The 144179-nt window shown below is 37.8% G+C and overlaps 5 protein-coding genes across 12 annotated transcripts; 2 read left to right on the forward strand and 3 right to left on the reverse strand.

Moving 5' to 3' along the window:
• Positions 1-10601: 10601 nt before the first annotated feature.
• Positions 10602-13760, reverse strand: LOC128858808 (uncharacterized). The gene is made up of 3 exons (XM_054095321.1): positions 13534-13760; positions 11011-11199; positions 10602-10761 (listed from the first exon to the last, which is right to left on the reverse strand). The coding sequence occupies exons 1-3, from the start codon at positions 13591-13593 to the stop codon at positions 10654-10656; spliced, it is 357 nt and encodes a 118-aa protein (XP_053951296.1). The 5' UTR covers positions 13594-13760; the 3' UTR covers positions 10602-10653.
• An 8252-nt stretch (positions 13761-22012) lies between these two features.
• Positions 22013-23086, reverse strand: LOC128858814 (uncharacterized). Its single transcript, XM_054095335.1, has 3 exons — positions 22938-23086; positions 22277-22777; positions 22013-22194 (listed from the first exon to the last, which is right to left on the reverse strand). Exons 1-3 carry the CDS (start codon positions 23046-23048, stop codon positions 22129-22131), a joined length of 678 nt encoding a protein of 225 aa, XP_053951310.1. The 5' UTR covers positions 23049-23086; the 3' UTR covers positions 22013-22128.
• A 16121-nt stretch (positions 23087-39207) lies between these two features.
• Positions 39208-105705, forward strand: LOC128871655 (uncharacterized). Its single transcript, XM_054113582.1, has 19 exons — positions 39208-39891; positions 49253-49438; positions 51834-52314; positions 52384-52537; positions 56132-56213; positions 56307-57567; positions 57646-57916; positions 73175-73802; positions 73863-74018; positions 74089-74563; positions 74623-74861; positions 74975-76211; positions 76421-76635; positions 97208-97795; positions 101358-101513; positions 101584-102058; positions 102128-102366; positions 103802-105038; positions 105120-105705. Exons 1-19 carry the CDS (start codon positions 39311-39313, stop codon positions 105342-105344), a joined length of 8886 nt encoding a protein of 2961 aa, XP_053969557.1. The 5' UTR covers positions 39208-39310; the 3' UTR covers positions 105345-105705.
• Positions 105706-108152: 2447 nt separating this feature from the next.
• On the forward strand, positions 108153-116826 carry LOC128854930 (aminopeptidase N-like). 8 transcript variants are annotated; one of them, XM_054089425.1, is made up of 6 exons: positions 108153-108192; positions 112243-112891; positions 112959-113114; positions 113167-113638; positions 113695-113933; positions 115140-116826. In XM_054089425.1, exons 2-6 carry the CDS (start codon positions 112329-112331, stop codon positions 116455-116457), a joined length of 2748 nt encoding a protein of 915 aa, XP_053945400.1. In that variant the 5' UTR covers positions 108153-108192; positions 112243-112328; the 3' UTR covers positions 116458-116826. The 8 variants fall into 8 exon arrangements, with proteins under 8 accessions (XP_053945400.1, XP_053945401.1, XP_053945399.1 ...); XM_054089426.1 differs by having other exon boundaries at positions 108160-108192; positions 112237-112891; XM_054089424.1 differs by having other exon boundaries at positions 108162-108192; positions 112229-112891.
• Positions 116827-129134: 12308 nt separating this feature from the next.
• On the reverse strand, positions 129135-136829 carry LOC128854932 (aminopeptidase N-like). The gene is made up of 6 exons (XM_054089427.1): positions 136169-136829; positions 135946-136101; positions 135419-135893; positions 135124-135362; positions 129575-130811; positions 129135-129493 (listed from the first exon to the last, which is right to left on the reverse strand). The coding sequence occupies exons 1-6, from the start codon at positions 136729-136731 to the stop codon at positions 129326-129328; spliced, it is 2838 nt and encodes a 945-aa protein (XP_053945402.1). The 5' UTR covers positions 136732-136829; the 3' UTR covers positions 129135-129325.
• Positions 136830-144179: the final 7350 nt, after the last annotated feature.

Consider the following 144179-nt stretch of genomic DNA (forward strand, 5'->3'; position numbering starts at 1 on the left):
AGTCGATCCCCAATAACATACAGACGACCCACCCGCCAGGACTGAAGAAGTGGTCCGCAAAATAGTAGACAATCGCCGGTAATTTTTGGGATCAAAGCTCAAAACAGAGGAGGATGGCCTGTCACCCTTGCTTTTCAACTTCTACACATCGAAGCTTCTGAGCCACCATTGGGAGTTTCACTATTCTCATATAGTATTTTGACGATTGTTCGATGATGGCGTCCAACAATTATAGCGATGTCTTATATATCTGCAGTATTTCTGGCCTTTTCACTGCGAGGTATCTCTAGGAGTGTTTTTACAAAGGCAAAAAATGTTAATTTACAATTAAAGCTGAAAGTCGACAATACACAACTACCTACTGTAAGCAACACTGAGCTACTGAGGATCACCTGCAATTGCTCTCATACTCCGCGCATACAACTGCGATTGTCACTGAGGTCCAAAACCGCAACAAGGTTCTCAATCGCTAATCGGTAGATCGGTGCTGGATTATGCGTCCCCCATTTGGTCGCCTGGTGCTAGTGATTGCAGTTGGGGAAGTTCTAAAATCCTCTGAATATTGTCATCAGGGCAGCCAAGGGATGCCTACTGATGTCTCTCCTACATCTCCATGTTCAGTGAGCAATCTTTGCTGGTCAGTATATAGGCAAGCGTTAAACGGCGTTCATCGGGAGTCTTTAACCGCCTTCCTAAACTCCCCACCTCCGAATGCCGTCGTCAGGGTACAACAACCACCCATTGCAGACGAAGAGCTTCGACTGTCTGGTGAGAACCGCGTCGTCTGGATACAATTCCCTTGAGTATATTGCAGTATATTAAACCCTAATCTATTAAGTTACCCCTCACGGCACTAACCAACTATTCAGAGCCCCTTAACCCACTCACCTAGCACCCCTACCCATTTGGACCGAACCCGTTAGATATGATAGACGATGATGACTAGTGGCTTCGCTATAATGGCAGGGCTTAAAGAACTGCTACAACCACAACAAGAGACTGACTAATTTATCTTTGTATTAATCACAATGGTCCAGGTATTCCATTCGTGCATTGTCTATCCATCTTTTCTTTACTGACTACTTTGCAATGGTAGCCAACCCAGGCAAGAGAGTTTGCCGAGTGTAATAATGAGTGATGTATGAGGTGTGTTCAAAAAATTAGGTGAATTTTGATTTTTCTCAAAAAATATTTATTTATTCATCAATTTCTATTTTATCTGCTTCAAAGTAGTACCCCTCAGATATAATACACTTGTGCCAGCGTTTTTTCCAATCCTCGAAGCAGTTCTGATATGCACTTTTTGGTATGCCAATCTTGAGAACCGCAAAAAGTCGCAGGGAGCCAAGTCTGATGAATACTGTGGCTGAGGCATGCTAACGGTGTTGTTTTTAACCAAATAATCTCTCACAAGCAAAGATAAGCGAGCAGATGCATTATCATGATGCAAAAGCCATGCATTGTTTTCCACAACTCCTGGCCTTTTTTTCGTATTGCTTCACGCAAACGGCGCATAACTTCAAGGTAATATAACTTATTTACCATACGGCCTTGTGGTAAGAACTTCTGATGCACTACGCCATGGTAATCGAAGAAAACAGTGTGCAACACCTTGAAATTTCATCGAACTTGGCGTGTTTTGTTTGGTCTTGGCTCCCCTGGACTCAGCCTTTGGGACGATTGGACTTTGGTTTCGATGTCATAACCATACACCCATGATTTGTCACCAGTTATGACCCAATCTGAATCATCATTTACGTCATTCAACAATTCCTGAGCTATGCTCATACGACGTTATTTTAGGTCAAAATTCAACAATTTTGGAACGAACTTCGCTGCCATGTCCAAAATTTCCGAAAAAAATTGCATGGCATGAGCCAATCCGTATGCCGACATCCACAAAAACTTCTCTAACTGTAATTTGACGATTCTCCATAAACATTTTCTTCACTTTCTCAATATTTTTATCGGTTGTTGATGTGCGAGCGTCATCATTCACATCTTCTCGACCTTCTGTGAAAAGCTTGTACCACTTGTAAACAATTTTTTGACTCACAGTACTCTCGCCGTATGCCACTGTCAACATTTCAAGTGTTTTTGAGCACTTAATTCTATTTTGTACAGAAAATTTGACGCAACTTCTTTGATCCATTTCTTTCGATAGCCAGAAAATCGCCAAACATGCAAAACTCTTGTCTTATTTATACCTTTCACAAACAAACTAAACATGTTATATTAATATACTAAAACCGTTATCGCGTCCTCTTGCCTTGACATACATAACAAGGGCTCACAGCCAACGTTTGTAACAGCTAGAAGGCAGGAGGTGATTGATCTCACCCTTGGTGGATCTCAAAACTTAGGTGGTCAATCAAGAACTGGAGAGTCCTTGCCGAAGATTCGTGCTCGGCCCACAGGTATGTATATTGAGTTTCAGTGTGGCGAGGAGGCACAAATGCCATTGCCCTCTAGAAACCCCAGAAAAACAGACTGGCAGAAGTTTAGGGAGGCGTTGCGAAACCTTGATGTTGCGCCACCAAGACTTCGAAGAGAACAGGCCATTGAGGCGGCTGTTGAGAAACTCAACGCTGCCCTAACTGATTGTTTTGAGTCAGCATGTCCAATTCGACCGCTCCCTAACCGGACTCCCGTTCCTTGGTGGAATCAAGAGCTCCAGATGTTGAGGCGTGAGTCGAGAAAACTTCTAAACCGGGCCCTCAAGACTAACCTTGCTGAGGACTGGGAGCGATACCGTGATGTTCAGAAGAACTACAAGAGGCTTTTTCGGGAATCGAAAAGAGCCTCATATAGGGAATTCTGCAGCGGTATTGAATCTCTGAGTGACACGGCGAAATTGGTTAGGATCCTGAAAAGGGAACGGCAAAGCTGGGGTCACTTAGGAAATCTGATGGCTCCTTCACGGAGTGGCAAAGTGAAACACTCAGCTTGCTGATGGAATCTCACTTTCCTGATAATCAAATAAGCGTCAGCCGGCAACAGCCCTTAATGATAGAGGCAGTTGTCAGAGCTGTTACACCTTCTCGGCATGACTGGTTCGTTGCCAGATCTGTGGTGAATGAGACCGCCATTCGATTTGCCATCAAAACTTTTGGCGGCTACAAGTCGCCTGGACCAGATGGCATATATCCTGCCACGCTGAAGGAAGGCGCAGAGCCCGTGACAGCAGCCCTGAAGAAAATCTTCTCGGCATGCCTGGCACTGGCCTACATACCACGCTCTTGGAGGATGGTGAGGGTCGCTTTCATCCCAAAGATTGGAAAAGACGACTACACCAGCCCCAAAAGCTTTAGACCCATCAGCATGACCTCTTTCATGCTGAAATGTCTCGAACGACTGGTGGAATTGCGCATACGTCAGAAGTCGCTGAAGGCTCACCCTCTGTCTCCATTTCAGCATGCCTATCAGAGTGGAAAATCCTGCGAGTCGGTACTGCAAAACCTTGTTGCTAGGGTAGAGCTGGCCATCGACAGGGGGGACTACGCTATGGGCATTTTTTAGACATAGAGGTGGCGTTTGATAATGCCACTTTTGACAGTAAGTGTAGCTCTGCTAGTAGGCATGGCGTAGACCGGGTGCTAGTAAATTGGACTCGTTCGATGCTGGCCCAAAGAATCGTTTCGGTGCGAGCAGAGGAAGATCTGCTGGTGTCATCCGGGGTTAATAGAGGATGCCCCCAAGGCAGTGTGCTGTCTCCATTACTCTGGTGCATGGTAATCGATCCTCTACTCACCACCTTAAACGATTCGGGAGTCTACGCACAAGCATATGCGGACGATGTTGCTTGTTTGGTAACAGGCCCTTCGCTTATGAATATCTGCAGGAAAGTGCAGAAAACTCTGGATCGGATTGACACTTGGTGCTATGCGAATGTCCTCTTTACCAGAAGGAGGAAGCTTGATGGACTCGTTCTGCCTAAGCTAAAAGGAGTCACAATCCAGCTATCCAAGGAAATTAAATATCTTGGAGTAATCCTCGACAGTAAGCTACTATGGAAATCACACGTTGAAATAAAGGCATCCAAAACACTGACAGCTTTCTGGCAGTGCAAAGGTGTCTTTGGGAAAACGTGGGTTCTTTCTCCTAGCAAGGTCCTATGGATCTACACGGCTATGATAAGACCTATTATCTCCTATGTATCAGTGGTCTGGATGAGTAGACTCTCTCTAGTGGGAGTCAGGAGGACCTTATCGAGACTACAACCACTGTGGCCATCTGTTGCACCGGAGCTTTTCCGACTACTTCAGGCCCGGCATTAGATACTCTGATTGGTTTACCACCACTTGATGCTTTCATCCAAAGAGAGGCCTTGAAGGCCGTCTGCAGGCTGAAACACAATGGGAACTGGTACGGTCCCTGTCCGGCATTGCAACACAGAGAAGGCATGGATGTCGATCCAACGATTCTATCCATGCCCCTTGACTCCATGCCATCAAGAGTCGTACTTGAAAAGAGATACAGTGTAGTGCAACCAGAGGCTCAGTTGTGGGAAGACTCAGAAAATGAGCCCGGCAAACACTGTTTTCGCATTTTTACGGATGGCTCCAGGACCTAGCATGGCTCCGGCTCTGGGGTATACGTGGAATCCAGCGGGACAAAATTGCACTTTGCTCGTGGAATGCATGCATCTGTGTTTCAAGCGGAGGTGTATGCAGTTCAAGAAGCGATGAACTTTGTTGTGCAAAACCGATGGAGAGGCAGATCTATATGTGTCTGAAGCGACAGCCAAGCTGCGCTTATGGCCTTAGACAGCCCTCCCCACACCAGGGGTAGTCAAGTCCTGTAAATCCAGGCTGAACTATGTCGGTATACATAATAGCCTGATGCTAACATGGGTCCCGGGACACGTGGGTATCGCGGGTAACGAGATCTCTGACTCCTTAGCTAAGATGGGCTCTAAGGCCAACTTCTTTGGCCCAGAGCCAGTTTTGCCACTCCCTTCTGCGGCCATCACAGCCACGGTTAGCAAATGGGTAACTACCACCCACAAGCGAGCTTGGCAGGCTGAGAGAGGCTGCAGATGGACTAAGCTGATGTTACCTGTCATGTCCGATCGACTGTCGCAAACCCTTCTGTCATTAAGCAGAGGGGAGTGCAGACGGCTGGTTGGGCTGATGACGGGCCGTTTTCCGTGGGCAAAGCACATGGAAAGGTTGGGCATCTCAGACAATGTACTCTACCCAGCTTCTGATGAGGTGGATGAGACGGCGGACCACTTCTTGTGTGTCTGTCCCGCCTTCGCTCGAATCAGGTTTGAGGTCTTTGGCACTGATGTGTTAAGAAGCGACCATCTTGGCTCCTTGGCACCACAAGATCTACTCAGATTTCTTCGGAGATCGAGTAGATTTAAAGAAAATTAAAAAGGGAATCCGAGTACAGTTCAATAGACTTAATTGTGTATGAGTGCTGTACTTGCTAGTATGTCCCGACAAAAAAAAAAAAACACGCTGCTCCAACGATCACTGCATTTTCCCCACTGCTTTTAAAACAGCTTTCACGCGCGGAGCGATGTTGACTGCACCGCTGTTGCCAGCGAATTGGGGCCGATTCTAGTGGAAGGGGAAGGTCCAACGATCATTTTCCCCCACCAGCCGATTCGGTTGATTGCTTAGCAGACGCTCCGCGCGGGAAGATTCATTACTTTTCAATCAAACCCTGTATGTACAACCACTCGAAAATAACCCGACTCAAAAGGTTGCTGGTTAATGTGGTCGCAAAAATAAAAATTCTCAAATCGTTGATGAATTATTCAACGCAACTTCCATAACTTTTCAATTTCTTGTGACTAGAAATAGTGCGGCTAATGCTGAACAGAGAACATCTAAAACTGAGATCTTCGCATCTTCTAAAAATTGCGAATTGAATTCACCGTGTAAAAATCTTATTAGATCCAATTTAAATCGTATTTGAACAAATTGCTTTTTAACAAGGCGAGTGTTGCTCGCGAATTTTAGTATGTCAGTTGAACTTTCTCTGATGCTGAGTTGCTGCTGAGCAAGGTGTTGTAACAAGTATGGTATATACCTACTATTGCCAAAAAGAGCAATAAGGAAGGAAAAACTGGAATCTAACTAGTGGGACTGCCAAAGAAATAAGTGAATTCTTGAAATTTAAAAGGCATTATTATATTTATTTATTATTTAATAGGCCTTCTAATCGCAAAACTGCACGCTCAGTATTTGGAAAAAAACATACGTACCAAGCTATATTAATAAACGGATTCAAGTTGGCCAGTGATTTATAATCAAGCAAATTTGAAAAATATAATTTAAAAAAAATTGTATCCAAGGTGAGTAACACTTCTTATATTTTTCTTTTTATTAGTTAAATTTCGAAATGAAACTAAAGAAATACGAAAATATGCCGCATCACACAACACACGACTCCAATCGCACTCCCTCTTGCCACAGAAATAATCAGTCGATCAGTTGTTCTTTAATTCTGAGGCAAATCAACAAACTGACGTATTGACACTTTCCGTGGTATACTTTTAGGCACTTCTGAATCCAATGAACAGAAAATAATTCAAGTGTAATGAATACGTGTATGCATTGGCCGTCGTAGCCGAATGCCTCGGTGCCTGACAGGTTTCCGACCAAATCTATCTTAAAAATCGATAAAACCGGCCTCCAATTGGCCAAACATTTTTTTATACTGTTCAATAAGTGAGAGAATTTAAAAAGTTCATGCATTTATATTTATTTCATTGGTGAAGATACGCACATACAAATATATATGTGTACTAGGGCGGGTCGATTTAAAAATCGCGCATTGCTCTGTGAAAACCGTATTCTAGGGATCAAAATAAGAAACTTTGACGAAGGAACCATACCTCTAAAACGAATTCTGATGTTCCCCAATTTGGGTCGAACGAAAAATCCCACTTTGGCCCATTTAGAGTGCTTTAATCGAGTCCAAATGTATGGCCGACCCCCACTAACTTTGGACGGCTGATCCACCCATGCCAGTGGCACACCCCCTGGAACTCCCCTGGGGGGCTCCCCATACAATCATTTCAAAATATCACCATTTTTGGCCTTTACATGAGAAAAGAAACTAAAAAGTTCGACCCAAATTGGGGGACATCAGAATTCGTTTTAGAGGTATGGTTCCTTCGCAAAGTTTCTTATTTTGATCCCTAGAATATGATTTTCACACAGTAATGGGCGATTTTTTTGCCTCCCCACAAATCGACCCGGCCTAATATGTACATATATAATTGCTGACAATTATTTATGAAATGTTTGCCGTTTGCGAATCGTTATCACAATTTAGTCTATTTTGCAGGTAATGAGATCAAAAATAGTTTTTCTAAAGTTGATTAAACAAAATATTTTACTTCACTCTCAAATCTTTTCACTTGACCACACATAGTGGGGTCGTTGTTTCTGTTTTATTAGTTCTTTACACAGCAAAATGTGGTTTATATTATCAATCTCTAATCTGTTTCTTAGCTTAGTTTTTAGTAACGCTACCGATGAAAACTTTTTACATACATATGTATGTACAAATTGAGAAAAATAACGTTGAATCAGCGCAACTATTGTTATCGCATTTAACTAAGCAATTTATGTGGTTTGCCAACCAGCTAAGCTGCTTTGACTTGACCATAACTTTTCAGTACAATTTCTATATCTTGCTCAATTTTGCCTGATTAGCCTGAAATTCCGGGAGGTTCTTGAAAAAGCGATAGGCTTTACAATTATTTAAAAATCATGAAAATTGGTTGTCACAAAACTGTTAAATGTCGAGAGAGCCGGAGCACCTCCTAATTCAAAGCTGCTTTGACTTCAGCACAACTTTTCAGTAAAATTTCTATAACTCGCTCAAATTTGCCCCTCATCTTTGCTATGATTGGCGTGAAATTTCGGCACGTAATTGCAGAAGTGCCAGCTAATAATGATATAACTCGCTCAGCTTTGCTCTGATTGGCTTGAAATTTCGACACGTACACCCTTTTTGGGTGTTTGGCCGAGCTCCTCCTCCTATTTGTGGTGAGCGTCTTGGTGTTATTCCACAAATGGAGGGACCTACAGTTTCAAGCCGACTCCGAACGGCAGATATTTTTTATAAGGAGCTCTTTTATGACAGAAATACATTCGGAGGTTTGCCATTGCCTGCCGAGGAGCGACCGCTATTAGAAACAATTTTTTTCTTAATTTTGGTGTGTCACCGAGATTCGAACCAACGTTCTCTCTGTGAATTCCGAATGGTATTCATGCACCAACCCATTCGGCTACGGCGGCCGCAGTGAATTCCGAATGGTAGTCTCGCACCAACCCATTCGACTAGAAGCTTTACCCTTTTCAAATATGCAAAAATCATGAAAATCGGTTGTCAAATAACAAAACTGTCAGATCGTGTCCGAAAAATTGTCGTAACTCCCTCAATTTTGCTCTGATTAGCCTGAAACTTTGTCCTTAAAGTCAAAGTGCTAAACCTGTTAAACCTCTTCCGGTACTCAAAGCAAGTCACAGATAGTCCTAATAGTCCTCAGCGGTGAAATTTCGCCCATTCAACACTGAATGACAAAGTAGGCTGAAAGGCTGAAGAGCAACCCAAAGCCATTCAAAAACAGCCATCACATCCATATAAAACAACCGTTTGGTGCTTTCTATGGACTGGAGGAATTCGAATATATCAAACAAGGAGAAATTTTAGGCGTCAAGTCATAAAACTAATTTATTAAGATATTACCATAATAGTAACTCCTTCAAATATCTAGGACGCCTTTCCGGTATCCTTGAAGAGTATATTTTTGTTCACCGAGAGGCGGCTTTACTTTGACTGTGAAAACCTGCATTTATGTTTAAAAAATATTTCAAATTGCAAAGAGCTTAGACTCTTGGGTTGTTTCTCAAGCCACGGTTATACACACAACACTTATAAATATTGTACAAAGTTTGATGGTATTTGTTGACAAAAGGCTATATATTTAAAAATAAAAGTTAATTAAAATCAAACAAAAGTAAATCAAGCTAGTCTTAAACTACACACACGAAACTTTGAGTTCATCCCCATGGTGCTCGCTGGGTCCGAGCGGTACTTCTCCAATCATATAGCCTGAAGGGAAGAGTAGACTTCTTCTTTGAAGAAGTACAGTCCAATGATACCTCCAGCCCATAAACCGCACCAAACTGTGACATTTTCTGTATACATTGGTAGCTCTTGCAATTCTCCTGGCTGATCTTCACTCCAAAATCGACAATTCTGCTTATTTACGTACCCATTGATCCAAAAATGAGCTTCGTCACTGAACATAATTTTTCGATAAAAAAGTGGATCTTCGGCAAACTTTCCAAGAGTCCATTCACCAAAAATTCTGCGTTGCGGTAGGTCATTCGGCTTCACTTTTTGCACCAGTCGTATTTTGAAAGGCTTCACACCTAAATCCTTTCGCAACATTTTTCACGTTGTTGAGTAGGTAACAGTGGCCCAATTGCTGCGAACGGCGACGAATCGATAACTGATGGTCATCATAAACACTGGCCGATACAGCTGCGTATTTTCTTCAGTTCGCACTCTACGTAAGCGTGTTGGTGGTTTGGTGTCCCATAATGTAAATTTGGTTATAAATTTAGTCACAATAATTCGAATAGCCGCTTCAGTGGGTCGATTAAACTGACCATAAAATGGAAGAAGCGCGTGATAAACTTTTTTAACAGAAAACACATTTTTATAATAAAATTCTATTAATTTCAAACGTTATTCGTTTGTAAGACATTTCATGGTTAAATTACAGACCAAACTGAAGATGTTTGACAGTGAAACAAAACACGAAACGTGCTTCAGCTGTTTAAACCAACTGTTTAAAAAGATAATAGCTAAAAAATCACCCTTTATTTACGAATGGCTTGAAAGTTTGATAGAAGGGTTGGCGAAGAAGTGATATTCGAGGAGCTCCCGATCAAGCTCAACTTTAGGCTACCGAACCAGTGTAGTGTTTTCCAAGCGGAGGTAGCTGCAATCAAAGAAGCAGTAAATTGGTTACTTACTGCTGCAATTAGTTTACCTCCTGGGTTCGTTGTTGGCGCGTTCGAAATAAGTGGGCGAAAGCCGGACTTCTCTTGACTGCATGCGAGTACTTCGATATTTAGCTCATTTGGGTTCCCGGTCCCAGTGGCATAACGGTAAACTGCTAGGCTAATAAGCTAGCAAGACACGAAATGAGACGATTGGTATTCCTTTGGGAACCTGTGCGCCTTGCGTCAGCCCAACAATCGTAGAGTCAGTGCGCATACTTTCAAATTTACGAATTCCCTCTGACCAAGAGTAGATTGGGAGCTCTCGAGGGAATTTCTAAGGCTAAAAAATTGGCAGCTTTCAAATTTTGTGTCAATCTTGCTGGGTATTGTCCCTTAGGCACCCATGCGGTGAGGTTTGGGATTGCTTCAAATCCTTCTGCAGTGGAATCATCTCAACACATTCTCCTCCTTCTCCCTCTGGTTTTCCTCTGTATGATATCACAATGGACGAATTTGATTCTTTGCCCAAATGACCTCTTACATAAACAGCCATTCACCCTAACATAGCCGTAAATAAAAACACGGGATAAATAGTCAAAACTGGTCCAATACATGATATATTTATAATTTTTAACACGAGTGTACATATTTATTTGATATCCTTCAAAATTTAAGTGACACATCTTTTCGCGTAGGTGAGACAACGCCTCGTGCAACATTCTTCGGCCAAGTGGCAAAATTTACCAACCTCGACGCATTTTCCATCGCGCGGCGGAAGCTGAAAAGAAAAAAGATTATTAAATAAAAGTGGCGTTCAATGCGATAAAAAAATAAGTGTTCTTTATAGAGAACAAATCGATGAACTGACAAGAAAAAAAAACAATAATTTTACATCGGAAACACAAACAAATATACAAATGACAGAAAGAGGTCAACAAAACAACACAGATAAACTCCAAACAGCTCAACTAAAGTAATTTTAAGCAGTAATTAAATAAAATTAACACGAATTGCCAATCAATTTTACCTCATCCACCGTCCGTAACGGCATTAGCAGCGGCACATCAACCGCACGCTCATCTCCTTCTCCACCTACTGCTGGCGTCGACGGCTGCAAAGCCTCATTCACCACAGCGACCGCAGTTGCTTGTCGGCTGAAAGGCACTTCCGCCTGTTGGATTGTCACCAATTCCATGGGCAAACTTGTTGCAGCCTGCTACTACCCATGAATGTCATATTGTTGACGCATTTTTCATACGCGTTTTGTTGTTGTACAAGTGCGATGTACACGCGCATTGTTGCAATTTATATTAACACCATTCAATAAATGCGTGTAGAAGGCAATAAAATGCAGCGAAGATGGAATGTCAAGAGAGAAAAAATTAATTGCATTCAAGCATTGTAATTTGGGTGGCCGCAAGTTTTCGCTGCGGCAACAACATATATACAAGTCACTACGTTAAATGAATATGAAGCGGAGGGAAGAATGGTTTAAGGCGCAGTTTCCTTGGAACTACGCTCTCAAGGTGAGTGAGTATACCATAAGAATGATATTACTTTCTAGCGAGGTTAGGCTCAGTGCACTATATCAAGATTTTCACTGCCGCTAAGCCTTGTGTTAAAGCGCATTTTAACATTTGACTACCACTAAACGCCTGATCGTAGTGATACGCAACTTGCATTGTCATAAAATATTTAGTAAATTTCTCAAGAAGGTAAAATGTAGGTTGGTTTCAATTTTGAAAAGCTTGTTTTAAGGAAAGTAGGCAGCAAATAAAATCGAGCTAATAATAAAATAATGAGTTCACATTTCTTGTTTTATCAGCACTGCAAAGTTACCGCTGGAATCTCGCATAAACAAGGAAGCGAGTTGATATAAACATGGTAACAATAATATTAAAAAATAGCGCAAAATGTACCACTCTATCAGAAGATTTTCAACTTTTCTAAATGACGTCGTATGCCAATCATATCTGACACTTGTGAACTAGACATCTGCAGGATACAAACAGATAAGCACTCAAATAATTTTTTTTTTTAATTAATATATTTGATAAAAAATTTTTTCAAAAATAAAATTAGAACAGAAAACGAATTGGTCCTCCTCGCGTGGTTCGAACCAGTACAGCCATAAAAGTCGTTCGAGAAAGAATTCGCAGAAATCGCCTTAGAAAGCAAAAAATCACGTCCAGGGAAATGAATGTGTCGCCTAGATCCATGACCGGACTAATTAGAGATAATCCCCTTCTGTCGCTCAACTGGTTATGAAGAACGTGAAGAAAATTAGACTCGACAGAAGCAACCAGCTTCTTCGGTGGCACGCGGTCAACGGCCATGAAAATAGTCTTTTCACAAATGAGAAAATTTTGTTGAAGAATTTTATAATAAGTATTATAAAATGACAGAATCTATGCTAAAACTTCTCAAAAAATGTGGTTCCAAGGGTTCAACGTGGGCACCATCAAGCCTCCGTAATGGTTTGGTGGGGAGAGTCTTGTAAAGGCGTTATATCTCTTCATTTTTGCGTTAAAACCGGAGAAAAATTGTCCCAGGAGGATGTCTTAAAAGGCGTGGTAAATCAGTTATTAGTGCCCTCTTCAATGAAGAGCGTTGGATCTTGCAGCAAGATTCCGCTCCAACACATACGGCAAAAGCCATCCAACAGAGGTGAAAAAAAATATTCCTGGGTTCACAGCCACAGAAGATTGGCCGTCTGGAAGTTCAGATCTGGATCCATTGGACTACAGTTTGTGGACAGAATTGAAGATCATTGCCTGTCGAAAACCTCACAGAAATTTGGAGAGTCTCAAACAATCTTTGGCTCGAGCAGCGACTTCAATATCCATGGAAACCGTGTATGCTGCAATAGCTGAATGGCCTAATCGTTTGAAGGCTTGCGTAAACGCAAGTGCTGATCATTTCGAATGAAAATTTAAAATTTAATTTTTTTATCATGTGAAGGTTGATTAAATAAAATTCATTAAAAAAAGTACGTATATAAAAAATGGAAAAGGGTTGAAAAACACTGTGATTGACGTCTTATCTTGTATATTTTTACTATTAAAAGAAAAAAATGGGAATATGTTTTCACAGCTTCTAGTTAACATCATGACTAAAAAATATATTTTGAATTATTGAATATGGCTAACATCTTTGTTTCCTTTTTTACAAATCATTTGACTGTTATGATAGCGTTGAAAGCGCCCATTTTGCTTTACAAAGCCGAGCAAAACAAATGCAGCGTGCAAAGCCTGCCTGCATTGGGTCAGCACCTTTAGGGGTAGTACAAAATACACAGTTACTTATTGAGTAGTGGGCACACAGAATGGAAATCACATGCAAGTTAGTGCTCTCTCGCCGACTTTGCTTTCTAGTCACACTGAAAGCTGCTGCCCAAAATGACAATTGCCTGCACGCACTCAATGAGTATTAGTAACTTCCATTTTCAAATTGAGTCTCCTCAAAATTCCTTTAAATAGACTTATACCATTCTTTATCTATTCTTTACATATGTATGTATGTGTGCATGTGTGTTGCTGTGGAAACCTACCACTGCGCACAATAACAGCAACAAAATTTTAAACAGATAAATTTTCGTTGTCTTCATCATGTTGTCGAACTCCTTTGTGACAGCTTATTCTCCCGTAAAGTGTTGCTGAATTGAATTGAAACTTACATACGTACTTACATATGTTCTTTGACACTTTACTCACTCATTGAATTTCAGTCACTGCCATCCAACTTGGCAATTGATTCAATTAAGAGAATTGTTTCCTTATAAAGCATTAAAAGGCGGTCAAGTTTCGATAGTTGGTGCCAGCAAGGCTCTTATCGCATTGTTTTGGTAAGCAGATACAAAATTTTATCGCTGTGACACATTTTTCAGTTTTTTGCTTGCAAATAATATTTATTAAAATAAACATTGCAAAAGTTTATACGTTTTGAACATTTGTAAAAATTTTTTTTACTTTTCGTAACTTTTAAGTTTTTGTTTATCTCTGGTGTAATTTTTATGAAATGCAACGCCACTTGAATAATTTTATAGGTCAAAATTGATAAGAGCGTTGTGCAAATACAAATAAACCTAGAGGCAACTCTATATATATAGTATATAATTGGCGCGTACACCCTTTTGGGGTGTTTGGCCGAGCTCCTCCTCCTATTTGTGGTGTGCGTCTTGATGTTGTTCCACAAATGGAGGGACCTACAGTTTCAAGCCGACTCCGAACGGCAGATATTTTTTATGAGGAGCTTTTTCATGGCAGAAATACACTCGGAGGTTTGCCATTGCCCGCCGAGGGGCGACCGTTATTAGAAAAATGTTTTTCTTAATTTTGGTGCTTTTCACCGAGATTCGAACCGGCGTTCTCTCTGTGAATTCCGAATGGTAGTCACGCACCAACCCATTCGGCTACGGCGCCTGCCTAAAGGCAACTAGCACGTAATAAAAAGAAGTGATTCAAAAAGAGAACACTTTATACATATAGATGAGCACACGTATATATTTACAAGGCGAAATGTTTAATTTAAACGAACCGCGCACGTAGGAACCGGTCCATATTTTTTTTATGTTGGTAGGTCAGACAGTCAATAAAGAATATTATTTATCCGTTTTGAAGCGTTCGAGAGATGTTGTTCTTGGATTTTGGATGATGATAACGGGTCATCGCACTGAGCCCAAATTGTGCTGGATTATTTGACCGAACACCAAGTAAATACCATCGTGCAAGCACCGTATTCACCTGATATGGCCCAGTGCGACTTCTTTTTGTTTCCCAAGTTGAAGTTACCACTTCGTGGAAGGAGATTTCAGTTGATAGAGGAGATCAAAGAGAATGCGATGAAGGAGCTGAAGCCCATCCCTTTGTCGGCTTACCAGGAGTGCATGGAGGACTGGGTTAAACGTTGGCATATGTGTGGTGCTTCAGACGGGTCATATTTTGCAGGAGATAAAATAAATTTACCTGAAATTTAACTCTGTTTGGTTTTATTTAAATATTCCCGGTACTTTCTGATCATAGGGTATAATTTTTGCAAATGACGCCGTACGTCAATCACATTTGACACTTGTGAACTAGACAGCTACTGCAGCATACAAACAGTAGCGTTAGGAGCGCGAAAAGATCAAAATAAAGGATTCCATCACTCAAAACTATTTTTTTTTTGTTTAGTAAAAAAGTTATTTAAATACAAAATTTATATATATGAACGTAAGTATTTACAAATGAAACCACTTTTTATGATGAGCTTTCTCCAGAAGTACTCGATTTTTTGTTTTTTTTTTCTTGTTCACTCATCTCGGTAGCATAGGGATTCGTCTTGCGTTCGTTTCGTTAATCTATTTGATTTCTGGCAGGGTAGATGACTAGCCTGCCGCCACCAGTCCTAATGCTCACCTGTCGTTGCTTAAGAGCAACGCCTTTTTACTTCTTGGAGCGCCATCTGTGTGTCACATTTTTCTACCAGAAAGATCACACAGATGATTCAGGACTTCGCGGCTGTCCGCTTCCTCTTGCTGGCGCCATTGATGCAATGTGTAACTGTGTGTTTCTCTTTGTTTTTGCTTGTTTTAGCAGCCACAATGCAAATAATGCGCTGGCTATTGTGCGGGAGTAAGAATGGAAAAGATAAGCTTTTGGGTTTGAGGAATGAGTGTTTTTTTTTTAAACAGGGAAAGTAGGTAACACACAACCCCTGGGATGTCAGTGCACTTATGCTGGAGCACCGAGGCCGCCGAGGTATTCGATTACCGTTCCGCAAGTCTCGGATGTGACGTGAAATGTTTCTCAAAGGTTGGCTTCAAAAGTTATTCTCGAATATCATTCGTACCCCGATATGCAATGAGAAACTTTTTAATGGATTTTATGTCATGAAAAATTACTTTTACGAAACTGTTTTGGCGGAAAATCGCACCAATTACTTATGCATTTTACTAGTCAGTGCGAATTTACGTGGTGTGGCTACTAAAAAACTAGACTGACGCTGCTTGATATGAACAACTCGAACTTCAACACTGCCCCTTTTTTTCTTCTCCTCTTTTCTTTTTACCCAATTGAGATATACACTTGTGCTCACATAATTAACTCACTTTATATTTTTACAATATTTGCTACATTTTTTTCATTAATTTCTTATTCATTTCATTCAATTCATTCATTTTATATAAAAATCTTATAAGTCAAAGTTTCAAACTTTGTACAAAATCCATAAACATTGAGCAAACTTCAAAGATGTCTTATCAAAGCCTTCACCTTTTTCATCAGAAGGAGGTTTGCCATTGACTGCCGTGGGGCGACCGCTTTTCCTATAATTTTTGTGTTTCATGCACAGAGATTTGGTCCTATGAACTTCCGAATGGTAGTCAATTTATGAAGTGCCTTAGCCTATGCAAGTTTGAAGTAGCTCAAAAATTGCGCTGATTTCTGACAATTTTTTTTTTTCTTCTGTACATTTTTTTGTATGTTGAAAGCGTATAAGCTGCAAAGAACCAAATTTCTACATTTACACTTATATTCTTATATGTATACTTATAAGTATTTAATGTAGTCGCGGCTCCACTGCAAAGGGTGCTAATAAATTTTTGATCGAATAAAAAATGCTAAATTGCTTGAATTCTCTGGCCTATATAAAACTACTACAGGTTGCTTGCTAAAATCAATGCTGCACCTCCGGAGATAAAATATTTTGAAAACTCCATTTATTTTGCTAAAATTTTCCGCTGGGATCCTCTAATTTCATTGATATTGCCCAGCATAGGCACCACAAGTTTTCCATTCAACCACCGCGTGATATATCCTGACGTAGTTAAAGGTATTTCAAATAAAACATGTTAAATTTAGATTCTCTCAGACTTCACTATTTTTATTCAAAATATGGTTCTTAGCAGCTATATGTGAAAAATTCATATAAGCGCGTCTACAGACTGGACTGAATTAGGACTGGAACTATCCGTTCGACTACCAGACTACTGCAGCGTTTATCCGGCAGCGGTTCTAGCTATAAAATAAGTGGCTACATACCTAATAAATATTAAAATAAAAGGTTACACAGGAATGCCGGGCAGCCCTAAATGATATTAGCGTCGTATTCAAGGTCAGCCTTATTTGGGTTCCGGGACACAGAGATATTGAGGGAAACTGTAGAGCTGATGAGCTAGACAGAAGAGGTACTACTCTTCAACTGTTCCGTGATAAAAGTGCTATTGGAATACCTTTGGTCACGAGTAAACTAATAATAAAAAAACAACTTAACCGAAGAGGCCAATAGGTCATGGGAAGATTAAGATACATGCGTAACAGGTAGACTACCATGGCCCCAAATAAACAAAAAAAGACAAAGGAATTGCTTAGCCTTTGAAGAGATGGCATCTCGAAGGTCGTGGCTTGTGTCACCGGTCATTGGCTATTTGGCAGGCATTCCTTGAGACTAGGAGTATTCTCCCATGAATATTGTAGAAGTTGTAGAGATGAGGAAAAGGAAGAAACAGTTGAGCAATTGCCCAGCCTTGCCTTTTTCAATTCTTTTACAGAAATATCTAGCGCGGGGATTAGACCAATCCTGCGCTTCATAAGAGCCTCAAAAAGCTTTTATAAAATTAATAAACAAGGTTCCCGTGTCGCACAGTGGTATCACAACGGACCTGTAAGGTCTAAGTGAGTTGGTCATACGGACCGACCACCACCATAACCTAACCTGACCTCACGTCTACAGACTGTCATACAAGAATTAAAACTTTCAAAGACTCGCTCACACTAGACCACTTCTATTCGTCACTTTCCCGCTCGTGGTCTCTCTGCTCGATTAACTTGACGAAAAATTTCCCGGCGAAAGCAAAAACAAAGTTACCGAGTAGGTTTCGCCGCTAGCGAGTATAGTTATACTTCTTTAAACTGGCATAACTCACTATCTTACAAACACACATAATTTAAGGCACCTCTATTCCAGCGTTGCCAATATACATATGTTCATTTATACCAGTTACTTCATCTATTCGCCACTTGCTAACACTCGGCGAAAAGAAGAGGCCTATTATATCCACACGAAAAAGTAAAAACACCCATTTATTTTAATTAATTTCCTCGAATAGTTCGCAGTATCTTCCTACTATAAAGTACCTTGCATCTTACTATTCCAATGGCTTGTTGGCTATTTCTGGCTCTATATCATGAATGGCTTAAATAATGTGTAATTGTGTTAGAGCTATGCAATATTGCAATCTTATTACTTGATTGATACTCTGTTGCTGTTGCTCAGCTGCAATATTGCAGCTACATATATTGAACATTAAAATGGAATTTATTACAAACTTAACTCACTTTTCACTCTCTCTCAATTGCGCAGTGCAATTTCTTGCATTATGCTTGTTGTTTTTTTTCAGTGATGAGTAACAGATTGTCAATATTTTGCTCATACAGGTTGGTTGAGAAGTAAGGAAAATAAATAGATAAGCAAATGCGAATTTATCTTAAGTAATTACCTTTTCCTTTAAATTAAATTTTCCAAAACTTCAAAACACTTATGTATGTCAACGATCATTCAATCATTCTATACCATTTTGTCCATTCAATCCATTTATATAGCAGGAGCACAAACAGGTCTATGAATTAACATAGCAAAGACTCAAGTAATGTGAATTAACACCACCGAAACGCAAGCTCTTCAAAAATGTATGTAGATGAATTTTGCCATCTTGGAAGCATAATTTCAAAAAGCGGCGGATCAACAACTGACATACGCAACCGAATATCTAAGGGACGCGTTGCATTTGGCATGCTAGACAAGGTATGGAGATCAACCTACATCTCCAGGCACACAAAACTAAAAATATTTGATGCCAACGTGAAGTCGGTTCTGTATGGATGTGAAACATGGAACTTAACAACAAGCATATCACAAGCATTGCAATCCTTCCTAACCCGTTGCCCACGAAAAATAATGCGGATATTCTGGCCTGATATTATAAGGAACGATGATCTTTGGGCGGCTGCCGGGCAAACACCAGTGCACATAGAAATTATGCGTTGCGACACACCTTGCACAAACCACAGGATGACATCGCAAGGACTGCGCTAGAATGGAATCCCCAAGAAAGCCATAAGTGCGGGAGGCCCGCTAACACATGGAGGCGACTAGTAGCAGCAGAGGCGGATAGAGCAGGCCGTTCCTGGAGTCAAATTAAACATCTAGCTCTAAACAAACGAAATTATAATATGTTTATTGAGGCCCTCTGTTTCATCTCATCGCGTGCTTTTTGGAACTTGTAAGCCTTGACCTTCAGCTCATTTTTCAACATGCGTCGAATGCTGTCTTGCGATATTTTCAGTTCTCTGGCCATTTTTCTTCCACTTCGACATGGATTTCGTTCAAGTCGAGCCTTCACTTTCCGAACCATTTCTGGCGTTTTTGCGGTTTTTTGGGTCCACCTCCATAGCGTTTTGCAATGCTACCAGTATCGTTTTAACGTTTTATAGTGCGATACACAAACATTTTATTCACTTTGAGGTGACTGAGCTCACGAACAATGGCTGGTTGTGATTATCCAGCCAAATATAATGCAATCACATTATTACGTTTGAATTCCATCACAGAAAAAAAAAATCAACAAAACTGAGACGCAAATGCTTATGGTGGCTTATAAACAATATATTGAACTGTCATTAGAACAATTTCGACGTTGATGTCATGAGCTGTTTTACAGATACAAGTAGTGTGAAGTTGGTAACACTTCATATCGTTCACCCTGTATATACAGCGCACGCTCGATAACGTGAACGCTCTAAAGTGTGAACACCCCAAAACGTGAACAGCCATTTTGTGCATTGACTACTCTAAAACGTGAACAAACCCAAAAAGCTCTATAACATGGACAATAAACGTTACCATTATTTGAATGTAGTTTACATTGATCTCAAGTAATTCTGAAATTGGGGAATGCCCTAATTATAAAATAGGCATTTTATTCGTAATTGCATGTAAGGAGTAAAATATTTCAGTCGCGGTTTTGATTTTGCTAAGAGTGTTTCGTCTTATGTTTTCTGGTGAAAATGAGTTCTAAAAAACCCGTGTGCTTGAAATTAAAACAAAAGGCTAAAATTCTCGGCTTTTAAAAAAAGGCTCATCTGTGACGATTTTAGCAAAGAAAAACCAACAATTTGTAACATTAAAGCGAAAAAGCAAAATGCGTAAATAACACGTATTTTGCACCTGGAAATAGAAAAACACTGAGTTCTTCAGAGTTGCCCAAAATGGAGAGAGCTCTTTATCAATGGTTTATCCGAATGCGAGATAAAAACTGGCCAGTAAGTGCTCTAATGCTGATTTGCTCGAGTCGTTGAAAAAAATTAACTCAAAAACAGCTATAAATCTATTGGATGCGGCTTGGTTTCGTGTTGGTGAAGCAACATTAGCTAAGTGCAGGGGTATTTTAAATTTTGCGGTAAACAATGATGGTCCCGAACATAATGTGCCGTTCGCGATTTTAAAAGAAAAATGGGAAGCTGAACTTCGCACCTTGGTGAGCAACACCGACGATCTCCTTAGTAGTTTAAAACCTGCTCAAAGATATGTACATATGTGGGTTATTGAAAAAACTTTTTTTTATTAAAAATTTCAGATTGAATTCACGTTACCAGCCATTCATTAATGAAGCAAAAGTATCGAGGAGGGCAATTCAGATGACTATCATCAACAAGAGGACGAATCCGATGATGACAGCGTATCAGAAAAATTGGAGAAAATTAAGTTGAAAGAGTAACAAAAATAGAAATAGAAACCATGGTATGGCTTAATTTTCAATTAATATGTAACGAAAACAAGAATAAAATGTGAAAAAATATATTTACTTAGTATTTTTGGGCATTCCAAAACGTGAACGCTTTTGTTAACGTGAACTGCCTTGGTTTCAGTTAGTTCATATTATCGAGTGTGCGCTGTATATATACTTGGCGCGTACACCCTATTAGAAAAAGCTTTTTCTTCATCGTGTATCACCGAGATTCGAAACCCGCGTTCTCTCTGAATTCCGAATGGTAGTCACGATTACAATATATTAGTTTGGGAGAAAAAGACATGTATTATTTTTATTTTTTATTTTCCACAAATGGTTTTAAATTGTTTTATGGTCGATCTTTAAGCCCTGGGCGATGCAACGTCTACTAGCATGCGGGTCAACTTCGATTGTTTCTGAGATTTTATGACATTTACGACATTATCGACATTTTTTTAACATCAAAAATATCTGAACGGAGTCGGCAAAACCAAAATTTCTCGTAATTAGCTGTTACCATAAACACAAAGAAACATTGTAAAATGTACCGAATTTTCTCTTTGTTGATGTCCATTACTAAAATCCTGCAACTCTGAGCTCAATGGAACAAACATAAAACAGCAAAATTTATTTAGTGTGCAATGTCACCTTGACAACGAGCATAAACTTTAAATTGTTTGATCGATAATTTACGGGATATCGATCACTACAGCCATCTACCCAGGAAATATTGGATTTATTTTCCCCATACTAATATTTTAGAACAAAAAAAATAGTAAGGAAAATGCATAAATATTCTAGGTTTAAGCATTCACAAGAAATATTTTTATTTATATTAAGTATCCACTGAGAACGCGACAACTCATCTACTGCTTAATAGGACTCGCTTTCAATACTTTTCAACTGTCTGTAGAATTTATTTGAAGTTCAGATCCACCAGAAGCTCGCCTTAACGCTTCTATAGTATATGGATTGGTCGCAAAAGCCATGTTTCAACTTATCAATAAATACATTTATGTAATAAAGCTGCGCATACCAAAAGTGTTGTTGTTTTAAAGATTCACCATTTCGTGTAAACAGCAGTACACGAAAATTACAAGCCAGGAAATTTTCCTTAATTAATTTTTTTTGCTGAATCAACCCTTTATTAAACATGAGTACGTGATTAGTATTCATATTCGCACTTATATGCATGCATGTGTATGTATGTGCTTATATATATATATATGCATACCACTTACTTATACACATTTACATATCTGCGTATATGTACATCAGTTTTAATTCGATTTTACATATTATGGTATTATTATTTGTTTATTTTTTTTTTGTAAAGTAAACAAATTACCCGCAGCATTTAACTGCACTCCGATTGACTTTCTATGTAACGCATTGATGCAAAAAGCCATGACAGCGTTGGGTACAACATTCTTCGTTTCGATAGCACTACAAAAATAATAAAGGAAATACAAAACAAATGAATATGCATATACATATGTCCGAGTATGTTTGTAAACGCTTGTCAGACCTTTGCGCCATTTGGTTTGCAGGGCTCCGTTGAAGTTTCTACAGCATCACTTTCAGTTACAGCTTCTTGGGCATCTACTACTTTTACAATGGTCGGATTGTCGCCGATTGGTGATTGTGTTTGTTGTTCCAATTGCTTTGCTTTCCGCGCCGCTTCTTGCGGTAGTAAAACAAAAAAGATATACTCTGGTCCATTCGCACCACTCCTCGCTTCGACAGCTGCAAAGCGGTCTTGAAGAACTGGCTCTTCTGCTTGCACTCCCTCCCACTCACGGTTGTTATTCAGTAAACTTTTCAAAGTTGTTCCAGATTTTCCCCGATTATTGGTTTGTGGTTGATTATACTCATATTTGGGAATTATATTAGACTGAGCAATGCTTTCTAAGAGCTCTTCAAAAGTCAAGGTGGGACGTTCGACTGCAGGAGTGGGACGCTTTTTCCCAATACAGCGATAGGAGTAGGTTAAGCACGTATTGGAACAGCACTCCCAATGTTCTTGACACTGAAATAAATTTGAGTTTTATTTCTTCATATTACTATTTACATATATATGTTTGTATGTACACATATGTAAATACCTACGTATATATAAAATATTTATTTGTGCTGTAAGCTTTTAAAGAAATAGGTACTTGCACAATAACATTTATTTTCCCACTTACATATTCATTATACTCTGCGCATTTTATCTGCGTTGCTGTAGTGAAATCACAAAGCGCAAAGCATAAAAAAACTAAATACAGAACTTTCATTGGAGCGTTTACTTTCGACATGTTTATAGTGACAAAGCCGGCATTCAACTGATTTTTATGAGCGCAGTTTAAATTCTCATAGCTTTGCTCGCACACAAAACAGGGTTGCTGTGTAGCGCAGTATTCGAAGACATCTTTAAAATAAAGTACAAGGTGGCGCAAAATTAATCACCCTCTCGGAAGATTTATGAATTTTGCAAATGGCGTTGTGCACCAATCATATTCGACCATTGTGAGCTACACAGCTGCGATATACAAGCAACGGAGCACAAACTCATTTTTTTCTATTTAGTAAAATAGTTATTCAAAATTAAAATTGATGATTAATTTTGCGCCGCCTTGCAGGAACTCATTTATATAGGTCAAATATATATATATATAGTTGGCGTGTACACCCTTTTTGGGTGTTTGGCCGAGCCCCTCCTCTTATTTGTGGTGTGCGTTTTGATGTTGTTCCACAAATGGAGGGACCTACAATTTTAAGCCGATTCCGAACGGCAGATATTTTTATGAGGAGCTTTTTCATGTCAGAAATACACTCGGAGGTTTGCCATTGCCTGCCGAGGGGCGACCGCTATTAAGGCAAAGAGTAATGAGCAACACAATAGCATATCTAGCAATCAGTTTTTTTGAAAATATCCTTCCTTTTATTTCAAGATTTTAATAATAATCGGAAATAACAAATAAATTTTATTAGTGCAGGGCGATAGCGAACATTTAAAAGTTTTATAGCAAAAAAAAAGATTACTCCAATCGGTTGAGTAATTTCGGATTTGTTGCAAGTTAAAATTTAATTTTATGATTTTTAAACACTTTTTGGATTATAGGCACGCTCCCATTTTGAGTTTACGCAATTTATGTGATAAAGAACCTACGGGAAAATTAGGTTCAAAATACCCAAAATTCTCTACAAATCGGAGCATTCCCATATTTCGGGACCTTCTTTTATAAGACCAAGTAGGGGCAGATAAGCCCATATTTCGAAGATTTTAATCAATCACATTTATTTGAAATGAGATTTTCCTTCACAAGTTAGTGTGGAACATCAAGACGTCGGCCAAAAAAATATCCCAAGCACCTAATAGGGCATATCCTCTTATCTTTTGATTATTATCCACAATTTTGTCTTCTAATTGTGTTTTTAAATAACTTTTCCACTAAAGAAAAAAAAATATTATGTTGAGCAAGGGAAATTTTATTTTGACCTTGAGGCACATAATTGCTTTTCTGTTTGTGTATTGTAGCTGAGATCACCGCTTATACCAAATTTAATAAATTTTGCTAGTTATTAATGAAAAAAAACATCCTTTGAAATTTCGAAAATTACAGTTAAATGGAATATATCATATAACAAGTAAAGGCCTCTTCTATTCACGACTTCTCTGTTCGACTAACTTGACGAAAAAAACTTCCTAAGGCTAGGCGAAAAGATGAAGACTTAAGGTATATTGCTCGACTCTATCCACCTTCAATACCTTCGACCCAGGGTAATATGATAATCAAGCTGCATTGAGCAGCCCCAAATTTTTTTCGAGTTAACGTGTATTTAAACGAACGATCATCAGTATGTTCGAATGGACAGACAAATATGGCCAAATCTATTGCTCTGTGCTTCAAGAGTATCACATTCCAAAAAAAAAAAAAATTATTTGTTTAGATAAGTATGCAGAAACAATCATCAGCTTCTCTCTTATGTTGCCTTGTAAAAACTCCTTAGCGCTATCTATGGCCAGTAGATGTAAAAGTGACCTTACTTCTATTTAAAGAGATCTAGTAAATTCAAAACTTTGAAGCCATTTTCTCTTTGATTTATTGTTTAAGTTATAACATTCTTCTGCTTTTACAAAATTATGTGAAAGAATTTATAGTACTCCTGTATAAAAATAATACTTGATTTAAATTTAAATTTCATATCCAATGCTCATATAGCAAAACTATAGCTATAAGATTATTCGAAGATGACGCGGATCTTTGACAACAACTATTTGTGGTAAATTAAAATATTATTTTGTTTTTGTTTCTTCAGAAAATTTGGACTACAGATTATTTGTACTACAGACTTTGGCAAACTTACGATACTGTTTTAATGGAAATCGTCGCTCTGCAAGAAATGGACTTCGCGCAATGCTTTATGAATGATGAGACACATTTTCACCTAAACAGATATTTTAACAAGCGCAACTGCTGCATTTGGGGTACTGAAGATCCACTTGTCAATCAAGAAAAAACTCTGCATCCACAATGAATCCCCATTTGGCGGAGTCATCGAACTGTGCTTCTTTGAAAATGTTGCCAATAACGCTGTTACGGTTAACGGAGAATGCTCGCGTTACATGTATCAAACTTATTATGGTCTGAAGTAGTTGACAAGGTCTTGAACAGTATTTGGCTTCACACAGGACGGTACCAGTTGGTATACAGCGCATGAAACAATGGCCCTATTGCGAATGAAGTTCCCAGGGCGTATTAACTATCTAACGAAAAAACGAGATCAAATGATTGCTGAGGTCTTGCGATTTGTTCACATTGAAAGGAATGGTCCACACCAATAAGTCCGAGACGATTCCAGAGCTGAAGAACGATAGATAGCCCGAACTATATATTTATATATTTATACTTCTCCTCCCTTATTCAAGAAGTAGAGAAAATACAAAGATCATACTGGGACCACCTCAATCAAAATCAATGCCAGGCAGCTTTAATAAGCTTTATAAACCGATTTAATGATTTTATGGAACAAAACAAAAATAATTTTAGACAGGGTTGGGCACAGTGCATTAAATAATTAATGCAACAAGCGGATAGTTAAAACACTGAATAACTGAACACTTTTTTTACTTTCAAGTACTAAAAAATTAGTGATAGTGCAATTTAGTGGTAGTTCAAAATGTCCAAACCTGATTTCAAAGTAATCACAGGAATTCTAAAAGAAGTTTATATATTAAATTAATATCTTACTGACCTGGGAATATACTCCAAAGGAACTTGCAGATCCTGTAGGAAACAAGATGAAATCGCCAATCAGCACAGCAGCATAAGCGAGAAGTGCAAAAAACTCAATAAAATAGGGTAAATACTAAAATTCATGGAGAAATTTGGGCCCAGGGAAATACTCTGAATCCATGACAGTGACACAATACATCTTTCAGATTACAGTAAGAAATCCCCTCGTAGTATTTAATAATAATAATAATTTATACTTTATTTATCCCTTTATTGCAAAGTTACAACTAATTTAAGCGTTTGCATGGCAACAACGGAGAGAAACTAGAAATTTTAGAACAAAACAAATAAATAGTCTTTGTTTTGCTTTGTTTTTGTGTATGCACTGAGTTTCGATTCATACAAATATATTTACTTACATATAAATATACTTAAACATATATTGATCTCAGCCTAGAGAAGAGATTAAAATAATAAAACAATTACTCATAAAAATAATACGCAATAAACAAATTTATCAATTAACCAATTAATTTTAGCCAATGCAATGTAAAAAGCAATGAGATCAGACTTGGAAATTCCACAAGATATTATTTCGTAAACAAAATTTTACGAACCATTTCTGACCAAAAAGGTCCTAAGGGGTTAGACCATGGAAAATTAATGCATATTTCGGGGATTTTCGTCGAGCATTCGTTATTTAGAGCTAATGCATAAACCGTCAGTAAAAAAAAAACACAAAAAAAAAATCAAAAATCAACTTAATTTTTAAGCCTTTATGAACTTGCACTTTATTATACCAAAATTCAATGAGATATAAAACTGCATACTCGAATATTTAAAAACAATTCTAATTAAAAATTGTTACATTTATTCAATTTATTGGATTTGTTTTAAGTTGCATAATAGTTGAAACTTGGATTGATATAGCTTTTGTGGAAGCCTTAAATATTTTTTTATGAAAAAAATTTGTTAAATAAGAAAGAAATAATTTTGAGCTTGTCAATAAGTTCCAGTACTATAGTTATTTAACACAGTGTATATGAAAATAGAAGCAAGTAGCATTTTTTGATAAATCGAAAAACGGCGGTATAAAAACGCTCAAAATTTAAAACAAGACACGTCCGGATATTGTTTATAGAAAATTATATATGTAGTATATTTGCGAATATACAGTTCAAATATTAAGTTTATAGATGCAACACTTTTTGTAGTGCAGCCGGCTTCAAAAATTTGGGTTAGAGAAAAATACGTTCAAAATTTTCGGTACATTCAATAATAATACAATATTTTTTTTTATTTCATCCCCGTCGTGCCGAAAAAAGTCGTTTCTATATAAATGAGTTCTAAGTTTGAGGTACAAGAGCGCGCGAACCCCTCTCTACCTACTTAGTGGTCTGTACAATTATAGCTTGGGCCCATTGGGAATTTCCGCATGAAAATTTCACAGTATATTCTTAAGATACTATATTTTTTAAATATCAAAAAACAAAAAATCGTTTTTTTGAAATTTCTAGACCCGGGTCTTAAGCAGTTCATTCGTGTTCTAGCTAATGCAGGGAAAGAACATGGAAGGCGTTCTAAAGTCTCCATCTCTTCCAATTCATTGCAAAAACCTTCAGTTATCATTGTTTGTAATTCTTATATTGTATACGTGTGCCTCTAACAAATGTGGACTGCAAATATACGTCTATACGTAATTGAGAAATACCAATATTATCAAATTAAAGAGAAATGATAATAATTACTTAAGATAATTCTTTTTTATTCAAAATCAACACCGGCCCTTGAAACTTAACCACCCTTTATAAGGTAGTAAGTAGTCTGGTCAAATACCTTTTTCTTATAGATATGTTTTGGGAATTTTTCTTCTAATAGTATACAAAAACCATTTTTTTTGTTTTTTTGACACATTTTCTTGTAGGAGTGTGGCACCAAAGTAAGCGTCTTAAAAAAAAGATAGGTGGCTGTCAACAGAATTTCGGCTCTTCAGGACATCTGAAACGAAAAAGTTAAATTATTATTCTGTAGGCTTGTCATTCTGGCAGGTGCTACTTTCGTTTCTTTTCAGCACTAACTTTCCATACTACTGAAACACCCGAAAAACATACCTGTTTTTCAAACGTCCGCCATTTTTCAAAAAAAAGTCCCAATGTTTTTGTATACTATTTGATGTCAACAAGAACATAGTATAAAATTAAAACGATCGCATTTTATTTTCTTCAAAAAAAATTCCTAAAAAATATCTATAAAAAATTAGTATTTGACCAGATTACTACCATAAAGACGCGGTCGAATTCTCCTTTTTTTTTGTTAGTTTTTCTGTTGTTCTCATACAATTTGTACTAAGTGTCGCAAAATGAATCAAACTTATTTCTGTATAACTCTTTCACAATATGAAAAAAATATTTTATTTGAGATATATTTAATTTTAACCCCTGCGCTCTCCACCGTTTGTCTGTGAGTACACTGAAGCTGTCTAGTTTCCAAGTATCAAATATGATTGACGTACGACACCCTTTACAAAAATTATAAATCTTTCAATGGCGTAAGTAATTTGAGCCACCTTATATATACGTTAGGTTAAGTTGGTTAGGTTAGGTTAAGTCTCTGCCTTATCCTTCATATTTATACTGCAGGGTAGTCGCAGCAGAGCATTTTCCTGATGACTTCTTGCTCTACTTCGTCATTGCAATTCCAATAAAAATCATATTTGGGTATGTCGTGTCTTCTTGTTAGCGAAGGATCTGTAAGAAGTGTTGACGTATTTCCTCCGCATGTCCGCTACAATACAGAAGGATTCGCTAACCAAAAAATTCCAGAGAGCGAACGACTCTCCAGGTCGGGGAGAGTGGTAGGTACCTACGTGCTTTTTCTTGCAAGCTCCCCACACCCTCCTTAACCTTATTGGATGAAAAGCAAACTGCTCTGCAACCATGTTTGGTTAGGTATAAAGTGTAGCAATAATGTTTTCGAGATATAGCATGTTTGGTTTATGTTTAATGATGATTTTTTGAAAATATCTTTTTTAGTGTCAGTGTAAAAAGTAATGATTTCTCAGACACATTCGAAAAGCTACCTACGAAGCGGCAAAATTTTGAGCCACGGCCCTTTTTTTGGTCATTGGACGAGAATTTTTGGTAAAAAAAGACATTTCAACCTTGCCTCGCCCCTTCTATAGACTCGATTTCGCTCCCTGATACTTCATCTGCTTTCTCAAAATGAAGTCGCAACTCAAAACAACTGAACAGTTTAATAAATATTTATTTTGGGCAGCTTGTACTTGATTTTGCTTACAAATGTATAAGTAGATAAATTTAGGCGTTCTCGAGTTACAACTATTTGCACTCCAGACATTTAGTGAGCAGCGTAAGTAGACTCATTGAAATATTTTGGTTTGAGCGCTGTCCAACATAAATAGCTGACTCCGGTCGTGAAAGAGCTTGAATGCAGGTAAGTAGGCACAGTGTAGACAACATGACAATGTTTAATTTTCTGACTCAAGTCAGGCGCGAGTTCAGCTACAGGCGAATGGACACATGTATAAACTCCTAAAGGGTGATCAGATTGGAGGTGCTTTTTCCAATGGGATTTTTTTCGACAGATCACGCATGACTACTGTCAAACTAAATACATATTTTTTTCACTATTCACTGAAATTTGTATCATGGAAAGACTTACGCCTTAATAATGTTTACAAATCGTACAATTGTATTACGAAAATCGACGCTCTGTGCAAAGTGTTCATCGCGCGCTCAGACCAAGTTATGGTGTTCAACGATGAGACCAGTTTTTGGTTTAATTGCCGAATTGACATCTTTGAGCTGAAGAGCAACCCGAACTTATTCAAAAACAGCCGTTACATCTATTGGAAACGACCGTTTGGTGTGACCTATGAGCTAGAGGAATCATCGGCCCATATTTCTTCAAAGACGAGGCTAACGCCAATGTAACGGTGCATGGCGAACGCTATCGCGCCATGATAAACGTCTTTTTGAAGCAGGAAATTGAAGCTCCTGGTCTCTACAATATTTGGTTTCAATAAGCCGGCGATATTTGCCATACAGCCCGTGAAATAATGGATTTACTGTGTCGTCTTTTAGTTGAGCAATTCATCTCTCGTCTCAGACCAGTGAATAGGCCACCAAGATAGTGTGATATCACACCTTTAGAATTTTATTTTCCGGTATTTGTTATGTCAAAGTGCTTTTTGGATAAACCAGCTTCGGTTAAAGCATTGTAAAGTCAAAGTCAATTACCAGATATCGACCGAAGCCCTCCAGATTGTAGATTGGCGTTTGCAGATGGCTAAATCATGGCGCAGTTGCGGCCAACATTTGAAAGGAATTACCTTTAAAAAATAAATGTCATGAACAGTTCTACACAAAAATAATAAAGATTATCAAATCAATTTCAATCTTCGTTGATTTATTTCAATTTAAAATACGTCACCCTTATAATGAGAGGAGATTATTGTGAAGGGCGATACTAAACTTTTACTCATAGTTTAATTTGTTTGTGCTTTATATGCACGACGAAAGAATCTAATTGTGCCCCTAAATATTTTTTGTAAATAACGTTATCAATGAGAATGAGCTGTCTAACCTGTTTCAAACCAATATTTCACACCACTTCCTCCCAGCTTATAAAACCAATTATTCGTTGAGTAAAACTTTCGTGTTATGTGGCCGATATTGCTACGCCTATTGTATAAATAATAAGTCTTCCCGATTTCAATGTTAATATTGCACGATTTAAATTTAATCTCTTTACAGTATATGATTCACTGTAATTAGTATGTAAGTTAGCTGAAATAACTAAATAATTATATCTCTCTATTTTCCAAATAAAAAAAATCGAATTAATCTTTGTTTTCCGATATAGAAGCCGCAAGGAAAAAATTCAAACAACTTAAAAAGGTCTTCAATTTGAAGAAGAATGACCCCTTTAAAGGCACTATCTATTTATACTAAATAATAGCGTCCGACCGAATCTTCAAATTTTGGCCTAAGCCGAATATTCAGTATCATATTCGGCCGAACATCGAAGCCGTAGCCAAAAACTGAAATTAAATTTCTCGTTTCCAAAATAAAATACAAATTTAAGTTTTTAGATTTTTATTTCATACCAAATGGTTCCATAAGTATTTTTAAAAGAAAAAAACACAAATAAGGTACACGGTACAGTAGCATTTTTTTGGGGCGCATTAGTTCTAAGCAATAGTTCTAATAGTCTACATCCATGTAGAGGAACCTCAAAATCGTTTTGCATTCTTTGGTGGAATTTCTTTGCTATGACCATTTTAAATTTGCAATATTTTGTCTAAGTGTTTTTAGAATAAATGAAAAAAGAGTTCAAATGCATATCCGCGATAAATATGTATGTTGTTAAGGTGCATGTGAAAAATTTTACGAGGAATAATTTTGTAAAATATTTTAACCCCCTTGACCCCTTTTTTAAGAAGTCCGATTAAATTGGCATTTTGAAGGTTGCTAGACAGTTAAAACGTTCTAAAAAATTACTTGCCATAAAATTTCACTAAGAGTATCTCAGACGAAATCATTCCATAAAGAATCTGTAAGTCCACAGAAATGCATCTTCACAACATTATTTCTCTCCGAACTGTATTTCAATCCACAATGGAGAGAATAATGAGGTGAGACCTATCGTAGTATTGTTAGATTAAATTAGATTTCTGGAGGTTAGACAAGTCCAAGCACTCAGTCAGGAGGCCATTAAAAGATAAAATGTGGATAGTAAAACGGATAATTAGTTTGAGGTCACTCTTCCTAAATCTCTTAAGGGGTTATACGCAGTTGTGACTTTCAAAAAAATCGATTTTTTTTATTGCATTTTTGTAATGTACATATATTCAAAAGTATACGCACGAAATTTGAAGAAGATCTAAGCAATACTTTCGGAGTTATACCTAAATATGTAGAGATGCCTCGGCACGTTTTAAGGTAGCTATTGAAACTTTAAACGTGTTTTTTTCAAAACGGCATTTTTCCAGTCGGTGTACACGATATCTCGAAAACGGCTTGTTTGATCGGTCAACCGTTTTAACTCAATCTTTAAAGATACATTTTCTAGTAATTAATCGTTCCTTTTGTAAATCTGATACTTATTTTCCATTTTATAATCAATTTACGGCCAAATTTTAACGTAAAAATCGAAATCATTTCTTTTATATTAAAAGCTGCCATTTTGTGAAAATTCACTATTTTGATTAGCCTAATCGTTCGTACTAGATAATCTAATATATTAACAAAATTTGTTTGGTTTTTTGATTTCAGATAATCCAATCCTGAGTTACGATGTACACCGTAAATCGTCTTTTTTTAAAGGAGAAATCGCCTGCAGCGCGCTCTATAATCAACATTTTCATAAATAAAAAATTTTGTTACGTTATTGAAGGATGCTTTTATAACCGCCAAAAATTTTCAAATTAAAATATTCTGAAGTTTCTTCAGGATAAATCCTTGACAACCCGCCTTTTATTTGCTTCATAACTGCGTATAACCCCTTAAATTAATTGGAGAATCTTAAGAGATCCGGAAGAGGAAGAGTATGAACTTTATCCATACCAACCATCGCAACCCAATATCCTAAGACCATTTCTGGAAAACGCAGGAGAGCTACAGAAAAAAAGCCCTGCAGTGTCGTCATCCTCAAGACAGGATAGGCATATCGGGCTGTCGATGACCCCCATGGCAGCCATATGCTAACCATAGGTATTGTGCCTCGTCATTACAACCACCAGTACTCTCAGGTCCTTTCTGCTGAGTTTTAGGAAAAAGGTCGCTATTATCCTGTTTGGTTCATTCACAAAGCACTTTGCTACTATGTACGAGTTCCACCCAGACCAACGTCCTCTATGGGTAGACCTCATGAAGTCGTCAATCCAAAGTTGAATCGATGCTGAATTTACACCTAGAAAGGGGTCAGGGCCTAGTGGCATACTTGCAGAGCCTTCATTAGCCAGTTTATCAGCTAACTCGTTCCCTGTAATACTACAATATCCGGGCACCCAAATAAGACTAACTTTGTTGTGTTTTGCAACACTGTTCAGTTTTGTCTTACATTGATCGACTAACTTCGAAGAGTAGCATGGCTTAGCAAGAGCGTGGTACCGTTACTTTTCTCTCAGCAAATTTGACAATATCAGCTCAAATTTTCGTGACGTCACCCTAGTCCAATTAGAGATCAGTGTGATCAGATTACCATTTTCCTAACTTGGTTTATCATTGTTTTTATCCTCTAGTAGCGGAGTCTCAGTTCTTTGTTCCAGAAATTTTTCTAGCCTCAGCTAATTAGAATTAGTTCAATAATTCACTCATTTCTATCTAGCTTTACTTTTTTCTATCATCTGGTCACATTATCGACGATTACGATTATTGCTGTTATTGGTGATTATTCGCATGTTAAGCAGGCCACAGACGGTAAACAAATCAAAGCAATCGGTTGAAACTCATTTCGCCACACACGTGTAGATTTGTTTACGATTTTAGTTTCACGTTGTTCGTTGCTGAGTGCACATGAAACGCGGAAAGAAATGATTCCCATGTATGGTATTTAGGAGGAGGGGAAGAGGTAAGAATAGTCGTTCAATTCGGTTGCAGGACTGGTTCAAGAGGCGATATGAGTATTCGCATTTAAATTTTTTCTTTTTACAATTTCTGCATTCGTCTTTTTATCTACTTCTTTATATAGTATTTTCTAGTAAAACATCGTGGCAAATTTCATATTTCTGTCCTTATATTTATCGATCTTATTTTTCTACAATGAATAAATCTTTAAGTTTCTCAATAAATGTTTTTTGAAACAAACACGGAACTCAAAAAAAGGTACCTAATTTATTGCGATAAGTAATCAAAAGTAAGGAAATTTTCAGTGAATTGAACGCATTTCACTCGAAGATAAAAAATTAGCCGAATAGCGAATACAAGTTGAACCTTCGATCGAACACTACTAAATAGTATTGTTGTAGCTAATTTAAAGTTTTAAATCCACACACCCTTTTGTAAATCTATCACACAGTTGAACCACATTCAATGAAGTTCCTTAACAGATCTAGGGAAGATTAACTCCTGTCATAAATCACATCTTGTTCATTGCCTTTTGTTTGCTCGAACTGATATGCGCGTTTGCTTATCTCAATTTTTTTGTACGTTACATTCTCTTCATTTGAATTATCAGGAACAGAAAAAACGGCTTGGTTTTTATATTTTTAAAATAATACATTTTTTTTTGCTTTTTTCTACTTCTCAGAAGACTACATACTCATAAATGTATGTTGTCTTCGTACAAATGAGTTGGCAGCAAATAATTAATTAAGCAACTTTTTAGCGAAAATTTTAATGTGTCATCAATGCGTCACTTATGCTTTTAACGGTTTGGTAAATTGATAACTAACGAATAAGACATAAACAAATTTGCAGCAGAAGTACATGCATATATAATACATATATAAATACATACATACATACATACATACATATATAAATAAATACATGCATATTTATCTACGATGTCAATTTATTGAATGATTATGACATGAAGCTGAAGAAGCAAGCGACGTCAGAATCGATTGCACTACATCGCTAGCTTTCGGTATTGTTTTCTACGAGCTTCAAAAGGTACCAAAAAAATGACAAGAGAATTAAAAAAAAATCGAACCACAGTCATATTGATTTAATAGAAACATAAAGAACAATTTTTCTACATAAATAATGATTGTTTTTAAAGTTGTGTAAGACTTTTTATGTTAAATAGGAGTTCTTCAAAATTTTTTTGTGGTCAAAGGTGGTCAGTTGTTAAGAGTAAAGATGTGAGTTGAGTTTTTGAACCGGTGTGAGCAGAACTTAGCGAATTATTCTTTTATAATCCCACCAAATTCACATTACGGCTCTCTACATTGGTCGTTAATCTGGGTTTAATAATAATTTAACACATTTTTCATCACCAGTTAACATTCACTACGAAAGTGGGTCGACATTCATTACGTTTTACCAAAGAATCGCAAACGTCAATCTGGTCCAAAAGGTGTTTTCGCATCAATTCATACGAGCAATATTAATGGTAATTTCCTTCTTCCTTCATTTTCTGACTAATCTTAATTTTTTAGGCAATGAATAGATTATAACAGTTTTGTTAACATTTTCGACAATTGGCCATACAGCGCTTGCCCTTATTACCAGAATTGAATCGTTGGAATCACCGCCCCATAGATGATAGATTATAGGGTTTGGTCAACCGAAGCAAAATTGTGAGAGTAACTTCGATTGCCTCGTCTCCGGGTTGGTTGGTTGGTTGGTTTGCCGTGTACTCGCCAACAGAATTCTGCACGCTCATTTCACACGTACTTATTCACACGCTCGTCCAATCAGTCGTTGTTCAAATGGCAACAAGGTACATTAGCATAGCCTGTACTATTTTTTTTATATCACTAACCCAATTTTAGTTTTTTCATAAACAAACCGCTTTCATGACCTCGGTTACGTCAGCCAATCAGCTAATTCCTTCAAAATTGCTGAGGGCCGGTCAATAGTCTGAAGTTGTCCGCACCATAGCCTTCTGTACATCGTGCCACCGCCCTTCTGTAGCATTTGCCGCTGCACTAGCCGCCATCTTTTTCCAGTCTTTTTTGGCCGCCTGCCAATTTTTCCTTTCACCAACATTTTACAACACTGTAACACAAAACTGTTAACGAACTTTCTCTGTGTCCGAACACATATGTGATATGTATATAGCTCACTTGAGGCATCTAGCGGAAAACGGTCAGAACTGTTTACCTCACTTCATAAAGCACAGAGAACAAATCGTAAGTGTCTAAAAAATCTATTCACGTAAACAAAAAGAATTTTCTCCTAATAATTGTTACAAATTATCAAGTTTTGGTGTGCATGTATCAAAAAAACTTGCAAAGTAAGAGAAGTTGAGAAAGCAAAATCGCATTTCATTTTGTGGGCAAGTTGCAAATTTATACTGGATGCATTTTTACTTGTAAGAATTTGCAAGTGAGAAAGTCAAATAAAGATATTTACGAGTTAAATATATAGGAAAATAAAATAAAATGAAAAGTTAGGTAGCTGGTGTTAGTCTATGTCATCTTCTAAATCGCTGATCTCAATGACAGTTACATTGTCCAAGACAGCCTTTGAGTAAATTGCCCTTTTTTCTTTAAATATTTATTTCTGTTTATTAGTTGATTGAAAAATATTGAAAACTGTTTTGTCATGCAACAAAAACCTTTTTAAAACTATGATATGGGTAAAACAGTTGATATGGGCAAACTAGCCTGGATCTACCAATCGTTGTTATTAGTTTCTAGGCTATGAAGTGGCGCTTTTCGATACTTTTGATCTCAAGTCTCTTAAACATGCATTTTATTTGCTTTATTTTTTTAATTTTGTACGAGGTAGCTCAACTGAAAGAAATTTTACTTTTTGTGATTTTTCCCGCCAACAATTTAATCAGCTTTAACTTAAACTTGCAAATTGTTACTAGTTTTGCGTTCATGTACAGGGTTGCCCATATTCAATGGACCCGACGGATTTCGATGACTCTTTGGGCCCATCCAATGGACAATCGCAGGCAACAATCTTTGTGTCAATTGAATCTTATACGGGAATAAATGCAAATCAATGCGGATAATTCGTTGTAAGGTGGTCCGAGCAATGCCCAACTGCTGAGAACGGCGATTTTGGGATATCCTTGGCGACGCTTTGGTCGGTTTTGATTTAGCCTCTTTGGATTAGAAAGAGCATCACCAATCGAGAACCTTTCGTACAAACGCTTAATGGTGTTCTTAGAAGGCGTACTTTTCACATTATTTATTTTTTATACGCACGTTGAGTTTTCGCAATTGACTTCTTTTGTTGAATGTAAATTTCAGAAATTTGGGAGCGCTCGCGTGGCGTGTACTGTTCCATGGTAAAAATCTGCTTGGACTGACGCTTCCAACGCGGTATGTCATTAAACGATCTAACGTCTCTGTCAAAAGATACAGGGTTGCCAGATGGGTCCGTCGAATATTGGCAAGCCTGTTTTTTTGACATTTTCCTCTTTGAGAACGAATTCTCGAAAATTTAGTTATTGCCAAATTACTGCATAATTTTACATGAACAAATCTATTGCCTACCGAGGCGCGACTGTTTCTACTATTTGGTTTTTCATGTCCGCGATTTTAAATTTTTGCACTAAAAACTCGTAGGCAAAAAGCACCATTTCACGAGTAAATTGTGCATCTGTGCTCGAATTAGTATTGTTGCACACATATAGGGGCGTAATGCTAGGCAAAACGGGAGAATTTTGCATTGTAGATGATTGTAAACACCCAAAAAGATTTTATCCCACATTTTTCCTACACTTTAACTTAAAAAAAGTGTTATACAAGGTGAAGTCCAAAATAAATAAGACTAAGCTAAAATAGAAACGCCAGGAGCTTTGATCTGAAAACTTCGAGTTTTTTTATTCAAAATTGTCCCCTCTGTCCTTGATACGCTGTTTTGCGCGATCTAAAAGCTTTTCGGAAGAGTGTTTCCGGCCATTGACCGGAATGTCCTTTTGGATGGCCTCTACGGACGCGAAACGTTTTCCTCTCATGGCCACATGCAATTTTTCGAATAGGTAAAAGTCACAGGGAGTCATATCAGCGGAATACAATGAGTGATTGATGGTTAAAATGCGATTTCTAGTCAAAAAATCGGTCACAAGAGTGGATCGATGAAATAATGCATTATCATGTAATTAGCGCGAGCTTCCTCCTTCGCGGTATTCAGGGCGAGTTCCACGAATGCGATGCAACAAACGCTTCAAAACACCAAGATAGAAAATTGCATTGACAGTTTGGCCCATTGACACGAAGTCCCTGCCGGCAATTCCCTTGGAATCGTAAAAACAAATGTGCATCGACTCGATTTTTGACTTCTCGTAACGCGATTTTTTGGTTGGGGGCTCGTCTGGGGCCTTGCATTCGGCACTTTGACGCTTAGTTTCAGGTGCATATTGGAAACACCACTTTTCATCACCAGGTACAAAGTTGTAAAGGAAGTTATTGTCTTTTCTCGCCTCTTTAATGAGGTCTTTCGAATGTTGAATTCTGAGCAAATTTTTAGTTCTCACTCAACTTGTGCAGAATAAAACGTGCACAGACCTCGTAAGCACAAATGATCAGTTAAAATGCAATAAATCGATGTTTTGGAGACATGAAACTCCCATTCCATGAATTGCAATGATTATTTCGGTTCATTTCTGATAAATTTATGAACGATTTCGATGGCGTTTTCGGTGGTTACAGATTTTGGGCGCCCCGTATATTCATTGTCTTTTATGCCCTCGCAACCAACTCTTAAGTGTGTACACCACTCATGAACTCTGGCACGAGATAGACAATCATCGCCAAAAACTTTTTTCATCAATTCAAATGTTTCGGTAAACGTTTTACCGATTTTAAAACAAAATGTGATATTAGCTCTTTGTTCGAAACTCATTTTTGTACCGATGACACAAACTTACTGACACTTTAGACGCAATAACTTCGCTTCCCCTGAATCGAATGTCACCAAGCTTCCATTGGAAGTCAGCTAGGAATGTAGCTTCCAACGCATAACGAGTCTTGTTTATTTTGGACTTCACCTTGTATATCCCGGGTCAATATCAACTTAAAATACGCCGAGTCCCAAGATTCAGGGATTGGCATTCACTCACTTCAATTTTCAATTTCGGTTGAAGTACATACCTACATATATCAAATAAAGCCTGCTAAAGAGCAAATACTCGAGCTAGTACTGCTTGCTTTATAGCCTTAACGAAATATTCAGGCTTTTCACTTTATCTCAGATGATTATTCTCAGCACAAATGAAGTCTCAAAATCTTTTATTTATATTCTCAAATTCACACAATGCTTATTGTGTTCACTCAGTGAAACTTCGTTTGAGTAACTAAACTAATAATTAGCGCCTTGACCCTGCGTCGGCCTATATACACATGTACATACATATTCCCACAAGCTTCGATTTCTACAAAAGCACTCAAAAACGCATTGCGCACGCTGAATACTCAACCGTTATCTTATCAGTTTCAAATGCTTCTGCTGCCAAACGAGCGAACGATACTCGTATCAACTTGATAGAGGAGTGAGACCGTCTAGACAGGCTTCTGTTATAGCTATCACCTATGTATATGTAGAGCTGGTGGATCACTAAATTTCCATTTCAGTAGGGGTTTACAGCTAGAGACGAGCGGAAGTTCAACGGCAAAAAACCGGGATAATTAAAACAAAAAGTACTAATATTAAGCAAAGCAGTTGTGGCACAGTTTTGTAAAAGCAAGTGAAATGTTCCGAATCAAATGTGCGCGTGAATCGTGTTTGCAAAACCGCAACTTCCGTAGTCTATTGCTGCTTCCGCTTGCGCTACTATTTTTCGACATAAGTTCCGGTATCTCAATCGAGGCGGACACTGCAAAGCATTCTCCTACAGCGGACGTTGACTCTTCGACGAATATCTCCACAGCCAATAGGCTGCCACGTTCGCTTCGTCTTCCAAACACCACATATCCCTTACATTATTACCTACACATTACATCGAATATACATCGCGAAGAGTTCGAGTATGTTGGTAATGTTACTATTGAAATCGCGATACGCGAATCCACCAACGAAATCGTATTGCATGCAAAGAATCTCAGCGATTTTGCGATTTCAATGCTTGAGCTACACACTCACGAGAAACTGGACGACCTCACATATACATACGATCCGCATACTAGCTTCTTAATCATACACCCGATCGAGAACTATCAAGCCTTTGAAGCTGGTCAACACTATCGCTTGGAAATATTATTCAAGGGTTTAATGCATGAGGACACCTTCGGAATCTACTGGATGACCTACGGTGATGAGAAAAATAATACAGTGTGAGTAGTGCGTGAAAACTAAAATACGATTATGAAATGGCGGGAACGGCTCAAATCAGAGCGTATGTGTATGTACATAGGTATGGGTTAGTAACCACCGTTTGCGTGAAGTGTCCGGTGAATTCGATAATGTATGTGTTTGTTAGGTACAGTGGTCACACAATTTATTCGTACACCCTGCATAGCACGTAAACAACTTTAGCTTTGCGCAAAATATTTGCTTAGTTCTTTAAGGTAACTGTAAGAATGTTACATTCCTGATGAATTGCCGCAAACAACACTACCGTTATTTCAACTTACACTGAGGGATTCCAAGGAGAGCCGGCAGACGTAGCAAAATGCTGCAAAACATTTATTCGTACACTTTCAGTTAATGATATTGTTGCTACAAAAGTAGCAATAAAAATCGTTTGTGTTTTGACTAATATTGCTGAAAACGGAATAATATAGGTGTTTTTTAGTTTTTCTCGCTGATTCAGTTTCAGTTGCGCGTAATATCTCGATTGAAAATGGCGAAATCGACAAAAAATTAGCAAATCGCATGATACGGTGCAAAGTGTTTTTGCTAATTACGTTAAAACTGGAAAATTGGAGGCTAATCACCACCAAGCCGGAAGGCGAAAAATATTGACTTCACGTGCGGAACACAACATGGTACCATCAGTTGCGCGAAATCCAAAAAAAACCTCCCCGATACTATGCCGAAATATTGTAGAGCCTTTGCATACAAAATTAGCCCATAAGCAGTCCGTTTTCGTCTGCAAAACGCTGGTTATCATAGCAGAGTGGCACGCCGCAAGCCCTACGTTTAAGAAATAAACAGAGAGAAGAGATTGGAGTTCGCCAAATGCTAATATATATTCCGTGATGAGTCGAAATTTAATGTTTCCGGATCAGATGGGCCTCCACAAGTTTGGCGGAAAGAAAATACAGAACTGAATGAAAAAAATCGTATTCCTAGCGTTAAGCATGGAGGAAAAAATGCAATGGTTTGGGGGCGCATAGTTGCATCTGGAGTAGGAAAAATGGTTTTTATTGATAATAAAATGGACAAACATCTGTGTTTAAACATTTTGAGGAATAATTTGCATGATAGTGCCATTAAACTTGGTCTGAATACTAGAGGGCTCTTGTTCCAAAAAGACAATGACCCTAAACACTCATCTTATCTCGTGTAAAAATGGCTTATTCACCACTGTAGGCAGCTTAAATATTCACCTCAATCGCCGGATCTGAACCCAATTGAGCATGTCTAGGAGCTCTTAGAAAAGAGAATCAGAAAGCATAAAATAACATCAAAGTCGTTATTAAAGACAGCTTTAAGTGTTGAGCGGGAGAAAATTGCAGCTAATGAAACCAAGGTATTGGTAAAAAGTATGCAACGACGTTTGGAAGCAGTTATTAAAGCTAAAGGCGGCCCACCAAAGTACTACATACTCGTTTTTTCGTTATTAATCAAATATTCCTTATATAGCTATGTACGAATAATATTATATGTTTGCATAAAATTGTGTCTTATTTCATTAATGCCTTAAGTTCTCTAATTCCAGAAATGAAATTGAAAGTATGTTATTCTTTACGAATATATCTAAATTTTGTTCGTTTGTATACATCGTGCTAAGTATCAGGTGTATCTGTTTATAAACTGAGAGTGTACGAATAAATTGTGTGACCACTGTATATCTGTACGTTTGTGTTGATATTGATATGGTCAAAGGAAATCACGCATTTTCACTAGATTATTATCTAAATACTTGCTTACTTGGCTTGTATGGAATTATATAGTGATATGGACATATATACACAAGATAAGTACTACATACAGATAAGTCCTAAAACAGAAAAAAATGAGACCAAACCTCGCCTGTTTGAGTGCGACAGCTAAATAACGCGTGCTGCGCAAGTATGTGTAAATATACAAACACTCACATACATACTTCGTTTAGTTCAACGCTTATAAGTTGGACCCAAAACAAACAAGATACTGATAAAGTCTAGCACCCATCAATGAAACTCGTGTGTAAGGAAATTGAGTTAAGCTACAAAAGCAAACAAACATTGAATAAAGTGAAAATTAAAAGAAAAAAAAAACACTATATAAACAAAAACAATACAAATATAGTGAGAGTAATTGATTAGTTTGCAATACATAAAAGAGGAGACAAGCGTGAGTGCAACAATTTCAGTGGCATCTGCCTTTTAGGCTCAGCTTATAAAACATTCAAGAGTTCCACCCAATCTACTCCTCCCTTGATGGAATATAGGTGGAAAAAGTACCGCTTGGACTAAGCAAGGGTATACACTGATCCATTGTCAGGGATCCGTTGTTTCTAGGGATATTTGAATGTCTGTAAGTGAGGTCGAGCCTGAAGCTCAAGCCTCTCAGCCTGATTTCGGGTGCAGCATCAGTTTCGCTCGCGATGTTTACAGGTACCACATTTAACATTAAATTAGGCGCTAGAATAGGACTAGTTCGAAGCGCCCACTGATACCAATGAGTGCAGACCTTTGAACTATCTCCAGCTTCTTTACCGATGTCGTCCTCTCCTTTGAGTTCCACCAGACAATGACGCCACATAACAAATCTAGGCGAAAGGGTCCATCTTTTGCCAATGGCGCCTTTGCTATCATACAGGGGTATTGTTGCATTCCTTACCCCCTCCTCAATGTTCGGCTTCCACTATTGATGTTGCCACTATTGTGAAACAAGGAGATACAATTTCTACCGTCATACTTAACCTAGTTTTGAATTTTGTAATCAACGATTTTGAACCCGGAGCTACCATTTTCACGAAAAGCGTTCAGATCTGTGGTTTTGCTGACGAGCTTCCCATCATTGTAAGAAATCAACGCGCTCTTGCTAACTGTGCGCTGGAGCTGATAACAAACGCAAAGCTAGTTAATAACTAAATCAAAGCTTGTCGGTCTTAAAGTTAATGCCGATTAGACAAAATACCTCGTTAGGTATTTAAGCGCCAAACGCTACGTCAACGTGGAGATCGGCCCATACATTCTTCTCAAAGTGGAGAGTTTTAAATACCTGGGTGTTAACCTTAGCAGCGTTGCAGACTCCCTATTCGCCGTGAATGATAGACAACAAACTGATAATGAAAGTTATTTTGCTCACCTAAAACTTCTCACAAATAAATTATTTTCGAGGTCGTGTAAGCCACAAATCTACAGTACATATGTATGTACATATGGCTGTAAAGCATGCATACTGACATCAAACATAAATAATTATCTTCTTCGCTTTGAGCGTAGAATCCTTGGATGGATATTTAGACCAGTAAGGGAAGCTGATAGATTTTACAGAAAAGAATACAATAATGAGGTCGAACAGCTCATATCAGGTCAGGTGAGTTTCGCGAAAGCTTAGCGACTGAGATCGTTTGGACACCTACTCACAATGGGCGACAACAGGGTTACAAAAAAGACTCTTTTATTATGGCCCCAATCCGATATACGAAGGATTCAGAAAGTCCTTTGGATCCTCACCATTCAATTTCCAAACTCGTCGCTGTGTTTAACGGTCACTGGACGTTCGGCACACACGCGGAAAAGCTAGGGTTACCATTTAACCCCCTTTGCAGAAGCTGTGGGGACCTTTCAGAGAAGGAGACTGTTGAGCACTTTCTCTGAAAATGTCCCGGTTTGGCAGCTAGATGATTAAGGTCACGGGGCGTTCCTCAGATAGCCGGGATATCTGCCTGTTGGAGATCTCATAATGGTATCAAAACGGCGCTTCAGTGCTACCTATGGGTAATAAAAAAGCGTGGAAGTCCGCCAAGAAGATGAGCAGACGATGTTGATGCACATTTACGGCTGATAAATGCAGCGCGATTGTGACGGAAACACTGGCGCACCTCAAGCTGTAACTGCTATGGTGATGATGAATTGATTAGTTGACGCTAATATGTGAAATTCATAGCAATTTGCTACACAGAATATTTTGTTTTTGTTTAATAGAAGTTATTAAGAATATATTATTTGTAAAATTGCAGCTGGTCAGTCTACGATTTTCAGAAAAAAACGTTGTGCCGCAATTAAGTTCGTTGTTAAAATCGTCCACACACCCACTGTTATCGACTTGTTCAAACAGCTGCTGTAATCATACTAAGTGACGAATTGTGTTCGATTGTTTACGAACTTACATATTTGTTATTCAATCAATACAGTCATTTTATAGACAAATTCTGGGTATTAGTTAGGCTGAATATATATATAATTATTAGGAATTTCTGACCATTTTCAGCTAATTTGCTTTTGTGGGCTCTATCTATAAATTGCATAGGATCATACTTTATGGCGTTTTAAAGGTGGCATTACACTGAAAAAGAAACTAGTTTGAAAGTTTTGTGTTTGATGAAGCTAGCCTTGAGTTATGGTGTTGCAAAATAAGTGTAAAGGAAGCGCAATTTCTGTGCCATCTTCAGTATCTCTACGACCAAAATGAAAAATCGCAGAAGATGACAAAAACCAAAATTGTTTGTTTTTATAGTAGTTCCAAGGATTCTGTTTTAATTTTATGAACAGAGCAGACGAGACACGCTCTGTATGGTTACTTATCGAAAATGCTAATAAAATTATGGGAATCGTGGAGTTATACCGGCATGTGAGCATTTAGTCGATTGCACTGAAACTGAGATTAGACAGCAAACCATTAGGAACCATTTGAATAAAGCTGATTTCAAGAAAAAGCTTGATTAATGGATGTCACATGAAATGAAAACACAAGCAAAAACACCTTTTCGACCGAATTCAAGCCTGTATCTCTTTGTTGAAACCTAACGAAGTCGATCCATTTTTGAAGAGAGAAATGCAAATTGAAAAAGAGCGTGGTCATATTGTGGACTAAATACAAATACAAAATACGGACACATATTGTTAACAACTCACCACCTTGCCAACTGTAAGAAAGCGATCGATCAGAAGTGGCCAGAATTGTTAAATTTAAAAGGTTTCATGCTCCTTCAAGATAACGCCAAACAGCGCACGTCTTTAACTGCGCATAAGAAGCTCTATTAACTTGGATGGGAGGTTCTATAGCATTGGCCGTATATGTACAGGGTGGGCCAAATAAGACCTACTAATGACTAAAAGCTACTGCCTAGCAGTATGCGCAGTTGCTCCATCTTGTTGAAACCACAAATTAGGATACTGCTCCATCATTGGCCGCAAAAGTTTTTCAATTAATGTTCTGTAAGAAGCTCCTGAAATCGATTCGGGCATTTCGTTCTCATTTTCGAAGAAATATGGACCGTTAACTCTAGTGGCCATAGCCCCGCACCAAACAGTACAATTAGATGGGTGCAACTGATGTTGGTGTGTTACTTTTGGATTTTCAGAGCCCCACCTTCTACAGTTTTGTTTGTTAACATAATCATTTAAATGGAAATGCACTTCATCCGAAATCAAAACATTATTTAAAGAATCAATTTGTGTGGCTAATTGTGTAAGAATACTGTACTGTATGGTTCCATAATAAATTTCCAACAATTCAATTATAACCTGCAAAAAGAGAAAAATAAATGTGCCAAAAAATAAAAAAGTTATTTGTGCTTAACACTAGTAGGTCTTATACTTCGCGCCAGTACAAAACTGGTTTCATGAAAGACTCGTGAAAATGATCAGGCCAATTGTGTAATTTGATTTAAAAGAGACAAAAAGTATCACAAAAAAATGAGTTATAATTTTGCTGAAATATAAATGTTTTCATCAAATAGTCGGTAAGCGATTCTTCTAGCAATTCAATAAATTTTGTTCATACGTTAGGTCAGTAGGAATGTATAATGTCTGCTTTCTATGATAAAGAAAATGCTCCTTATACACGATGGAAATTCTTCCAAATTTAGGATTCTGACCAAGACCATTTCTGTAATAGTTAAATTTTGGGTTCGTCCAAATACACTTTCCTGGCAACCGAAAAAATAATATTATGACTGATTCCAGTCTAACCCATACACTTCTTTGCGAATTTAGGTCTGTCTACTCTATGTGAAAGAGTAAGTTTTTTCACTTTATATCTATCTGCAGCTAACATTTTTTGTGCTCTTATTTTTCCGCTAGAAAATTTTAATCTGGGCATTACATTCGATGCGCTTAACTGACTTTCAGTGACCTCTTCTTTAACGACAGTTGTATTTCTCTCACATTTTTTAGAGGATTACCATAGTTTTCATCTAATTAAAAAAATAGATCACAGCTTTTTCCGTTTCATTGATTTGGCGACGAGTTTCTCTACGTGAAAAGAAATTTGCTTCAAAGTTTGTCTTCTGTTGTTCTAAAAATTATTCAAAAATTGTTCATTGGCCATTGGTATTATTATATGATTTAATGAAGTGTGGTCATGTACCGAGAAGGCTCTTGGACATCTCATTTTATGATCTAGTGAAGATCCAAGCATTAAAGCATTAACTACTATTCTTACAAAAAAAATGTTTAACATAAAGAAGATGTAGTACGAGTAGATAAGTTTTTGTAGGCTTCATTTTCTATTGCTTCACGCGGTCTGCATTTTTGGTGCACATTAAAAAATAAAATTTTGGTGTCCGAACGTCAGATTTTTGACAAAAAAAAAACAAAAGAAAGATGTATGTACTTATGTTTTGCAGGATCCTTCAAAGCAATTTTATAGTCAAAGAGTGGTTATTACTCAACCGTTATTAGAGGGGTATTTGAAGGCAAGCAGCAAAACTTCCATAAAAAACAAATACCAAAAAAAATGATTTTTCACAAAATGCTTCACAAAATCCTTTCGTTCCCGTGTCACCCATAGACGTCTAGAGTTAAACATTTTTTTTTTCCAAAGTGATTCTAGATCACTAAAGACGTTCGCCCTATATGTATATAGATATGTTCCTTTGCCTCACAGCTATTTTTTTTTAAGAAAAATTTACCATAAATTTACCTGTAAATCTCGATAAAAAAACTGGTGTTCAAATTTCTTTGAAAGAGTATTTCGAGTGTAACGCCGAGTGGATGTAAACAATGCGGCTAAAACTGTCTCAATCAAGGCAATGAAAAGATGTCCCCGAGGAGGTGCTTTGCCACCACTTCTGTGACCTTTAGTCATTGATGATCTCATAATAAAACGATACGAGGCAGACTTCGATGCCAGTGGATAAGCTGACTATTTTACAGTCCTGGTATCAAGAAAATTTCGAGGTACAATTTCCAACATCATGAACCAAGCGCTGATCCTTATATCTGACTGGTGTCGGGCTGGAACATTGTCTATTAATCCTAGCAAGACAATCAACGTTATTATTACAAAGAAATTAATGTTGGGCCTTCTAGTCCAGTTTAGCTACTCCAATAAAGTAAAACATCTAGATGTTATCTTAGTCAAACGCCTGGTCTTAAATTCATCATAATAGATATACCGAATCAGAACATAATTTGTTCATTAACGGACTATATGAGTCCAAAATGTGTTTTAACCATAGGCATGAAATCATAATCTCAAAACGCTATGAATGGAAACTAGGAGGGCATGGGGTGGATCCCAGAAGTCTCGAATGCTTCACAGAGGGCTCGAACACAAATACTGGAGTCGGTGCGGGACGCTATGGTGCAAATGGCATAGCGTCTTTCTGGCTAAAATTCAAACAATATCAATCTGTGCGACAATAAATCTTATGAGCGGTAACAAGGGTGCAGACATCCTGTGGAATCGAAACTAGTGTACGAATTCCTTAGCGAACTAAACAAACAAAGTGCAACAAATAAAATTGTTCTGGGTTCCGTGCCACTCTGAAAGAAAAGGTCATGAAATTGTTGATGAACTCGCTAGAGCGGGCTCGTCCTGTATTGCCTAGGCAAATACAAGACTGCACATCTTTCAGCAGTGCTCCGGTTGCAGATATTCTGAGGTTTGTCGCCAAGGCGAAAAATTTACTGAAAGAATTTGACTTTCGATCAATTTCAAAGGCAGGGAAAATCTAGGTTAAATATTGTAGAATCTGATGTAATACATTTAAGGCTCTAATGTCAGCCAACAGGACTAGTATTAACTATTTATAAAACATTTAGTAGTACATGAATGGTCGAAGTGTGGGCCATTGGGTACGATACAGATACAAAATTATTAATTCTATTATTTCCAGTGTAATTCTAGAATAAGAAGTTGTGAAAACGAGTAAATAATTATTTATGTTTTTACTACAATATTATTTACATTCTGCCAGGAATGGTTCAATAAGACCCAAAATGACTATTTAATCATCAACATTTATTTTGTCGCCTTCAACATAGACTCCATTTGAAGCAATTTACATATGCCAAGGATTAGTCTAGTCATCAAATCACATTTTAAACGCGTTTAAAGAGATCAACTTCAGTTCCTGCAGCGAAGTCTCCTTAATGGTCTCTATCGACTCAAAGCAGCGTCTGCGGAGTGGAAATTTAAGTTTTGGGTAAAGAACTTGTTTCTCACAGGGGCCTAAATCCGGTGGTTGTTCAATGAAATTTGTCGAATTTTTGGTAAAAAAAGTGTTCACAATATGAGCCTTATGAGACGGTGCGTTATCGTGCAAGATCCATGATTTTTCTTTCCATAAATTGGGCCGTTTCATACGCACATTCTCTCTTTATTTATCGTAGAACTATTTGGAACAAATTCCGAGTGTACAACACCATGATAATTAAAAAAAACGAGTAGCATGACTTTCACGTTTGACATTCAGTTGCATGTTGACTGGTTTGCATGTCAAACTCATATAGCCACGTCTCATCACCTGTTATGAAGCGTTTAATAAACGTTTGGCCCGAATTCACTTGTTCAAGCACGTTTTCAGCCACCTTCTTTCGATGAATTTTTTGAAAGAAATTCAAGTGTCTTCGACTGAGTCGAGCTGCCAATCGATTGTGTGAAATGATGATTCCCGAGACACGTTTAGGTCACGAGCTATCTCCCTCACGCTTAAATGATTGTTTTCCAGCACTATTTCCTTTCTGCTTTCTGCAACATTTTCAACGATTTGGCATACGAAATCCCGTTCAAAACACAAAATTCACGACAAATTCTTTGTTCGATATTTGTATCCATAGTGAAAATCGCAGTAACAAAATTTCTTTAAAAAAAGTTTAAATTAACTTTTTCAAATTCCTTATTGATGTAATTTTCCCCAATCAATTTGAGACACACAAAAATTTTTTTTCTCGACTCAGTTTGGCTTAGAAATTCAGGAGTCATATATAGTAAGTTAAGTCATATAAGTTAAGTTTTATATACATATGAAAATCAATGAAACCTTCCTATCGCTCCTTGTGTGACTCTTCCTCAACTAACACGCGAATGACTTTTCGTTATTAAAACTTCTTTTCTTTCTTTCCATCACATTTTCCACGCGCTCAATAGTTATGTGACGGCTACGCAATTCGAGCCGACCAGTGCTCGCTTGGCCTTCCCCTGCTACGATGAGCCATCATTCAAGGCAAACTTCACTATCAGCCTCACGCACAGCAATTATTACACAGCCATCTCAAATATGATGGTGCGTCAAATTGAACTGAATATTGACGCAAATGCAGCACTCGATGACAAGTAAGTAGACACAATTGAATAATGAATACACATACAACCAATTAACCCTTTGCGGCCGTATTAAATTTGGACATGGGTGTCGTACTGATCGGAATTAATTTCCATTGAAGGAGCAGTGATACATAGCAAGTAAGATTGTGAAGGATAAACAAGATTCATCAATTCTACAAATAAATACAGTATAAAATTAGTATGGCTCCTTGCTGTGATGCTGAGAGTAGACATACGATCGCAATGGTAAAAAAGCTTTGGCGGCTGAGAGTAGACATACAACAACAAAGGATTAATAAACCGCAATATCTGCTCACCCGTTTGGCACATTCTGTAAACTATTCTTCATAACAGCATACAGACGTACAGTATTAAGCGCCACCTTTGTATATTTTTCATATAAAAATTTCTTTTTGAAATCGACGTTATTGCCTTACATATATTATAAGTGGTGTGAAACAAATAAAGAATTTAAAAATAAAATTATCAGTCAATGAAAGAACGCTTAGCACTATATGAATTAGGTGGAAAATATTAAATCCCCTGATTAGTTCATTCTTGCGTAGTTTTAAAATTTTTTAGGACATGTCGCACATTCTCGCTAAAGGTGAACTAAAACTTTTGGCCACGAAGGCTGATTGAGCAAAAGCAGAATTAAAAATGGTCCTACAATCTTACTAAGCCTTAAAAAAATCATTTATATTAATATATGGAATATTAATTCAAGTATATTGAGGAAACGTTCATGATATGAAGAGTAAATAGTCAGTGGGTAACAGAGCAAAAGCCTTTACTACTTGCATTTGATTAAGCCCACCACGGATGGAGTTTCCATAAAGTATAGGACTTGCGCTGAAATAAAAAAGGGGATTATGGGGTCCCAAGTACTTCCAAGCAACTTTACGTAATGCACAAAAGGAATGGCATTGGACTGCTTATTTGAACAAATAAAAAACAAAAATAAATAAGTTATTGGCGCGTAGACTTCTGTTAGATGTTTGGCCGAGCTTCTCATTTTATCTGTGGCGTTGCAATGCCAATGCAATAGAAGTTTTTAGAACTTGCAGGAGTCTATCCAAGATCCCGGAAGAGCTGATTAAAATTCCAAAAGTAACCTGGAAAGTTACCTACAGTCTGTGCCAGAAGAAAATAATCGATTTTTCTCTTGTAACTTCAAGATATATTCGATCTGTTTTTAATTGCGTAATAGTTCCACTCAAGGGCCACCACGCCAGTGCTAACTCAGGCTAGTATCTTTCGAAACTTTCCCGTAAACGCATCCAAACAAAAATGAGTGAGAAATACGTGAAGCGTTTTGAGGCGGTATTTTTATGCACACATTCGAAAGGACCGAAATTATCTTACGTCGCGTCTGCAAAAATTATTAAAAAATCAAAAAAAATTGTTGTGATGTGGAATCAGCGGTATAAAGTGTACAAAAATGTTGATCACTTTTCTGAGCGCGGCTTGAAGCGAGTGATGACAAAAAAGCAGGATAAAGTGATCGTCCAACTTTTTAAGCGAGACCCCTACGGCAAGCCCGATCAGATCTTGCTAAAAATGGAATAGGCGTGAGTATCAACACTATCGAACGTCGACTGAAGGAAGCGAACATATCCTACCGTCCCACATCATCAAAACCACTGCTCTCAGAAAAACACATTGAAAAATAACAAAACAAGAAAATGGCATCACAGTAATGGACTGACCTTCCCAGTCCCAAGACGCCAACCCCATTGAAAATGTGTGGGGAACTATGAAAACGCATCTTGCCGGAAGGCCAGTCCATGATTTAAAGCAACTCGTGCGGCAAGTTCGCAAAATCTGCTCCTCTTTGTCGACGAGTTACACAGAAAAGCTGGTCCAAAGAATGAATCAGATGCCTGGCTATACTCGACAACGATGAAGACTACACGGCTTATTGAGTAATTGCGACTCGTAGTTTTCTACATACTTTCATGTCAAAAAAGTTTTAAATATATATATTTTATACTTCATGAATAATCGCGGTTTCTTTTTTCTGACACGGACTGTATATGATTCATAATTTAATATCGTCTGTAAGCCCAAGTACAAGAAAAACTTTTCCACTACTGAATTCAATAATTTTGTTTGTCATAAAAAGAGGTGCTTTAGTTTTGTTATTTAAATTTTTTTCAAATTTTTTATTACTTTAATTTTGATTTATAAAACGCAGCGTTCGTTGAATATTTTTATAAATATTTGAGGTATAAATAAAAAGAAATAAACCTAAAAATATAATATTTTATCCTCGTTTAAAATATTACAATTTGAAAAAAGTAAATAAGAAATATCAAACTTTTGGCCAATGCTGTATGTGCGCATATACTGACGCATATTATTTAACAATCATTTTTTGCTTACCTATTTGCATTGCGCTCAGCGATACATCAATGGTGACAACCACGTTCCACACCACGCCCGCCATTTCCACTTACTTGGTCGCATTTGTCATCTCCGATTTCGTGTACATTTCGGAGGAATATCGCGGTGTCGTCCAACGCATATTCACCTCACCTCGCATCACCGATAAGGGGCGCAAAGCTTTGAAGAATGCAGTGCACACGGTCGCCATGTTGGAAGACTACTTTGGCATAGATTATCCGCTAGCGAAATTAGATCACATTGCATTGAAGAAAAATTTTGGCTCAGCCATGGAAAACTGGGGTCTAATTACCTACAAAGAGGACAATTTGGTGCAACGGGATGCTGCGGATTTACATAAGAAATTGAAGGACATACTAACACAAAATCACGAAATCGCGCATCAATGGTTCGGTAACTTAGTGTCGCCACAATGGTGGACATACGCATGGTTGAATGAGGGCTTTGCCACATATTTCGGTTATGTAGTTACGGATTTGGTAGGTGATTGCGCTTAATGGTATTTGGGTAATTAATAATTAACCACCATTTCCGATATGTTTATTTAGCTTTATCCCGAATATAAAACCATGGATTTCTTTTTGACCGATATAGCTGAGCGCGCCTACAGTTACAACTACATGACCGTACGTCCGATGACCTACTACGTAGAGAAAGAGTCAGAAATTATTTCTGTTTTCGATATCATATCCTACCAAAGAGGTGAGTTTTCAAGACGATGAAAAAGAGGAAAACATACATATTTTATTGAATTTATCAGCCGAACGCATCGCCTAATTCATTTGTAATTTTCTCATTCACGCGCTAAGCTTTCTTACCGCAGATGAAACAAACCACGAATTGTCGCGAAATGTTATTAAATCGCAGAAGTTTATTGTATTTTTTGTGGAACAATATGGTTTGTAGATCAGTTCTGGTAATCCTAGATATTTTAAGATTAGATTTAAATATTTAGTAGATTTTTCAGGTCACCAGCCTTTGGTTTTTTAATAATTCTTACAAATATTAATTCCGGATCAGTTTTATATGCTTGCCTATATATTTAACTTCTTGTTTATTTGCGGAATTTACTTTATGAATACAAAAATAATTTTTATATTCAAAACATCATATTTTCTTACTGAAAAATCTGATCGCTTTGAACGCGTTTAAAATCTGTAGCAACTCTTGCTAAAGGAGCATTTAAAGCATCCACCATTTTTTCGAAGCTTATATGGATAGGTTCACGTAAAACCTTTAGTAGCGTATTAAAATCAAGGAGATACGTTTTGTCTATAGCCCAGTGGTAATATTATTTATTAAAGGCATAGTAATAATTTTGTATATGTAGTGTGCCCAATGGCCGACACTTCGACTTAAAAGATCTTTGACCACGCCCTAGCGAGTTCGTAAGCAATTCCATTACATTTTATTCCAGAGTGACCCGAAATCCAGCAAAATATAATTTTATTTGTTGCACTAAGTTGGTTTAGGTTATTAAGGCATTTCTACACTAGTTTCGGTTCCCAGGATGTGGGGCTGGTGGGTGCTTTTAATGCAGCTCGGCTGTCCGAGTATATAGCTAGGTATGCACCCTTGATGCACCTCATATGATTAATTCTCGCACAGATTGAAATTGCTTGAATTTCCGCCTGAAAGATGCTAGGCCATTGGTTCCGAGATTTTTGTGATTGGGCCATAGATCTATAGATCCATTAAATTTCTCTCTCCTTGTCTCCAGGGAATTTAAATTTATTAGCACACACCATGAAATGTACGAGGATACCTAACGTGTAACGAGCGTAGAGCAGACCGGAAGAAGACCTTTTGAATCTTAAGCAATATGATTATTATAACAGGCGTCCTGATAAAAGAAACATAATTTAATCTACTGGGTTGGCAACTAAGTAATTGCGGGTTTCACTCATAGATGGCTTCAGTTGAATTTTTAGGTTTACAGACGTAGTACAAATGTAAAACCCATTTTGTTATTTGATAGTAGGCAATTCAGCTGTCAATCAGTAAAAAAAGTTGTTTGATCGGTTGCGTAGTTTTCGTTTGGCGTTCTTTGAAAAATGGAAAATCAAAAGGAACATTTTCGTCGTATATTATTTTGTTTTTTTATTTCGGCAAAGGGAAAACCACATCTCAAACTCATAACAAGTTATGTGCTGTTTATGGTGACGAAGCCTTAAAAGAACGGCATTGTCAAAATTTGTGATTTTTCACTCAAAGATGAAAAACGCTCTGGCCGTCCAGTTGAAGTTTATGACGGCCTAATCAAAGCAATAATCGATTTGAATCATCATAGTACAACACGGGAGGTTACAGAGAAGCTTCATGTATCACATACATGCATTGAAAATCACTTACAACAACTTGGCTATGTTCAAAAACTTGATACATGGGTTCCTCACGAACTGAAAGAAACGGATTTAACGCAACGCATTAACAGCTGCGATTTGCTAAAGAAGCGTAATGAAAATGATCCATTTTTAAAACGACTGATAACTGGCGATGAAAAAAGGGTATTTACAACAATATCAAGCGGAAGAGATCGTGGAGCAGGCCAGGTAAACCAACTCAAACAACTTCAAAAGCTGATTTCATCAAAAGAAGATTTTGTTATCACTTTGCTGGGATTACAAAGGAATTGACTACCTTGAACTCCTACCACCCACCCGAACGATCAATTCCGATCAAAATCCTTACATAAAGAAGTGTGGTGACATATGTATATAAAATGTATTATGTTGCAACACCTAAGCTGCAACACCTGATAACAGGAATCTCTGTATGGGGTTAGTTTTTTTGTCTTGATCAAAAATGTTTTTCTTCATAAAAGAACCATAACATCTCAGGCGCTGCAAGGTGTTCAATTTTGTTTAGAATGCGTTCTGATCGGATAACTCGTTGTTCTCGTGTTTGCTCTGGCATAAACTGTGCGCATAACGTAGGATTTATTCCGGAAATCTTCATGGACAATATTGAGCTCTTTCGCAAGGGTGTTCTTTGATTTTGAAATAATCATTTCGGGAAGTTATAGCCACATATTTGCATGTCATCAAACACCGTATGCACCCTGTATATATAATTGGTGCTTACACCCCTTACACATGAGCTCCTTCTTCTATTTGTGGTGTGGGTCTTGACGTCCTTTTACAAATGGAGAGATCTACAGCTTTAGGCCGACCGCGAACGGCAAATGGTATGATTTCGTTCCAGTATTAGAGAATAGAAAGATTATATAAGGCCAGTACAAAAGTTGGTATGGTATGAAAATACTTTCGTGTCCCTTCTTGATATATTGAAGGCACCGATACTAATAGTATATCGTGATGGCTCGAGTAATGACGAGGCAGAATTTAATACAGGGTCGAAAGGAAATATCCAGAATGGCATCGAATACCGATACATCCCATATCCAAACTCAAATATCGATACTATGTAAATATCTGTAGTATCTCAACATCTTTAGCTATAATATAGTCGAGATTAAAATTATAGTCATGATTGGCCATGAGGACCCACAATGGCTATTTTCTTTGGCAGCTACCGTAGTCGAATAGGTTTGTGCGTGCCCACCATACCATAGTGCGCTGTTTCGAAACCAGTTTTGGACATCAAACACCAAATTACACCGTTCACCTACTGCAGGAGATAACAAAGCTGCGAGTGTATTTCTGCTATGTATTTTAAAACATTCACATAAAAACTTCTCTGTCGTTCAAAGGCGAAATAAAACTATAATTCGGTAAAAGATCAACAAAAGATAAAACATAAAAAAATGGTGCATAGAGAGTTCGACCGATATTCTTCAAAATCCCACATTTCGCTTGAAAAATGATACATAGGCTGCATAAAAGTTGACTTTGGTGAGCAAATCCTTCATAGACGTCGACATATAGCTGGGTGTCATGACAATAACCTGTAGCATTTCTCACAAGAATGTCGAGATATGGTATTTAACTGGTGAGTCTAGTTTGTTTCCTGTGTTCTTGATTTTCCTGGAAAAAAATAAAAAGCCCTTTGAATACGTAACCGATTTGCCAGGCTTAGCCTGAAGCATCTGAGTCATTACTGTTTTTGTATGTATAGAAATTACTCATACATCTTAGAGTATTCTTAATGATTGCCGTTAGGGTGGTTAGTGTTACGATTTCCTGTTAGAATTTATATGAGCTTATTCATAGCCACATATTCATATTTGTTAACCTTGGCGGGAAATAAGCGTTCTTTCTTATTGCTTAGAGCTTCATAATCGACCATTTTTACTTTTAAAAGTTTTTTTTTACATTTCATTTCATCTTCTTCCAGCTGCCTGTGTAATCAAGATGTTCCACCACGCTTTTAACCAGAAGACTTTTGTACGTGGCGTTAGCAATTATTTGCGTAAATAGTAAGTTTTTCTTCAATACACAACAATATTTCATTAACACATCTCGAACTGGTCAATAACATTTTATATGAAAAAGTTTTCCCCTCTCTCAAGTCAATTTACTGTGGCCAATGAGTTGGATTTGTTCGACGCAGTGCAATCTGCCGTTGCTGAAGACCCCTCTTTCAGCCAGCTAGCATGGAGTCAGCACTCTGTACGCAGTATTATGCTCTCATGGACGCACAGCGAATGGATTCCTATAGTCAGCATTTCAAGGGACTACGAACAGAATACTATCACTATAAGACAACGTTCAAAGAACCAGAACTCACGCGAATACTGGTGGATACCTTTGAACTTCGCAAGCGCTTCCGCGCCAAATTTTGAGCGTACAAGCGTCGATTACTTTATGCCACCCGTGGCTGAGGTGACATTGAATGCAAGCGATTTAGGCATCGAACTACGATTAGATGATTGGCTCATTGTTAACAAGCAGCAGACGGGCTTTTACCATGTACTCTACAATGATGCGAATCTTTGGCTGATTGCGAAGCAATTGCACGACAATCACACACTCATACATCCACTTAATCGCGCTGCCATCTTTCAAGATTTAGGACCACTCATTGAGAACAACGAAATACAATCAGTGGATGTGATATTCGAATTGCTACAATATCTGCAATATGAGGAGAATCTTATACCGTGGAATCAAGTAGCCGACACAATCGTGTTTCTAAGCAAGAATCTCTTTGGAACTCTCTCACACAAGATGTACCATCACTTTGTGCGCGAATTGATCAGACCAATGTTCAAACGACTATTCGAAATGCCGCTAAATGAAAACCTCACTAACACCGAGCTGTTGGCGAGACAAAAGATCATGGAAATGGCTTGCTTGGTCGATCTGAAGGAATGTCTGGACTACACACATAATCTGGCGCACGAGTATATATTCGGCAGTGTGAAACTCGACAGCGACATGAACTATTATGCCATGTATGAGACCATACTCTGTTTGGGCGTGAAGTATCTTAGCGACGAGGAGTTCAATGATATTTTGGATTTGTTTGCCAAAGCGGAGCGCGAAACACTGTGGTACGATGATCTGATTTATTCGTTGCGTTGCACCCAGAGCCAAACGCATCTTCGGCAATATCTCAACCTCTTGCTGGGCGAGAATTCCACCAAAAGCATTATGAATGACAGCGAATCCATGATGTATTTGTTCTATTTGTTCAAAAGTAATCTTGCTGCACGTCCAGTGATGTGGGAGTTCTTTGAGAGCAATTACCGCGTGCTCTGCCGTTCGCAAATGTTTGTTGAAAACTTCAATCGCATCGCCGAATACATGACGAGACTCTATCATAGTCAGGTAATTGATAAATGCACACAATTCAGTCATAAATATTTAGATAACTAATAAATTATTTTATTTTTTTTTATTTTGCAGTTCCTAGATTTACGTAATAAGATTGACATAGAACTGCAGAAGGTCGGTCGCGAAAAAAGCATCATTGCAGCCGATTCGATTCGCATTGGTAAGAAGGTTAAAATCAGTGAGACGTTTCTTGAGAAATTCAACAATCAAATTTACGAATGGTTGAAGCGACGCCAACAATCTACGTATGCGGCATCTTTGGGTGTGCGCAGCAGCGCCGCACAGATTGGGCACATGTTTCGTGTGGCGGGGAAGTTCCTGCGCAATGTGCTTATCAAGAAGGGTTGAGGGATGAGTTTGTTGGTTTACCTTTAACTTCTTTTATAAAGAAATAATTATTGTTTAATTTAATTAAATTTAAAAAGAATTTTAAAAATTCCATTGTCGTGATAAATTTTGTGCGCATCAGACAAGATTACATATTACCCAGTGAAGGGTAATTCTTATTTCTATTCCGATTATTCCAGTAATATTTTGGGAAGAACGTAAGGCGATCTACAATTCAGCAACGTACGAACTAAATTGCAGACCAAGGAGCTATGAAGTTGGATTATGTATTGCATACTAAAGGGTGATTTTTTAAGAGCTATAGGAAAGTTTTTCAAAAAAACACACGTAAAATTCAGAAAAATGCATGACATTTTTATTTAAATCGATAGTACAGTCCATATAATTGAATGTTTGAAGATTATTTCATGCGAATCTTGACCGCGACTGCGCTTCAAATGGTCCATCCGCTTAGTCCAATTCTGGCATACTCTTTCCAATGTTTCGGCCGGTATCTCACATATAAATGCTTCAATGTTGTCTTCCAATGCGTTAATTGAAGCAGGCTTATCTGAATAGACATACTTAAACCTTTTACATAGCCCCACAAAAAATAATCTAAAGGCGTTATATCGCACTATCTGGGTGACCAATTGACAGGTCCCGAACATGAAATAAAATGTTCACCGAACTCGCCTCTCAACAAGTCCATTGTTACGCGTGCTGTGTGGCAAGTGGCACCGTCTTGCTAAAACCACATGTCATGCAAGTCAAGCTCTTGCATTTTGGGCAAAAAAAGTTGGATATCATTTCCCGGTAGCGCTCACCATTCACAGTTACGTTACGATTCGCAGCATTTTTGAAGAAGTACAGTCCAATGATACCTCCAGCCCATAAACCGCACCAAACTGTGACCTTTTCTGTATACATTGGTAGCACTAGCAATTCTTCTGGCTGATCTTCACTCCAAAATCGACAATTCTGCTTATTTACGTACCCATTGATCCAAAAATGAGCTTCGTCACTGAACACAATTTTTCGATAAAAAAGTGAATCTTCGACCAACTTTCCAAGAGCCCATTCACCAAAAATTCTGCGTTGCGGTAGGTCGTTCGGCTTCAATTTGTATTTTGAAAGGCTAAAATCATTTTGCAAAATTTTCCACGTTGTTAAGTAGCAGAGGCCCAATTGCTGAGAACGGCGCCGAATCGATAATTGATGGTCATCATTAACACTGGCCGATACAGCTGCGATATTTCTTCAGTTCGCACTCTACGTAAGCGTGTTGGAGGTTTGATGTCCAATAATGTAAATTTGGTTATAACTTTAGTCACAATAGCTCGAATAGCCGCTTCAGTGGGTCGATTAAACTGACCATAAAATGGAAGAAGCGCGTGATAAACTTTTTTAACAGAAAACGCATTTTTATAATAAAATTCTATTAATTTCAAACGTTATTCGTTTGTAAGACATTTCATGGTTAAATTATTGACCAAACTGAAGATGTTTGACAGTGAAACAAAACACGAAACGTGCGTCAGCTGTTTAAACCAACTGTTTAAAAAGATAATAGCTAAAAAATCGCCCTTTATATGTATATATTAACTGCTCCTAATCGCTACCAGATAGACGGCAGAAAATATGGGGGGTCTAGTAAGATTATTTAAAAGAGTTTGAAAAGGGAAGCTCATAGAAATATTTAAACACTTTTTGCAATTGAGCCTAAAAGTAATCAAAATTAGAGGATGGCTTGTCCACAAGTCTTCTAAAATAGGCGCGCAAGACTTTTCATAACGTCTCATCTATGAATGTTCTCGAAACTTATCCACAAGTTAAAAGAATTTTTGTAATTGAACACCTTTTTTCCCAGTAGAAAAAACAGCCACGTAGAATTGCAAAATATTGTATGTCTCCACTTTTTTCAACATCTTATTCTGATTAAACAAGAATTTGTATGGTATCGACAGGTGAAATAGACATAATTGGAGACAAAACAAAGACTAAGCGGCAATGCGGACCTATAAGCCAGATAAATAGGTATATGTTATAAAATACCACTAATACCAAAGTGTAGTCTGTAAGTGTATGAGCATAACTAACACTTTACGAAGAATTTGTGGTGTGCACCTCGATGTTTTTCCACAAAAGCACGGACCTATCGTTTAACGCCACCTCCGAACGGCAGATGGTTTTTATGAAAAGCTTTTTTCATGGCAGAAATAAACTCGGAGGTTTGTCATAGTCTGCCGAGGAGCGACCGACGTTAGAAAAAAACTTTTGCTATCAATTGGTGTTTCGCGACCGGGATCTCGAACCTTAACACTTCCATCTATAGCGGTCACCATATTGTTTTTTTGTTAAGTTGCCATATTTGGCTCACCATTTTTCTTATGGAAATTTTTAAGTCAAATTCGTATTCAGCGACCCTAAAAACATTATTTTTTATTCACACTTTTATGGGTATTAAAATGTCGAGACAAAAAATCTGAAAAATGTTAGTTGGTGTGTGTGTAAAACTAAATCATCTCTTCTTCCAACTTAAACTAATTCTGCTTATGAAGCCATAATCGTCACACGAAGGCACAATCGGAATTATGAGAAATGAGATTTTTTGCGCTGACTTTTCGGCTTTGGCACTCCCTCATTCTGAAGTAGTCTAATTTTGATGAAAGCGTACTAGTTCTCAATCAGAAACGTATGCATTACTTCAGGCAGATAACTGTTAAGACTTAAAAGTTTACTTATTAAAGTTCTCTGCTAGCAGAGTACTTATCTGAGAGAATGTTAATGACTCTGTTTCCACCATGTAAACCATTTAAATTTCTCTGTTAATGCAAACTGAGTTAGCTTCCTCGTGCAAAAGCTTCAATATAATGAACTTTTCGCCAAATTTTTTCTTACATACCATAGACTAATGTATGTAAATATGTGTACAGACCAAAGCAAAAGTGGTTAGGCAATGGTTTAGTGGGGTTTTATAGGTCAATAAAAGAATTATGCTTTTGCGTATTTTGAATATTTTCGAATTATAAAGTTATGCCCAGATAGGTGATTATACTCGTATGTAACTTGATCGAAAAGTCATCATTTTTATTTTATTAAGATGGAATAAAAGCTTTTAGAAATGAGCTTTATTATTACTTAATGGCAACTTAATATGTGCAGTGATCAAAAAAGGGGGGGCGATTTTATTTTACTTAACACAGCTTGTATGTTGAGTCAATAAGACTATAAATACGAAGTTTAAGTCAAATTGGTTAAATCAGCTTTGAGGTATCGCCAGATGAATAAGTAAATAAGAAGGAAAATATCAACTCATGAGAAAATTAAGGTTCGGTGCCGTGATGAAGTTCCACACTAAGCATATCAGTACGGAGGACATGTTAAATGTTAATGAAGATTCTTGCTCAGAATAAGCAATGATTCTTAAGCGATCAACGCCCTGGCTTATAGATTGAGGCGACATCATAAGACATTATTAAATAACCACAGTTTGTTTTGTATTTGTTTTTGAAGTTAAAACTTCTTTAGAATCGTTGGGAGTGATTTGAGACTCGATGAAACGAAAAAGCGACACTACGAAGCGTTACATGTTGATATACGTATATGTGTGTGGCTGCGTACTGCTGAGCCACACTAGTATAGTGAGTATTGTAGTATGTATACTACACTGCCTATTACTTGCTTTGGTGTTTAGTTCAAGCGTCATACGTATGTATGTTTGTATGTATGCTAGTACGTATGTGTTACGGAGCCACGGTGAGCGAGAAGGCATTATGTATAACTATACCACACTACCTAATACTTGCTTAGACAAAGCATCCTACGAATGTTTGTGTGTATGTTAGTACGTCTGTGTAATATACGCGTTACGACGCTCATAATAGCAACCGCGTGTGCTGTATTGCGTCCGTATTTTTATATTCGTAAATATTTTCATTTTTAAATATTTACCGCAATTGCAGGCGGTATTGCAATATACCACAATCAAAATGACGGTGCTCGTATTGTAACTCCACAGATAGATCTGAATGCACAGCAACTAAAATCACTGCCTGTTCAGCTCTCTAAAATGGGAAAAATATGTGCATGCGAAACCAGATTGAGCAATAGAAAAACAGTTTTAATTGTGGCAATTTATATCTCACCGAATCAATCAATAAATGGCATCACGGAATTCATTCACGAAAATTTAATAAAGTATACACCAGAAGTATCGCGGATACTTAGAAAAGATTACGATAAAGTTCTAATGATTTTAAGCGGTTCCTTTAATTGACTTTCTCAACACAACATTCAATTTAAAATGTGTAACAATCGCACTGAATCGACAACACGATCAAAAACAACAATTGACGCGGTATTTCAAAGATATGTTGACAACATCGAAACCAAAGCATTTGTATCATATTTTAGCTAACATAAGCCACTCGTATCGTTTGTTGAAATTGAAAACATTGAGGATGAATAATAATAAAATGAAGAAAATAAAATATGAACTTTATAGCAATATTATAATGAACCTATAATTATCCCGCTCCTAATGCTGCTTTCGTCTCATTCTCTCTCAGTTTGTTTTACGGAAGGTTTCACTTCTATCGCGTCTAACCGTTAGACTGGCACTTTTTTTTTTGCAGATGCTTGTCTGAAAAATAAACAAATCACAGGAAATGTTAGAATATCACTTACGATAATTCTAAACATTTACCGTGATCATCTGGGCTAGTTTCAGCTCAGTAATGGGAAGATATGTGGATGTTCACACTACCTCAGATACAACAGAGTGGTAATGCGAATTTGTGAATATTTATAGTGAGAACAGTGGTAAATACAAGCATATAAATCAGATTTTTACTTTAGACTAAACTTCGCTTCACTAAAATAAATATAAATCGAGGTTGCTTATTCGGCTGGAAAGATATGTGCTACCGGGTTTTTACTCTTTCATTCAGGGAGCATTTATTTGAGCAATTATGTTAGGAGATATGTATAAATATTACGAAAAATAATAAGTAATAGAAAAGTAAAAGATGTGGTAATGGGGTCAAAAGGGTAAAATAGCTTACGGGGTGTTTGTTGCCTGATAATACCACCTATAGTATATTTAAAATTTATAGAAGAGAAACCACTAGAGCCATTAAACAACAAAAGCTTAAATATTATCAGTATTAGTGAAGATAAGGGAAGAGTTTTTCCACTATTATTTTAAAGAAAAAATATCTCCTTCTTCTTGTATTTAGCTTAATAGCTTTCAATGATTTTAATCATTCTTGGATTGCCCTGATGGCATTGGTTTGCACACTTAGATTTTTTGCTACTATCCAATTCCGAGCTAATTTTTTAATGGACAATTTTCGACGATCTTTATGCAAAGTGCAGCAAATGAAAGACGACAAAATATTAGTTTAGAAAAAGCGGATATGTGCTCGTGGCGTTTTATACAATACACATATCTAGCAATGTTGTTGTAAAGGACATTAAGCTTACTACGATATAGACTATCACATTCGGCGTACACCTCACAACTATAAAGTAATGCTGGTATTTGATAAAAGCAATCGAGTTTTCACTGGGGTAAAGTGCTGATCGTATAATGATCGTAGCATACCATAGACTTTGCCCATTGTACGACAGATGTAGCCATCCCAAGTCAGACTTCTATTAAAAGTTATTCCTAGGTTCTTTGCGATGCATTGCGATTTCTTTGGATTTAAGAGCAACCTATTATCGAAGCCCACTTGTTAACGTTTTCTAAGTCAGTGTTAAGGTTAATTAATAAATTTATAGATGGCCACAACAGGGCAACTAACATAAAATTGAGCATCATCGGCATAAACATGAATATTACAACATTTTAGTACGTTTGGAAGATCATTGACGTGTAGTACAAACAAAAGCGGATTGGGGAACACCCTTGGTTATAGCCAAATAGCTGGATAAGCTGTGACTGGCACATACGGCTTGCGTACGATCACTAAGCTATGATTTTATTAGACTCAATGCTGGCGCTGAAAAGTTGAATAATTTATCAAGTTTCAAGTCAAGTAGTCCATGATCAACAGTGTCGAAAGCTTTCATCTGAAACCTTAATAAGTGTTGTGGTGCAGCACTTTTTTGATCGGAAACCAAATTGGTACGGACTAACCAAATTGTTGCGCTTCAGGAAAGCGATTTATTGTGAATTTGACAAGAGATATCAAGGAAAAAAAAATATACGGTAGAGTTTTTGGTAGTATATATTTAAAGAATTTGGGGTGAATACGTTCCAGACCTATAGCATTGGATTTGACACTAAGTACGGACTTAACAACTTCACAATCGACGACATTTTTAAAACAAAAACCAAGTATCGTACCATTCATACACTCACTATACCTTTCACGACATGTGTTACTAAAGGGTGATTTTTTAAGAGCTATAGGAAAGTTTTTCAAAACAACACACGTAAAATTGAGAAAAATGCATGAAACTTTTATTTAAATCGATAATACATTCCATATAATTTAATGTTTGAAGATTATTTCATGCAATGTTGGCCGCGACTGTGCCTCAAATGGTCCATCCGCTTAGTCCAATTTTGGCATACTCTTTCCAATGTTTCGGCCGGTATCTCACATATAAATGTTTTAATGTTGCCTTCCAATGCGTTAACTGAAACAGACTTGTCTGAATAGACATAAGCTTTAACATAGCCCCACAAAATATAATCTAAAGGTGTTATATCGCACTATCTGGGTGACCAATTGACAGGACCCGAACATGAAATAAAATGTTCACGGAACTCGCCTTTCAACAAGTCCATTGGTATGCGTACTGTGTGTCATGTGGCACCGTCTTGCTAAAACCACATGTCATGCAAGTCAAGCTCTTGCATTTTGGGCAAAAAAAATTTGAATATCATTTCACGGTTACGTTCCATTCACAGTTACGTTACGATTAGTAGCATCTTTGAAGAAGTACGGTCCAATGATACCTCTAGCCCATAAACCGCACCAAACTGTGACCTTTTTTGCTTTTCTGGATACATTGGTAGCTCTTGCAATTCTTCTGGCTGATCTTCACTCCAAAATTCCATTGATCCAAAAATGAGCTTCGTCGCTGAACACAATTTTTCGGTAATAAATAAAATTAAAAAAAATTAATAATAAATTAATAAAATTCAAAGATTTGCAAGCGTTGTTCGTTTGTAAGACGATTCATAGTTAAATTATAGACCAAACTGAAGATGTTTGACAGTGAAACAAAACACGAAACGTGCGTCAGCTGTTTAAGCCAACTTTTTAAAAAGATAATAGCTAAAAAATCACCCTTTATTACAATATAATCGGACAACTGAACAAATTTCTCATTCAGTTCACTAATATAATTACATTTATTGCCAATTTCGTTGCACTTCTTACAAGTACAGCTGTTACTGCTACCTCATAGCTATTTGGGTTATTGGGATCACATTTAGCCATTCTAGATAGACAATTCTTCAGTGAGTAGATAGAACGAAATACTGTGGAAATCATTGATCTTCTAAGGTTTTTGTTCAGTTCGCATTGGGTTTATACGAGATCGAGGCAAATTGCCCATGCGGCATCACAATGGACTATTAACCTGAATGTGTTAAAGGTATATTATCGAACAACAGCTACAACCAAATTCAAGCCAGATATAAATCTTTATATAGTAAGAAATTAACTTTAAAATAGTATTTTTTATTTATTTATTTATTCATTAATGTCTAACAAAATCCACAACAGACATTTAAGATATACATTCAGAACTTAAATACAAATTTACAATATTTAATATTAAAAATTGTATTGTAGTAAAATTAGATTATCAACATAAGAAACCATTAAATTGCTAAAAATAAATGCAAGTTACAATTGAATTTAAACGAAATTAATAATTATAAAACTAAAATAACAAACATAAAAATATTTCTTACATAGAAAGTAATTTTTTAATTGCATTTGAAATACTTTTTTGGCCCTAGGAAGGTCGAAATCGAAAAGGGTTGAGAGATAATTAAGGTTTTGGCATTATAGGCACTATAGGTATATTGTCATACTAAGATTAATGCAAAAAACTTTGCAACGACGATAATTTCTGCAAGGAACATTAAACTGTATTCTTTCTAGAAGAACCGGGCAGTCAATTTTGCCATTAATGAGATCAAAGATAAACGAAAAGTACCTCTGTTACTTAATGGAAAAAGACTAATCAAACGGCAACCGGATTCGTATGATGGTTTCGGGTCTGAGAAATTGAGTTAATGTAGTGCGAACCGCACACAAATTTTTTTAACCCTCTCCACCAGATTTATATAGAATGCATGATAAGGTATCCAAATAAAAGCAGCATAATTTAATTTGGACCGAACAAACGCAGAGTATAATGTCTTAAGAGTATATGGGTCAGTAAAGTGAGCTTAGTGGGGTCTAACAAAAGCGAGCATAGCAAGTGAATTGGAAACGGCATAATTTAAATGCGTGATAAAATTAAGGTTTGTATTAAAGAAAACCCCTAAACCTTTTATCACATCGGACGAAGCAAGATATGTATAATTGATAAGAGGTATAAACGGGTTTTGAAGCTCAGAAAATGTGATTTTATGACATTTTTCAATATTAAGAAATATACCAGGAAAATGAATTATTCACTTTTACATCATCAGCATAGATAATAAAATTAGCAAAGGAAAAACACGAACAAATATCATTAATAAACAAAACAAATAACAAAGGTCCCAAAACACTACCCTGAGGTGCACCAGAGGCAGGGATTACAAATCCGATGGCACAAACGAATAAACGATTATACGAATGGGAGTTATCGCTGTACGAAAAATTCATTCCAATGAAACTAATTTTGGGTTCAGAATATTAGGACGATTTTGCCACTTTGCGAATCGTTTTGCAAGTATCCACATTTATGTTCAAAAAGGGATAGTGCTTTGTAGAAAAAGCAATGAAGACAAATCACACTTCTTTCACATTACATCGAGGGGAGACTTTAGCTTCTGATACAATAACTTGCTGATTCGAGTCGGACTGAAGGATGATACAGTTTTTTCGAATAAAATAAAATTAATTAAATATTATGTGAAAGATAAATTATTAAATTTATAAATTAAAGTTGTAGCATACTTATATTATATTTTATAAATTATTTATGTATTTATTTCTATATGGCCATACCTTCTACTTGTTAAAATTTAATTTAAAGTTTTTCTTATACGGCAATGCCCTAAAATTGTAATAACTTTTTTCAACTTCTAAATTTGAATTCTATGATATAACAGGATTGCCTTTGCCTATAAAAAGCCTGCACACTCTTGGAAAGAAAAACATTCCGCTTGGTAATCGGCGGTGAGCAGAGTTAAGGTGCTTGCCAATGACTACTTTTGAAGTGTGGACAGCATTGTTGCTCATGCTCGCACAGCTTGCTAAATGCATTTCTTCTTTTTAGATTTCCGGCGTTCTTCTTACCCTTAATGATAAGCTTTAAAATAAACGCAACTCTACAAAGTACAATTATTTGAGAAAAGAGAATAAATAACCGAATTTTTGTTGTATTTCACTTCATTTAATTTCTTAAATAAGTGATTACAAAAATCTTGCAGATTAGATGGTACGGAAATTCTTAAAAGTTAGATTCTTGAATCTAGAATCTCCAGAATGCTACGCCAATGCACTATGGGCAATGGATTATCGACTACTGAGATAATGGAACATATTTTGTTTTTCATAAATATAATTTTCAGAATGTAGCAATGGCAAGCAGTTATTGGATAAATGAACAGAGTGTTCTCATCAGTAGTAATAGTTCCGAACCATCGTCAAAAAGGCGCAGCCTTGTAAAAACACCGATTGCTTATACTTTATGAAACAGGGAACAAGCACGAGCCAGTTACAGTTTTATATTAATTAGAAGCGCATCAGTGCGGTACGAAAGCTTTTTTCTGCAGGGTCGGTACATGCCCGAATATGAATACCTATAGGAATGATAATATCACTATGAGAACGAGATAGAATGTAAAGCCATATAGTACGAATGCGCAATATAGATTATCTATATTTTTTTAGAATATTTTTTCTTGAATAAGTTACTTGTCTCAAAGATGTAGGTGTCTCTTGCAAATATATGCGCTTCGAACCGCCGGCGAGTTTCTTTCTTTGGGATTTTTGAAATCAAAGTTGTATGCGAAACAGCCAAGACGAATTCCTGAACTAAAATACGATATTCGGCGTATTTTTATGAAACTGAGCGGGCTCCATACGAAAGTAACCAGGAAAGATTAGTCAAAGAGCCGACTACAGCAATTGGTTATGAAGCGGGTGTTTGTCGGACACATTGCATAGTGCAACACAATTCTACGTATTTAAGGAAAGTAAAAGTTTATAGAATTTTCAAACTCTCATAACAAAATCACAAGAGAATTTTAAGAGCACAGATCCAGTTTTTTGAGTGACTTAATTGTAGTTAGCGATTTCGGGTAAATTATATTTTAATTTTTCAGGAATTCTACTCGCAAGTTATGGTATTTTACTATTTTTGAGGTCAAGGAATTCAATTTCGATGTTCGTTTTTACCTTAAATTTTCGCTAAATCGCGCTGTCATACAATTTTTACTATTTTTATGATATTGCAAGAAATTCGATTGTTCCCATTTTTAAGGCTGAAAAATCAATTTTTTATGTTTGTTTTATTAAAAGCACAATAGCATTTTTGTTATAAAATTTTTGTTATAAAAATTACTTTTTAACTAAAAATTTTCGTATTTGACCAGGCACCGCCAAGAGTTGCTGACTCTACATAACTTCTAACAAATAAATAATAACATTAATTTGGTGTTTTAGTTAAACCGAGTTTGAGTTCACACAATAATATTCCTTATTAAAAAAACCGTTAATTTATTAGGCGCGCAACTAAGTTCCCGCTGTTTGTCAATAGATGCCGCCAGCAATGTGTGCTAATCGATTCTAACATAACCTAAACGTCATAAACCAAGCTTAGACATATGGTAAACAAACTGCTTCGACGCATTGGTGATTTTGTTTTGGTATATATACTTTCGGTTTTGAGAAAATATCTGATTTTTGCCGAATAATCGTCATTTGCGGGAAATGTTGATTTTCATCTTCCATTCGAAAAAAACGGCGGCTGAGCGCATCGAGAGCTACAAAAAGTTTATGGAGATGCTGCTTTAAGTGAAACAACGTTCCGAGATTGGTTTCGTCGCTTCAAAGACGACGTTTTTAATGTTGACGACCGTCCGCGTGAAGGAAGGTCAAACACCTTCAAAGACACGGAATTGGATTGCGTGATCCGTGTCAAACGCAAGAAGAGCTTGCTTCAGTATTACGAGTTACCCACCAATCCATTTCCAAGCGATTGCATGATTTGGGAATGATTCAAAAACAGGGGACTTGGGTTCCTTATGAATTAAAACCAAGGGATGTTGAACGTCGTTTTTTCGCCTGTGAACAACTGCTCCAGCGGCAAAAAAGGAAGGGTTTTCTTCATCGCATCGTGACTGGTGATGAAAAATGGATTCATTACAGCAATCCAAAGAAAAGAAAGTCATGGTAGCCACGCAGCAACCCATTCGGCTACAGCGGCCGCTTCAAATACGTGTAAAAAAAATACGGAGACATAAACCTCCATTCCTCGATCAGGGGGTTTTAATATACCACACGAAAAATTATATAACCAACAAAATTTCGTATATTTTAAACTTTTAATAAAAAATATTTTAAAAATATCTAGAAAAAAGCACACATTTCACGAAACTTAAATTAATTATTAAGAAAAGTAATATCTATATCATCTTTTATATTTAAAATATACAAATAGAATTTTTGTGGTTAGTTTATAATGTGGAGCTTAGTAATTTGTTTTGGATCCTCCTTTGATTATAAATAGTTGAAGTCGTCGAGGCATCGATTTGATTAAGTTTCTGTAATATTTTGATAAATTTTTGATCATTCGACATCAATCGCACTTTTATGGCTTTGAGCGCTTAGAGTAATAATTTTCAAAAATTTTCATTGAAATTTATATCAGAACAAGGTGTAGCTTATATTTAAGTAGAGATGGGATACAATAAAACTAATATATTTAAATGGATTTAAATTTGAAATTTTTTGAAAGTGAATTTGATGAAAATTTTAAAGATTTCATTTAAGAAAACCGATTTTGAAAGTATTATCCATACATTTTCGATTGAGTTAAGGGGGGAGCCTGGTTTATGAGGTCTAAAAATTGCATCTCTTTGCGATTTTGTTTTAAAGGAAAAAACTAATTTAGCACTGCAAAGTTTTTTCTATCTTTTAATGTACATTTAAAAAGTATAAAAAAATGTTGTACTGGTTAAAATAAGTTGAAAAAAATGTTTAACATAGAAATTAGTAGAGCGCTGCAACGCTGGAGTTTCCAACTGGCGTACAAGATACAGCTCGTAATTATTATCTAAACCAAAAAATTCAAATGGATTTCTAATTATCATGATTTTTTATTCTAGATGAACTAAGGAAACTGAGAGAAATTCCAAAATTTCAACTTTTTTGAGGTTTTAAAGAAAAAAATGCCTTTCTATAAAAAGAAAATTCACTTCAACTTCGTATAAAAATCTTGAAAAATTTTGTTTATCTATTTTGTTAGTTCAAATAGAAGAGAATTTAATACTTTTCATTCATGTACGCCAATTCAAAGAAATCATAAAAATGAAAAGTCGAGAAAAAAGATAAAGTTTGTACTAAGCTGTCCGGTTACAGCGTAACTACCTAACGCTCGCCTACCTTTGGATTTGTATCTACGGAAATATTGAGAATTAGGCTCTGTAACTTTGTGCGAATATTCTGAAATATGTTAGGAATCGCTTAAAACGAAAAAAAAAATGTATTACCAGGTTCCCCCCTTAAGGTCAGGGCTGTGGCAGACTATTCAAAAATTCGTAGTTTTTTTCCTGCCTAAAACTCCTTTGTTGCTTCGGAAGCATGAACGGCTGCGTTGCCATGCTGGAAAATCAACTCCTCATATGAATTATCATCAAAAAAAGTAATAAATACTTCGTCTAGAAGTTCTATATACTAGAAACTATTCAAATTTGTGGATATGAACATATAGGCGTTTTGTTCTTCGACACTAATAGCTGCCCAAACCATTACGAGCCATTCACTCCTCCATTGTCTTCCGTTTAGCATGCCAATACAATTAGGAACCATCTGATCCGTCCAGATTGAATTTTTTTTCCTCGGAAAACATTACTCTTTCCCATCAATCTTCCCAAAATTGGTATGTTTCTGTAAATAACAATCTGACCTGCTTGTGCCGTGTGGTTAACTTAGGTTTAGGTACTCGTTTTACATATTCTAGACTAGAATCCGTTTGCAGAATTTCTTGCGCGCGACGGGTAATAACTTCCAAATTAAGGGGGTGTTTCATTTCAGCAGAGTTATTTGATTTATTTATAGCTAATCGTTTGATTTCTGTATGAGCTGTATGAGCTTACGACGACACAGACATAGCACAGCGAATAAAGATCCAGCGACTACGCTGGCTGGGTCATGTCGTTCTCTGCGTTGGAAAGATCAGGTGGAGAAGGATTTGGCTTGACTTGGTGTGTCCAACTGGCGCCGGTTAGCACGAGAAAGAAACGACTAGCGCGCTTTGTTAAACTCGACCAAAATCACGTAAGCGGTTGTAGCGCCAATTAAGAAGAATCGTTTGATTTCACGAACATCTGTATCACCAAATTTTGCTTTTCTACCACTTATTTTATGTCACCTCTGGCACTCATGAAACCAAAGCGCCACTAGTACCAAGTTGCCCTGGTTAAATTCTTTCAGTTAAAGTTCTATAGCTCCCTCAGTTCCCTGTGACTTGTCGGAAATTTCGACACAAAATTACAAAAGCATCGGCCTTCGAAAAAAAGACATGTACGTGACATTTTTCGACTCTTGGGGTGTGTACATAAGAATCGCGGAATCCATTTTGTACAAACGTATGCTTTCTAAATTTCTCAGAAAACTAGCAATTTGCACATGCACAATACGTATTGCGACCCAATGATCAAAAAGTACCGGGAATGTTTAATTGACTGTTTTCTTTTATTGCCAAAACGTAGTTTACCATGAGTACCTTTCATCGGGCCAGTCAATATTATTTATCCGTTTTGAAGCGTTTGAGAGATGCTGTACGTCGCAAACGGCCGGAAATGTGGACAAACAATTATTGGATTTTGCATGATGATAACGCGTCATCGCGCCGAGCCCAAATTGTGCTGGATTATTTGACCAAACACCAAGTAAATACCATCGTGCAAGTACCTTATTCACCTGATATGGCCCCATGCGTCTTCTTTTTGTTTCCCAAGTTGAAGTTACCACTTCGTGGAAGGAGATTTCAGTCGATGGAGGAGTTCAAAGAGAAGGCGACGAAGGAGCTGAAGGTCATCCCTTCATAAATACTGGTAACGTTGTTATATTGAATTTTGAAAAGGTCGAGCCAAGGAGCACCACGAGATTTGGTGGCTCCTAAAACACTCACGCTAAAAAGCCCATTGTACTCGTATTTAAAGCTCTGGAAAGATGGTAGATAGTCAAGGAGGGAAGGGGAAATGTATCAGAGAAAGAGATAGGGAAGAATAGAGACAGAGATAGACAGAGATGCTATATTACACAGAAGTATATTTACCACCAAACACAGAGCTTGCAATGAAATACCCTGTGAGCTTGTCTCTATCGATACCATTTCTGCTAATAAATAACTGAATCCGTTAATAAAGATTATTTGTTAACGGTCACCACGAGTACGTGACAGCTAAAAGCAGTTGATTAGATATCCTCAGCATGAAATTAACACAAGTATGTATAAATGTCCAATAATCATGATACCTTATAACTAAACAAGTACACGCATTCTAAGTAATGGCGATTTACTTTATCGTAACTTCCTTATGCCAAGTATTCACGTCTTATCAACCTTAATTACCCGATATAAAGGAGCAGCATACCACTATAAAAATATTGCGTAACACTGCATAAAATGACCAGACTAGTTGGAATACCTTTTACTGTTAAGAACATCATAAAGATAGTAATGGAAATTAAAAGATAAGGGCGACATCCGAAACACCCCTTAGATCTACAAGCAAGTCTATCAGCCCTAGCGAAGGAGAGCGCACTATATCCCATCATGCATTTATAAAACTGCAATTCAATTGCTGATAGCCAATTCACTGATTCAAGTACATAAAAATTAAAACCTTTAAAATGAGCCTCAATAAATGTGTGCCGTTTATTTCGTTTATTGAGCTACGGCCGCTTAGTTCGCAAAATGATTCGCGGTCAATTAGCAGTTAACGTTGTCCTTTGGACCACGATCACCATCATCGTATCCGGTTTGGCGATATCCGAAGCGACAATAGGACATCTACCGCCACTGTATGGCGAAAATTTCAACGCACGTATCTCTGATAAAGAATCAGGAAACGATTATAGCTTGCGAGATGATACCAACTACCGCTTACCGAACAACACCGAACCCATACATTACAATATCGATTTAACCACTAATGTGCATAATGGCACCAGAAACTTCACAGGCCAAGTTCAAATTTTACTGACGGCCATCGAGGATACAAGGACTATTGTGGTGCATGCACGTCAACTTGACAGCTTTGTGGCTACCATTCAAAATGCGGACGAACTAAACGCGATTACCTATGAAATGAGTTGGTCATACGAAGAAGCACGAGAATTCCTTAGCTTAACGCCGGTAAATACAACTCTCAGTTTAATTAAAGGTACCAACTGGACTTTGACTATTGCGTATAAAGGAGAATTAGGTACCACCACTTCGGGATTCCATATGCTCTCCTATACAGACGAGTTGAATACACCACAGTAAGACAGCAATAAAAAAGCGAATAGAAAAAGTTACTAAAATTCATTCGGTATTTACAGTTATATGGCAACGACACAATTCGAGTCCACAAATGCACGTCACGGGTTTCCTTGTTACGATGAACCAGCCAAACGTGCCACCTTCACAATAACGATTAGGCACGATGACTCTTACAGTGCTCTCTCCAATATGCCGAAAAACGAAACTGCCAGCTCGTATGAATTTCACATAAACTTTAGTATAATAAAAATGTTTTACAGTCAAACAAAAAAATCCTATTTACAGGGACGGCGTTACTGTGTTCGATAAGACCAATGTGACTGTTCCCACATATTTGATTGCTTTTCATGTATCCGATTATGTGTGGTCTGAGGGCGTGCTGCATTCACTGCCACACCGCCTTTATTCCAAGCCAGGAACTGCTGAAAATCATGAATTCGGTCTAGTCTCGGGCATATTGATCTTACAGCGTTTAGCCGATTTGTACAATGTGCCATTTGCTTTGCCGAGAATGGTACAAGTGGCAATACCCGGCAAGGGTGGCGCTATGGAAAATTGGGGATTGGTCACGTATGGTGAAGCGTACTTGCTCTTTAATAAAAGTTCTTCAACGACGAGTTCACAGACTTCAATCGCCAATATAATTGCACACGAATTTACTCACCAATGGTTTGGCAATCATGTAACAGTCAGGTGGTGGACATATTTGTGGCTAAAGGAAGGCTTCGCCACACTCTATTCATACCATGCAGTGGATGAAGTGAGTCAATTAATATATATTAACTCTTCGCTCCAAGTATACTAAAACTCCCTACATAGGTTTATCCAGAATGGGACGTCTATCAAATGTGGCATACTGCCGATTATCAATCGGCACTAACCAATGATGGAAGAGGTACTGTAGTTCCAATGACCCATTATGCGCAAACGTCAGCTGAGATTTCGGCGCGTTACGGCACATCTTCTTATGCCAAATCCGCCTGTGTACTCTCCATGTGGCAACATGCTTTGGGCGATGAAGTCTTTCGTTCCGGCTTAAACAAATATCTAACCACGAAGTAAGTACCCGCTAAATAATGTAATGAAATCATGAGAACTATCATCTGCCATTTTTTTTTTTTTTAATTTCGGAAAATTTGCTTATTGCTTACCACAAATATGTATTTTCCAGCCAGTTCGGTTCGGGCGAAGAATGGGATCTGTTCGACGCGTTGCAGAGCGCGGTTACCGAACACAAAATCAGTATTCCTGCAAACTTAAATGTAATGTTGCCCACATGGTCGCAGCAATCTAGCTATCCGCTACTCACGGTGACTCGCAATTATGCCACAAACACATTCACTGTCACACAAACCGCATATCATGACAATGTAACCATTAATTCCGGCAATACCTACTACGTCCCATTCAACTATGCTTCTCGCTCGAATGCAGATTTTCGTAATACCACAGCTACGCACTATCTACTCAATACGAAAGAAATTAATATCACAGATACGGGAGTTGCCGCTGATGATTGGTTGATTTTGAATAAACAATCCACCGGCTACTATCGCATTAACTACGACGAACAAAATTGGCTACTTATTGCTGCGGGTTTGATAGATCGCCCATACAATGTTCACCACCGCAATCGCGCTCAACTCTTATACGATGCCTATAAGTTCGTTTCTAATGATCGTTTGTCACAGAAAATTCTTCTGAATTTGTTGGCCTATCTACCCGGCGAGGATCAGTATGCCCCTTGGTCAGCAGCCAACTCTATCATAACGACTTACAATGCATACCTCAGCGGACACTCCGACTACAATAACTTCAAAGAGTTCATTGCTCCACTGGTAAAAAATATATACGAGCAGTTGGGTGTCAATGAAATGTCCGGCGAACAGCTACTACGCAAATTCACACGAAATATTGCAATTAATCTGGCCTGTTTAGTAGGTAATGAGGACTGTCTAAACGATGCCAATACTAAATTGAGGGATGTCATCTACAATGGCATTGCCATCGAACCAAATCTAAAATCGCAAGCTTACTGTAATGGTCTACGTCAGTCTACTAATGATGATTACAATTACTTCTTAAATGATCTCCTAAAATCAAGCGATTCAACGTATCGTAGCACCCTGTTAAGTGCACTGGGTTGTTCCGAAAAAGAAGAGCAATTGCAATTATTTGTTAACAGCGCCATAAACTTGGGCAACGCGTTTACTAGTTCGGAGCGCACCTCCATATTGAGGGCAACCTATTCGCGCAGTATAACTGGTCTGTTGGTCAGTATTGATTTCCTCAATACTAATTGGGAAGCATACTCCAATCTCTCAAACAGTACAGGCTCCGCTAATCCGCTCAGCAGTGATATAGTGAGAATGAGCAGTTATGTGAATAATGAAAGTCAAAAGCAGAAGGTAAGTAACAGCTAAGAAATAGGCGAATAGATAAATGCATACATACAAGCTGGGGCGCAAACTTAATCATCCAATCACAAGTGTCAAATATGAATGACGCACTTAGCCATTTGTAAAAATTATATATCTTTCACAGGGTGATTAATTTTGTGCCACCATGTACGAGTACATAGATTCATACATCTATAAAAAAACATTTAACTTTTCAGCTCCTTGCGCTGGTAGACACAGTAAAGAGCAGCACTAAAGTGCAAGCGAATCTAGAGGACACAGTAAACTCAAATATGCAGGTGAATTTTGACTGGCTGGACAAAAATAGCGCAGAGATTATTTCGTTTGTGAAGAGTTACGGACGTAGTGGAAGTGCAGCAATTAGCGCATCCCTCTTATCTGTGTTAATGGCGATCTTTTTGACGCTTCCACGGTTTTTGTAGAAAACTGAAATTAACAAATGTCATTAAAAATATACTGAAGCATTATACATAACAAACTATAGTAAGTAGAAGACAATGAAAAAAGTGCCTGTGACAGTAAGTCGCTTCCAATCTCTTAACAAATAAAAAATGAAAAATAAAAAATTAACAACGAAAATATTTTTGAAAGTTGCGTAAGCTTACTCATTTGCTGCAAGAGTATTAGATCCCAACAACAAAAAACACTTTTTTAAAATATGCAGGAAGTACCATCAGCTCTTCGAATATGCTGTGTAAAAATGTAATGGCAACATCTATTGACAATATCTCACTAGCTGAAAAAAATTATTTTTATTTTCACTTAGGGAGGTGTAGTATGGGTTTTCCAATAAGAGGAGGAAGGTATGCCGTTAATAGTGGAAAATAACATCTGGCAAATGACCACCACGACCACGCTTGCAGGACAATATCCTTTTCATGAAATGTTCCATTACCGAATTGCAAAGTGGCTGCCCTTTGTCCTCGTTAGCCTCACGAATTCCATCTTTGAGGTCTTGAATCGACCCTGGGCTGCTGAGCTACACCTTTTCTTTCACGTGGGCCCAAAGAAAAAAGTCACAAGGTGTTAAATCACAAGATCTCGGTGGCCAATTGTGATCACCTCTTCGAGAGATAGCACGGCATGGAAACTTTTCCCAGAAAAGGCTTTCGTTGCTTGTGTGGCACGTAGTGCCGTCTTGTTTAAAATAAACGTTGTCCAGATCAGTACCATCCAATTCCGGCCATAAAAAATCGTTAATCATCTCTCGATGGCGCAATCCATTCCAAAATAACACCTGTTACTGGAAAACCCTTTATATAAATTGTAAGCTTGAAAGTCGCTGTTTCTCGAATCGAATTGAATTCTACCAAAACTTCACAGCAAAGAATTTCTATTATTTTATCCAAGGACTTTAAGCCAATTTACACGATGACTTTCCACCCTGGGCTTTGTGCAACTTCTCTTAAGCAATGGAAAAATCGAAGCAATCGGCTCTGTTGGCTATACCGGAAATGTTTCGAGAGCTGGATCAAACGCTGGCATAAGTGCGTGGCAGTTGAGAGGAAGTACTTTGAAGGCGATAATATCACTTTTGAGGAATACCATAAACTTCTATTTTCAATATTCTGAATATATTCCGGGAACTTTTTGATCGAGGTGGTATTGAATGGAGTGGAAATGACGTCGGGTACAGTCATGGGCTACAGCTTTCAAGTACCAATGAACCATACTTATGTACGTCGGCGTATATTTGCTAATGACATTCTACAGAACTTTTATATGAGTGGCATATGTAAACATTGATATTAAAATTGTATCAGCTACAAGCATAAATTACAATAAGAAGTGCTATACCTACACATATGCATGCATAGAATCATTATTTCTAGAGTTCATAGTCAATAAGCGCTGAAGCAAAAGGCCTTCACGACCTTTGAATTGATTAATTTTAATTTTTTTAATATTTTTTTCCACTTTTTGTTATTTTAGCGTACATCACATGAAATTATGCAATCACTGCATATCTATGCAAACATATGTATGTACATTTGTGTTAACATAATTTATATTAGTTACTTACTTTACATCACTGTGGTGCGGGAAGGCGTTTTATTGAGCCAAATCCTACATTTTACTCTCTACTTTTCCCACTGACTATCATAAAAACACTTCCCTAGTTATTATTGGGCCAAACTTTGGCAGCTCGTTTTTTATAATTCTGTATATAAATCTCGATAAGTGGCGTTACAATGTACTCTGAAAAAACAATTTAAATATATTTTTTTTAATGATTTGAAAATTTGCTGAACAAGTTTTATCTGCTATGTACGTGGTCGGTACTTAAACTCTTATAAAACTCGGTTATAAACATATAACGGTTATTGATTATGATATACGTATATACAAATGTTAAATGTTGTTTTATCATCCATGACTGAGCTTTGAAAACCGATAATACCTGCAATAAAAGCTTCATCAGTAACACACATTTTTATTTAAGAGGGTATAATTAAATTTATGATTATGGGATTCCATAACATTTTTCGAGCTGCTTTCTCAGAAGTCACAAGTGTGCAATTTCGTAAATAATTACGTAATTTAGCTATTTGATGGTTCAACGTAAGCATTATAATCAAATTAACTCAAAATATAACAATAACAAACATACAAAATGCCATGAGAAGTGAGAAAATCTATTATACCAACTTTTATAACTCAACGATTTATGTACTGACATATCTATATACATATACATACATTCATGTTTAAGACATTTTCAACAAGCGACAGTTTGTGTAGGCATTTTTTCATACGATGTCACTATGAAATAACGAGGCTGTCAGTATAAATCATTTTATTTCTCTGTATACTCCCACTTTCTGATTCGCTCTGCTCTGAATTCACATCATCGTCTTACAACAACAAAGCAAACTCTTTACTTGGATTAAAAAAATCCCTTTTATTTTATTTCATTTCGAAATCCGAAAACGGTACTGAGCGTGTTGTGTCATATAAGCTAGGTTCCACCGTTGCGGTATATGTATGTGAGAAGATAGAAAACTGTTATTGTAGGGTTAGCGCATTCGCCATCAAAACTGTTTTCAACCAATTAAATGATACTAAAAATTCCAAACATTCTACCTAAGTACGCCTTTGAGATCAAAACAATGTGAGTGACAGAGCACACAAGAATTCATGGGTATGACGCAGATATGTAAAAGAAGGAAAGAGGGTTTTCAATGAAACTTTGAATGGAGGAATTATAATCATAATTACAAAATCTCTAATCCCATTGGGACAAAACGGTTTTGACTGTACAATTTCATTTTGTTAAAACATAAAAAATAATAAATACACGCGCATATCTTTTGAATTTCACAACCAGACAAAATTGCCCGCATTATGGATTTACCAAAATTTCACAAAGACGGTTATGCAAAAATTATATTTGTATCTTAATTTATAATTTTATGTATTCATACTTTATATATATACCATATATATAATTGGCGCGTACACCCTTTTTGGATGTTTGGCCGAGCTCCTCCTCCTATTTGTGGTGTGCGTCTTGATGTTGTTCCACAAATGGAGGGACCTACAGTTTCAAGCCGACTCCGAATGCAGATATTTTTATGAGGAAATACACTCGGAGGTTTGCCACTGCTTGCCGAAGGGCGACCGCTAATAGAAAAATGTTTTTCTTCATTTTGCTGTTTCACCGAGATTCGAACCTACGTTCTCTCTGAATTCTGAATGGTAGTCTCGCACAAAATCCATTCGGCTACGGCGGCCGCAAAATTATAAGATATTATCATAATAAATTTTCAATCTTTCTTTCACAGTTAAAATAAACGTCTTCAGGATATTAACAAAGTTAAGAAAAAACTGTTTTTTTTTTTTGCAAAAATATAAAAAGAATTTAAAATTTTATGAAATATTTCAAAACACGTACTTAGAATAAACGTAAGATATAAGTAGATAAATAAAGAAAAAAATCCTCCAATAGATATTAATATTATGCGATATTATTCGCATAGCCAACGCGGTCCTGTTTTGTATGGAATCAATAGTGGACTTTCCAGGTAACAAATTACTTAGGGTAACAAATTTGAGCCAAAAATTATTACATATCAATAAATCCATTATGAAAGGACATGAAGGTATCAAACTTGGAAAACGAACTTACAATATTCCTTGAAAAGTAATTTCCATAAAAATTTTAGTTGCTTTGATCCTATATTGAAAAAATATTACAATTTTTGGTTATTTTAATATCTCTCGTTTGATCATGTCATCCCACCGTGTCTACAGTGCATCAAGTGATAATCGCCCAGTTCTTTGCGCTCTATTGGGTATAGGAATAAGTGTTCACCCTCCTAAACGAGGTGTCGCTCCTGATAATATTTTTGTGTTCGCTCTAGTAATATACTGGAGATTTGACGGTGTATATGTGAGGTCTCAATCGCAGTAGTTGGCATTCGTTAAAAGTATAATGATTATTTTTATCTGACGTCAAAAATGTCTACGTTCGTCCCGAAAAAACAGCCTTTGCGGGAAGTCATGGTTCATTATTACCTTTTAAAGAAAAGTGCAGCTGAAACGTATCGTATATTGATCAATATTTACGGTAATCAACCCCCATCAAATACAACTTGTAAAGACTCGACGCTGCCAGAAAAGAAAAGGTTTCCTTCATCGCATCGTCACTGGCGATGAAAATTGGATCTATTATGATTGCCCTAAATGTCGAAAATGTTGGAGCCTGCTACGTGGACCAGGTCCATCGACAGCGAAAAAAAAATCCTGCTTCAAAGGCTATGTTGTGCATCTGGTGGGATCAGAAGGGTGTCATCTATTATGAACTCCTTAAACCATCTGAACTAGTTGGAGCAACCAAAATGCAAATAATGCGCTGACTATTGTGGGGGAGTAAGGATGGAAATGATTGCAAGAAAAAGTTTTTTTGTGTTTGAGGAATGAGTTCTTTTTTCTCCTAAGCAATGATAGGTGAAATGTCAGCAATCAAATAGATTAACGAAACCAACGCAAGACAAGTCTTGTCGAGGCCCTATGCTCCCGTTGCAGTGAACAAGGAACAAAAACAAAAAAAAAAAACATCTGAACCCATAACTGGCGATCGTTACCGACTGCCGATAATGCGTTTGAATTGAGCTCTCAAAGAAAAGCGGCGGAATGGGACGGTAGACTTGATTCGATTTTGCTGCATGAAAACACAACGCCAGGCCACACGTTGCTAAATTGATCCAGAAATATTTACAGTAACTGAATTGGGAAACCTGGCCCCACCCGCCGTATTCCCCAGACATTGCACCTTCGGGTCACCATCTGTTCCGATCAATGCAGTCAGTCTGCCCTTATTGGAGAGCGGTTTATTCTTACGGGAGCATCGCAAATTGGTTCAATGAATGGATCAAGTCAAAAGAGCTCGAATTTTTCGTCAGATGCATTTTTAAGTTTGGAACCAGTTCCGTTGTGTACTGCACCGTACCATACCGTACAGTGCTGCACTGCACAATACTCCAATAAATATTATGTGTTTATAATGACACTTGTTATCATTTTCATGCTTCGAAACGCGCCCTTATTCCCATTTAGCGTAAGTTATACCTACATACCAACTTAGTAAGAAAAAAAAAATTTTTTTAAAACTCACACAACTCTATCAATTTTAATTCAATTACACTCAAATATAGCTCATTCGACGCAAAATTAAATTTTCTATAACAGTAGGGTACTAAAAAAAATCCTCAATATCGGATAATATCATAAAAATTATGTCAAAGTTGAAAAAATAGAGAAAAAATAAAAAAATTCCAAATACTTCCGTCTACAGTCACGTCAGTTGTCATTTCAGAAAAATTGCCAACACACTGTCAACAAAGTTTGTTTTTGTTCATTCGAACTAAAAAAACAAATTCGAAATCGGATGGAAATTGGCGAAGTTAGGAGTGATTCTTCACACCAACCTACTGAAAAACGGTTTTATGGCCATAAAATGAGATTTTGGGGGTGTATTGGAAATTTTTCCTATACCATTTTTTTAGTTTTTCTAGCCCCACAAGTTGTGCTAGGTCTCCATAAAAGTATATTTAATTTTTTTTTTTTGGCACACAGTGTTATTTCATCGTTTAAATAATTCGTACCTTTGGCTAAGAAAGGGCGGAAAATTATTCCCATACCCAATAATATCCCATTATCTACGCATTGTACCGATTTTTGGCTCATTTCGTGTACCGATAGTGTGAATGCTCACAACTTTTCAAATTGCGGTAAAATCTGCTAAATCATGTGAACACACTTTTACCGGATGTTAGGCAACCGAATTGTAACAAATGAGTCGATTCTTATCTGCCATTTGAGCTCCGATGAAAATCGGCAATCAATTTATTGGCTGGGGAAGAAACTTTTTGGCATGGGAAGCAACCATTGAAGAATACGAATTAGTGAAAGTTTTATATATTATTTTTAATTAATTTTCAATTCATTGTACTAATTTTTTAGTTCATTTAAATAAAATAATAAATTTATTAATAATAAAACTCAACCAAAATTGTTTAAGCGGCTATCGAGCAAATTAAGAAGAAGAACAGCCATATACGAGGTGGGCAGAAAGTATCGTGAATTTTGTGTTTTTTCAAAAATTATTTATTTATTCATATATATCTAATTTGTCCCCTTCAAAGTAATCCTCATGAGATATTATGCACTTGTGCCAACGTTTTTTCCACTCTTCGAAGCACTTCAAAAAATCATTTTTTTTTTTATCTTGTTCAGCTCCTATGATCTATTTGAGTCAGTCACCTCTTACGGTATCGTAGCTTGGGGAGGTGCGTACAGATCTGAACTAAATAGGATTGAATTAGTACAAAATAAAATATTAAAAATAATATTTAAGAGTAAACAAAACTCAATAACAGATAATTCCTTAAAGATTAACAACATTATTTCGATAAAAAAGTTGTTCTACTTTACAGCTTTAATACAAAATTACAATAACTTAAAGAATTCTTTTCTATCAAGGATAATAAATACTAGAAATAGACAAATTGAGCACATAAAATGTAAATTACGTATTGGTTCAAAATGTTACATAAACCATAGCATTAAAATATTTAATCAGCTTCCAAAGAGGTTAAAAGCCTATGATGTAATTAACGACAAAAATAAAAAATATATAAAAATCTGGTTAACAAAAACTAATTTACACCTATGATATTTGTTAATATCGCGCTATTTCATTGTAAAATAAAATAAATAAAAAATAAAATAAAAAAAAAAAATAAAATAAAAAAAGAAAATTATTTTATGTTCTTCATAGAACCGCTAGATATAAGTAAGTTTGTTGTTAGTTAGTTAGTAAGTTAAATGTATGTTACGTATGTTACATACAAAACTTATTTGGTTAAATGTTATATTTAGTTTGTAAGATTGTCATTATAAATGCTACTAGCCTACGAACAGACTTTTAATAGTCTCTGTAGGACTTACAGTTTATTATAAATTATAATGTATTATTATACTAGTAATAAATAAATTCAAATTCAAATTTCTACTTCGATGCCGTCTCGTCAACCGTAGCGTAGCGTCGTCCTTCCATGGGCCTTTTCAGTTTCGGCAACAAAAAAAGTCACAGGGGACCAGATCTGGGGAATGCGGTGGCTCTGGTATCATTAGTGTGTTGGTTCTGGCCAAAAAGTCGCGCACAAGCAACGATGTGTGAGCAGGAGCGTTATCGTGATGCAAGAGCCAATTTTTGTTCTTCCACAAATCCGGGCGTTTCTGGCGGATTGCTTAGCGCAAATTGCGCATAACTTGCAGATAATATTCCTTATTGACCGTTTTACTCTGTGGCAAGAACTCACGATGCACAACGCCCCTGCAATCGAAGAAAACGGTAAGCAAAACTTTTACATTAGACCGAACTTGGCGCTCTTTTTTCGGTCTTGGTTCGTGCGGCAGCTTCCATTGAGATGATTGAGCTTTGGTTTCCACGTCATAACCATAAGCCCACGATTCGTCACCAGTTATGAGCCTCTGGAGCAAATTTGGGTCGTCGCAGACAGAGTCCAACATCTCATTAGCAATGTTCAAGCGATGCTGCTTTTGGTCGAAATTGAGTAGTTTCGGTACGAATTTTGCGGCGACCCGTCTCATGCCCAAATCATTGAAAAAAATCGAATCGATATGTCTCGGTCCTCAGCAACTTTTCTAACGGTGATTCGACGATTGACCAATACCATTTTCTTGACTTCATCAATTTTTTTGTCTGTTGTTGAAGTGATCGGTCATCCGGCACGCTTTTCGTCGTTCACATCTTCTCGGCCTTCTGAGAACATTTTATACCACCGAAAAACGTTGTTTTGGTCCAAAGTAGCTTCTCCGTATGACAAAGTCAACATTCGGAATGCATCCGCGCACTTAATTTCGTTTTTCACACAAAATTTGATAAGGGTTCATTGATCCATCTTTTTGAATAGGTAAAAATCGAAGACGAGCCGAAACACGTGCAAGCAAAGCAGCTGTCAACAATTAACTGAGCATTCAAAATGACCGAACTCGTCGGCATGAGTGAGAGACATGAGTACCAACATATCGCCATAAAAAAATCGAAATTCGAATATACGTAACCTGCGAAAATTCAAAATTCACGATACTTTTTGAACACACCTCTTATTCATATGCATTATAATAACTTATACTGCCCAGAAAATTCACCAGTTGGGGACACAAAATAATTTTCTTACTCTTGCCGGAAAGCCTTTGCTTTGTTACACGTACATGCAAGAACATCAAAACGATTGATCAATGTTGCTTTCTAATTGAGATTTTTCGTCACTAGAAAATTATGTAGCAGCCAACAAGCTAAAGTCACACGCATAGTTTTATTAGCATTAAGTTTTATTAGATGGGAATCGCTTCTTCTTAATCTCAAAAACATTTGCAACTATTCGCCTTGCTCTCGATAATCTATAATTGAAAATACGTTGAGCTCTTAAAATAGGTATGTCTTGGATATGGATTTTGCAAGTTATTTTGCATTCTAATTGCATCGTGCGCCACCGAAACAAATGATGCGTTAACTCCACGAGTTGGCAAAGGACGTAGTTTGGCAAATTTAGTTCATTCGCATCCAAAACGCGCTGCAAGGAACGCTGTGTCTACTACAATCGACATCAGTGTACTGCCTCCCAACCGACACCTCTCTTAAGCGGACACTTTTTGCAGTATCGGAAAAATCCTTAGGTATTTTTTTAATTTGTCTCTGTTGAGCGGGCAACTCCTTGGAGTTGTCAAATTCCATAAATTTTTTAGATGTTATTAATTTCATTCCCAAATCTTGAAGGCAAGTAACTCTACAGACAGTGTAAAATTGTTTAGGGAAAGCTGATTTTGAGAAAACAGACTTACCTTATGACGGTTATGCCGCAGAGGATGAGCTTCCACTATCGACAGTTACTCAGCTCACCAACGTTATTAATTTAGCCCAGAAACAAATTCAAGTTCACGTCAAAACATTTTTAATTTAGGTAATCAAGTCTTCAGAAATGGTGAAGAAGCAAAAAATATCAACTGAAGTGGCAACTCTCGCTGGCCAACTCTTCTGGAGATGAGCTAGAAAATGAGATTGACGACCAGTCAACTTCTTATAAAGAGCCTTATTTAATAACGTGAAAACTAGACGTTCTTCCTTTATAAGCCTCAAAGGCTTTGAATTGCTTACTGATCTTCAAACACTCCTCCAAGATATTAAAATCAAAGGAAAAACTCGCAAAGCCAAACTTTTTAACTTTTTTAAATTAATATGAATACCTTGCATAGCAAAATTATTTACATACATTTCTCGTGTTTCTCTACCTTAATGAAAATCTTGCTTATTTTGTCAAAATGACGAAAAAATTGTCACAATATGCGACGATAATGGGATCGCTCTCACAATTATAGTGAGAAGTTGCCAATTGTTTGCCGATTTCTTCTTCTTCTTAATTGGCGCTATAACCGCTTACGCGATTTTGGCCGAGTTTAACAAAGCACGCCAGTCGTTTCTTTCTCGTGCTAACCGGCGTCAGTTGGACACACCAAGTGAATCCAAGTCCTTCTCCACTTGATCTTTCCAACGCAGAGGAGGCCGCCCTCTTCCTCTGCTACCACCAGCTGGTACCGCATCGAATACTTTCAAAGCCGGAGCATTTGTATCCATTCGGACGACATGACCCAGCCAACGTAGCCGCTGGATCTTTATTCGCTGCGCTATGTCTATGTCGTCGTAAAGCTTATACAGCTCATCGTTCCATCGTCTGCGATATTCGCCATTGCCAACGTGCAAAGGTCCAAAAATCTTACGCAGAATCTTTTTCTCGAACACTCCAAGCGTCGCTTCATCGGATGTTGTCATCGTCCAAGCTTCTGCACCATACGTTAGGGCGGGCATGATGAGAGTCTTGTAGAGTGTTAGTTTTGTTTGTCGAGAGAGGACTTTACTGCTCAGTTGCCTGCTTAGTCCAAAGTAGCACTTGTTGGCAAAAAATATTCTACGTTGGATTTCAAGGCTGACATTATTATAGGTGTTACTGCTGGTTGCTAAGTATACGAAGTCTTTTACAACCTCGAAATTATAACTGTCAACAGTGACTTGGGTTCCGATACGCGAGTGCGCCGCCTGTTTGTTTGAAGACAAGAGGTACTTCGTTTTGTCCTCGTTCACCACTAGACCCATTCGGCGCATTGTGAATATTTGGTCGATAGTAGACTTTCCAGGTCTAAAGCCACACTGATAAGGTCCAATCACACAATACGCTCGCAAGAACCTTATAGGCGATGTTTAGAAGACTAATCCCGCGGTAATTGTCACAGTTTGCAGGATCGCCCTTCTTATGGATTGTGCAAAGCGCACATAAATTCCAATCGGCAGAGATGCTTTCATCTGACCATATTTTGCATAGAAGTTGATGCATGCACCTTACGAGCTCCTCGCCGCCTTGTTTGAATAGCTCAGCCGGCAGTTCGACGGTGCCCGCCGCTTTGTTGTTCTTTAGCCGCATTATCGCTATTCTCCTCGTCATGGTCGGGTAGCGGAACGACAATTCCGTTGTCACCGATTGGGGTATCGGATCTTCACATTCTCTGTGACATGCTCTTATGCTGGATTCTGGTGCTGCAGACTACCATGTTTCGGGCCCCGGCGAAGTCGATCAGCCTCTCTCCGTTACCGGATGTTTCGTTGTGCAGGCTGAATTTTCCGACTGTGGGACCAAAAATTCCCTCCTTGCCCACCCTGGCGTTAAAGTCGCCAAGCACGATTTTTATGTCGTGGCGGGGGCAGCGCTCATAGGAACGTTCCAGGCGCTCATAGAAAGAATCTTTGGTCGCATCGTCCTTCTCTTCCGTCGGGGCGTGGGCGCAAATTAGCGATATGTTAAAAAAACGGGCTTTGATGCGGATTGTTGCGAGACGCTCGTCCACCGGAGTGAACGACAGTACTTGTAGACGAAGTCTCTCCCCCACAACAAAACCGACACCGAATTTGCGCTCCTTTGCATGGCAGCTGTGGTAGACGTCGCAAGGTCCTATGGTTTTCTTTCCTTGCCCCGTCCATCGCATCTCTTGGATGGCAGTGATGTCAGCCTTTACTCTCGCGAGGACATCGACCAGCCGGGCAGAGGCACCTTCCCCATTAAGGGGACGGACATTCCAGGTGCATGCCCTCAAATCATAGTCCTTAGTTCGTTTGCAGGGGTCGTCATCAGTATAGGGAGGTCTCATCCGAGGCTTTTTCAAACTTTTTAAGTGGCGGGTCCCAAACCCAACGCACAACCAGCTATCCTGGAATGTTTCGCCTTCTCACGTTAGCTCACTCCCGAACGAGTGTTCGGAAGCTACCCAGAGGATACGTGGGCTAATCCCGGCCGTTGTGAGCTGCTTGAACCATATGCAGAAGAATCGTCCTGGCCATTCCCAAGTGAATGGCGATCAGTAACTTTCCCCACTCGCGTGGACTTCTACACATGGAACCATCCATCCGATTTAGCACGACAAAAATCGGCTCAGATTGAATAATTATTTTGCACGCAGCTCTTTTTGTACATTATGGAATTGGTACAACTGTGGTCACGCTCGAGTAGGGTGTAGTGTCCAATCTCCGGAGACTCCAATATGCCTTCTCCTTGAATGCGACGCAATAACACGAAGAAGGTTGAGACATCTCGTCCAATTGCAGCCAGAAGAAAGGCACATACGTTCAGCCCAACCCAGCTCTATCTTAAGTTTTATACGGAAACTTGGTTTGGATGAGGTACTGCGGTCAGTAGAGAGCTCTAAATGCCATGAGCTCCTGTGCAAACCTCAAATCTATACATATATCTACAGTATTGGACAAAAAAAGAAGGTACCTTTAAAATGTGTGATTATTAAACTTTATTTAAAAATAAAAAATTGGTTACGAAATTGGTTTCACACAAATATTACTAACATAAAAATATATTTCATTGGAATATATTTCATTCAAATATTTTTTTCGATCCTTTATTAGAGACCAAAATTGGCAATTTTTGATTTACCAAAGCGTACTTAAAAATAATGTTTTTAAAACTAAACATGATGCATGGTAAACATGGCATGGTCCAGAATCAACCTGAGAGATCACGTAATCCAAATACGAAAACTGCTCTTCAATTAATCAGTTTTTCCTGTAAGAGCTACCCTTATTTAATTGTCCTTACTTTTCCATCTATGAAAGCCAAATGTTATATCTAACCCGAAAATATTACTTTTCCCAATCTTTTTTCGTCAGTATTTAATGCAGTTTAGCCCATTGAAAAAGTTATTGCGTACAGTTTGCGAGCTAATTTCAACATCATTTGATTGTTTTCAGTTTACCGTAGCGCAGAAACATGGACTATAACAACTTCTGATGCGATAGAGAATCTTTCTCTCTCTGTTCGTCTCGAACGGAGAGAGGTATTGTTAAATATGAAAGTATTTTTTAAGCATTATGGAAAGAATAATGAGATGGCGCCTATCGTGTTACCGTTACCTTGCACTCAGCGAATTTGACAATGAGTGGCGTCGTATTAGCACCAGTATGGCCAGATTATCAATTTCGTAACTTGATTTGGCTTCTTTTCTTTTTTTGTATGTAGTCTCGGAGTTTTCGTTCTTTCTTCATGACATTTTTCTAGCCTGTTCCAATTAAAATGTAATGTTTATAATTTCGTAAAATATACATTTTTCTTAAATTAGTTCAATAATTCACTCAGCTTCATTTATCCTTGCTTATTTTTTAACATCTGGCCGCATTGCCCGCGATTGCGGATATTGCTGTTGTTCTTCTCCTTTCAGCAGTCAAATCTCTCTCTCGCTACTGCAGTGTTGCCTAGCTTTGGATATAAAAACGCACTGAAATGCCCATTTTTATAGAAAATAAAATACCAAATTTTTATTGAATTACTTAAAGAACTTCGTATGCGTGACAAATTTCTTGTAAAATGTGCGTTTTTTTGTACAATTTAATTTATGAGTTTTTTTTTTGTTAAGCGAAACTCTTTTGTTAAGGGAACAACTTTTTTCTATATTTGAGATTATGTAACTAGATAAGGTACTCTTTTTGTAAAAATGCAGTTATGATTTCTACAGTATTTTCTGATTTTTTTTGTTTTTGATTATTTTTACTATGAATACACCGCTTCATGCGCTAAGTCGCAGTAAGGATTGAGGGCCGGAAGACACGATTAAACCTCTATGGTTTAAATTCGCATTCAGTAAATTCAAACGCTTTTTAAAATGTGTAAAAAGGTTCAATGTTAAGAAGAGTTGAGAGAAGAAGATTTCATATTTGTGGTTTGGTAAGTGGTGTAATGGATTGTCCGGCATTACAGCTAACTATACAATTTCTTATTCCTGCGAGAATTCTTCTTTTTAATTTTCCTTTTAGCGTCAAGACCCTTAGTACGAATTACGCAAGCAATTCCCCATTATCGCGTTCGTTTCGAGAGCTATAAGATATGTCGAATTCTATTATACTTGATTTTTCCCTGCCCAAGAATGTTTTTACATTATTAAATTCAATTTTATTCTAGTGCTTTCCGTACTTAGTTCTAAGTTATCCTTTTAGTCAGCACAAAATTTTGTAATTTATAAACTTTTTTGAAACATAAATAAATAAATATGTACCACAATCCATTCTTTAACCACCTGTATAGATTGAAGTGTCGAAGTTACTTAGTGAAGGTCCCTTACTTTATTCTTCCCGAGATGGAAAGAGAGTAGCAAAATTCCTAGTGAATGTCGTAGAATTCTGCCCGCTTATTTCATTCGTATTCATACACTCGTCCAATCAGTCGTTGTTCAGACGGCAACGAAGTATTGTGAGTGGATACTACCGCTATCACTCCCCTGTTACGCCAGCAAATCCTTTGATTTCTTCGAATTCGCTGAGAGACGTTTAACGATCTGATGTTGGCTTTACCTTCTAAATTCTCTATCGTTATTACCCATCATCGGAAGCAGGCCCGACGAGAGGGGGGGATCGGGTACTTTTTCCCCCGGGCCCGAAGTTTTCAGAGGGGCCCGGACTCGAGATTATACGTATTTATATGAATTAGACATAATTTGAAAGGGCCCGCCTTTGCAATTTTCCCCCGGGGCCCGGATTTTCCCCCGGGCCCGGATATGCTCTCTACGGTCCTGATCGGAAGTAATAAGTATGATTAATTATATTGTATAAAAAAAAATAATTCAAATTAAGTGCTAAAAATTTTCGAGCTCTATCCACGGGCACTAATAAATTATACAAATTCTACGTCGCTCTACACACTTGACAATGTCACGTAAATACAATAAAGAAATTTAAGAATTATCGTTGAAATTTAGTGAGCTAATTGGTGAAATAAATCAATATTTAGCCATTCATTACCACATACCACTACACACACATGAATATATACACATATATAGTATGTATATATAAATATAATTGGCGCGTACACCCTTTTTGGGTGTTTGGCCGAGCTCCTCCTCCTATTTGTGGCGTGCGTCTTGATGTTCTTCTACAGGTATTTGTTTTCAAAACCGACCACAAGTTTTCGATTACGTGCTGACCTGGTTATTATTCCGAAGTTTCAAAAATGTATATTAACCATATTTGTGCCATCTGTGCCATTTACTTAGATAAAGTGAAAATCAGCATATTTGAACCAGAGCAAAGCCAGGGCTTAATCTCAAAATTTACGATAGCGTTGTATAGTGACTTATCACGAATATAATAATATAATAAGACGTATCAAATGAGAAAAGTTTTACATTAAGATTTGTAAAACGACGACTCTAGAAGTTAGTATCAAACGAATTTGGAAATTGGCGCATTCGATTGATGATATTTATCTCGATTAATAGGAATTATGTTTTCATTGAAATTCATTCCAATAGTTTTAGCCTTTGGGGAAAAGATTTTACAAGTTGTTGTTTTCGAAGATAGATGCATTATGGCACCTAATTCATATGCCTTCTTCTGAACTAAACGATATTCTTGATCTGCACGGTAACCCTCTAAACAAATTTGGCATATCAGTCTTTTTTGCCTCTCGCTAATCGGCTCCAATTGGACACACCAAGTGACGCCAAGTCGTAAGCTGGATGAGCTAAACAAATCTTATAGTTAAATAAAACGCTGAAAGCTCTATCACCTGGAACGCTTGGGATGGTATTCTAGTTAACATTACTCCACTTACTCCACTATCCATTCATACGATATGATTTAATCAACTGAGGCGCATATACAGCTCACTGTGCCATCGTATGCAATATTCGCCCTCGCCAATACGCAAAAGTCCATCAATTTCCTTTAGAATTTATCTTTCGTACACTAGAAAACAAAAAACAGTCTCATTGAATGTTGTCATCGTCCAAGCTACTAGATCTCGATATACAGAGTGGAGATGAATGAACAAAATCAGATCGCTAACCGATTCTAATTGAAGGAATCAGCTGATTTGTTGACATAACAGGGTTGCGGGAGCGGTTTGTTCACAACAAGACTTAAAAAATTAATCAAGAATACGTGTGAACTCAGCGGGCGTCATTCCGCTGCCGAGTCCCCTATGACGTGGCAGCCGAAGTTACTCTCACAAATTTGCTTCCGATAGCTAAATCTAATAATCTATTTGGCCGAGTTTTACGCAGACGCGGAACGGCAGATGGTCTTTTATAAGACAGAAATACATTCGAAGGTTTAAAATTGCCTGCCGACGAGCGACAGCTATTAAAAAAATTATCTGCCATCTCTCCTTTATTATACTAAAATGTAATGGCCTATAAAACTGCATGCCCATAAATATTCTAAAAGGTTAACATTTTTTGGAAATTTGTTACATTGTTGTGAATTTTTTACAAACTTTGATTTTTGATATACTGATGACGACCCCTGCAAACGAACGAGGGAATATGATTTGAGGGCATGTACCTGGAATGTCCGTACCCTTAATGGGGAAGGTGCCCCTGACCAGCTGGTTGAGGTCCTCGTGAGAGTAAAGGCTGACATCACTGCCATTCAAGAGATGCGATGGACGGGACAAGGCAAGAAAAGCGTAAGTCCTTGTGACTTCGGTGTTGGATTTGTTGTGGGAAAGAGGCTTCGTCACCAAATACTGTCGTTCACTCCGGTGGACGAGCGTCTCGCAATAATCCGTATCAAAGCCCGTTTCTTTAACATCTCGCTAATTTGCGCCCACGCCCGAAGAAGAGAAGGACGATGCGACTAAAGATGCCTTCTATGAGTGCTTGGAACGTTCCTATGAGCGGTGCCCCCGCCACGACATAAAAATCATGCTTGGCGACTTCAACGTCAGGGTGGGCAAGGCGGGAATTTTTGGTCGCAATGTCGGAAAATTCAGCCTGCACAACGAAACATCCGGTAACGGACAGAGGCTGATTGACTTCGCCGGGGCCCAAAACATGGTAGTCTGCAGCACCAGATTCCAGCATAAGAAGATCCCCCAAGCCATCTGGCTGTCTCCTGATCGAAAAACGTGAAACCAATCGATCATGTTGTGGTAGACAATAAATGTACATCTAACAGAAGATCGCCACTCGACTCTCACTCCTGCTCTCAGAGAGTACTGCCCAACCAACCGGCATGCACGAGCAATGAAGCAACATTTCTCGTTCTCTACGTACCGCCGCCGAAGAAGAAATCGGATTCCAGCGAGCCCGAAAAAACAGTTGGTATGACGAGCAATGTCATGCTGCCGCAGAAAGAAAGGATGCCGCCTATAGACCACGCTGCGATTGGGCGCAACGCGAGCCATGTGGGATCGCTACAGAGAGCTAAAAAAGGAAGAGAGACATATTATCCGAAAGAAGAAATGAGAGGCCGAAATACGTGAGTACGAGGAGCTTGAGATGTTGGCCAATAGGAACAACGCCCGAAAATTCTACCAGAAAGTTCGGTGGCTTACAGAAGGTTTTAAGACCGGAGCGTTTTCCTGTAAGAACAAAGACGGCGATCTGGTGAGTGACATACAGAGCAATATTAAATTATGTAGGGAACTCTTCTCGAACCTGTTCAACAGTGAAACCTGCGCATGTCACAGAGAATGTGAAGATCCGATACCCCAATCGATGACAACGGAATTGTCGTTCCGCTACCCGACCATGACGAGGAGAATAGCGATAATGCGGCTAAAGAACAACAAAGCGGCGGGCACCGTCGAACTGCCGGCTGAGCTATTCAAACAAGGCGGCGAGGAGCTCGTAAGGTGCATGCATCAACTTCTATGCAAAATATGGTCAGATGGAAGCATGTCTGCCGATTGGAATTTATGTGCGCTTTGCACAATCCATAAGAAGGGCGATCCTGCAATTTGTGACAATTACCGCGGGATTAGTCTTCTAAACATCGCCTATAAGGTTCTTGCGAGCGTATTGTGTGATTGGACCTTATCAGTGTGGCTTTAGACCTGGAAAGTCTACTATCGACCAAATATTCACAATGCCCCGAATGGGTCTAGTGGTGAAAGAGGACAAAACGAAGTACCTCTTGTCTTTAAACAAACAGGCGGCGCACTCGCGTATCGGCACCCAAGTCACTGTTGACAGTTATAATTTCGAGGTTGTAAAAGACTTCGTATACTTAGGAACCAGCAGTAACACCTATAATAATGTCAGCCTTAAGCCGTTAGTTTTGCGAATTAAATTGGGCGTTGTGGAATGTTTCAATAACAGTTTCGTAAGCCTAGCCGCTTCGTTTGTACTTTCTATACTGCCACAGAAGTCTTTCCACGATTCTCTTTTGGCCTTACGTATCTCTTTCTTATACGTACGTCGTAGATCGTTATATTCCTCCCAGCAGGATTCATTGTCGGCTGCCCGTGCCAGCTTATAGAATTCTAATACGCTTCGCCTTTTTGGTCCCAACTCCTTGTTCCACCAAGGTGGCTTTGATCTACGTTTTAAGCGTAGGGGAGTCACCGTTCTAACACTCTCTTCCATTTCAACTGAATCTGAGCTGAACCTGCGAGGTCTCAATGGTTTTTGCATTAGCAATTTCCTAAACAAATCCCATTTTGTATTTCTGGGATTTAAGAAATCAGGAAGGACGAATATAGAAAACTATTGTATTATAAAACCTACACTCACATACTGGTGCGAAGCCAGGGCGCTGAAATCCAATGAAAGCGATCGGTTAAATTGTTTTGGAAGACAAATTCTAAGAAAACTATTATCCTTTTTAATCTGACGTTAAATATGTCTACATTCGTCCCGAAAAAACAGCATTTATGTATACTTCATTATTACCTTTTAAAGAAAAGTGTAGCTGAAACGTGTCGTATATTGATCAATATTTACGGTAATAACGCTTCATCAAATACAACTTGTAAAGAGTGCTTTCGACGCTTCCAAAGTGGCAATTTCGACGTGAGTGCGTGAGTGATAAAGATCGCGAAGGAGCACTGGAAAAACTACAACAATTATTGGATGAAGACGCATGTCGGAGCCATTATGATATGTCTAAAGAGCAGGATGTTGACAGATCAACCGTCGGTAAACGTTTGACCGCGATGGGAATGATCCAGAATGCAGGTAACAAGTAACTTCAAGTAACATCAATTGAAGGAGAGAGATATCGATGGATGTTTGGTGACGTGTGAGATGCTTCTCGAACGGCAAAAAAGAAAAGGTTTTCTGCATCGCATCGTCACTGGCGATGAAAAATGGATCTATTATGTTGACCCTAAACGTCGAAAATGTTGGACCCTGCCCCGTGGACCAGGTCCATCGACATGAAAAAAAAATCCTGCTTAAAAGGTTATTTTGTGCATCTGGTGGGATCAGAAGGGTGTCATCTATTATAAACTCCTTAAACTATCGCAAACCATCACTGACGATCGCTACCGACTGCAGCTATGCGTTTGAATCGAGCTCTCAAAGAAAAGCGGCCGGAATGGGACGGTAGACTTGACAAACTGATTTTGCTACATGACAACGCCAGGCCACATGTTGCTCAAGCGCTCCAGAAATATTTAGAGTGACTGAATTGGGAAACCTTGCCCCACCCGCCATATTTTCCAGACATTGCATATCCGGATTACCATCTGTTCCGATCAATGGAGGCAGCTCTTCTTGGAGTGTGGCTCACTTCTTACGAGAGCATCGCAAACTGGCTCAATGAATGGATCAACACAAAATAACTCGAATTTTTCGTCAGAGGAATCCGTATGCAGTAAAATTGTAGATTCCAATGGCACATACTTCAAATAATGCCGTTTAAATAATTCGCAACTTTGGCTAAGAAAGGACGGAAACTTATTCCCATACCAACATACATTGGGCCCACTTCGAAAAATGTTCTAGACTTAACCTTTACGAATAACCTTACGATGATGGAAGATTGAAGAGTGTTATTAACGCCTCCTTTCTCCGACCACAGATACATACATTTCAGAATAACTTTCACGCCCACTTTTCTAGAAAGTAATCTCCACTTTGCAGCTTGTGTTCTGTCTTGTGTGGCAATAGATGCATCTTTCTAACATATTCTTGTATAAAAAAATGTGAATATATTTTCATTTAATTACAAATATAACCTTAAATTTTAATTACCAGCACGCTATTCAAGAGTTAAGTTTTAACGATGGGTAAGTTCAGGAGTGAGCAACGTGAGTCAGTTCTTAATAGCAAAACTCCTGGTCAGTGGTAGCAGCTATAAGAATGAAAACTCTTACCTTAAAATAGTTTCACCGGGAGATTATATGCAAGTATCACGTATTTCTTTATCAATGAAAACTCGTATAACTCATACCTATCTCAGCAAAAATAATAATAATGACTAGAAATATTCACAACAATTATCGAATATAATAAATACTATTTTTCAGATTACTATGTATAACAAACATTACAATTAGAAGTACCGGTTGGTATATCTAGAGTTAAGTACAATACATTAAATATATGTGTATGTACAATATATTACAATAGAATATAAAAGAATGCGTACTTGCACTAGTGCGAGGGTCAAATTAATAAAAAGAAGGACTTATCTAATAGATAAACAGCAAATTTACCACTCAACTTCCACACCTGTTATGCATTCGTACCAAAATCACGTTCAAAGGCATATGTACATATGTACGTAAGTATGCATAATTATTAAAACAATGCTAACAACCTTTTTACACGTTTTAGATAATCTAAAATGAGTTTAGAACTTTTGGTGTAGTGGAACGTCGTGCAATCAAAACGCCAACCGATCTCTCCAACACTTGCCGTTAAAGCGAACTATGCATGTAAATACACTTGCGAGTATGAACACTTACGTTATAATTTTGTATATGTATATGTATATGTATATGTAACCAATTATCACGGTCTGCCAAAGAATCGACATCTCAAGCATTTCTAATCAAACCCAATGGTCATTAAATACCAATACATACGAATTTACTTATTAGTTCAAGATAACAAATTTCAGCTACAAATTAACTATCTTTAAAAGCTTACTCCACATAACGGCTCAGAATATTTCGTTAATTGCGCTGCGGCCGCCTAGATCGCGAAATGTACCGCAACATCAAAGTGAACGGGTGTGTTGTCCTTTTAGCCGTATTGGCCTTTATTATATCCTGCGAAGCGGCAACACACGGTATCCCGCCACAGTATGCTGAGCATCCTGCAGCACGTGTTGTGGACGGGCAAATCGTTGCTTACGGTGAAACGCGCGCCGATTTGGATTATCGGTTACCAAACGCCACCGAACCAGTGCACTATGACGTTGAACTGACGACGGATGTGCACAATGGCACGAAGGAATTCACAGGCACTGTGAAAATTCTGTTAAAAGTTATCGAGGATACAAGGACCATAGTTTTGCATGCTCGTCAATTGGCAGAATTCAATGCAACCGTTACAAACGCAAACGAAACGAGTGGTACTCTGGAGCAGCTAAGCACCGCGTATGAGGAGAAACGTGAATTTCTTAGTCTAACACCAACAAACCAGTCACTCACCTTTAGCAAAGGCACTTTTTGGGTTTTAACCATCGCTTATGCAGGGGAATTGCGTACCGATAATGGTGGGTTTTACTTGTCCACCTATAGTGATGAAGAAGGCAATGAACGGTAAGTGAGATCTTGATTAATATCATCGGAGTACACGGTTTTGCACCAGAGCAACAAAAGTATATTTCTAATAGTCCAGTCAAAAGAGACAAAAAAAATAGCCAACTAAGTAATTTTAGGAGTATGCGAGTTTATGGTTTTATTATGTAAAACCCATCACTGTGAACTTAAATTTGAGTTTTCGGGGTCGGGGGTTGTGTCCCGCGGCCGCCATCTTGGAAATAAGGGTGCAACTGGTTTTTGCGATTATCTCGTGAATTTCGAAAGTTACGAAAATTTTGTTAAATACTTTTTTGTAGATAATAATATTATCTACAACTTTCATTCAAAACTTTTTATTGTAAAATTAATCATAAAAAAGTTATAAACAAAATTACGCGAGAAATTAAGGGATGAATTTTTTTCAAGCGTAATAACTTTTTTTTTTTTTTTTTTTAAATTTTAAGAAAAATAATACTCAATTCAAGAAAATTAGTAATCGACTATATCATGTCTATGCCATCTCAATCGATTTTCAGGTGTAGGAAAATTTAGAAACATGAAAATTTCAAAATGCGATATCTCAGCGAAAAAAAATGATATTTGAGCAAACTCAACGCCATTTGAAAAAAGAAGGCTTGTGTTTAAAGATGCCATCCTTTAATTTTGGTGAAAGAAAACATCTGCAAGGCTACATTACCTCAAATATGGGCAAAAACGGTGTTTTTTGCACTTTTAGGTTAGGATATCTCGAAAACCAGAGCCGATAGAGCAATTCTGAGGCCAGATTTGGATTCAGCGCATCATAAACCTTCGGAAATATATGGTCTGGTTTCTGGGTCTGAATGTTGGTTAAATTTTGTCGGCCTGTGTAATCATGTACGCGCTTCGCTAATGTAATGGTTGCTCCGCTTAGCAGCTCAAAATCATAAGACTAAATAAAGATAGCGAAAAAAACTTATGGACAAAAATGTTTACAAAAGAATGCTCTATAAAAAAGCTCTGATGCATATTTTCCATAAAATCAATAAAAAAAAAGTTATTACGCTTGAAAAAAATGCATCCCTTAATTTTTCGCGTAATTTTGTTTATAACTTCTTTATGATTAATTTTATATTAATATACAATAAAAAGTTTTGAATGAAAGTTGTAGATAATATTATTATCTACAAAAAAGTATTTAACAAAATTTTCGTAACTTTCGAAATTCACGAGATAATCGCAAAAACCAGTTGCACCCTTATTTCCAAGATGGCGGCCGCGGGACACAACCCCCGACCCCGAAAACTCAAACTTAAGTTCACAGTGATGGGCTTTACATAATAAAACCATAAACTCGCATACTCCTAAAATTACTAAGTTAAATCTTCTTTTGACTGGACTATAAGGAAATTTTCAATGCTGATTGAGTTTTTTGAGATAATTCAGACGGCAATTTTGTGCAATTTTCAACCATAAATCAAAATTTAGAAATGAAGTGCGGCGTAACTTTTTCATTTGTATACTTATGAGTTTGTGTCATATATTTTGGCTGGGGAAAAAGAAATCCATTACGTTCTCGGTTGATGACTGTAGTGATCGATATCTCGTTAAGTAGCGATCAAGCCATTTAACCCTTCCGTGGTAACCTCGGGTCACTTGTGTCTCGGCAAAAGTGACTCATGGTTGTATCTTGTGGAGGGGCAAAGGGAGCCCGTCCGATATATATCGAAAAAAATTCTATTGTAGTACCCTACAAAACCCTACAGCATGAGACCTCCAGTTCTTTACCAGCAACCGTGAGTGATAGTTCAATATTTGAAAAGGCCCGAGTGACCCGAGAATACCGTGAACGTGTACCAAAAAAGTAAGGTACGAACATTTTTTTTTGTTTTTTTGCTTTATTTGTAATGAAAAAAAATGTTTATACAAAAAAAAACTTTTAAGTAACAACAGTATAGCGTTTAATTATTTTTTTTTTTTTTTCAAATATAAACACGTGTTTACGAAATTTAAGTGTTTAAACGTAATGGGGGAAAACCGAAAAATTATTGTAACTAAAGAAACATGCACCTAGAATAAAGAATACAATGCACCTAGGATGAACAGTTATATATTATTAAAAAATTCTGAAAATTGCTGTTTTAGGAAATTTTTTTAAATTTGGACAGTGTGAAATAACCTGTTTCTTATGCTCAAAACTTAAGCATTCAATTTATGCTTCTTGTCAAGGTCACATTTCACACAAAAAATTGTTTTGCTGTTTTTGTTCGTTTCATTCAGTTGCGCGTTACAGGGCGTTATCAATGGAAGTTAGCAAAGAGAAAATTCGTTCAAATACATCTTTTCTTTGATAAAGTCGAAAAGGCAAACCAGACCGCTAAAATTGTGAATAGTGCTTATGGTGCTGCTACTGTAACAGCTAATTACGTGGGATTATTGTTTCATCGATTCCGTTGTGGCATTTTTGATGTTCGAAAAAATTTCGATAAAATCACAGAAATAATCGAGGTTGACCGGATGTTAGTAGTCGTAGCATCGCCCACGAGCTAAAGATCGACCATAAAATAGTTTTAAACCATTTGCGCACAAATTTTACGCAAAAATAATGGATGTCTTTTTCCCCAAACTAATAATATTCTAAATATACGGTAATCATGCATTCATGCCATGAAACCTTGGTAATTTCTCTCACTACTGCTCAAATATTAATTAATTAATTAATGTCACTCACTCGAAACACCTACACTTTCGGAGAAAAAATCCAGGGGAAAATATATGAACTGAATTTCAAGCGACATAGGAGCACCTGTTCTTTTGCAATTTAGCAATAATTCCGCGATAATTTGGCTGAAGTTGTCACTTTACTGGTTGCCAAAGATGTTATTGGCAATGTTTCAGAAAGATGCCCATACAGCCATTTCTTTGGGTATTAAACTTCACTTAAAGTTATCGTCGCCGGCGGCCGCGGCCGCCGTAGCCGAGTGGGTTGGTGCGTGACTACCATTCGGAATTCACAGAGAGAACGTCGGTTCGAATATCCGTGGAAACACCAAAATTAAGAAAAACATTTTTCTAATAGCGGCCGCCCCTCGGCAGGCAATGGCAAACCTCCGAGTGTATTTCTGCCATAAAAAAGCACCTCATAAAAATATCTTCCGTTCGGAATCGGCTTGAAACTGTAGGTCCATCCATTTGTGGAACAACATCAAGACGCACACCACAAATAGGAGGAGGAGCTCGGCCAAACACCCAAAAAGGGTATACGCGCCAATTATATATATATGTATATTTATATATATATATATATATATATATATATAAAGTTATCGTCAGCTATAAGTTTCCTTAGATTAGGTCCACCGACAATTTTTCTTTCAATTTAACGCAAGAGATCTTTGCAAACGAAACGAGAAAGCGCAATGTTACCAAAATGAAAAATCTCCACATTCCAACGACCTATCGAAAATCTGCGAAATATCAACAGATTTGAATTCAGCGCACAAAATTGCGTTAAGAAATACTTTCTTCTGCACGGGTACAAAAGTTGGACCGAATTAGCAATACTCATCGTAGCTCATGTACGCCTTCTAAATACTTCCAGTTATTTAGCAACGACACAATTTGAGTCGACCGATGCTCGTCATGCATTCCCGTGCTACGATGAACCTGCCAAGCGTGCGACATTCAACATCACTATTAATCATGATCCCTCATTAAATGCCATATCGAATATGCCTCTGGATGAAGAGAGAAGCAGGTAAGCAATAAATTCCTTGTGATAAATACTTATCGCTAATAAGTAATGTATTTTAATATTTCTAATCTAGACCTGGCTATTCCGTCTTCCCAGAGACTGTTATTATGCCAACTTATTTAGTAGCGTTCATTGTGTCTGACTTCGAATATACCGAAGGTATGTTGAACGCACTTCCACAGCGTGTCTACAGTCGACCGGGCACAACTCAGAATCAGGAATGGGCTTTGGTGTCCGGTATGTTGCTGATACAGCGTCTTGCCGAGTATTACAATGTGGATTTCGCATTGCCAAAAATGTATCAAGTGGGCGTGCCAGACTTTGCCGCTGGTGCTATGGAAAACTGGGGCTTAGTTACATATCGGGAGCAATACACGCTATACAGCAAGAATACATCGACCACAAGTACTCAGACTAATATCGCCACTATCATCGCTCACGAATACTGTCATCAATGGTTTGGCAACTTAGTAACTCCAAAATGGTGGACGTATCTTTGGCTGAAAGAAGGTTTTGCTACCTTGTTCTCTTGGCAGGCGACAGATGAGGTGAATGCAATGCTCGGATATCACACATGAAGCAATTTTTATATCATTTTTTTTTTCTTTATTTATTAGGCTTATCCTGAATGGGACATTTACCAGATGTTCCTTACCGACGACTATCAAACCGCACTTACTAGAGATGGTACAGGCCAAATGAACCCGATGACACATTACGTACAAACTCCATTTGAAATCTCGCAGCGTTACGATTCAATTTCGTATTCGAAAGCCGGTTCAGTGCTTTATATGTGGCAGTGTGCACTGACTGACGAAGTGTTCCGCCTAGGGCTGAATCTTTATTTGACAACGAAGTAAGTACGCTTAGAAATGTATGTCAACCCATTGAATGCGAATATATATTACTCCTATTACGTTTAAAAGCTGTGATAATGTCTTATAAGGAAGCTGATACTAGTATTCCTCAAACAGCCCTTTGAGATTTCAAGATAAAGAAACTATTAGGTTAACTATGAGACACTAGAAATAATTGAAGCTGAGCGCATTACTATGGTTCTTCCTTGCCTTAAAAACTTACACCACTAATTATACCCATATCACTAGTGATAACTTTGCTCGATGAATAGTTCTTGTAACAATCTAACGGTACGAAGATAAGATTAGATATATTATATGTATCTATATGTTAGTATATCTATGTAGAGATATGTGCGAATATTTTATGAGACTTTTCTACTGTATTTCTGAAAGGCATAAAAAAAACCTATATGAAAAATGGGAATTAGGTAGATAGGTAACTGGATAGAGGCTTTCACTTCGATCTTAAGATCATTTGTGCCATTTACTCTTCCCAATACCTTTGCCAGATCCAGTTCTTTCAATAAACGTAGGATGGTACTAGATTGGGCAGAGCGTGTACGCCGCTCCTCTCGCCGTTAACCAGAGTCGTTGGATCATAACCCGTAGCAGTGCACATTCCTTTGCAATATTCAATGGCCGGTAAGAATGGCAGTGAGCATTCTCAGTTTGTCCTTAGGAAGATTTATTAGGTGTTTATATCTCTTCTGATTATTCTCTTCCAGTAAGAAGTTGGCTTGTGTTTCTATTTACATATAAACATTAGGCTTGGAAGATAGTTGGAATATTGTTCATCGACGCCGACAGCTTTGTTTTGGAATCAAAAATATCAGCGTCCATACCTTCAGATGTTCCGAGCAATCTGTATACCATTACAGAGTGTTCCTTTGGAGTTTGTTCTCAAGAACAGGGAACTCTAGTTAGCTTTAAATCTCTTAAATCTTTTAAAATTTTGTGACCTTAACAATATTATCTCTGGTGAGTTGAGCAAGTGGGAGCTGCAGACTTAACAGTTCCATATTCTGGAATGAGATAATTTTTCCTTTGGCAAACATTCCCTAGTCATATAAAACCGGTTAGCAAAAAGTTAAAAATAACTATTTAACGCGAGTCAGATCGCGCACCATCTCCATCGTAGCTGTACGTAGTCCACACAACAGCTTTGTAAATTAGCATTGGTTTAATTACATACATCTCAGGATTCTTGGATGTAGACTGTTAATATGAACGGAAAAGAGCCCTGCTTCAGTCATTGTCATAACCTTGCTACTTTTTCGGGATTGCACATTTTATTATCCATATATGACTATGGGCCTTTCAAATCAGGTTTGTTCTCAAATTAAATTTTCAAATCAAATTTTTCAAATTCTGTTTGTTTCCAAATATTATACACACATTAACCCTTTTTAATCGTTTTGCTTTTTCCAACAGTCAATATGGTGCTGCGGATGAGTATCAACTTTTCGAAGCTCTGGGTATTGCGGCTGGTGCACAAAACGTGCCGCTGCCTGCCACCATGGCGGCTATGTTCTCAAGTTGGTCTCAACAATCCAGTTATCCTCTACTCACCGTTACACGTAATTACAACAATAACACATTCACCATAACTCAAGAAGCTTTCTACGATAATACCGACCTAAAATCAGACAAAACTTGGTACATCCCCTTGAATTATGCCCACAAATCAAATCCCGACTACCGTAACACCACCGCATCGCATTTTATGCTCAAAACGAAAGAAATCGAAATCAGCGATAATAGTCTAGCAGCTGATGATTGGTTGATTCTCAATAAACAATCGACCGGTTTCTATCGCATCAATTACGATGAACAAAACTGGAACCTTATCATCGATGAGCTGAAATCACGTCCATACAAATTCCATCCACGCAATCGTGCTCAACTTATTCATGACGTCTACAAGTTCAGTTCTACAGGTCGTCTCGACCAAGCCATGCTGTTGAATTTGATGGAATATATGACGAACGAAGATCAGTACGCACCTTGGTCTACTACCTACAGTGTAATCAGCACATTCATTAAATATCTGAGTGGCGATAGCGAATACAAAAATTTCCAACTCTTCGTGGCCTCAATAGTGACCGGACTTTATGAGAAGTTGGGTGTGAATGATATATCTGGCGAGCATCATCTTACCAAGTTCATACGTAATATGGCCATTAATCTCGCCTGCTTGTCAGGCATGGAGAGTTGTCTAGAGGAAACTAATAGTAAATTGAAGGGACTAGTTAGCAATGGTATCGCAATCGAACCAAATTTGCAATCTTATATATACTGCAATGGACTGCGCCAGTCCGGTGATGCAGAATTCGATTTTGTTTATAACCAAGTGTTACAATCAGATGATCAAGCGTTACGCACCTCACTCACCTCTACATTGGGTTGCTCACAAACCAGGTCTCAATTACAAAAATTTGTTGCTAGCTCAATCGATATGTCGGTCGATTGGCGTACGCAAGAGCGCATCACTCTACTCAGTGCGGCGTATTCGCGTAGCAGTGTTGGACTTTTAGTGTGTATTGAGTTCCTTAACGAAAATTGGGAGGCATACAGTAATTTGAATTCTGGTTTCGGTGGCGATAACCCACTTAATGCAGCAATGGTCGGTATGGCCAATTATGTAGTTAATGAGGAACAACAAACCGAAGTGAGTATAAAACTGAAAACTCTTCGAATACTTATGCAATAAGCCATAACCTCACGCCCACTTTTTGCTATATCTTTACAGTATTTGGCGTTGCTGACTAAGGTAAAGGACGGTGGTAAGGTACAAGACAATTTGGAGACGATCGCCAAAGCAAATATTCAATCTAATTTTGACTGGTTGAACAGAAATCGTGATCCGATTATGGTGTGGATGAAAGAGTTTGCTAAGGGTGGCAGTGCCACACTTAGCGCCACATTTGTATCATTTTTCACTGCGTTTACGGTTTTGTTGGTGCATTATTTGTAGATGAATTAGAATAGCTTTGTTACTGTAACAATATGCGGATAGATTTATTTAAATGAGGAGCTTTAACAGAAACTAAAATATTGCTCAAACTGAAAGAAGTGCACAAATCCAATAAAAAATGAAAGAAGATAGTTATTTTCTTCTTAGCATACCTTTATTGACTACAAATGGGTGTTCTGGCTTAAAAATACATCTCCGGAGATATCAGTATTCAGTGCTGTTCCTATTTCTTAGAGGACTGTAAACTAGTTACGATCACTTTTGTTTCTATTTCCATGTAATATGTAAATTTTCATTATTAAGAAGTAAAGATTTTGAAAACATTTAGTTAATAAAGTGTTTCTTAAAATATTTCTAAATATTTACGTTCTTTATTTTTTGCAAATAAGTATTTAATTCTGAAACAAAATTTTACAGAACGGGATCTGTGAATCCAAGTCTGCATTCAGAATGACCTTCGAAAATTATGGTAGATAGGTAGGTTGAAGTGGCCGCCGTAGCCGAATGGGATGGTGCGTGATTACCATTCGGAATTCACAGAGAGGTCGTTGGTTCGAATCTCGGTGAAAGCAAAATTAATAAAAACATTTTTCTTATAGCGGACGCCCCTCGGCAGGCAATGGCAAACCTCCGAGTGTATTTCTGCCATGAAAAAGCTCCTCATAAAAAAAATATGTGCCGTTCGAAGTCGGCTTGAAACTGTAGGTCCCTCCATTTGTGGAACAACATCAAGACGCACACCACAAATAGGAGGAGGAGCTCGGCCAAAGACCTAACAGAAGTGTACGCGCCAATTATTTTTTTTTTTTTTTTTTAGGTAGGTTGAAGTGGCAGTCGGTCTTTATACCAACTCACTTAGGCCGTACTGATTTATGATATTATCATACAACAGTAGCAGGTTATCTGCTACTCCTCGTTAAACTATTTTCTTTTCAGTACAAACCCATTGATCTAGCTGACACTTATTTCCATAAGGTCATCGGAACCACTCAAGAACGATGAGCTAAAATGTCTAAACCTAACGGCATGCTACATAGCCTCTTATTCCTCCTCACTCTTGCAGCTTTTGCAAGTGTGGAAATGAGGTACATTCAATCTGTACGCAAAGCAACCAACATTGAGGTGTTTTTGCTTGACCGAATGAGTAGCGCCTGATGTTCCATTTTGGCCAAATTATTTTTGTAGCGATATATGTCAGTCTATCAACCCATCTCGTGCTGGCTGAAGTGGCAATGCTACTTGTATCACGCAGCTTGTAGGTTGAGAGGGCTATACCTACAATTTCTGTCTTAAGAGAGAGGCGATTGTTAATGTCTTCTCTCACTAATTCGTCTGCCTTACAATTTCCTTGCATGCCACTTTGCCCTGGTACCCATATCAAGTGAATGCTAAAATATTCCGCCATGTCGGTAAGCGATGCCCGGCCTTTAAGAGCATTGATGGAATAAGTGTCAATCCCACCGAGAGATTTATTCGCCGCTTGGCTATCGGAATGTATATAGACTTCTCTAAAGGTACTCACATTTTTGCCTAACCAGACTGCTGCCTCATTAATGGCTAGAATTTCAGCCTGAAATACGACGAGCCGAAATACTTAATTTTGGATTCTTACAGTAGACCCCAAAGACAACATTATCTCAAGCTTTAAGCCATCAGTAAATAGCCATAAGCAGTTTTTTCGACCATGTTTATTGTCAACCAAGTCACGTGTAGCTTAAATTCTACTACTAAATAACCTATTAAAATATGGTTCATTCAAAGAAGAGTTAACAGGATTTGTTCTACCCAATTCGAGTGTAATGGCCGAGTGTCCAACATCGCGCCATCGATTATTTGCGGCAACCCGAGCAGCAGTGTTACTTACATTCTGTCTATCGTCCAGAGCCGATTCGTTCGGCTGACCTTTCGATCGCAAAAAAAAATTTCGTTCGTACTTATGGAAATCAGCGTAACATCGTGACTGGGGATGATGCTTCAACATCAAAAGCCGGATCGAGTTGATTACAATTCTGTTGTTGGCTTGATCTGCGTCGAAAATGATACAAACTAATCGCACGAAAGTGTTCATGATTTAATTCCAATTTTTCACTAAGATAGGTGTTTGAAGTATCTGTAGGTAGCACAAACAACACTCTTTTGGCAAATCTTCTGGTGTACAATTAAAATAATAATAAAAGGGTATTGCCATATACAAAAACTGAGTTAAAGAATAATCCTTCTACTATGTAAAGACTTTAAATTAATTAGTAAATATCTAGCATTGTAAAACATTATATTCGCATAGTTAACCACATCCACTGGCAACTATAAAAATGAGTTCCAACATTAGCAATAAAATTAAGTACATTTCTTTCTCCTGTGAATGAAAAGCATTCATAAGTCATCGGTATTGCATCTAATAAAGAAATGGAAGTGATTTATTACTACATTTTTCTGAACAAGATTTACTTTATTCACGTTTCTGAACAACAAAATTAATAGAATTGCCCATAAAATTTCAGTTTGCGAATATCAAGCTTAGCTTTTTGAAGTACTATCACAAATAAATATTTAAATGCTCCAAAATAAATTTCGTTAAGCGAGAAAAGTACAAACAAAAATCGAAAAATGCTTATTCTTAACGTATGTATATATGTATGTGTGGGAAAAGGCATTCACCACGAATTACGATACAAATTCAAGTTTAAAATATTAGTTTAAACACGTACATTACATTACTCTGCATAAGCAGCTCAACAAAAAAAACTAAAACACCTCAAAAACTCATTCGTAAAACAGTATATAAGCCCTTAGAATTGTCAATACTCAGTATGGTGTGCAAGAGAGCACAGTGTGAAATTAATAACAGGTGAAGTGAAAAACAAAACTTTTAAGAATGGCTTAAAAGGATGAAGTGTTTTATTTTAAAACTTAAAAATGATTTGTATTGAAAAAATGAAAAGTACAACAACACCAAATAAAGTGTTCATAATAAGAAGAAGAAAAATTAACTTAACTTAACTAAAAACTTAAACTCTTTGCATGCAAAAAGGATCACCATAAATCCTTTCCTATTTAGTTCACACGCGCGGTTTTGTGTTTTTGTCTTGTGTGGTTTTTCTTCTTTACGCGGGTTTTTTGAAAGTGACGATTACGTTTCTGCTGTGGTGCTTCTCCAATTACAAAATAACTTCAAAATTTTAATTAATTTTGACCTGCAAAAGAACGCGACACTCTATTTGATCATAACCATCAAAAGTTAATGGAACGTTACCGCAATATTTACGAAGATTTGAAAGGAAAAAACTCTGAACGTTTGATGACCGATCGCGTATTTACAAATTAGATATTAAAAATCACTTTTTGTGCCGTATGACTCCCATCAAGGTGTATTCATTTATAAGCAAGCAATGATGTGTTTTATTACTGCAACGAACTTTTGAGTTTTTCTACTATGCTGTAAAAGTGATGAAAAACCGCCCCCGATTTTTTCTAATGGTGCGAGATAGAAAAATTTTATAAAAATTAGGTTTTGTTTAGACGAATTTTTTTGTGCGAATTTTATCTCAATTAGAACCGATTACATTAGATTAGATTTGTGGGGGGTTGGACAAGCCCAAGCACTCAGTCAGTAGAATTAAAGAATTAAGATAGGAAAGATAAAAAGTGGATGGTGAGACGGATAAATTAGTTTGAGGTCACTCTTCCACAAATCTGAACTTTATGAACTTTATCCATACTCATTATATCGCAACCCAATAGCCTAAGTCTGATTCTGGAAAATGCAGGACAGTTATAGAGAAAATGTTCTGCAGTGTCGTCATTTTCAAGACAGCAAAGGCATATCGGGCTGTCTACGACCCCCATGGTAGCCATATGCTGACCACAGACGTTGTGCCCTATGATTACACCCACCAGTACTCTCAGGTCCTTTCTGCTAAGTTTTAGGAGAAAGGTCTCTGTTTTCCTGTTTGGTTCTTTCACAAAGCATTTGGCTACTCTGCACGAGTTTAACTCATACCAACGACCTCTGTGGGTAGACCTCATGAAGTCGTCAATCCATAGACGAATCGGTGCCGAATTGACACCTAGAAAGGGTTCTGGGCCTAGTGGCATATTTACAGAGCCTTCAATTGCCAATTTATCAGCTACCTCGTTCCCTGTAATACCAAAATGTCCAGGCACCCAAATAAGACTAACTTTGTTGTATTTTGCAACACTACTCAGTTTTGTCTTACATTCACAGACTAACTTCGAAGAGTAGCGAGGGTTAGCAAGGGCTTTCAGTGCAGCTTGACAGTCACTATAAATTCCAATACTGTTACCCCGCCACTTTTTCTCAATTAGCCAGTACGTCACATTCAAGATAGCATAGACTTCCGTAAGGAATACTGTGGTCATCTGCCCTGTGGCATAGGAGTACTTAGTGTTTTCGTCTAAGTACCATCCAGATCCGCTTCCATCACTGGTTTTGGATCCGTCGGTGTAGAAAGTGTGCTGATATCCCGTTGATAGATTCTTTGGACTTAACCATTGATCTCTATCTGAGATCAAAACATCATACTTCCTACCGAAGCTAACGACAGGCACCCGATTGTCCACCGGCATCGAGAAAAGTGTGCACCGCTCCGACAACTGATGGTATATATGACAGTGGCCAGTGCTTACTTCATTTCCCCAGACTCCGTTTAACTTGAGCCTGTACGCGGTTTTCATTGCTTCCTTTCGAATTTGAAGATCTAGAGGTTGCAATTTCAGAATGGCATTAAGGGCATCACCAGATGTCGTACTCATGACACTTATGATACCCAAGCACACACTTCTCTGTAGCCTGTTTAGGGGTTTTACTCTGGAATTAACCATTGTGGCTTTCCACCCTACTACAGAGGCGTATGTAATAATGGGTCTAATTATGGTGATGTACAGCCAGCGTACTATCGCCGGCCTTAGACCCCATGTCTTGCCAAAGGTTCTCTTACACTTCCAGAAGACTTTTAATGTTCGGCAGACCTTCTTATCGATGTGCTTCTTCCAGGTAAGCTTACTATCTAGGATTACTCCTAAATATTTAACCTCAGAAGACAGTTGCAGTGTTACCCCTTTCAATGTGGGTAGTAATATTGCATATTGCGTTTCCTAGTATAATAACAATAAATCACCAATCGAACTATTTAAATTTTCTCCAAAAAAAACTTAGTAGTTGAAATGTTAAGATTTACTATCGCCAAAATGCCCTTAAGACTAATCAACGCCTACATTAGTACTTAGAAACTTAGTTGATTTATCTGAAAAATAGCTATACACATATCTTAGATTCCAATTCCATTTCATCCAAATTAGTTTCACAGTGTCGAGACGAACTAGAATTCCTTGGTTATTGGCTTCACATTACTCTGATATGAATTCCCGGACACAGGAATATAGAGGGCAATGAGGAAACAGACGAGTTAGCAAGAAAAGGTTTGGCACTAGGCGTAGCAGAGTTGGTAGCAGTTGTTACTCCATTCAATACAATAAAAACATCCATTGCGTCACACTACTATGTTTTAGCCGAAAGAAGGTGGAAGCAATTAACTACATCTACTACAACAAGAAAAACATGTCGGTCGTACAACATCCAGAGAACGTATTACATGTTAGGATGCTCTCGCTCAAGTACCTATTTCACGTATTACTGCAACCCTTATAGGTCACTGGAAAGTAGGGGATTATGCAGCCAGACTCAATTATTCTTTCAATCCCATCTGCAGACGATGTCAGGTGGAGTGGGTGAAAGAAAGTCGTTTCCACTATTTATGCGAATGCTTAGACTTAGCCAGAACAAGATATCCCTCTTTCGGTAAACCTCTCCTACAACAAATTAATGAAATCGGGGACATAGAGATGTAATTACGAAAATTCTCCTGGTACGCTCTTTGTTTTTGGCAAACGATATATTGCAGACAATTAACTAAAATCAAGGTGATTTAATGCTAGCAAGCTTTGTTGATCGAATGATAGAGTGTATGAAACTACAGATCTATGAAACTACTACCGCTATTGAACTACTTCTAATATCTGTAGAATATCACTGTCACTCTGAGACATTTATACTACCGCTAACGAATATACTGCAAAGTATTTTTTGATCGCACAGACAACGTTCGTGCACCATGGGTATGGTAACCAAAATATGTAAAGCTTTTGCGGAGCGTCTGCCAAGCGATCAACCGAATCGGGTGGTTGGGGAAAAAGATCGCTGGACCTTCCCCTTCCACTAGAAACCGGTCCCAGTTCGCTGGCAACAGCGGTGCAGTCAACATCGCTCCGCGCGTGAAAGCTGTGTTAGGATTTTGCACGACTTGTGCCACCGTTTTACCTGGGCACTGGACAGAGATTGGTCCCCGTAAGCCTTATTGAGTAGCCCAATGGTTTCGGTTAGCTTTACGCAAAATTCGACCGAGTAACGTTGCTCCAACGATCGTTGCATTTTCGCCACTGCAAAATCCTAACACACTTTTAAAACAGTGACATACATATGGGTTGTGTATCAACACTTTCCGAATAGCAAGAGAAACTGAAGGAACTGAAGGAAAATTGATACATATTGGTACGTCCACGAAAAGTCCACGAAAAGTTTTGAAAACGGTAAAATCAGCCAATGGCGATGTTCGTCTTTCATTTGACATTCAAATAATCCTAATTGAAACGTCCACAAATAAAATTTCCAGTCTATCTCTATTTGTTAAGAAACCTACATATGTACATGCATATACTGCAGAAGTATACACATTCACATTGTAATTAGATTCAAATGAATATCAGCGAAATATCGGCGTATTTCAAATAATAGGCATCTGAAGCATTTCAAATCAAACCCAATGGCCATTAAATATCAACACCAATAAATTACTTATTAGTTTAAGATAACAAGTTTCAGATTCAAATTAACATCCTTAAAAGAGCTCCTCCACATAAGGGCTCAGAATACTTCGCTAATTGCGTTGCGGCCGCCTAGATCGCGAAATGTACCGCAACAAAGTGGGCGGAAGTGCTATACTTTTGGCCATGTTGGCCATTATTGTGTCCTGCCAAGCGGCAACACACGGCTCTGGTATATCGCCTCGATATGATAAGTATCTTGCCGCACATTTCATACCTACAAAAACTGTTGCTTTGAGTGAGTCAGAGGCCGATTTGAATTATCGGCTGCCAAACACCACCGAACCACTGCACTATGCCGTTGAACTGACAACGAATGTGCACAATGGCACGAAGAGATTCACAGGCACTGTAAAAATTCTATTAGAAGTTATCGACAACACAAATACCATAGTTTTGCATGAACGTCAACTGTCAGAAATCAAAGCAACCATTACAAATGCAAACTGCACGGATCGTGTGGTAGAACAGCTAAGCACCTCGTATGAGGAGGCACGTGAATTTCTTAGTCTAACACCAACAAACGAGTCACTCACCTTTAGCAAAGGCACCTTTTGGGTTTTGACCATCACCTATGCAGGAGAATTGCGTGTCGATAATTTGGGATTTTACTTGTCCACCTATACAGATGAAAAAGACATCACACAGTAAGTGAAATCTTGATTCCTTTTAATAGCATTTTTCATGGGAACCGCATATGCGTTGTACTTCCAGTTATTTAGCAACGACACAATTTGAGCCGACCGATGCTCGACATGCATTCCCATGCTACGATGAGCCAGCCAAGCGTGCGACATTCACAATCACTATTAACCATGATCCCTCATACAGTGCCATATCAAATATGCCTCTGGACGAACAGATGAGCAGGTAACTGTGATAAATAAATATCGTTGGTGTGTATTAATTTTTCCCCATCTAGACCTGGATATTCTGTCTTCCAAATGACTCCTAGTATGCCAACTTGTTTAATAGCGTTTGTTGTATCCGATTTCGAATATACTGAAGGAGTGTTGAACTCGATTCCACAAAGAGTCTACACCCGTCCAGGTACAAAGCAGGATCAGCAATGGGCGTTGGATTCCGGAATGCTGTTTCTGCAAACACTTGCTGAATACTACAATTTCGATTTCGTACTGCCGAAACTCTATCAAGTAGGTGTACCAGATTTTTTTTTTGCCGGAATGGAAAACTGGGGCTTAGTTACGTATCGAGAGCAGTACATGCTGTATAACAACACATCGACAATATTTGAGAAAACAGATAGTGCCAATACCATTGCTCATGAATACTGTCATCAATGGTTTGGCGACTTAGTATCTCTCAAATGGTGGACGTATATGTGGCTGAAAGAAGGTTTTGCTAACTTCTTCGCTTGGAAGACGATAGATGCGGTAAATGTTTGAAATTAAATAAGTCAACTTTGTATTAATTTTTGCTTTATTCTTAGAACTATCCTGACTGGGACATCTATCAGTTGTTCCTTATCAACGACTTTCATGAAGCACTCTCTGCAGATGGCTCAGGCCAATCAAATCCAATGACGCATTACGTGCAAACTCCATCCGAGATCTCTGCTCGCTACGATTCTATTTCGTATTCGAAAGGAGCCTCGGTACTGTATATGTGGCAGTGTGTACTGACTGACGAAGTGTTCCGCGAAGGACTAAATCTTTATTTGACTACAAAGTAAGTATACTTAGAAATTTATGTCAACCCATTATATGGGCAATAGCTAACATTGAGAATGATGGTAGGTTAGGTTGGATATGAAAATACATTTAAAGATCTTAAAAGGCTTTCGACATACTCTCGTTCTTATCACCAAAACCCACTCTCTCCAAGAACTTTCCAGTTCGTAGTAATGAACGTTTGGTCTGGAAAAAAAAATTACCTGGCTCCCAGATATCGCTTTCTAACTTGTAGAAATTAGAAGATGGTAGAATTGGATATCAATAGGTCTAAAATTAAAAAAATCGTTTCCAATAGATTTTTATCCAATGTGCCAGGCAGAAATACATGCCCTCGAGATACGAGTGATGGAATGTCTCTATAGAAAATTAAGAGGTATTTACATTCAGATAGTCAGACGGCTTTGAAAGGCCTTCCATCAACTGTAAATGAAAATGGCTGACGTAAAAAAGGGCGAACGGTCCTCTAATTGGTCTTGAGCTTTTTTGTAGACTTGCAAAAATTTCTCAGAAAGTGTGAGGAGAAGAAAACCATTGAACACTGACGAAATTTTATCGGTCAACGAAAAGCGAAACAACTCCAAACGCAGAACAGAAGAATTTCTAAAAAGCTACTTTATCCCACTGCAACTTGGGATATCTTCTGAACGAAATTGGTTCTCTGAGACCATCAGCTGCTGATACTATGAAATGGAGACTGAAAATGCTTAGCACATTCTATATAAGTGTCCTGCACTAGGCAGAAAAAGGCTACACCACTTTAGTGGTGTTGCCGTGCGTACATATAAATGCAACAATAAACCCTACAATGTGATAAAATTTCTAAAGAACCTTAAAATATAATATAGAGTACTTTAGCATTAGCTTTCCACAATAATAATAATAATAAAAATAATAAATAATAAAATACAAACATTTTCCGGGCAGTGCTTCACATAAAATATCTCAGATGTAAATATCTTCCAATTTCACCACAAAAAACTTCAAAAGCGATGTATGACAGATATTAGTCCTTGCCCCCTTTTTCAAAAGCCTTTGCCATAGCGTTGATATTTTCGATTTGATGCTGTACGATGTAATCGGGGATTATTCTTGCGGTGCTTATATACAACAAGCCTTAATTTATTTTACTATTAAATGAATTTCCGCTCTCTCTCTGTCTCTCTGTCTCTTTTTTCTATCACTATTTTGAATTTTCCAACAGCCAGTACACTGCTGCCGATGAGTATCAACTCTTCGAAGCTCTTAGTATAGCAGCTGATGCACATAACGTGTCACTTCCTGCGACTATTGCGGATATGTTCTCAAGTTGGTCACAACAATCCGGTTACCCTCTACTCACCGTTACACGTAATTACAACAATAACACATTCACCATAACTCAAGAAGCTTTCTACGATAATACCAACTTAACATCAGACAAAACTTGGTACATACCCTTGAATTATGCCCACAAATCAAATCCGGACTACCGTAACACCACCGCATCGCATTTTATGCTCAAAACGAAAGAAATCGAAATCAGCGATAATAGTCTAGCAGCTGATGATTGGTTGATTCTCAATAAACAATCGACCGGTTTCTATCGCATCAATTACGATGAACAAAACTGGAATCTTATCATTGATGAGCTGAAATCACGACTATACAAATTCCATCCAACCAATCGAGCTCAACTAATTAACGACCTCTACTGGTGCACTTTTACAGATCGAATCGACCACAGCATCCTACTTAATTTGCTGCAATATTTGTCGAACGAAGATCAGTACGCACCTTGGTCTATAAGCTACTCTATAATCTTCACATTGGATTATTATCTGAATACTGATAAGGAATACAAAAATTTCCAACTCTTCGTGGCCTCATTAGTGACAGGACTTTATGAGAAGTTGGGTGTGAATGATATATCTGGCGAACAGCCTCTTACCAAGTTCGTACGTAATATTGCCATTGATATCGCTTGTGTATCAGGAATTGAGAGCTGTCTTACAGAAACGAATAACAAATTAAAGGAATTAAGGAACAATGGTATCACCATCGAACCAAACGTACGATTTAATATTTATTGCAACGGCCTACGTCAGTCCGATGATGCAGAATTCGATTTTGTCTATAACCAAATATTGCAATCCCGTGATCAAGCGTTTCGTGACTCACTCACCTCTACATTGGGTTGTTCACAAACCAGGTCTCAATTACAAAAATTTGTGAGTAGCTCAATCAATGCGTCCGTCGAATGGCGATCACAAGATCGCACCACCTTACTCGGTGCAGCGTATTCGAGCAGCAGTGTTGGAGTCTTAGTGTGTATTGAATTTCTCAACGAAAATTGGGAGGCATACAGTAATTTGAATCCCGATAGCAGCGGAATGAATCCACTTTATCAAACAATGGTTGACATGTCCACCTACATATATAGCAAGGAACAAGAAACTAATATAAGTATTAAAATCAGCACACTTCTACTTACACTACCTTATCCTTATAAATATTACCCATTTTGGGATATATCTTTTTAGTATTTGGTGTTACTGGATAAGGTAAAGGGCAGCGATAAGCTGCCAAACGATTTGGAGACTGTCGCCAAAGCAAATATTCAATCTAATTTTAACTGGTTGAACAAAAATCGTGATCCGATTACGTTGTGGATGAAAAAGTTCGCTCAGGGTGGCAGTACTGCACTCTAAGGCGGACTTTAAGGCGAACATGGAAACTAATTTTAACTGATTGGGTAAAAGCTGGATGGTTGCTGAGATATCGGTATTAATGAATATATAAGTAGTAAATGAGGCAGGGCTGCTGGTATTTCCATAGTTCTTTAAACCATATGAAATCGATAAATGTATGTAATTTGCACTATAAGTAAATAAATATCATAAATAGCAGAATTTAAATATCTCTAAAATACTTAAATCTGTGGTTGAAAGGTCCTGTGGGTCTATGTTCCACACTAGAACTGGATGTTAAAAGGTCCGGAGCCCATATTTGGTTTCTAAAAAAAGCTTTAGTAACCTGTGGTTTTGAAAGTTTAGTGAAGCAGTTGTTTGTCTGATCATAACTGGGAGTTCAAAACATGAATTCAATCACGAATGTCTCACTTTTATAACTGATGTTAAGCCTTACGCATTTACCGTATGCATTTGACACTTATGACATAGAGGGGTTTTCAATCACAGGTGTTATGAATGAATCGAGTGCGCTATCGAGAGATTATTAACGATTTTTTATGGGAGGAATTGGATGGTATTGATCTAGACAACGTTTATTTTCAACAAATCGGCGATACGTGCGTGCCACACAAGCAACGAAACCATTGATCATTTACGGGATCCGTACCGTGTTATCTCTCGAAGAGGTGATCACAATTGACCACCGAGATCTTGTGATTTAACACCTTGTGACTTTTTTCCCTGGGGCCACGTGAAAGCGAAGGTCGACGCCAACAGCCCAGGGTCGATTCAAGACGATCAAACTAACACCTTTTATTGGAAACCCCTTTAGCATAAATGAAGTCAACAAACCAATGCCCTTGAACTGTCGTACGGGACAATCAGTTCCACCTCTCTTTTCGAAATTGCATAACGTACGCAGAACGCTCATGTTGAAATCTACTTCAGTGTTTCGCTTACGATCTAGTTCAGTTCCGCGAATCAACATACATCTTCGTGATGTCTGATACTACAGGGTGGGCCAAATAACACCTACTAATGTCACGCAGCAGGCCCATAGTTTTCCTAGCAGTATGCGCAGTTGCTCCATCTTGTTGAAACCACAAATTAGGATACTGCTCTGCCATTGGCCGCAAAAAGTTTTCAATCAATGTTCTGTAAGAAGCTCCTGATTGTTTCATTGCGTAGTTTCATCCTCATTTTCGAAGAAATATGGACCGATAACTCTATAACACCGCACCAAACAGTACATTTAGATGGGTGCAACTGATGTTGGTGTGTTGTCCTTGGATTTTCAGAGCCCCACAATCTACAGTTTTGTTTGTTGACATAACCATTTGAATGGAAATGCACTTCATCCGATATTTACGCTACCTTAAAACAATTGATCGTTGACAAGAATATAAAAACTCGATAATTCTAATGCGTTGTGTTGTACTGTAGGGTTGCATAATAAATTTACAACAATTCAATTATAACCTACAAAAAGAGAAAAATAAATATGTCAAAAAATAAAAAAGTTATTTGTGCTTAACATTAGTAGGTCTTATTTGGCCCACTCTGTATTGCGTACCAGTGCTTTATCAAGCGCATCAATATGGATTACAAATCAGTGGTACAAAAATCAATTTTTCATACGTGGCTCGCTAATTTTTCAGACTATAAATAAGAATAGAGGTTCAAAAGCATATTAAAATCACAATGTACAAATATGTTTTTACCAAAACAAGTATATTTTAATTTTAATTGCATGCGGCTAAGAAAATTTCGCGTACAATCACTCAAATATTTATAACATTTCCATTTAACGAATTTGAAATGTTAATAATTTTAGTTATTTATGTTCTAAATAAAAATATATTGAAGAAATTTATTTCGCTGTTAACATATAATCGTTCAAAATGATGTGAAGCAAAGTGCGGCCGCCGTAGATGAATGGGTTGGTGGGTGATTACCATTCGGAATTCACAGAGAGATCGTAGGTTCGAATCTCGGTGAAACACCAAAATTAAGAAAAACATTTTTCTAATAACGGTCGCCCCTCGGCAGGCAATGGCAAACCTCCGATTGTATTTCTGCCTTGAAAAAGCTCCTCATAAATATATCTTCCGTTCGGAGTCGGCTTGAAACAGTAGGTCCCTCCATTTGTGGAACAACATCAAGACGCACACCACAAATAGAAGGAGGAGCTCGTATATAGTGTCAGCGAGCTAGTAGCCCTGCAGCAGCTGGTCTTACGAGCAATGTGGCATCGCACAAAAGAGAAACAAGCGCACAACGTGTTTATCTCCGCTACATGTATGACTCAATATTAATTATCGGCGTTAATGTTTTTTATTTATTTTTTTTTAATAGAATTAATGTTTTCAATTTTTATGTAGCGCAAAACTCAGTGTAGTGTTTATATTGTCGAGGCTCTGGAATTCCTTTACAGCAAACCGTAGGATGATAGATTATTTTCACCATGTAGCAAATCTTTCAAAACTTAATTGTAATAAAAATACTTAATAATAACATTTGCGCCTTCTCACTTCATTAACATTCTCTGCTTACACATCTTAGCTTAGAATTGTGGCATAAGGTAAAAAAAATGTTTAAGGATATGAAAAATATGTCACCGCAGGACTTGAACCTGAATCAAATATACCACCAAGCGTACACATGGAATATGATGAGTCCCTCACTAGCGTGGTGAAGTCTCTTACTAGGGTGGTGAAAAGCTGAAATCTCCTACGCGCATGCTAGGTGGTGCAAGTTGAAAGAAGGGCCCCAAAAGCCCTACCTTAGAAACGAAGAAAACTACTGCGTGGAACACTTAGATTCCCCGCACCGAATAAAAGAGTCCAGCGCCACGACAAAGTTGAGGGCTGTCTTCAACGTGTCTGCGAAAACTACCACAGGGAATTGGCTAAACAACGCATTATTTGTTGGACCCCAGCTACAGCTGAACACTGGCGATCATGTAGATACACGCCCTTGTCATTATGCCCTAAACATTATTAATGAGGTTTAGGTCCGGATTCTGGCTGGTCAGCGAAGCGGACGTATCGATCGAGAAGAAAAGAACTCCTTTGATTTGCTGGAAATGTGGATACTGGTATTGATCTGCTCCAATACTCAATGAGCACATCTTCTATCATCTCAATCTATTTTTCAGAGCTCATTTTTTGCCACATATATATATATATAGTAGGCAAAAACAAACCTCCGAGTGTAACCCCCAAAAGGGGTGTAAGCGGTGGGTGCTCCTCCGAGCTCGTCCTCCTATAATATTGCACCTACTTTCAGTCTTCAGTCGTTGCCTTCATTGTATTCATAGTATTCTTCATTTAAAGCTGTGGTTTCCAAATGAAGTTCAACAATCCATTGCTCGATTTCAAATTGGAAGGCTTGCTGCTGGTTTTACTTTCCGAAGCAAATTTGTAATTAATTGAATATTGGATGCATCTGTATTCGTAACTCCGAAAGAGGAATGATATCGTCATAATCGAAGACTAAATTGGAGTTGCAGTAAGGAGCGTCCCATGCACTAGCTAGAATAACATTTTGCAACCTCAGGTCAATATTTCGTAGGCGGCCGCCGTAGCCGAATGGGTTAATGCGTGATTACCTTTCGGAATTCACAGAGAGAACGTTGGTTCGAATCTCGGTGAAACCAAAATTAATAAAAACATTTTTCTAATAGTGGTCGCCCCTCGGCAGGCAATAGCAAACCTCCAAGTGTATTTCTGCCATGAAAAAGCTCCTCATAAAATTATCTGCCGTTCGGAGTCGGCTTGAAACTGTAGGTCCCTCCATTTGTGGAACAACATCAAGACGCACACCACAAATAGAAGGAGGAGCTCGTGACTAGTGACTCATGGATTGTATCCTCATGAGCAACAATATGACTTAAGAGGGATTTTTTGTAGTTCAATTTAGTAAGCCTTATAATGTTTTAATCCAGGGGATGTATTAGAGCCGTACGGTTTGGAGGAACGCACATTACCGATACTTAGCCGTCGCAGCTCCTTAACTCGTCTGGCATGGGCCATTATCGGTAAGAAGAAGTGCTTTTTCCGGAAGATTTAACGCACTAAGGAACTCTTTTACCTGTTTTGTTTGTACTTATATAACAAAAAGTTATAATACAAGTTTTGAAAATTGCAGCGCAAACAACGAAGGCCATCAGCTATAAATACTTATGAAATACGAAGTAACAAAAGTTACAATATTATTAAGTTTTGTATAAAAGTAAGATTACATATTAGTATATTTGTAATTAGTATTAAAACGTAGCTAGTAGCATCTGTCTTATCGAGTGGTTTGATTTAAGGTAGTTATGCATTGTTTTTATATTATTTGACGAAGGCTCTTTCAGCAGATCGAGAGGCGTTGAACATCCAAAAGCTGTGCTAAAGGGCATTTTTATATTTTGGGAGGATGATAATATGTGCTCCAGTGATAATTGTCCGTGGCAGTGGAGGCATTTGTTTGGTGTAGAACAACTCAAAATATGAGAGTGGGTGAGTATGGTGTGGCTCAGCTGGAAACTAATAAAAGGATTCAAAATTTTTAAGGGCAAGACAGGTGAAAAGGTTGGTTTTATCCTTTTGTGATTAACATATGAATAGAGGTTAGTGCAGATTTTCCATTCATCAAGGATAGTGGAATGACGCCGTCTAGATATATCAGAAAGAAATCTTGTTTAGTTAGATAACGAAACTTAATATTTCGAGAATGTTTGCTTAATGCACGACAAAGCGTTCTTCCAAAACGTCTAAAACGGCGCACATACAGGTATTTGAAAGATCTACGGGGTCAAAAGTCCATTTAACAAAACAATAAATACATTTATAATAATGACTTCCTGAGGTACCTGACCCTTCCGAGAACAAAAGCCAGCCCCTCCCGCGAACCCTACAAGCATTTGACATACGATAACGACAGTCGGAATTCGATCGTATCACCTCGTGTACGTTATCTGTTCTCGGCACTCTTGCAAAACCCAAACTTTAAAAGTAAAATTTTATGTTTTTGTGTTCAACAGTGGAGTAAAGAGTTATGGATTCTGAAGCATCAGGTTAGTAATGAATGAAATCAATTAGAATCTATATAATTTTCAAGTATTAAAGTTAACTTTTCAACCCTATAAGTACGCACCTTCTCAAACTACTTTTTTTTTCTTAAAATAATATTTGTTAGTCAATAAGTAATACTATCGAGATAGATCCGGTTAAGATTCGATTGTAATTGTTTAGTATGTACCTTGTTTTGACAATTCATCAAAGAATTTGATCCGGATAAGTCCGGATAAACGGTATTTTAGTACTTTGAATGTTGTTGGTAAAATTTTATGAAAAAGGTCTTTTCCATTACAAGGGATTAAGCGAAATATTTATTTGTTGTAGGTTCAATGGGAACATCGGGAATGAGGATTGTGACTAGAAAATACTTGCTTGACCTCATGAACAATGAAAATTTACCCAACATAGAGGCAAGACTAAATTTCTTGAAAGATCAGTTTATGTATATTAAAGGATTCTCTGACAATCAAATTGACACGTTGAAAAGCAATTTTGCACATTTCAAATCAGAATTTAAAAATCGATGGACTAAAGCTCATTATAAAGAAGCGGTATTCCTAAAAAGTAATGAATCTTGGCTGAACGGAACCTGCGCCATTCCCGTTGTTGCTGACAGTCCTTCAAATCGAACAGGACGACCGAGTAAATCTTTTGGAGATCTGAGCGAAAGAAGTAAAAGAAGAAAAACTGAGGAAATGCGCTCTAATTTTGATCAAAACCTTATCGTGCATGCTGCGCAAGTATGTAGAATTAAGAAAGTCAGGAAAACGCGATGCTTCGAATGTGCTAAAAGAAATCATTACTTCGCCAACTCGCGCAACCAAATATAAAAAGGCCTATTATCGAACAAAGTCGTCAAAAGATAAAATTTGCCCCTTATCTGTCCAGGAAGCAATGCAAATGTTCATTGATGCAGATCTAACACGAGACCAATACGAGACAATAAGAAGAACAAATAAGAAGCTCTTTCCTTGTTATAGTCTTTTACAAAAAGAAAAAAAGAAGTGTTATCCGCCACCAGAATCTTGCACTGTAAATAGTACAGGTGCGGAAGCCGTATTGCAACCTTTGGTCGACCTTACCGTTAGACGATTATCGGACTACCTGGAAGAGGTACTAACAACATTGAAGGTCCAAGAATGTGAGACCCTTAAATTAAATTGTAAATGGGGTTGCGACGGGTCCCAACAGACCCAGTTCAAACAAAAGATTGAAAATGATACGGATTCAGATACGAAAATTTTTCAAAGCTGCTTTGTTCCTGTAAAATTAGTATGCGGCCAAAACATGGAAAAGACTATATGGGAAAATCCAACACCATCTTCTCCTCGATTTTGTCGGCCTATAAGATTTAAATTTATCAAAGAGACTACTGATGTAACGGAGCAAGAAATTAATCACGTCAATAATCAGATAAACAGTCTGGTTGCAACAGAATTTGACTTGAGTGGCAAACATTATTCAGTTAAACACGAATTTATAATGACAATGGTTGACGGAAAGGTCTGTAATGCTGCCATAGGAACCACATCAACCAGTCGTTGCTATATTTGCGGCACAACCTCAAAGGATTTCAACAATTTGGATAAAATAATAGATGTTAATTTCGAGGCTATTCAATTCGGCCTTTCGGTACTACATGCCAGGATAAGAATATTTGAGAGCATTCTCCATTTGGCTTATAAGTTGCCAGTAAAAAAATATAGAGCAAGAAAAAGAGAAACTGAAAAAAGCCTCGAGAAAGAGAGAAAACAAGAGATCCAGGACAGGTTTCGCCAAGAAACGGGATTGTTAATAGATATGCCAAAGGCGAATTTCGGTAATACCAATGACGGTAACACAAGCCGAAGATTTTTCGACAATCCTCAATTAGCATCCGATATAACAGGCATCAGCTACGAATTAATATATAGACTAAAAGTTATTCTAGAAACAATTTCTAGTGGTCATAAAATTAATCCTGAAAAATATGATATTTATGCAACAGAAACTGCTCGATTATATGTGGATCTTTATCCGTGGCATCCCATGACACCCACAATGCACAAAATACTTATTCATGGAGCTGTTATAATAAAGAGTGCTTTGTTACCAATTGGCCAGCTCTCTGAAGTGGCTACAGAAGCCCGAAATAAGCATTTCCGCTCTTACCGGCTAGATTTTGCCCGAAAATTTACTAGAGAAAATTGCAACAGGGATATTTTTAACCGCCTCCTTTTAAGTTCGGACCCCTTAATGAGCTCTAGGAGGCAAATAAAAAGAAGAAAGTCCATTTCTGCCAGAAACATTGGAAATGCTCATGCCTGCCGATCCAAACCTAGAATTTTCTTCTCGTAGGGATGAAGAAAATCTAGATAATACCATTTGATTGGATGCTTTTTTTAATTGTTTATATTTTTTTATGTTTGATCTTGTAAATCTTTCTTCATTCTAATATTATATTTCATTCAATAAATGTTTTAAGTTCATTATTTTAGTTGGTTTTATTCAGAAGCATCCATTAGCACACGTTAAACCCAAAAAATACTTTTGGCCCCTTAGATTGTTCAAATACCCCTATGTGCGGCGGACAGAAAATCATGTCCAGGGAAATTAATATGATCTCCACATAAAAATATTCTTTCCACGGATGAGAAAAGTTCACTATTGTTTTAATCAACAAAACGACAAAATCTGTGACAAAACTTCTATAGACGCAAAGAATGTTGTTCCAAGAGTTCAGCGTGGCCACCACCCAGCCTCCGTAATGGTTTGGTGGGCAGTGTCTTGTAAAGGCGTTACATCGCTTTGGCGTCATATTTCTGCGAAAAAGGTGTTAAGACCATGGCAAAAGTGTACCAGGAGGATGTCTTAAAAGGCATGGTGAGCAGTTGAGCAATACTCTCTTCAATGGAGAGCGTTGGATCATCCAGCAAGATTCCTCTCCAACCCATACGGCAAACACCATCCAGCAGTGGCTAAAAAAGAAAATAATCCTGGGTTCATAGCCGCAGAAGATTGGACGTCTGGAAGTCCAGATCTGAATCCATTGGACTACAGTTTATGATCAGAATTCGAGAACATTGTGTAAAAGCCAATGGTGACCAGTTCGAATGAAAATTCAAATTATTTTGTTTTTAATATTCACATGATTCAATAAAACTTAATGGAGTTAATATATTTTTGTGACCACCAAAGAGTGCCTCCGCTAAAATTTCAGTTACCGTTAAAAGTCTTGCAATGAGTTTAAACAAGAAGTGAACTTAATGTATATGCCGCATCTGTCAAACTACTTTAGCACTTTAGTGGACGAGTATGTCGTTAGTTTGCCGCGTTGCTCCAAGTCGACAATTTCGAAAGCAATTTCGAAGAGGGAGATGTTGTAGCCTGCATCACCGACAAAGTGAACACCCATGCTATGATGCCATTCTACCACTGATGGTCCCGTACGACAGTTCAAGGGCAGCGCTACGTTGGCTTCATTTATGCTATGTCATAAGTGTCAAACGCCTACGGTAAATGCGTAAGGGCTAACATCAGTTGTAAAACAAGGACATATTATTGAATTTTTGTTCCACCATCCTCGGTTTGATTATATTGTCGAATACCTTTTTGCATTAGAGACAAACTGAGCTGCCCTTCTCACTTATCTTAACTTCACTGCCCGTGGTGGACCGTAGCTTCGTCAACAATTTTTCTCCACTTTATTCGATCCCTGGCTTCATCTGTCTAGTTGTGTACGTTTATTTCCTTAAGATCTGATTTTACATTATCTAACCATCTCTTTCGTGGGTGCTCTCTTTTTCTTCCTCCAATGGATGTTGAAATAAAAGCTTTGCTAGCATTTCGCTCTTTCGGCATGCGCAGTACGTGCCCAATCCATCTAATCCGTTGGGCTTTGATAAAACGTAGTACATTTTGACTTTGAAGAATTTCTTCGATTTCATTGATGTAGCGAATGCCGTTTGTTTCTGTCGTGAATAGCTACCAACGACTCTTTGCCTCCGGATATTTTAGAAACTCAAGTCTTTAAATTCAGTGATATTTTCGAAAAAAAGTTATTTATAGAGAGATCGTCGCGTGTCATGTTGTTGACAAATCATGTATCTAATTTTCTCAGGATTTACAGGTAGTTCTAGAGCTTTTGCATTTTTATCAATAAATTTAAAGACGCGTGTAAGAGTGTTTCTGTCTTTAGTCATTATAAATCATTATTAAATAATGTTCCATTCGGGCTCATTTCTTGAACGGTTGTGTGAAGCATTTAATAATTACAAGCTTTTCGGATGACCATCCCAAACGCAATTTTCCGAATAGGTAGAAGTCACAGGGAGCCATATCAGGTGAACGCGGTGAGTAATTGATGGTTGAAATGCAATTTCTAGTCAAAATATCGTTCACAGGAGTGGATCCATGAGATGTGACATTATCATGCAATAAGCGCCAGCTTCCTCCTTCCTGGTATTCAGGGCGAATTCGACGAATGCGACGCAACAAACGCTTGAAAACGCCAAAATAAAAAATTGCATTGACGGCTTGGCCCGTTGGCAAGAACTCCTTCTGAACAATTCCCTTAGAATCGTGAAAACAAATAAGCATCAAATTGCTTTTTTTCTTCTCCAAACACGATTTTTTGGTTGGGGGCTCGTCTGGGGCCTTCCATTCGGCACTTTGACGCGTAGTTTCAGGTTCATATTGGAATAACCACGTTACATCACCAGTTACAATGTTGTAAAGGAAGTTATCGTCTTTCCTCGCCTCTTTAACGAGGTCTTTCGAATGTTGAGCAATTCTGAGCAATTTTTGGTCCTCAGTTAACTTGTGCGGAATGAAACGTGCACAGACCTTTCGTCAGCCCAAATGAACAGTTAAAATGCAATAAATCGATGTTTTGGAGATATTCAACTCCGATTCCATGAATTTCAATCATGATTTTGCTTCATTTCTGATAAATTTACGAACAATTTCGATGGAGTTTCCGGTGGTTACTGATTTTGGGCGGTCCGTATGTTTAATTTCATGTATGTCCTCACAACCAGCTCTGAAACGTGTAACCACTCTTTGTTCGAAACTCATTTCTGTAACGATGACGCAAACATACTGACACTTTAGACGCAATATCTTTCCTTCCACTAAACCGAATGTCTCCAAACTTTCAGCGGAAGTCAGCTAGGGATGTAACTTCCAACGAACTAACTCATTAAAAAGATGGCCCCATCAAAAACAAATGTATGTCGCCAATCCTTTTTATTTTGGACCTCACCTTGTAGTACAGGGTGGGCCAAATAAGACCTACTAATGTTAAGCACAAATAACTTTTTTATTTTTTGACATATTTGTTTTTCTCTTTTTGTAGGTTATAATTGAATTATTGGAAATTTATTATGGAACTATACAGTACAACACAACGCGTTAAAATTATGGAGTTTTTCTATTCCTACCCAATTAGCCACACAAATTGATTTTTTAAATAATGTTTTGATGTCGGATGAAGCGCATTTCCCTTTAAATGGTTATGTCAACAAACCAAACTGTAGATTGTGCGGCTCTGAAAATCCAAGGGCAACACACCAACATCAGTTGCACCCATCTAAATGTACAGCTTGGTGCGGTGTTATGGCCACTAGAATTATGAGGATGAAACGACGGAATCGATTTCAGGAGCTTCTTACAGAACATTGATTGAAAACTTTTTGCAGCCAATGGCAGAGCAGTATCCTAATTTGTGGTTTCAACAAGATGGAGTAACTGCGCATACTGCTAGGCAGTAGTCTTTAGTAATTAGTAGGTCTTATTTGGCCCACCCTCTATTTTATTTGTTTTCTATCTTTTCTGTCCAATGCCCATTTGAAGTCAACAAAGAGGCAAAATTATCAATGTTATATTCGTAAACTTCTCAAATATCTGATGGACAGTAAAACCTTGATCGATAGTTGAGTGGGAGTTTCTGAAACCACATTGGTAATCGCTTTAAATTTTCTTATGGCCAATGTAGTATTGGTATTCTTAAAAAATAGACTCTTCAACATAGATTTCAGCTGTATGTACTACTTGTTGCTCGTTCGTTGAAATATTATTTCCATCTATCTATAACTTGTTGTTTTTCGCTGATTGTGGAGCCATCTTTTGTTTTGCATATATTTATTCGAGGATGAAATATTTTAATTTGCTTTTTGATGTTCGGATACATGGCTTTGACATGTTTCTAAAATCACTTTCAACTTGTTCAATTTGCCACTTCATGTTCTTGTATATTTTTTTCTGTTTTCGTATTATTTTTAGCTTCTTTTCTTTTATTTTCATAGTCTACTCTATTTGCACGCGTGTTTCTTTCCTATATTTTATTCTAGCTTCCTTTTTCATATAATTCGTTCATTACTGATCTCTGCTCTCCAAATCCGGTTTTTATGATTGCATCTTTCAGTTCATTCCATTGATCTTTCACGTCCATTGATCTGAGTCGTTATTTGTGCTATTTTCGTTAAATAAAATATTATCTATGGTATTTTTGTACTTCGCTTTCATATCTTCGTTATTTGTAAGTTCATCTGTATTCCACTTTAATTTCTTATAGCCTTTATCATCATTTACACTTGAAATTCGGATCCGACCTAGCTATCAAGAAAAAGTGATCTGTGTCGCAGCAAGCGCCCCTGAATGATCTCACATCTATGGCCGACGTAGCATTTAACCGATCTCATTAGCCATATTGCAGCCAACCACTTTCCACGTTTGAAGATGAATTCGTTTGTGCTTGAAGGCTGTACTACTCACAACTAACCCGTGAGCACTTGTAAAGTTACATATTCGTATACCATTCTCATTTGTGTGGTTGTGTTAGAGTTTTCCTTTCCTACTTTTGCATTTTAATCGCCAACAATCATTAAGATGTCGTATTTGCAAATTATGTTAGTTGCATCATAGTCGTGAGAATTGATCTTTTATACCATCAGTGCTATCGTTTTAAGGTGTATAGATACTTATAATGGTTATATTTTCAAATCTACCTTGCAATCTTAAATAAGATATATAATCGTGCTTTTTCTGTCACCACGTGAAGGCGATGTAAAGGAATTGGAAAGGAAGGAACAAGGCTTCATTTCTTTAGATCTGACATTTCGTTGCACATTCTTTCCCTTTGAGACACCAACTGGGCTGCCCACATTTCTATTTAATGAACCTTCTTTACGATTTGTAGCTACTTGCGGCATAGCGACTTAATAGCAGATGCCTCAACGCAGTTTTCGAAGGTGCCCAACGGTATTTTTTTAAAGCGCATATTGCAAATTCGGGATTGATTTCATGTTTTGAATTCCCGATTATGTTCAAATACACATCTGTTTTACTAAACTTTCAAAACCACAGGTTGCTTAAGCTTTTTCTAGAAACCAAATATGAGCTCCGGACCTTTCACCATCATCATAAATTCCTTTGGACCTTTCATCCAAAGATTTAATTATTTTAGAGATATTTAAATTCTGCTATTTATGATATTTATTTACTTATAGAGCAATTTACAAATATGGATTTCATATGGTTTAAAGAACTATGGAAATACCAGCAGTCCTGCCTCATTTACTACTTATATATTCATTAATACCAATATCTCAGCAACCATCCGACTTTTACTCAATCAGTTAAAATTAGTTTCCATGTTCGCCTTAAAGTCCGCCTTAGAGTGCAGCACTGCCACCCTGAGCGAACTTTTTCATCCACAACATAATCGGATCACGATTTTTATTCAACCAGTTAAAATTAGATTGAATATTTGCTTTGGCGACAGTCTCCAAATCGTTTGGCAGCTTATCGCTGCCCTTTACCTTATCCAGTAACACCAAATACTAAAAAGATATATCCCAAAATGGGTAATATTTATAAGGATAAGGTAGTGTAAGTAGAAGTGTGCTGATTTTAATACTTACATTAGTTTCTTGTTCCTTGCTATATATGTTGGTGGACATGCCAACCATTGTTTGATAAAGTGGATTCATTCCGCTGCTATCGGGATTTAAATTACTGTATGCCTCCCAATTTTCGTTGAGAAATTCAATACACACTAAGAGTCCAACACTGCTGCTCGAATACACTGCACCGAGTAAGGTGGTGCGATCTTGTGATCGCCATTCGACGGACATATTGATTGAGCTACTCACAATTTTTTGTAATTGAGACCTGGTTTGTGAACAACCCAATGTAGAGGTGAGTGAGTCACGAAATGCTTGATCACGGGATTGCAATATTTGGTTATAGACAAAATCGAATTCTGTATCACCGGACTGACGTAGACCGTAACAGTATATATTCCATCGTAATCTTGGTTCGATGGTGATACCATTGTTCACTATTTCCTTTAATTTGTTACTCGTCTCCGTCAGACAGCTCTCAATTCCTGACAAGCAAGCGAGTTCAATGACGATGTTACGTACGTACACGGTAAGACGCTGTGCTCCAGATACATCATTTATACCCAACTTCTCAAAATGTCCTGTCACCAATGAGGCTACGTAGAGTAAGAAATTTTTATATTCCTTATCACTATTCAGATACATTTTCAATGTAACGATTACAGAGTAGCTCGTAGCCCAAGGTGCGTACTGATCCTCGTTCGGCAGATATTGCAATAAATTAAATAGCATGCTGTAGTCGATGCGATCTGTAGAAGTGTACTGGTAGAGGTCGTAAATTAGTTGAGCACGATTGCGTGAATGGAATTTGTATGGTCGTGATTTCAGCTCATCAATGATAAGATTCCAGTTTTGTTCATCGTAATTGATGCGATAGAAACCGGTCGATTGTTTATTGAGAATCAACCAATCATCAGCTGCTAGACTATTATCGCTGATTTCGATTTCTTTCGTTTTGAGCATAAAATGCGATGCGGTGGTGTTACGGTAGTCTGGATTTGATTTGTGGGCATAATTCAAGGGGATGTACCAAGTTTTGTCTGATGTTAAGTTGGTATTATCGTAGAAAGCTTCTTGAGTTATGGTGAATGTGTTATTGTTGTAATTACGTGTAACGGTGAGTAGAGGGTAACCGGATTGTTGTGACCAACTTGAGAACATATCCGCAATAGTCGCAGGAAGTGACACGTTATGTGCATCAGCTGCTATACTAAGAGCTTCGAAGAGTTGATACTCATCGGCAGCAGTGTACTGGCTGTTGGAAAATTCAAAATAGTGATAGAAAAAAGAGACAGAGAGACAGAGAGAGAGCGGAAATTCATTTAATAGTAAAATAAATTAAGGCTTGTTGTATATAAGCACCGCAAGAATAATCCCCGATTACATCGTACAGCATCAAATCGAAAATATCAACGCTACGGCAAAGGCTTTTGAAAAAGGGGGCAAGGACTAATATCTGTCATACATCGCTGTTGAAGTTTTTTGTGGTGAAATTGGAGGATATTTACATCTGAGATATTTTATGTGAAATACTGCAAGGAAAATGTTCGTAATATGTAGATACATTTTGCCCCTCACAGGAAAATGGAAGAAGTCAAATAAAAGAGTACCTTTAATAAGAAACTAAAATACGGGTGTCAACCAAAAATTTTCGCCCATCTCTTTGTATAGATGCACCAAGAATAAATTTATAATACTAGTTTTGAATTAAACGGTCATACTTAAGAGCGAGTGGTGCTGCAACATTTCTCAAAAAGTCCTACATAAGCACATAAATTGGCTTTAGTTGACCCCGAACGTGTTTAATACTTTAGGACAAGACTAACTGATGGACGGGGGGCGCTATTGGAAAGTGATTCGAAATCTATAGCCTCTCCTCTTCAAATGACAACCTGTGGGTGCACTGTCTTTTAGACTTGGTGCCCCCTGTTATCGCCAACGCGGCAATGTCGACCGAGTAAGGGCGGGATAACCCCAACGCCCTGCCGCTGAGCAAATGCTGTCCCCCTACGCAGGTAAAAATTTCTGCCGCAAACTTGCTGAAAGGCACGTGGACTAAGGGTTGACACCCCCATTCCACGTAAAAAACAATAAATCATGACACCTTCACAAAAGCCTCGGACAAAGTACAACCCTATCTATAGACGACTCACGCAACGTTTAAGGGACAACGATGTAAAATTCGGTTCATGGAATGTACGCACTATGTTGCAACCTGGAAAAATGGCGGAAATTGCTGACGAAATAATGCGATACTGTTTTGATGTGGTAGCTTTGCAAGAAATTCGATGGAAAAATTTCGGAGAAATACAAAAGCGAGAATATTCGTTGTTTTTTAGCGGAGCGAAAAAAACAGAGCAAACGGAGTTGGTTTTTATGTCAGCAAGAAAATAAGAAAGAGTCTGATTTTCTTTCAGCCCGTAACTGATAGACTATGTATCCTTAAATTGAAAGGCAAATTCCAAGCGGTGAGAATATTTTCAATATACGCTCCAACTGAAGCTGCAAAAAAGGAAGAAAAAGATGCCTTTTACGATTTGCTTTCTAAAGAGTGCAATAAAATCGGTGGCTCCAGTATGTTAATATTACTGGATCACTTTAACGCTAAAATCGGCAAGGAAGAGTTTGTGAAAGAGGGCTCTGGGATGCGCTCTCTACACAATTCTACTAGTGATAATGGTCAATACTTAATAGGCTTTGTAACTGAAAATAACTTATGGATCAGCAGTACTTCTTTCCAACACAGGCGCATCCACAAACAAACGTGGAGAAACCCTGGAAGCCGAAAAACTAACCAGGTAGATAATGTGCTGGTAGACAGGAGGCATGCTACCTCAGTCCTCGTTCACTCCGAGGAGCTTGCTGCGACTCTGACCATTATTTGATACAAATTAGATTAAGGCAGCGTTTGGCAGTTGTTGCGTCTAAAAATAACTTCAAAAGAGAAAAATATAATTTAGAAAAGCTTCATTCAGATAAAGAAATTAAAATCAGCTTCCAATCTACGTTGAGTGCGCAATTGGGTGAATTTAGTCCAAATCATGCTGTAGAGGAATGGAAAGCGGTAGCAAAGAGCATATCTAGCTCGACCAAGGAGGTGCTTGGCTACTTACCGAAACAATCCAAAAAGTAATGGTTTGATGATGAATGTAAAGAGCTTATTAGCGCCAAAAATGAAAGCTGGCACAACTTTATAACGAGCGGCACCCGCAGAGCGCGAGCGGAATATGTTTCAGAAAGATTGGCAGCTAGAAAAGTTATAAATAAAAAGAAAAAAGGATCCATCAAAAATAAAACTAAGGAAATAGAATTAAATGCAAAGTGTAACGCGGCTCAGTTTTATCGGAAAATTGAAAACCAAACGACAGTATTTCATCGTAGAATAACTATTTGCTTATCTGAAAATGCTGATATATTACAAACTGACCAAGAAGTCTTAGAAAGATGGCGGCAACATTTTGACAATCTTCTAAATATTAAGCATCAAGAAGAGCATTCACCTTGGGGGCCTATAGCTATAGGGGAAAACATCATCCCTCCACCAGAATTTGACGAAATTATCGTGGCCCTTAAAAAGCTTCGAAATGGAAAGGCAAGCGGCGAAGACTCTATAGCGGCTGAACTCCTGAAAGAAGGTGGTGAGGAGTTACATAAGTGCCTCCACCATTTAATAATAGACGTATGGGAAAAAGAATACATACCATCTGATTGGCTAGGATGCATAATATTCGCAGTACAGAAAAAAGGTGATAAGAGAGTATGCGATAATTATCGTGGTATCTCACTGCTTAGCACGGCCTACAAGCTTTTTACAAACGTTCTCTATGAAGGAATCAACGAATATGCTGAAAGAATAATTGAAGACTACCAATGCGGATTTCGTAGAGGCAAGTCTACAATCGACCAATGTTTTGTTCTTAGCCAAAATGTTTGAAAAACACTATGAATACGGGCTAGATGTTCACTGCCTGTTCATTGACTTTAAACAAGCCTTCGACAGTGTTAAAAGAGATAGGATCCAGCACATATTGCTTATTCTTGGAATACTTGTCAAACTAATAAGGCTCGTTAGCGCAACGCTCACAAATACACAAGCAAACGTGATCATTCCAGGGAAACTCACAGACTCGTTCCCTATTGAAACAGGTGTAAAACAAGGTGATGCCTTATCAACAGTCATAATCATGATGCTGCACTTTGTCGTAAGGGAAGTCAACAAAGGTGGTATCTTGATAACTAAAAGTACACGAATACGAAATAGGGATGACTTAAAAGAAATTTTCTTAAAAATTAACAAAATTGCGAACAATATTGACCTTTTTTGTAAACGAGGGCAAAACCAAATATCTGTTGAAATCGAGGCGGCCTGCACAGATGCCAAATTTTCATGTGGGAGCCCATACTTTTGAAGCAGTGCAGCATTTCAAGTACCTAGAAGTTATGTTTGCATGTAGCGGTGATTCAACTTTCGCCGTCAGGGATCGCATCAAAGCCGCCAACAAAACGTATTACACCCATCTTAACTTGTTCAAGTCCCAACTTTCGTCTAAAGCTACAAAGTTCGCTATGTACAAGACTCTTATTCGATCAATCCTAACATATGGTTGTGAGGTATGGACTCTTAAGGTTGATGATTGTGCTCAGATTGCTCGCATGGAAAGAAAAATATTACGAAAGATCTTTGGCCCAATAAGAATGGATGATGGTACCTATAGAATCTGATTGCACTCGGAACTGAACGATCTAACTCAAAATGAGACAGCTGTGCGTGTTGTTAAAGCGCAGCGCATAAGATGGCTAGGTCATGTGATCCGTATGCCTGTTGACTGTACCGTGAAGAAAGCCTTGACAGGAAACCTAATGGACGTGAAGGCCAATGGCAGACCAAGGAACCGTTGGATAGACGCAATTAAACACGATCTTAAGAAGCTGGGAATACGTAACTACGAGGTAACAGCTCAAGATAGACCGCTTTGGAGAAGCATTTTGAAGGAAGCTTTGACGCACCCCGCGTTGTAACGCTATGAAAGAAGAAAAAGAACTGATGGACAGATAGACTTGGTAAATCGGTTCCCTTAGCATATATAAATATAAATACTTATAGTACAGTTGGATTGTCACAAAAAACGGTTACTCCAACAGAACAACTAATTGACATTTCTACTTCCTTACAATTAGTGGAGTAAGCTGTTGAGGAAGCGGATTAATAGTCGAATTCTCTAAAGTGCAGCGTTAATGCGCTCACTTTCATATAATTCCTTATATACTTACTGTTTAGGCCACACACTAAATTCCTATAAAGTTTTAGCCACCCTAGTGTTAATAGTGCCTACCGTGTTAAACGCTATTCGGCGAGGTTACTTTTGTTATAAAATGTAAATCTAGTATCACTCCAAATCGACTAGATGACAAGGACGTTTCAACTATCAGAAGGTGAGAATACTTTATAATATAATATATAGTATTTCATTATCATATATTATATAACAACAAACTATGCAACGATCATTCTCAACGAGAGCTGCTGCCTATATAATGGGTTGCGATAAATGTCCAAACCCACTTACTTTGTAGTCAAATAAAGATTTAGTCCTTGGCGGAACACCTCGTCGGTCAGCACACACTGCCACATATACAGTACCGAGGCTGCTTTCGAATACGAAATAGAATCGTATCGTGCAGAGATCTCGGATGGAGTTTGCACGTAATGCGTCATTGGATTTGCTTGGCCTGAGCCATCTGCAGCGAGTGCAACTTGAAAGTCGTCGATAAGGAACATCTGATAGACGTCCCATTCAGGATATGTCTAATAAACAAAGAAACGTTAATATAAAATTTACTCGTTTAATTTCGATCATTTACTGCATCTATCGTCTTCCAAGCGAATAAGTTAGCAAAACCTTCTTTCAGCCAAAGATACGTCCACCATTTGAGAGTTACTAAGTTGCCAAACCATTGATGGCAGTATTCGTGGGCAATGACATTGGCGTCATATATTTGTGAACCTGATGTCGATGTCTTCTTGTTGTACATCATGTACTGCTCTTGATACGTAACTAAGCCCCAGTTTTCCATGGCAGCAAAAAAAAAATCAGGAACACCAACTTGATAGAGTTTCGGCAGTACGAAATCGATATTGTAGTATTCAGCAAGGCTTTGTAGAAACAACATTCCGGAAACCAACGCCCATTGCTGATTCTGCTTTGTACCTGGACGGGTGTAGACTCTTTGTGGAATCGAGTTCAACACTCCTTCAGTATATTCGAAATCGGACACAACAAACGCTACTAAATAAGTTGACATACTAGGAGTCTTTTGGAAGACAGAATATCCAGGTCTAGATGGGGAAAAATTAATACATACCTACGATATTTATTTATCACAGTTACCTGCTCATCTCTTCGTCCAGAGGCATATTTGATATGGCACTGTATGAGGGATCATGGTTAATAGTTATTGTGAATGTCGCACGCTTGGCTGGCTCATCGTAGCAGGGGAATGCATATCGAGCATGATACGGCGCAAATTGTGTCGTTGCTAAATAACTGGAAGTATAAAGCACACGCGGTTTCCATGAAAAATGCTATTGATAACGGTCAAGATTTCACTTACTGTGTGTTGTCTTTTTCATCTGTATAGGTGGACAAGTAAAATCCCAAATTATCTACACGCAATTCTCCTGCATAGGTGATGGTCAAAACCCAAAAGGTGCCTTTGCTAAAGATGAGTGACTCGTTTGCTGGTGTTAGACTAAGAAATTCACGTGCCTCCTCATACGAGGTGCTTAGCTGTTCTTGAACACCACTCGTTCCGTTTGCATTTGTAATGGTTGCTTTGATTTCTGACAGTTGACGTTCATGCAAAACTATGGTATTTGTGTTGTCGATAACTTCTAATAGAATTTTTACAGTGCCTGTGAATCTCTTCGTGCCATTGTGCACATTCGTTGTCACTTCGACGTCATAGTGCAGTGGTTCGGTGGTGTTTGGCAGCCGATAATTCAAATCGACATCTGACTCTCCCAATTCAACGAACCGTATAGGCATGATACGTCCGGCAGGATGTTTACTATGTTGAGGTGGTTTACCACGACCCTGCGTCGCCGCTCCAGAGGTTGTAATAGTGGCCAACATGGCCAAAAGTAATGCACCTTTTTTCATTCTGTTGCAGTGCATTTTACAATGTTGACGATCGCAGACGTTATGAGGAACCGACTTTTAAAGATAGTTGATCAGAAGCTGAAACTTGTTAACCTAAACTAATAATTAACTTTGTGGATGTTGGTGAAATGCTACTAGCAAAAAACTGGAAAAGTGGTTTTAAGTAAATTATGAACACATTTGACATGTCATTTGTGTTACCATTCTCCAAAAAAAATAGGTGGTTCAAAAAGCAAACGCTATATGGCCCACCCTGTATATGTATGTTCTTTTACGGTGGCAATCCCATTTTTTAAAGTTTGGGAGGTTGAATTAGTTTTAAAGGTTTTTTTCGAAGATTTGGGGCTTTATTGTGAAAAAACGGTACAAAATATTTTATTCGAAGTATTGGCCATCGCTAGCTACAACTTTCGCCCATCTTTCGGGCAATTTCCGGATGCCGTTTCTCCAAAATTCTGGCCGCTGCTTGGCTATCCATGACTCAACCCATATTTTGGTAGCCTCGTACGAGGAGAACCGCTGGCCCGCCAAATCGAGACTCATATGCCGGAACAAATGATAATCGGAGGGAGCTATGTCTGGACTATACGGCGGGTGGGGTAACACTTCCCAGCCAAGCGTTCCAAGGTATTTTTTGACAGGTTGAGCAACATGCGGCCGAGCGTTGTCATGTTGCAAAATAACCTTGTCGTGCCTTTTTACCGTTTCCGGCCGTTTTTCTTTCAATGCCCGGCTTAAACGCATCAATTGCAGTCGGTAACGATCCCCCGTGATTGTTTCGCCCGGTTGGAGCAGCTCAAAATATACGACGCCGACCTGATCCCACCAAATGCAGAGCATGATTTTCTTGCCGTGAATATTCTGCTTGGCCGTCGACGTTGATGCGTGGCCGGGCAAACCCCATGATTTTTTGCGTTTTGGGTTATCGTAGTGGATCCATTTTTCGGCGCCAGTCACCACCCGATGCAAAAAACCCTTCCGATTTTGTCGCTCGATCAGCAATTCGCACGTAAAAAGTCGCCGTTCGACGTCGCGCAGCTTCAACTCGTACGGGACCCAATGTCCTTGCTTTTGGATCATTCCCATCGCTTTTAGACGCTTGCAAACGGTTGATTTATCAACGCCCAATGATTCAGCAAGCTCTTCTTGGGTTTGGCACGAGTCCTCGTTTACCAATTCCCCCAATTCCGCGTCCTCGAACTTTTTGGGCTGGCCAAGACGCTCCTTGTCTTCGGTGTGAAAATCACCACTTTTGAATCGTCGAAACCAGTACTCACATGTTGAAATCGACGGAGTATGGTCTGGGTAGGCCTCCTGCAGCAATTCACGGGCTTGGGCTGTATTTTTTTTCAAATTGAAGCAGAAAAGCAAAGCTTCCCGCAAATTGCGTTTCGACGGGACGAAAGTTGACATACTCGGAGCACGAAAACACTGCGTTGTTTATACTTCAGCGAAATAACAGATACTGATAAACAAAGCCTAGGGATGAGGCTTTGTCATGAATATATATTCAGTATTGCCAACGCGATAAAGTGATAAATAGCGCCATCTGTGTGTCACCTTTAAAACTAATTCAACCTCCAATATAATATATATACCATATACATAATTGGCGCGTACACCCTTTTCGGGTGTTTTGCCGAGCTCCTCCTCCCATTTGTGGTGTGTGACCTTAGGTTGTTCCACAAATGGAGGGGCTGTAAGTTTTAAGCCGACTCCGAACGGCAGATATTTTATGAGGAGCTTTTTCATGGCAGAAACTCACTCGGAGGTTTGCCATTGCCTGCCGAGGGGCGACCGCTATTAGGAAAAAACCTTTTCTTAATTTTGGTATTTCACCGAGATTCGACCCTACGTTCTCACTGTGAATTCCGAATGGTAGTCACGCACCAACCCACTCGGCAACGGCGGCCGCCTGAAAATTTCTATGTTGTTTTGAAAATCTATAACTAAATCTGGCTTTCAAATTATTACTGCATTTACATTTTTACTGAAATCCCTTAAAAGGTTAAGAAAATACGGCCATAATTTTGGGCGGACAATTTATAGTTCTACTTCAGGGTAATTTTCCGACTTATTCCATTTTATCAGTAAATAGTTCTAGAAAATTGTATTACCTCAGTGTAAGATCCCTGGACTCATTCGCCGGATTTCGCGTCGTACGATCTTATTCCCACCTGAGTTAAAAGGCACAAAATTCAAATCCGATGAATCTCTGAAAGAGAAAGAAGCACGCACCCTGAAGAAGCTGATGGGAAAAACTTTCATGCTCTGTTTCGAGCAAAGAAAAACTCACTTGGTGTATTTTAAGGCCAGAGGAGGGGTGATTATTTAAGGTAAATATGTATGAAATCAAAATAAAATGGTTTTCAGTTTCAGCCTTGTTATTTAATAGCCACACCTGGTATTTCATATTTTATATTGTATTATTTTTCAATTCACTATTAAATGGCAAATCGATTTGAATATTAGCTTATTTTCTTGTAGTAAGTTAGGTAGCAATACCATAGCGATGCCCTTTGTCAATGGGGTCATGTGAATCTCTACACTCAAAGGAGCCCTAATTCAATAAGTCTCCAAAGTAATGTATTTAGAAGCAATGATGAATTTTAACTTCTTATCGGCCATAAAATCTCAAAATCCCTAACCGCTTTATGTCAATTTAATGAGGTCTTCGTTAACTTAAACAGTTAAAACATACAGGTGCTGGTATGGCACTGAACAAGGTGGGGTGATGCTGGTGCAAGAACGTAAATATTGTTAACGTGAGTTCACACGATATCAATTTTCACTGGTTTTCCTGTTATGCCATCCAATAGCGTGTCCCATTTTACTGTTGTTTTTTAGGCTATCTAAAAACAGGCCTAGGACGTATTTGGTTTGAATAGGCTTAAAGGGGAATGAAGACAAACAAGTTGTTTTAAGAGGGGTATATAAATAGGCGTTCAAGTTGCAATTAAAAGTTTGTAAGGTGAGATATTTATGCTGAATTATACCAAGTGAAGGTATTAAGTGCGATTTAGGGAAAGCAGAAGCTATTTTATAAATACTGAAGTCGACCAATAGGTAAAAATCAATATTCAACCCGTTATTTTCGCACGACAACTCTCTTGCTTCCATAAAGAGAATGGTCACACACCATTTGATTAAGAGAAAGAAGTAACGATCGAAACAATTACTTTAAACTAAGAATTATTCGATATTTGTTTCTAGAACGTAACCCGAAGGTATTCGCTTCAAGGAGCTTGACAGAGGTAGAAAGTACATAGTTATACGTATTCTCATTTTAGTCGACTTGGCGGGACCAGACCGATTCAGTGAAAAAAATCCGCGTTTAGAGTTCATTTTATGAGCAAAATCGCTTGTTCGGTTCTAATTTGGATAAAATTCGCATAAAAAAATTCGTCGAAACAGAACCTAATTCTCATAAAATTTGTCTATCTCGCACCATTCGAAAAGAGCGGGGGCGGTTTTAATCACTTTTACAGCATAGTAGAAAAACTCAAAAGTTCGTTGCAGTAATAAAAGAGATCATTGCTTGCTTATAACATAAATGAATACACCTTGATGGGAGTCATACGGTATAAAAATTTATTTTTAATATCTAATTTGTAAATACGCGATCGGTCATCAAACGTTGAGTGCTTTTTCCTTTCAAATCTTCGTAAATATTGCGGTAACGTTCCATTAACTTTTGATGGTTATGATCAAATAGAGTGTCGCGTTCTTCTGCAGGTCAAAATTAATTAAAATTTTGAAGTTATTTTGTAATTGGAGAAGCAACACAACAGAAACGTAATCGCCACTTTCAAAAAACCCGCGTAAAGAAGAAACACCGCACAAGACAAAAAACAAAATCGCGCGTGTGAACTAAATTGGAAAGGATTTATGGTGATCCTTTTTGCATGCAAAGAGTTTAAGTTTTAAGTTACGTTAAGTTAATTTTTCTTCTTCTTATTATGAACACTTTATTTGGTGTTGTTGTACTTTTTTTTTTTTCAATTGAAATTATTTTTAAGGTTTGAAATAAAACACTTCATCCTTTTAATCCCTTCTTAAAAGTTTTGTTTTTCACTTCACCTGTTATTAATTTCACACTGTGCTCTCTTGCACACCATACTGAGTATTGACAATTCTAAGGGCTTATATACTGTTTTACGAATGAGTTTTTGAGGTGTTTTAGTTTTTTTTTTTTTGAGCTGCTTATGCAGAATAATGTATGTACGTGTTAAAACTAATATTTTAAACATGAATTTGTATCGTAATTTGTGATAAATGCATTTTCCCACACATACATATATACGTACATACATTAAGAATAAACATTATTCGATTTTTGTTTGTACTTTTCTCGCTTAACGAAATTTATTTTGGAACATCTAAATATTTATTTGTGATAGTACTTCATAGAGCTAAGCGTGAAATTCGCAAACTGAAATTTTATGGGCAATTCTATTAATTTTGTTGTTCAGAAACGTGAATAAAGTAAATCTTGTTCAGAAAAATTTACTAATAAATCACTTCCATTTCTTCATTAGATGCATTACCGATGACTTATGAGTGCTTTTCGTTTACTTTTGTTTTTTTTTTTTGTTCATCTCTGTACTTGTGATTGTAATGTAATCTAATTTTGTAATTATGTAAAACTAATTTTGTAATGCAGCTTGCAATATAAATTGAGTTTTTATAACTTCCAACAGGAGAAAGAAATGTACTTAATTTTATTGCTGATGTTCAAACTCATTTTTATAGTTGCCAATGGATGTGGTTGCGGCCGCCGTAGCCGAATGGGTTGGTGCGTGATTACCATTCGGAATTCACAAAGAGGCCGTTGGTTCGAATCTCGGTGAAAGCAAAATTAATAAAAACATTTTTCTAATAACAGTCGCCCCTCGGCAGGCAATGGCAAACCTCCGAGTGTATTTCTGCCATGAAAAAGCTCCTCATAAAAATATCTGCCGTTTGGAGGCGGCTTGAAACTGTAGGTCCCTCCATTTGTGGAACAACATCAAGACGCACACCACAAATAGGAGGAGGAACTCGGCCAAACACCTAACAGAAGTGTACGCGCCAATTATTTATTTTTTTTTTATGGATGTGGTTAAATATGCGAATATAATGTTGTACAATGCTAGATGTTTATTAATTAATTTAAAGTCATTACATGTCATTACTGGTTGGCATTATAAGTAAATCGACTGATTCCCCTTTCCTTCTTGAGTGAATTTATTTGCATATGTCTCTAGAAAGCCTTAGGAGCCTGAACAAAAATAATGTTAATATCGTTCCGCAAGCACCGTGTTCGCCTGATATGGCTCCATGTGACTTTTTCCTGTTTCCCAAGCTCGAGTTGCCGCTCCGTGGAAAACATTTTGAGACAATTGAAGTCATAAAAGAGAATTCGAAGAACACACTCGAGCTTGACTTGTTTACAGTAGCACAGAAAACAAACTATGTGACATATCAAGCTGAAATTTGCCATGTAAGCTTATAACAGTCCTACCAAAAAACAAAAAAATTATTTTTGCCATATGCCATCCGCGGACCGTTTTATTGATAACGTCTCGTTCATATTTGAGCAGAAGGTACATGAAATTGAACGTAAATTTATGAAAAATGAAGCAAAATCATCGTTGAAATTCATGGAATCGGAGTTGAATATCTCCAAAATATCGATTTATTGCATTTTAACTGCTCGTTTGGGCCGACGAAAGGTCTGTCTGTCAGCGTTTCATTCCGCACAAGTTAACTGAGGACCAAAAATTGCTCAGAATTGCTCAACATTCGAAAGACCTCATTAAAGAGGCGAGGAAAGACGATAACTTGCTTTGCAACATGGAAACTGGTGATGAAAAGTGGTGTTTCCAACATGAACCTGAAACTAAGCGTCAAAGTGCCGAATGGAAGGCCCCAGACGAGCCCCCAACCAAAAAATCGTGCTTGGAGAAGACAAAAATTAATTTGATGCTCATTTGTTTCCACGATTCCAAGGGAATTGTCCACAAGGAGTTCTTGCCAACGGGCCAAGCCGTCAATGCAATTTTCTATCTTGGCGTTTTCAAGCGTTTGTTGCATCGCATTCGTCGAATTCGCCTTGAATACCAGGAAGGAGGAAGCTGGCGTTTATTGCATGATAATGCACCATCTCATGGATCCACTCCTGTGACCGATTTTTTGACTAGAAATTGCATTTTAACCATCAATCACTCACCGCTTTCACCTGATATGGCTCCCTGTGACTTCTACCTATTCGGAAAATTGCATTTGGCCATGAGAGGAAAACGTTTTGCGTCCGTTGAGGTCATTCAAAAGGCTTGTAATTATTAAATGCTTCACACAACCGTTCAAGAAATAAGGCCGAATGGGGCATTATGTAATAATGATTTTCAGATATGTATGTGCCAACGCTGATGATATTCTTATTATGACTAAAATCAGAAAAACTCTTAAACATTTGATAAATATGAAACACTAGATTCAACCCGCGGCACCGCTCGCGTGGGAGTAGTTTTGAGGGATTTTGGATATGTATATAAATAATTACAAACAATAATTTCATAGAAAATAATTTTTTATAATTTTTTATTAATAAGCATAATATTACAATACCCGGCATCTGTTGCTATGCCTCGTTGAATAAAGTCCAAGCAACCAATCAGAAAAATATTAAGCAAAATATTTTTTATTAATTTTCTATCTCAAACCGTTTTTAAACTTTGCATTTGGGTCTTAGTTGAACAGCCTATGCGGATTATGAAGTCTAGATTGTGCTATAAATAGTGGGAAATAGGAAAAACTAAGATTTTTTAGCTTAAATCTAAGCAAATATTCGATTATTAATGACGAATGAGAGTGGTGACGCGGCCGGGGGCTGTGGGAAGGGAGTTCCATCATAAAAACATGCCTATAACCTTCATTGGGTGAAAATATGAATGTACTATAAACATTTTTACGTCATTTGGTGTTGTCGTTTCGTAGCGATGCGATGCGCGGACAACGTACATACATTCACCTTTATAGTATAGTTTTTGATAAATATGAAAAAGCTCTAAAACTTCATGCAAATACTGACTTAAAAAAATTCCAACTATACGTTCTCAATCAACCATAAAATTTCTCAACCACACATCAGAGATCTCAAGAAGCAGTGCTAATTTGTGAGGTTCAGTGATAATTAAAGTGAACAACTACAATATTGGGCTAATAAAATATATGCTTGAAATAACAACTGTTTTGTGCCTTTAGAACAATTTGTATTAAAATGGAATATTTTTTACTATTTATATGATCTCATTATAATGGTAATGGTAATGGTTGTACGGGTTAGGCTAAGCCTTTATGCACTGCGACCAGATTGACCTAAGTGCTTAATTTTAATTATTTAGTATCGCGAGTAATCGAACCAGCTCCTTTAGGAGAGCATTTGCACCCAAACCAGGAAGATCTGATTAAGAGCCTCCAGT

Source organism: Anastrepha ludens, chromosome 2 (assembly GCF_028408465.1).
Source record: "Anastrepha ludens isolate Willacy chromosome 2, idAnaLude1.1, whole genome shotgun sequence".
Lineage (NCBI taxonomy): Eukaryota > Metazoa > Arthropoda > Insecta > Diptera > Tephritidae > Anastrepha > Anastrepha ludens.

Bases quoted from the DNA above. Each gene is read 5' to 3' on its own strand.
- LOC128854930 (XM_054089425.1), top strand. From the start codon at position 112,329: ATGTACCGCAACAAAGTGGGCGGAAGTGCTATACTTTTGGCCATGTTG. The intron at 112,892-112,958 runs GTAAGTGAAATC...TTGTACTTCCAG, and splicing joins GATGAAAAAGACATCACACA to TTATTTAGCAACGACACAAT. The intron at 113,115-113,166 runs GTAACTGTGATA...TTCCCCATCTAG, and splicing joins CTGGACGAACAGATGAGCAG to ACCTGGATATTCTGTCTTCC.
- LOC128854932 (XM_054089427.1), bottom strand. From the start codon at position 136,731: ATGCACTGCAACAGAATGAAAAAAGGTGCATTACTTTTGGCCATGTTG. The intron at 135,363-135,418 runs GTAAATGATCGA...TTTGTTTATTAG, and splicing joins CTTGGAAGACGATAGATGCA to ACATATCCTGAATGGGACGT. The intron at 130,812-135,123 runs GTAAGTGGGTTT...ATTTTCCAACAG, and splicing joins AATCTTTATTTGACTACAAA to CCAGTACACTGCTGCCGATG.
- LOC128858808 (XM_054095321.1), bottom strand. From the start codon at position 13,593: ATGATGAAGACAACGAAAATTTATCTGTTTAAAATTTTGTTGCTGTTA. The intron at 11,200-13,533 runs GTAGGTTTCCAC...CATGGGTAGTAG, and splicing joins TGCTGTTATTGTGCGCAGTG to CAGGCTGCAACAAGTTTGCC. The intron at 10,762-11,010 runs GTAAAATTGATT...TTTTCTTTTCAG, and splicing joins CGTTACGGACGGTGGATGAG to CTTCCGCCGCGCGATGGAAA.
- LOC128871655 (XM_054113582.1), top strand. From the start codon at position 39,311: ATGTTCCGAATCAAATGTGCGCGTGAATCGTGTTTGCAAAACCGCAAC. The intron at 74,564-74,622 runs GTGAGTCAATTA...CTCCCTACATAG, and splicing joins CATACCATGCAGTGGATGAA to GTTTATCCAGAATGGGACGT. The intron at 74,862-74,974 runs GTAAGTACCCGC...TGTATTTTCCAG, and splicing joins AACAAATATCTAACCACGAA to CCAGTTCGGTTCGGGCGAAG.
- LOC128858814 (XM_054095335.1), bottom strand. From the start codon at position 23,048: ATGTCGAAAGTAAACGCTCCAATGAAAGTTCTGTATTTAGTTTTTTTA. The intron at 22,778-22,937 runs GTAAGTGGGAAA...AATTTATTTCAG, and splicing joins GCGCAGAGTATAATGAATAT to TGTCAAGAACATTGGGAGTG. The intron at 22,195-22,276 runs GTCTGACAAGCG...TTATTTTTGTAG, and splicing joins GCAAACCAAATGGCGCAAAG to TGCTATCGAAACGAAGAATG.